The sequence below is a fragment of the Chionomys nivalis genome, chromosome 4, assembly GCF_950005125.1.
Source record: "Chionomys nivalis chromosome 4, mChiNiv1.1, whole genome shotgun sequence".
Classification (NCBI taxonomy): Eukaryota; Metazoa; Chordata; class Mammalia; order Rodentia; family Cricetidae; genus Chionomys; species Chionomys nivalis.
Window position 1 is genome coordinate 115602830 of NC_080089.1, and position 144179 is coordinate 115747008.

General features: G+C 46.5%; 1 protein-coding gene across 2 annotated transcripts; it reads right to left on the minus strand.

The window, feature by feature from the left end:
• Positions 1–6272: 6272 nt before the first annotated feature.
• On the minus strand, positions 6273–104922 carry Scn10a (sodium voltage-gated channel alpha subunit 10). Of its 2 annotated transcripts, none has more exons than XM_057766500.1 (27): positions 104653–104922; positions 101981–102099; positions 97921–98001; positions 73383–73511; positions 72843–72934; positions 71449–71640; positions 71010–71073; positions 66537–66678; positions 65781–65978; positions 64491–64661; positions 60265–60558; positions 57169–57283; positions 49563–49801; positions 47905–48078; positions 35536–35895; positions 33728–34168; positions 32029–32166; positions 30048–30171; positions 28661–28815; positions 25834–26007; positions 20046–20168; positions 18868–19152; positions 15482–15535; positions 14017–14154; positions 13075–13179; positions 10908–11178; positions 6273–7489 (listed from the first exon to the last, which is right to left on the minus strand). In XM_057766500.1, the coding sequence occupies exons 1-27, from the start codon at positions 104920–104922 to the stop codon at positions 6273–6275; spliced, it is 5865 nt and encodes a 1954-aa protein (XP_057622483.1). The 2 variants fall into 2 exon arrangements, with proteins under 2 accessions (XP_057622483.1, XP_057622482.1); XM_057766499.1 differs by having other exon boundaries at positions 13075–13175; positions 14013–14154; positions 32029–32169.
• Positions 104923–144179: the final 39257 nt, after the last annotated feature.

Sequence of the window (144179 nt, forward strand, 5' to 3'; positions counted from 1 at the left end):
TGGGCAGGCCTAGCACACTGTGAGTGGTGTCACTCCTGGGCTGGTGGTCCTGAGTACCATCAGGAAGCTGCCGAACAACCCATGGGGAGCCGTTAATAAACCGCACCCCTCCATGGCCTTTGCATCAGCTCTGCATCTGACTTCCCTCATTGACAGACTGTGGTATGACTCTGTAAGCTGAAACAAACCCTCTTGTCCCCAAGTGGCTTTGGGTCACTGTGTTTATCACAGCAATAGAAGCTCGAGCTAAGGCAAGAGGACATCCATGTCAACCTCTGACCTCCACACACATGTGCAGGTGCATGTGATCACAACATTACACAGCTGCTTCCTTTGTACTGGTTCCTCTTGTTCCATGTTTCTCATGCATTCCTCTCTCCCACCCCCTTCTTAACCATATCGTGTGTGCATACATAGTTATGTATGTGAAGGTGCATGTGTACACATGTGTGGAGGCCAGAGCTCCACCTTGGGCATCTTCCTCAACTGCTTTCCACTTTCTGATTTAAGATGGGGTCTCTCACTTCTACCACTAATTTGGTTTGGATAAGCTGGCTGATCAGCAAGTTCAGGAACCCCCTCTTCCCCAGCTTCCCCTCCTGATGGCTAGGACCACAAGCCTACGCTGCCATGCCCGACAACGTTCTGATATATGTTCAGGGGGCCAAACTCGGGTCCTCATGCGTGCATGGCAAGCATTTTACTCACTGAGCTGTTTTCCCAGCCCTCTTAGCTTATCTTCTAATTGCTTGTTAGTGTACTCCTCTCCGTCCTATTTTGGAAATTATATACTCTCTCTGCTGTGTTAGTGGTGACTCCAGTAATTAAGGCATGCATTCTTAACTTGCCAGAGTCGAAACATAATAAAAACCTCTCTCTTCTTCCAAGCTAACAAGGCAGCTTTCTGAGCTCCGCTCTCCTCACACCCTCCCAACTTGTTGCTTATCTGATACTTGTCTCCTATCACCACCGTTTTCCGCAGCAGAAGTGTTTAAGTATGCTACCCTGTTGTTCCCAGAGTCTAAGAACTGCCCTTTACCTATGTGAAGCCTTCAGCCTGTGTCTACTCCCCACTGAGGATCTGTCGAATTTCGCAACCTCAGAACCAAGGAAAATGTCCTAACCTTTGTCTTAAGGTGAATACCTATGCTTGGCCTTCCATGTTGGCAGTGTTCTTTGTTAACAATGTCTATGGATTAATTGGTATAAAAATTAACAGTATTTTTTAAATTAAAAATTTAAAAGCCTTTTCATACCTTTCTTTGCCCATCCAACCTGCCCGTGTCTCCCCAACTCCCATTCAGGCTAACAGCCTCTTGTTCTTTAATTTTTATCGTCTCCCCTGTCCCCATACACGTGTATAGAAATATACCCTGCTGGGTCCACTCAGTGTTGTTTGCATATATGTTTTTGGATATGTACCAAAGGGCTGGTCCCCCAAATCCCGCCCCTCTCAGCAACCATTAATAGCTCTTCATTCAGGGGTGGAGCCTGGTGAGATTCTACCATTCTTCCTGACGATTCAGCTGGTGTTGTCATTATGTAAGTCTTGCTTAGGCAGCCTATTTTTGAGATACTGGTTGTCTGGCTGTTAGAATGTTTTCGCTTCCTCTTCTGAGATAGCCCCTGAGCCTTAGAGGGGCTGTTTTGTTCTGAGATAGCCCCTGAATTTCAGGCATAGGGCCATGCTGTAGATACATCGGTTGGGGTTGGGTTTCCCACAGTGGGTTGTCTTCTGAATTTTGACCAGGAGGGAACTTGTCTGATGGTCTTCGCCAACTGCAAAAGCCCGCGTCTTTGACGAGAGTGAGAGTTGTCTGTAGGACTTGCACAGTAGAGGAAACACACACTCTGGACATTTGCACATGCAACGCCATTATTCTGTGTCTAATCTCCCTCCAGTGTTGAAGGAGTCTCACACATCCTAACCACAACAGCTCCAGTGCCATCTCTGGCGGTGTGTGTGTGTGTGTGTGTGTGTGTGTGTGGACTTCCATGTGGCTGTGCTTTTCACACCTGCTCCTCCAAAAGACTAACTCCTTTCTTGTAATGTGGCCACTAGGAAAACTTTAGAAGTGGATTGAGTAGCATTTAAAAAAACTACAATGATTTATTTTGAGTGTGTTGGGGTAGGAGTTCATGGGCCACAGTGCCCAGGGGGAGTTCAGAGGACAGCTTGTGGGAGTCGGTTCTCTCCTTTCACCATGGAGGTCCCGGGAGCGTGTGCTCTAACCCACCGAGCCATCTTGCAAGTCCCAAGATTTGATGAAAGCGGCGCTCTTACATTCGCATTAAGCACATATCTGAAAATTAAGAGGAATGAGGTCGGTGTGACATCCCTTCGCTAATGGTTCCCACTGAAACTTGACAAATGCCTCTGTGTGGAAAAATACAGAGCATATTAGTGTTCTAGGTTTGCTATAACAAATTATCACAGGTTAGATGGCTTAAAGAACAGAAATGCATTCCCAGTTTCTTCCATTTAGAAGCTCAGACATCTAAAACCAAGACCCTGGGTGTGCTATGCCGTCTCTGGCATCTAGGGGAGAGCCCTCGTCTCCCTCATCGTCTCCTGACTTCTGAGGAATGTCAGCCGATTTTTACACTCCTCTGCTAGCAGCTGGCTCTGTCTCCACACGGTGTTTCCTTTGCATGTGCACTGCCCCTCCGCAGTCTCCCCTCGGTGGATGTTCAAATCTCCCCCCTGTATAACACCAGCCACAGTGTTAGGGCCTACCGTGATCGAGTGTGGCCTCATCTTGACTTGGTTATCCCTGCAAAGAACCCGCTTCCAAATAAAATATTCACAGTCTTCTGGGTTAGGATCTCAAGAGATTTTTTGGGAGAACACAGTTCAGTCAAATTGGGGCAGCAGATAAGGTGAGAAATACTGTCATAGTTACTGTCAGCTGTCAACTTGACATATCTGGGAAGTAAAATCTCAAATGAGGAACTGTCTTCCTAAGACTGGCCTGAGGCCATGTTTGTGAGGCACTTTCTTGATTTCTAGTTAATGTAAGGGGTCTTGGCTCATTGTGGGTGGTGCCATGCCTGGGCAGGCGCCCTGGGCTGTGTAAGAAAGGAAGTGGGCAAGTCTGTAAGCAGAATTCCTCCCTGGTCTCTGCTTCAGTTCCTGCTTCCAGGTTAGTTTCTGCCTTGACTTCCCCTGATAATGGACTATAAAGTGTAGTATGGAATGAACTCATTCTTCCTCAAATGCCTTTTTGATCAGTATTCTGTAGTGACGGCGAAGCAAACTAGGCCAGATACCTTTGAGAATAACACCATCTAGTCTGTAAAATCCAGTCTGATATTTGGGAACTTCTTATATTTTTGGTTGGGAGCCTAGCCTTTAGTGGCTGAGCCATCTCTCCAGCCTGATATTCGGGAACTTAAAATTCTTTCACAACACACTGTAAAAATAAACCAGTCCCCAGGCTGTCTGTCTGCCCACTGTCTGTCTACCCACTGTCTTATAAACACTTGTGTGGATATGATTTCAGACAGCTTCTGTCTTGACCGCATGGGATCGAGATGTCGAGAGTACTATGCAGCCAGTATCTGTGTTCCTTGGATCGGGGCACCAGGGAGTGAGCACCGATGGACTGAACACACTTTCAGATGTGTCCAGAGAGAGTTTGGCGTGTGCCCTCTGTGTTTCCATCATCACCTTGTTATCATGTGTCTGGGGATGCCGGCAAACCCCAACAAGTACCTTGAAATGTTCTGGCCACTGGTGGGCTGATGGTGACAGAGAAAGGAGGGATTACCATCTGTGAGAACAAAGTTCCTACGCTTTGTGCCTACACCAACAGAAAATCTTACCAATCAACACAGCCAGTGAATTGACCTGAGCTCTTTGATTATGGCTGGGAATGTCTCGAGAGTTAATAGAAGATGGTAACTGCCATTAAGTTTCCTCATGTCCTATGTAGTCAGAGGATGCCTAATCTTCACTGTCAACCTGACAAGAATCGGAATCATCAACAAAACACATCTCTGAGTGTGCCAGTGAGGATGTTTTTAGAGAGCTTTAACTGAGGAAAGAAGACTTGTACTAGGTGCGGGCAACACCATCCCACAGGGGAGACTAAGCTGGGCACTGACCTTCATCTCTCTCTGCTTCATGACTCTGGGCACGATGTGCCCTGTCAACTCATGCTCCTGCCGCTGTACCTTTTCACCACGAAGGACGGTGTACCCTAAAATTGTGAGTCAAAAGGAATCCTTCTGTAAGTGGCTTCTGTGTGGAATTTTGTCATGCCAACAAGAAAAGGATCATGTGGTTCTACTATGCTCTCTGTGGTGACAAACACCATGAATCAACACAACCTGAGGAGGAAAGAGTTTACTTGGCTTACTGCTTACATTCCTTTATCAAGGGAAGCCAAGGCAGGGCCAGGAGGCAGCAACTGAAGCAGAGACCATGGAGGGATGCTTTTTGCCGGATTGCTCTCTCTGACTCATGCCTAGCCAGCTTTCTTATAGCCGAGGGCCCCCTGACCAGTGATGGTCCTGCCCACAGTGGGCCCGGTGGCCCTTAGACTTTAAGCATCAATCAGTGCAACTCCTCACAGCCATAACCACAGGTCAGCATGACGTGGGCAGTCCCTCAGTTGAGGCTCCCTCTTCCCCACTACTCTTGGTTGTGTTAAACTGACAATAAAACCTCACCAGGACGCGCACCTTCTGAGCGCCAACTCGTCTATGGGGCTCACCTCACTTCTCCTGTTCTTGGAGGAATGGTTGCCGTATAACAGGAACTTCAAAAAATATTTGCTGGATGGATAAAATCTATGGCCACAATCCTTCATCTACCAGATTTTTCTCAAAATATCCATTTGCTTTTAATTATACTAACTATGGGGTCCTGGCCCCATGGGACAGTGATGTCCTTCTTAAAGTTCTATTACAAGCCATAAAACTGAATCTGCAATGTAATCAAAGTCTGTCTTTGTCACCTCAAAGAGGGAAGACGCGGACATGCAATGTCGTCTTCCCCATCCAATGGGTCAGAGCACCACCCAGATTTAACCATGATATTTAAGAGCTGTACACAGCATCTAGTCTGTTTCTGTCTCCAAACTTTACGAGCAGAGAAACCGAGGTTCATGGGGGAACAGTCTTAGCCACAGCTAGCCAGGCAATCAGTGAAGAGGGCTGGAGAGATGGCTTGGTGGTTAAGAACAGTTCCTGCTCTTGCAGAGGACTTGAATTTGGTTTCCAGCACCCACACCAGGCAGTTCACAAGCATCAGTAACTCCAGCTCCAGGAGACCCAATGCCCTCTCCGGTCTCTGCACTTATACTCACATGTACGTATATGTATATTTTATAACTTATAAAAATTAGAACTAAGCCATCCAGCCCCTAGGACAGTGCTTCCTCTGGCCATGGCCACCGTCAAGTTCTGATTGCAAATCATCAGGAGCCCTGAGAATGAGGGAGAAGCAGCTCAGGCACATGTTAGTATCATACAATTAAGAGAAAACCCAATCAATGATACTTTAAGATATAATGCTAGGGGCTGGGGAGAGATCTGTTTGTAAACAAGCATGGGGACTTGAATTTGACCCCCATTGACTGATTTAAAAATAGCAGGCACTCGGAGTGCACCTGTAATCTCAGACCAGGGATGCAGAGGTAAGGGGACCCTTAGGGCTGTTGCCCAGCCAGCCAAATGTATGTGGAGAGCATCAGTGAGAAACCTCATCTCAAAGAGCGCCCAAAGAGTGACATCAGAGTTTGACATCCGACCTACAAATGCACATGTACCTATGTACACACTAGCACACACACACATACAAAACATATGTTACTCTTGCCATACCTTTAAAAATATCCATTTTAATGGCTGTCTCACAGGTGTTGCCCAGCAGCTGTGACCATGCAATCATGCAAACCCAAATTAGTAACACCATCCCTACCCAATGTGGCTTCTCTAAGGCTACCTGAGACCATTGGAAATGTCCTTGCCATGTGTCCCTAGAAGTTATAGTTCTGAGAAGTTGGCTATGGTAAATCACATCTCTCATCACAACCAAAATAAATGGGGCAGTGACGTTTTCTGAAAATTTGGAAGGGCTGTCAAAGCAGAGATGTATTTTTGTCTTTTGATTCCTATTGGTATGGGGGCTTTCTCAAGGATGTCCCCATTCAGCTCTGACACAGTGACCAGTGGCATGCATTGGTGAGGCTGAGTGCCACCCCTAGGGGGAAGGAGTTCACAGCAGAGGAAGACATTTGAACCTGCCCCGTGCATGCGGAGTGTCTTCACTGAGGTCCAGGGCTGTTCCCCTCCTTGCTGGTGACTTCATCTTCATTTTGCATTGAGCTGGATGTACTAATGTTGACCCCGTCACTCAGGCCCCTGGTGACACTATCATAGGATGGTGGGAAAGATGTGGCAGAAGCAGTTTCTGATTTGTCTGGCAGCCCTCCACCGTCATTTGCCATGAATGTAACATAGCCTTCACCAGGGAGTGGTCCGTCCTCCTCTTCAGCCCTGGGTACGCTAAGGGGGTTGGATAGTGTCAATGAGCGTTGTAACACATAGCTCCGATAGGCCTTTTGAATGACAGTGGCTGAGATGGCTTCCTGCTTCCATCGGAGGGTGGTTGCTATTGGCTCATAGGATTCTTTGGAAAGATTAGTGGCCATAAATTTCTCTTCCATATTAGTCTTCAGAGAATCCAACTCTCCAGATTCTCCCAAGACATTCTTCGTGAAGGCAAAGAGGATGTCCAAACAGTGGATCTTATCTCCAGGGACCAGCGGCAGGTCCATCTGGATTAATATGTTCTGGTTCGGTTTTGGGATTCTAAGAGGGCCCGAGAGTGTGTCTGCAAAGTCCGAGAGGGCAGAAAAGGCAATGAACTGAGTGGCCTTAGGGTCGAACTTCTCCCAGGTCTCATAGAACATGTCAAAGTCATCCTCACTCAGGGGCTCCGTGCTCTCTTCCGTGGCCACATTGAAGTTCTCCAGGATCACGGCAATGTACATGTTGACCACGATGAGGAAGGAGATGATGATATAGGTGGTGAAGAAGACGATGCCCACCGCTGGGCTCCCACAGTTCCCCCTGGAGCCATTGCTGTTGGGCAGATTGGGGTCACAGTATGGGGGCCCCGTGTTGAGGATGGGGCTGAGGAGGCCGTCCCAGCCGGCTGATGTGGTGATCTGGAAAAGGCACAGCATGCTGTTGCCGAAGGTCTTGAAGTTGAACATGTCGTCGATGCCAGCTTCTTCCACAACATTGGCAAAGCTGGCCATGCCGAAGATGGAGTAGATGAACATGACGAGGAAGAGCAGGAGGCCAATGTTGAAGAGGGCGGGCAGGGACATCATGAGGGCGAAGAGCAGCGTGCGGATCCCCTTGGCTGCTCGGATCAGCCTGAGGATGCGGCCGATTCTGGCCAGACGGATGACCCGGAAGAGTGTTGGGGAGAAGTAATTTTCAAGTGATGTAAGGATTGCAGAAAACACCAGACCTGCAACATGGCGGGAAATTATTAATTAGTGTCTCAAACCATGAGCTCTGGTTAAGTTGGCTATGAGCATGTGTCCTCCTCTTTTCTCAGTATAGACACCCATATTTGAAGAGTCTGGGCCTTAGCCTGACCTGCTGGTCAGTAACTGTCCGTGGTGGTAACCATTCCTCCCTCAGGCTATTTTTTTGACCTTTCTACTATGTTCTTATCATTCTCCCAACCAGAACAACTTATAAGTCAGCCTCTAAAACCCTGTTGTCTTCAACACACCATGCATGCATGTGTGGGAATAACACAGTGAATCCCATTAATTTGTTCAGTTAATACATGTCAATCATCATAATAAACAACCGTCTCTCTTCCACAGCCAAGTTCAGCCAGAAATGACTGTAGTCTCCTCCACATGCCCACAATGCTTTGCTTCCAACATGACATAGCCCACCACGTTCATTTCCCCACCCTAGTTCTGTGCTCCGGGTAAGCTAGGACCCCCTATGATCTGTCCCCTTATTTCCTACTGTGAAGATTGACTCAGTTCCTGGAACACAATCCCACAGATAATTGTATGGAGCTCACATTAATTATAAGGAGGCCCAGGAGTTGGGCGACTTGCTGACAGATAAACAAGAAGGTTCTGAATGGTCAGCTGTCTACACAATGGTTTTAATTTATCTCCTTCATTCCCAGCTGTACTTGAACTCTATGTTAGGGTCTGGAGATAGGATTTTTCAGGGTCAGTTGTGCCCTGTAATCCTAAGCATGAGAAGGGAAGAAAGATGAAGGATGCACAGACCACTACATGGCATCTAATATGAGATCATGTATATGTCAAGTGTGCATCTATGAATTTAATATGAGATTATTTATATGCCATGCACGCATCTATGACATCTAATGTGAGATTATGTATGCATCATGTATGCATCTATGACATCTAATATGAAACAATGTATACCTCATGTATACATATATGACATCTAGCATGAGATAATTTATATGTCACATATGCATTTATGACATCTAATAGAGATCATGTATGTACCATGTATGCGTCTATGGCATCTGAGATCATGTATAGGTCATGGATACATCTATGGCATCTGAGATCATGTATATGTCATGAATACATCTATGACACCTAATATGAGATTGTGTGCACATCATGTGTGCATCTTTAATTTTCTCAGGATTGTTCAGAAGAAACAGAGAATGCATACTTCCAACAACAAACATCTTTCTGGTGTGAAGGGAGAGTGGGGGAAAGAAGAAAGACGGACAGGTGATTCTTCAGGTTGTTTCCCATCTGCATCTATAGGGATTCCTGCCCAGTGCTATGTAGGAACCGGGAACTGTTAGCAAAAAGCCCTCACCATAGGACATGTGGTTTTTCAATATTGTCGATATGGATATCCATAAAGCAACTCCCATCAAAATGTCCTCTTGACTCTCTTATTTTGAAAGACAGATGAAACAAAATGAACAAATGAAAACCAAAACTCACTAGCCAATCGACAGCAGAGCTTCTGTTGCCCTCGGTCACAGGGAAGTCATAGAGGACAGATCTCCGTAGAGTTCTTCTCATTTGCTGCTGTCTACTTGATGTTTTTAAGGGAGTCTCACTCCACATCCCAGACTGATCTCAAAGTCACAATATTCCTCCTGCCTCAGCATCTCAAGGGCTTATAGGCATGCAACACCATTCCCAGCCAATAGGGTGGGTCTCACACTAACGAACCAATGGACTGATTGATTAGGAGAAGACTTTCAGAGGCAGCTGATATGTCTATGGTGTTGACAGTAGAAATGCTTTCGTGGATATACAAACCTCAAACCTGACAGGTTGTATATATTAAATACATATGTATTTTTGTTATGTCAATCTTAATAAAGACATTTTAGAAAATCCACCAGCAATACCAAGATAAAGCAAAGCCAGATTAAAGCCTCAAACAAATAAATGCAACCCAAGCCTCTGTTTTGCCACCAGGGTAGGGCAAGTGATGAATTGCTGTCGGTTGTATAGAGATGCCATTAGCTCTTGATAGTAAATCAATGGGAAATTAAGCCCACAGCTGTGCACTGACATGAGCAGTAGGTGGGTCAGAATATAACTGGCAAAGATATTTTTATGATTCAATACAAAGTTGGTGAGTCAGGATGTGTCCTGTCAAGAGTCAAGCAGCAGTTAAACCACTAGTCCCGGGACAATGTGACAGTCTTCATTGTCAACTCGACTGGATTTAGAATAACCTGGACACAGTTCAGACGTCTCTCAGGACCTTTCTGAGAAGCTTAGCTTTTAGACCAACCCTAAATGTAGGTGATGCCATCCCATGGGCTGGGGTCCTGGACTGAATGAAAAGGAGGAAGTGAGATTTACACCAGCATCCTTTGCTTTCTGCTTCCCGATTGGGGATTCAACCTGATCTCACACCTCATGCTATCGCTGCTGGGACACCCCACCACAGTGACCACATCCCTTCTTAAATCATGAGCCCAAAGCGGTCATTTCCTCTGCAGTGACTAGTCGGGTATTTGGTAGCAGCAGTTGGAAGAGTAACTGATACAGACAGTCTCTCAGTTGTTGTGGGAGGGAGCTAGGTCATTAGAAGAATGCAGGCTGGTCTAAGTTCCGATCTGCCTCCTGCAGACTGTTACTGCATCACATTCCGAATCTCTGAGGCTCCATTCTAAACGTGTAAGATAAGGTCAATGGCACCTCCTTCAAAGAAGCTGCCAATCCGGGGCACCTAACCCAGCTCAAAACTCAGTAAGTAATCAGTTACAGTGACTCCATTTCTCAATCCAGATTCCGACTCTAGACACCACTGCACCCAAAATATAGAGCCCTCAACAAGACCCCAGTGTCTTTACAGCATTGATCTCATTGCATTGAGCCCTTCACTTTTCTGTCACCCATGATCACATGATGAAGCCCACCAACTGTCTTCTTTTCCTGAGAACATCATGGGGCATTACCGTCTGCTGCCTTTGGAAGACCACACAAATTGGGCTCTTCTAACCCATAGAAAGAATTTTGAAAAAAACAAGCTGAGGCTGGGGTGACGGCTCAGTGGGTAAGGTCCTACAGAGCCCGGTGTGGAAGTGTGCACCTGCAATCCCAGGGCTCTTACAGCAAGATGGGAGGCGGAGACAGGAGAATCGCCCACAGTTTGAGGGCCGGCTAGCCTGGTGTACGAAGCAGAGGACAATAAGGGACTCTGGATCAAACAATGTGGAAGGTGAGGGCTGACACAGAGGAGCCCTGACCTCCATCATGGTACACATGCACCTGCACACCTGCACACACATGCACACAGAGTTTTACAAGTGAGTTGGCTGCTTCCTTGGTTTTAAAATAATAGCTAAACAACCCCAAGCAGGAATGAGGCTTCCCCAGGCCATGGCTGCCACTCACTCCCAATGGACAGGATCACCACGATGAAGTCAAACACATTCCAGCCGTTGGTGAAGTAGTACTGCCGCAGGGCTATCATCTTCAGCACGCACTCGCCCGTGAAGACGGCCACGAAGAACTGGTTGATCCTGCCCAGGACCTTGGTCTTCTCTTCACTCTGGTCGTCAGTCTCCACCATCATGGTGACCATGTTGAGGCAAATGAGGACCATAATGGCGATGTCAAAAGCTTGTCTGGTCACGATGTCAAACACAAAGCCCTGGTACTTATTCTGAGAAAGAAAGGGAGGTGTCAGGCCAGCCTGTTCTAGTCTCCTGAATCCAGCACCCCATTATGAGAGCTCTTTAGGCTCCAGTCTTGGGCATCCTTGGCTTCTGACCCCATCCTTTTCCCTTGATCTCTCCAGCCTGCGAGTTGACATGTGTGTAGTGTTTGCTAATTATTTCCTCTATCCCAAACTGCAACCTCTCTGAGGGCGGGAACTGTGTCCATCTTGCTTACAACTCTGATTCTAGCATCTGCATAGTGCCTGCCGTGGAATCTGTGTGAATGGAAGATAGAATGAGCAGCTGCGAGTCAACCTCCCGACTAGCTTAACTAATCCTGTACAGAGTCACTTACAGAGTGGATGCTGTGACCAGGGTCCCTCATGTGTGGCACCAGAGGTGGAGCCAAAGAACCTGCTATAGCCCTACCAGGATGCTTCAGAAGCTTCCAACTGGGCGAAGGGAAGCTGCCACAAGGCTGATGCCCCCTGCTGCTTCACAGCACAGGGGGTTTGCTGCCCTGCTGGGTTAGAGCAGAAAACCTGACCACAGAGGGCCTGGCTCTTGGTTTGACTGTTGGCTGCTGTCCTGGGATGGGAGTGGCTTTGCTGAGCTACTAGGCCCTCATGTGTCATCATGAAAATGGAGAGAAAAGAAGAGGCTCATTCATGGTTACATGATTTCTAGCTAAACCAAGCAAGCCTCAGATGAGGGTTAGATATTCCAACGTTTGGCTGTTCCTGGCTCAGCCTGTGGGCAGGGCTCACATCTTGGCAATCCTCTGTGCACTCAGAGATGATGGAGGGCGAATGATAACATGACAGACAGATGTAGAATCCCAGGAGCAGAGCCAGGCAGTGAGGTCTACTCTCCTCCTCACAGGGAGGACATGGAGGGTCCCGGCTAAGACTTCATTGGAAGCAATGGTATCCACCTACAATTCCTACTCTGATCATGTTGCCTGGAATTCCAACACTAGCCCATGCCTTCATATCTATGGGATACTGTTTGAAATTGAGCCCACCCTATCCCAGGGACAATAAGAGGAAGAAGCTCCAGTGACTTGTGGGCTGGAGAGGCCATAGAAAAAGTATCAGAAGCTTGATTATTCTAAACAGAGTCGTCCAAACACAGGGCTCTCTGGCTCGTCATTTCTGTGAGGTCAGCGAAGACCACGGAACTCAGCACTGTCGTTGGGGCCAGGAAAGGTCACGGAACTCAGATGCTTGCTTCTATAAACCTTGACATGAACCTATTCACTGGGCACAGCCTTTATCCCAAATTGTTTGATTCTGAGCCTGTTCCCACCCATTGGATTTTGTGCACGTGTGTGTGGTGTGTGTGTGTGTGTGTGTGTGTCCTGAGAGGCCCGCAGAAAGCCTTGCACTTTCTTGCTCAGATTTATCCAAACGCAGTTATTTTCATCTTATGGGATCTGGAAGGAATGTTCCACCCTACAGAGCTGGAGCCGCCTGCCATTCCTGATCAGGGCTTTATCACAGATGTTTGAACAGCCTCAGAAACACATTGTTTACAAATAAAGTGTGCCGAAGATGAGCAATCTCCCTTTTCCTCCTGCAAACGTTCTGACACCTGGTATTCACCAAGCCTGGAGTAACTTATCTAAGGACCACTCTTAGAAATTCTAACTACTCTTTTTATTCCATGATTGTTTCCAAATCCACAATGGAACCTTCAGTTGTTGGGAGATGCAGAGCTCGTCAGACAGGCTTATTTCAGGCACCCACCGGAACTGTTTTCACTTCATTTAAACTTCTCATCTTTGGGGGCCTGGGAACCTCATCGCTTCCACCCCTGAACTTGCCCCGATCTCCTCCATACAGCACTGGCCAGGCTGAATCAACAAACCTCCTCTGATACAGAGAAACTCAGGGGCTCACCATGGGCCGCGGGATGGGCTTCTGGGGCTTCTTGGAGCCCAGCTTCTTCATGGCGTTGTAATACTTCTTCTGCTCCTCCGTCATGAAGATGTCCTGGCCCCCTAGGTAGAGGAGAGGGACACACCGATGTTATTAAAAATAACGAGATCCCCCAGAGATGCCAAAGCCAGAGTGCTGAATAGCAAGGACCTTTTCATCTCCTCTGCAGGAAGGACCAGGGATGTCTGGACGGAGAGGGAATGAACCTGTTGCAGACTCCCTGCCTGGTGTCTGCAGTCAGATGCTCTACCTAGCGCCATGTGCACTAAACTCTGAGAGGAGCATCTGGATATGAGCCACGGGCTGGGCTTCTTGAGCAAAGCTGATTTCTGTCCTACAGTATGAGAGTGAAGAGGGCTTGGGAACAGGAGAATATGTAGGCACAATGAGAAAGCCTCTTATCCCTTTAGCGCTCACATTTTATATTAGAAATATAAATAAATGGATTAGGTTTCTATGAAGCCAAGGAAAGTATGGAGGCAAGAACCTTCTTTTCCATTCCAAGAGGGTTGGGACTCTGCCAGTGCCTGAGGCCTTGGCCTTCCTGAGATGTCCTAACTCAGTCCACTGGGGAATTAAAGTTCTAGAGTCCCAGGTGCTGGAGCCTTTCTCTCCTTGGTTGTACTTAATGAGGCGTCATCTGTGTGGGGTCACTTGGCTCCAGCTGAGAAGACCGAGGGGGAACCTTGGGGAGCATTGATGACACTGCAAATAGAGCTCCCCAGCAGCGGCAGCATCAGGCACCAGACAGTGGTGAGGACCAAACCCAGGGGACAAATATCAGCTTGGCGCTACAGACAGGAAGCGCTGTATCACTGGCTTTTAGCCACGAGGCCACAGCTGTCCAAGGGGTCGGAAACGCAGGGTTCATTACCACGGCCGAGACACTCGAGCCCCACTTATCTTTTTTTTCTGTTGATTGAAGTTGTCAATTATGACCCCAACAAAGAGATTCAGCGTAAAGAAGCCACCAAAGATGATGAAGACGACGAAGTATATGTACATGTACAAGTTGTACTCCCACTGAGGCTGGCTGTTGATCTGTGGTCGAGACAAGGAGATGTGAGGAGGCACATGCCTTTTCCCCTGAGAGCCAACCCCGAGACAAGGCCCCGGCGCTTTATCCTGTAAAGCAGAATTGCCCGAGGAGTTGGGAGAAGCAGCAGGTGAGAAAAGGCTGGTGGAAGGGTATTATTTGTTAGCCAGGCTGTAGGCAACTGAAGCTCCATCCTGACGAGAACACACCCCAGTGTGGGCCCACTAAGGAACAGAGAAGCTGTAAGCCTTGTCTATCAGCTTCTGAGACTTATTAATGAAAGTTGTCTGGAAATGTCCCATCCCCTGTCCTGCCGGGAGAAGCCACTGAGTAACATCTGATGGACTGAAGACTCGCTTCAAGCAGAGGATGGGAATCCCAGAGGACTCCAGGGGTTGAGAGGGCCGGTCGGACATCAGTTGTACCCACCATGGCAGGAAGGGACCTTAGCCGTTAGCCACATTACTGCTTAGGACTGGAATGTGAAACAGCTCCCGCAGGTTCACTAGTGTTTGGACACTTGGTCCCCAGTTGGTGCCGCTGTTTGGGAAGGCTGTGTAAGTTTTAAGACTGAAAGTCTTGCTGGAAGAAACATTATTTCCTGTCCACTCTGCTTCCTCACAGACTGCAATGTGACCAGCTGCCTCCCGCTCCTGTCAGCTTTTCCAGGCCATGAGAGGCCAGACCTCCTTTGAACTGTCAGTCAAAACAACCCCTCCTTTCCATTCCTTCTTGTCAGGTGTTTGGCCATAGCAACAAGAAAAGTAACGAATAAAACCACTGCTGTCTAGCTGTCTGTCCATGTTCTCAACAGTGAGCAATAGACATACTTGAGAAGCCTAAGGAGCCCATGTGGAAGGCTAGTTGGGCTCAAATGCCCCAAAACGTAGCAGCTGGATGTTGCTACAGGGATGGTCTGTGGGATGCTGTGTAAGCCTGAGTCTTCTGGCAGGATGGCTATTTAAATCTCCTCCCAGATACAGTCAGCATGCCAGATACAGTCAGCATCCCAGATACAGTCAGCATGCCAGACACAGTCAGCATGCCAGATACAGCCAGCATCCCAGACACAGTCAGCATGCCAGATACAGTCAGCATCCCAGATACAGCCAACATGACAGATACAGTCAGCATCCCAGACACAGTCAGCATCCCAGATACAGTCAGCATCCCAGACACAGTCAGCATCCCAGATACAGCCAGCATGCTAGATACAGTCAGCATCCCAGATACAGTCAGCATCCCAGACACAGTCAGCATGCCAGACACAGTCAACATCCCAGATATAGGACGCAGAGGGGAAGGCTATGGGTGCCGGGAGCTGAGACTCACCTCTCCGGAATCCACAGCAGCATACATAATTTCCATCCAGCCTTTGAAGGTTGCCTGGAAACAAGAAGTGGAGGACAATCAGCATCTGTCCATCTAACTGGACCCTTTCTAGTCCATGGTGGCTCAGGGAAAGAGAGCAAGATGCAAAGAGAGTTGGGGAGGAAAAAGCATAGGCAGAAAGGGAAGGAAGTCTCTGGGTGACTGGACCAAACTCACATGATTTCAAGTAACCCAGAGCAGTGTGGTATTGAAGACCTGGAACTTTCTAGAATATGGCCTCAGCTGGGACTCTAGTCACTATAGGGACACCTGGCACAGGCTGTCCTGTGCTCTCCCAGGGCTGCCATTTTCTCAGTCAGTTTCCCAGACAATGTACATGACATAAGAATAGATAACACATTTTTTAAAAAGTTATCCTGAATTTTTCGTTTTTCCATATGAAGTTGAGTATTGTTTTTTCAAGGTCTGTAAAGAATTGTGTTGGGATTTTAATGTGGATTGTATTAACTCTATAGATTTCTATTGTTAAGGTGTTACTCCTACTGATCCATGAACATGGGAAATATTCTCCAATTTTTTCAAAGACTTAAAGTTCTTGTCATACAAGTCTTTTACTTGCTTGGTTACAGTTATACCAAGGAACTTTATATTATTTGTGGCGATTGTGAAGGGTGTTTTTTTCTCTGATTTCTTTCTAAGCCTGTTTATTGTTTGTATATGTAGAGGGATACTGATTTTTTAAAGTTAATCTTGTATCCAGCTACTTGACTAAAGGTGTTTATCAGCTATAAGAGTTCCCTGGTAGAATTTTTGGGGTCACTTATGCATACTATCATTTCACTGTGAATAATGATACTTCGACTTCTTCCTTTCCAATTTGTATCCCCTTGGTCTCCTTTAGTTGTCTTATTGCTCTAGCCAGAACTTCAAGAACTATGTTGAATAGATATGCAGAGAGTGGACAGCCTTGTCTTGGTCCTGATTTTAGTGTAATTGCTTTGAGTTTCTAACCTGGAAACAACCTAGATGCCCCTCAACTTAAAAATGGCTAAAGAAAATGCTGTACATTTACATACTGAAGTACTACTCAGCTGTTAAAAACAATGACATCATGAAATTTGCAGGCAAATGGCTGAAACTAGAAAAAATCATCCTGAGTGATGTTGTGGGATATTTGTACACTGTGTGAAGATATATTGCTATGATTGCTTTAATAAAGAGCTGAATGGCCAATAGCTAGGCAGGAGGGGTAGGTGGGACGCCCAGGAAGAGAGAGGGAGTAGAAAGAGGAATCGAGGCACATGAGAGAGATGCCAGGAGACGCAGAACAAGCAAGACATACAGGAAGAGCAGTAACAGTCATAAGTCATGTCACATGGCAGCGTGTAGATGAATAGAAATGGGTTAACTTAACTTGTAAGAACTAATTAGGAACGAGCCATAGCTAAGGCCAAGCTTTCATAATTGATAATAAGTCTCCATGTCATGATTTGGGAGCTGATTGGTGGAACAGAGAAAGACTCACTATAGAGTGAGGTAACGCGGACTCAGAAAGACAAACATGGTATGTACTCACTTATAAGTGGACATTAGCCGTAAAGTAAAGGAGAACAACCCACAGATCCAGGGAGGCTAAGTAACGAGGAGGGCTCAAGAGGGGACACTTGGATCTCCCTGGGAAGGGGAAGTAGAAATTTCACGGGTGGACTGGGGGTGTAAACATAAGGGGTCAGGTGGGGGAGGGATGGAGACGGAGAGTACTGAGGGAGGTGACTGGAAAAGGGGGTCATTCCATGATCAGGTAGAAGCCTGCTGCAAGGGAAACTCTCAGGAATCTACAAGGATGACCCCAGCTAAGACTCCAAGCAATAGGGAGTATGTAGCCTAAACTGGCCATCTCCTGTGACCAGGCAAGATTTCTGGAGGAGAGACTGGGACACCAACCCAACTCTATAACTTTCGACCTATAATCTGTCCCGCCTGTTGGATGTGCTGAGGTAAGTGCGGCACAGAGATTATGGGAGTGGCCAAGTAATGACTGTATAGCCTGAGACCCACACCACAAGGCTCACCCCAGGATTGTCTGGAGCACCAGGACACAGAGGCTGGATGGCCCAGAGCCTTAGGGTAGAGCCAAACATGACTGGAGAAGAAAATGTCAATGTAATGATGCCTAAGGATATTCTGCTATACTCATAGATGGGTGCCTAGCCTGTCATCAGAGAGCCTTCATCTAGTAATTGATGGGAACATGCAGAGACCCACAGCCAAATATTAGGCCCAGCTTCAGGAATCCTGCTGAAGAGAGGGAGGAAGGATTGTAAGAGCCAGAGGGGTCAAGGACATTACAAGAAAACGCACAGAATCAACTAACCTGGCTCAGAGGAACTCACAGAGACTGAACTGACAACCAGGACGCCTGCCTGGAAATGACCTAGGCCCTCTGCACATATGTGACAGTTGTATAGCTTGGTCCTCTTGTGGGGCTCCTGACAGTGGGAGCAGGGGTTATCTCTGACTCCTTTGCTGGCTTTGGGACCCCATTCCTCATACTGGGTCGCCTTGCCAAGCCTTAATACCAGGAGGTACTTAGTCTTACTGCAACTTGTTACGCCATGCTTTGCTGATGTCCATGGGAGGCCTGCCATGTGGCTGCTAGGAACCGAATTCATGACCTCTGGAAGAGCAGCCAGCACCCTTAACCTCTGAGTCATCTCTCCAGCTCCCCTTTTCTGAACAGAAACAAAGGAGGAGTGGTTTGTCCATTTATCTCATGAAGCCACAGGTCCTGCATCCAGTTCTGACTGTGATTTCCAGGGGTTAAGCACAGTGCCTAGCAGACCACAGCTACAGAGGCTGTTTGTTCCCTGAATGCATGAGCAGAGGGGGAAATTGAGGAACTCACAGGCAAACAGATGTCACAGATGTGTAAGTAGCTGTAACCACACTTCAACAAACACAGTGCTGGATGAAAATGTGGATGCAGACAGACGAGGTACAAATAAATAGCGTGAATGTGCTTCACTGCTATCACCAATATTATCCACCACTGCAGCAAACTTAATTAGCTATAATTTGTTATTGTACAGGAGATAATGGGAAGTGAAAGATGGAGACATGTGGTCATGTCTGTTCTGGGCATCCTGTCGCTTGGATGGCTCACCTTTTAGCCTTCTATCTCAGGCAGACTTAGCCAGCATTAGCCCTGTGAGCTCACACTCCTCAATGAGGGCCTTTAGTCTATCCATGGAGATAGAGACTGACTCCAGCTTATGCTCAGTGCTGCCTCCTGTGATGTCTCTATGTAGCATCGCCGGGAAGAACCTGGAAGTTCCCTTTACTAAGCAGCCAAAGGAATGAAAATGATGGATTCAGGGTTGACTCACCACCTGAAGAAGAGCCAGGTAACCCATAGCAACATTGTCAAAGTTGACTTTCACGTTGACCCAGAAGTAGTGACCGGTGTAGTTTTGGTTGCAACAGTCAGACTTGTTTGTCACAATGGTTGAATTCACAACAGAAAACGGATGATAGCTGGTGTCGATGCACCTTAAAAATTTCCCTGCAAAGAGGTTCACACCCATGATGCTGAAGATGAGCCAGAAGATGAGGCAGACGAGGAGGACGTTCATGATGGAGGGGATGGCGCCCACCAGCGCATCCACCACTACCTGGTGGGAAACAGAAAGGGTCCTGAAATCCCCCAAATGTCACTTCTCTTTACTTCTCTGTCAAGCACATACCTGCACACAGAGGCTGAAGACAGCCTGCGGCGGCATCATTTCACCCACCTCCTCTGAGGCAGTTTCTCATTGACCTTGAACTCACTCAGTAGGGTAGGCTGGCTGCCAGTGAGCCCCAGGGCCACTTGACTCTGCCTTGCCAGCTGAGAGTATAAGCGTGTGTCTCCATGCCTGCCTTTTAAAATTACACTATTCACATGGGTTCTGGGTTTGAATTCAGATCCTCACACTTGTGAGGCGGGCACTGGAGAAATTGAGCCCTCTCTCCAGCCCACAAGCCGATTTGAAAACTCCATTGTTATTTGTGAAGCTATGGCCATTGCTTCGGGTCAGTGATGGAGGTGGGACAGGGAGGAGAAGCAACGGGGCAGGTGGCAGAGACAAGCCATAGGATATAAAGACTATCCAGAGAGATGCTGGCTGCGGTGCTGAGCCGAGGTTATCTCTGCATTTATTCAGAGTGTTAGGGAAGAGATTCACTTGTCACAGGAAAAGCACAGCGGGTGCTCTGTGTGTGTTCAGGGATAAGACCAGAAGGCAGGGAATAGCCAGGACCATGTCTCCAAGGCAGTGAGATCTGAGGCCTGGGGCTGGTGGCACTTGTGGGTGATGAGAAAGGAGGTTATTACAGTCTGACTTGAGGGAGACAAGAGTCAGCCTGCGCAGTGTCACCGAGATGTGATCGGGAAGGGACAACACAGATCTGATACCTGGACGTGTGGACTGCTCCATGGGTCAGTGGTAAGGAGGGCACGGGGGTGGGGGAAGCAGGGGAAGGTTTGCCAAATGCTGCGGGTAGAAAGTTCTGAAATGGGTCTTACCCTCATGCCTTCGAATCGAGACAGAGCCCGCAGTGGCCGGAGAGCGCGGAGAGTCCGAAGGGCTTTGATGGACGCCACATCTGAATATTCAAGGATCTTGGCTATGAGGCTTGTCAGGGAGATCTGGTGCAGGCAGAGAGCATAGCATTATCCTGGGGATCTAGAATGTCAGCCGCTGGAAAGAGAAAGCACCTCTGTTCCCCGTCTCCCAGGCCCTGCTCTGTCTGTCTAGCCTGGGCAAAGTTCTAGAAAGTCCTTTACTTTTACTGGATTAAAAGGTTTATTAGTATATACTAATTATACACAATGGTTTCATTATGTTTTCATGAGTATATATAATAATATGGTTTATATGGTTCGGTCACATTCACCTCCCATGATTTTCTACTGTCTCCCCCATCCTCCCCTGAACCCCTTCTCCTCCAATTAGGTACCTTTTTACTTTCATGCTGTGTGTGTGTGTGTGTGTGTGTGTGTGTATTTATGTTTCATTGGGTTACCTACAGGAGCAAGAGCATCTAACTGGTGGCTACACCACTAAGAAAACATCTCTCCTTCCTCTAGCAATCATGAGTTATCTATAGATCCTTGGGGATGGGGGAGCTCATGAGCCCCTCCTCAACCATGGCAGAATGTTGATGGGCCCAGTCTTGTGCAGGTGACAGCTGCTCTGAGTTCAAGAGTGCAATGTCCATGACACGCCCCCAAAATGGCATTTCACAGCATTCTACCCTTCCTCTGGATCTTATGTTCTCTCCTCCAGATCTTCCATGATGGACTCAAAACCCATTCATTACTCACATGGACTTCTGGCTAAGTGTCTAAGTTAGGGTTTCTATTGTTGTGAAGAGACACCATGACCACAGCAACTCTTATAAAGGAAAACATTTAACTGGGGCTGGCTTACAGTTCGGAGGTTCAGTCCATTATCATCATGGTGGGAAATATGGCAGCATGCAGACAGACGTGATAAAGAAGGAGTTGAGAGTCCTACGTCTTGATCCACAGGCAATTGGAAGTGAACTGTGTCACTGGGCATAGTGTGAGCATAGGAGACGTCAAAACCCACCCCCACAGTGGCTCACTTCCTCCAACAAGGCCACACCCACTCCAACAAAGCCACACCTCCTACTGGTGCCACTCCCTATGGGGACCATTTTTTCTCAAACCACCACCACAGCAAGAAAACGTATTCTCACTCATTGCTATCCCCAGAAACATGTGGTCAAACTTCATTTTTCCTCCAATGGCGCTGGCTGGGCCCCAAGAACCTTGATATTTTGATTGAATTTCAGAGATTTGGGGGAGCTGATGCCCCTTCATTTGGACCTGTGATTAAAGCTGATTGTAGTGGTTTAAATGAGAAATGTCCCCCACAAGTTCATGTGTTTGAACACTTGGCCCCTAGCTGGTGGTGTTGTTTGAGCAGGTAATGGACCCTTGTTGGAGGAACTGCATTGATGGGGTCACTGGGGGCTGGCTTTGAAGGCTTATAGCCTTGTCCTACTTCTTCTCCCCACCCTGCTTCTCTCTCTCTCTCTCTCTCTCTCTCTCTCTCTCTCTCTCTCTCTCTCTCTCTGTTTCTTGTGTGAGGGTGAGAGTGTGACCATCTGCTCCTGCTGCCGTGCTTTCTCTGCCTGTTGTCATGTTTCCCTGCGGTGACAAATTCTATCCCTCTGGAACCAAAAACCAAAACAAACCTTTTCTTCACAGAACAGAAAGGTAACTAATATGCTCATTTTGAGGGATCTAAGTTAGTCTTGATTGTATCTGCTTAGAAAATTGGGTTGGGAAGAATCCTGCTTGTGTGTATCTGTTCAGGCCCCTCTTGATCCCTGGCTTTGTGGCCCCCTGGATTAAGAAACTTTCACCCTTTTTAAAATACAAGATTCAAGTGGAAAGGAGGGCGTCCGACCCCAAGTCAGCTAGTTCTCGTAGCTGGGCAGTTGTCTGAGCTCTAGCTTCAAGACATCTGAGGTCCAGCTGAGCAGTGAGTCCCTGTTGGTCTGCTGGTTCTCTTTAGATGCTATCCCAAGGATATCAAAGGACACAGGCTGTCATGAAAAACAGCCACTTCTTGCAGGAACTCTCAAGATACTAGGGGGAAACATTCTGGGGACAAGCTTAGCTTTATGGGACTGTGAGCCAGACCCACAACACCCTGGATGGTGCTGAATTAGGGCTTAGATTACTTACCCTGGCGCCTGTACCAGGACTCTAGAAAGCAAGGAGTTGACACGTAGGTCCCTGTGTCTGAAACAATACCCATTATCTGAATGGGTGGCCTATTCTACCAGGCCAACAGTGACCACAACAAACAGGATAGAAAGGACTTCCTTCTTGCATTAACACAAGGCTGCAGACACCATCAGGCACCCAGCTGTCTGCCTGGCTGAGGGCAGCATGCATGGTTCAGGGCCAGTTTTATGTCAGTCTTTTGCACATCCTTCAAGAAAAGCTGTTTCTTGTTCAAACTTTGCAAATGGAGCAGACAACCCCAGCCAAGCCCACCTTTTGTATCGCTCAGAACACCAGCTCCACAGCTTACCATCAGGGCTAATACTGCATATGTCTCCTCCACACTCTACCGTAATTCCGGCTAAGACCCTCCCACTTCCACTCTTCTCTAGGACCTCAGCAGTCTGGGTCATGTGACCACAGCCTGTCTTTCTAGCCACATCCTGCTCAGGTCGAATGGTTTTCCGTGTACACGTGGCCTCCGTCGTGCGTTCAACTCGGATTGACCTTCCTCCAGCACCTCTCTGCTCTCACTTGTGTTCCTACAGGAAGCTTTCCGAGACACTCCGCTCACCGAGGGGAAGAAAGCTCATGCTTCTGTTTCACCTCAGTGGTGACTGTCCTCAGCAGTGTCCACCACACACACCCTTTGGATACGTTTACTTCTCTGAATATGTCCTGTCTAGGAAGATTAAAGCGTAAACTCCTAGAGAAGATCTCTCTCTCCTCCCACCCCTCCCTTACATTCTTTACTCTTCCTTTTCCCTCCCCTCCTCTCTTCCTCCTCTCCCGTCTTTTCCATCTTCCACTTCCCTCCCTATCTCCATACTCTCTCCTTCCCTTCATTTTTTTTATCCCCCAAATCACTCTTTCTTCCTCCCCCTCCCCTCTATTCTATCCCCTTTCCTTTTGGGGGACAGGTCTTACTATGTAGCCAGGCTGGTCTCAGACCCCCAGTATTCCTCTGCCAGCCTCTCCAGTGCTGGGATCCTAGGCATATAACACTGTGCCTGGCCGACTGTCTATTTCTTGCTTCCATGTTTCCCAGAGCATTCCGTGCAGCAACTTTGCATTTAAAAGATTTTGCAAATAAATATTTGATAGATGCAAGAAAAGACTCATGTCGGGATGGATGAAAAGATGGGAGGAAGAAAGGATCAAAGGCCACAAAGATGGGTAGGATAGACAGTTGAGGGCAAGGGTCAGAGAAAGAATCAGAGAAAGGAGAACGTATGGATGAAGGGAAAGGATGGATAGATGAAAGAAGGAATGGCTAAGTAAAATGATGGACAGATGCATGATAGGTGGAGAGCCGGGTCGAAGAGATGAGTGGGAGAAATTAGTGAATGGCTGAAAGTTTGGTTAGGTGGATAGCTGGAAGAGAAGGGGATGAATGGACGGTAGGGGGAACATGGCCGGGGTGGGGGGGGGGAGATTGTGCTCGGCTTTCCTTTCTGTGGCTGAGACGAAGGATCCCAGAAAAAAGCAGCCAAGGCGAAGAAGGGTTTGTTTGGCTCATGCTCCACGCCACAGCCCACCACTGAGGAACTCAAGGCAGAACTCCAGCAGCTATCGCACCCCATCCACAAGCAGAGCAGAGAGCAACCAAGGTCTCGCTGCTTGTCTTCTCGCTGCTTCTACCCATCTGTCTTCCCTGTTGTACAGCTCAGGGATCAGCCCACAAACGGGTGCAGCAGACATTCAGGGTGGGCCTTCCAACCCCAGCTAGCCATCAAGGCCATCTCCATGGACGCCTACAGGCCAGCTAGCTGTAGATAATTCCTCAGTGAAGACTCTTTCCAGGGGGTCCTCGGTGGGTGGGCATTTAAAACTGACAATCAGAGGTTGGCAAAGGAAGTCTGGAAAGATGGTAGACCACATGGATAAAAGGACGCATGCCTGAAGAGATGGTGAATGAGTGGTTGGACAGAAGGGTAAATGCCTGGCTATTTGTTTAGAAAAGAGATACAGGGGTTAAACACCAATTGGTGAGCGGACAGAGGAAGGCAAGGATGAAGGGAAGAGGAAAAGATGAGTGGAAAAGGATAGCTGGAAGGGAAAGGGCAGAGAGAGGACTCTTGGGAGGACAGAAGAAAGGAAGGAAAGAAGGAAGGAAGGACGAAGAAGTAAATAGTGGAATACATGGGAAGACAGACACATAGAAGGAAGGAGAGACAGTCACAATAAAGAAGAGTCTCCTCCTCCTTTTCCCTTTTCTTCTTTTCGGGACAGGGTTTCTCTGCGTAGCCTTGGCTGTCCTGGAACTCACTCTGCAGACCAGGCTGGCCTAGAACCCACATAGCTCCACCTGCCTCTGCCTCCTGAGTGCCGGGATTGAAGGCGTGCACCACCACACCCGGCTAAGAAGAGGCTTCTTAAGGAGATCAGGGCTGGAAAACAATGAAGTCTACACAAGCAAGAGCTCTTGGCAGAGTGCGAGACAGAAGAAAGCATTGTCTTCTTATTTGTGAATAATTTCTTCACATGCCGAGAACTGTCACTTGGGACTCGGATTCCAGGCTTCTCAGGGTCCCTGTGGCACAGTGACCTGCTACCAATGGCACCCTGCTATCAGGAAAGCAGTGGAGATATTGCCAACTTAGGCTAGACAGAATATTCTGCACTGGACCCCAGCTAGCTTCAGGAGGCACATACCAGACACAGACATGTTTCCTGACATCTCTGGTGTGTATGACCCTGGTGTAGGTGGCTGCGGGTGGAGGGAGACAGAGACAAAAGGGCTTGCCCCACTCACAAAAACCCTCATCTAGACATCAGCGAGCAAGTAACACAGGCTGCCATCTTGAAAAGCCAAGGAGATGTTTTCAAAGGGGGCAGAGCAGTGGAGTAGTTAAGACGTGGGAGTGATGGCAGAATGTGTGTGGGGCACACGGCTCATCTGCTGACGCAGTTAGCAGTGAGCTTAGCTCCATGGTATCTACAGCACAGCCGGGACTGGAGACCATGCAGTTAGCAGGCAGCTTCTTTTTGTAGACCACAGGGCCCTGAGGTCCAGAGTCCTGGCAAGGGGAGAGAATTCAGGGCAGCCTGGGTGCCTGTGCCATCTTGCTTTGGATATGAAGGCAGAAGGCTGCAGCAGTTAACCTGACAGAGTCTGCAGGCCTGCAGCTTCACCAGAGGTCACAACAGTGTACAAACTGTGAGCTTCCCAGTCGGGGCACACCATTCACTGACATGCAAAGTTCTCCTGACTTCTAACTCAGTGCTCAAAGCAGCCCCATAGAGACCATTGTCAGAGCCACATCTGTACCAGCTGTAGCACCCGTGCATGGTGAGATTCCCAGCTCCACCCCACAGAGTGCATAGAGCTGCATCTGTCCTAGCCATAGAACCCGTCCATGGTGAGATCCCCAGCTCCACCCCACGGAGTGCATAGAGCCACATCTGTCCTAGCCACAGAACCCCGTCCATGGTGAGATCCCCAGCTCCACCCCACGGAGTGCATAGAGCCACATCTGTCCTAGCCACAGAACCCCGTCCATGGTGAGATCCCCAGCTCCACCCCCACGGAGTGCCTAGAGCCACTCACATTCACAATGAGGAAGTCCAGCCAGCACCAGGCATTGGTGAAATATCTTTTGAAGCCATAAGCTACCCACTTGAGCAGCATCTCAAACACAAAGATGAAGGTGAATACTCTGTCGGTGTACTCCAGCATAGCCTTTACTCGGGGCTTTTGTTCCAGGTAGTTATCCTCAAAGGCCTGCAGGGAAGAGAGAAGAATGGCCCATAGCAGTGGGGTCCTGACCCATGGCCTCTGGGGAATGGCCTTAGTAGTCCTCGTGGTTCCTTTCTTTGCTCTGAGGATTAAGTGGACCGTGGAGGAGGCACTGTGGGATAGGAACTAACATGTCGCAGCACACAGGGACACACAGTTCTGGTGCCCCGCAGGGCTGTCGGGCAGAAGTGAGAAAAGGAACCCCGGGTTAGATTTTTGGAAGCAAACCAAAGGGATATTCGCAGTGACTTATTTTTAAAAATAAAAGCACAGAAGGATGACCACAGGCAGTCCACGAGAAAGGAAAGAATCAGCAAGAAACTTCTGAAAATGAGCGTTCCATCTCACAGGTAATCAAGGAAATTCAAGTTAAAAAGAGGTGCCAACTTTTCCTTCCACCAGAGATAAAGATGGACCCCAGTGTTGGTGTGTCTGCTGGGGATTCACTCTCAGGAATGACTGATAGGAGTGAAAAAACAGCCCGTATTTGGGAGCCAAAAGGCTGTCAAGTAGCGAGTCAACCTAGCTCTAAAGACACGCTAAAGACGCTGGGTGCTGTCAGTATCCACATGATTCTCTGCATGAGGCGTCAACACCCAGCTGCTGGTAGCAGTTCTATGGTGTGGATCAAACTGAGTCCATTTTGGGAAGTGCTTCCTAGGTTAGATCCCCACCTCTGGGACAGGACTAGCCATTGGCGTTGGTCCCCAGTTTGCCTCCGTGTGGGGCAACTCTATGGTACCCTGGGTGGTCAGAGCTCCTGTGCAATCAGCTGAGGCTGGACATCATTTCTCAGCTGCTTTCCCTGACACCCTGCTGTCCTCCTCTGCTTCATCCACAAGTAAGCCCCAACAAACTGCTGGATCAAGAGACATGGCTCTAACCTCTGGATCTCAGACCAAACCTAAGCCAGGTAGGCATTCAAAAATTGCCAACAATCGGTGTCTCCAACCATTACTCAATAGCTCTGTCTAGTGTTCAATATTCTTGGCAATCATTAAATACCTCTGATCATCATTCAACATCTGCAATAGTCATTCAAAATCTTCAACCGCCATTCAATAACTCTGATAGCCATTCAACGTCTCCGGTGATTATTCCACAGCTCTGAAACTACTCAGTATTTTTGACAGTCATTCATTATTTCTGATTTTCATTTAAAATTTCCAACAAGGAAGATGTGTGGTCCATGTGAGGTGTCAATGTAGGCACCGACTGAGTAAATGAGGGGCACATTCCTATAATGAAGTATGTTGTGGCTGTTAAATGAGTTTGTATGAGCATATTTCCCGAGGAAATTTCTTGAGAAACCATAGAACATACATACATTTATTTTTTACAATATTTATATATTCTGTGTATAAGAAAGCTGGGAAGAGCCACACCAAAGTGTTTTCAAAGTGAGTTTCTCTTTGAGTGACAGGAAAATGGTGGATTTTTTTCTTTATCTTTTTCTATAATTTCCAAGTTCCTTTTTCTCACTTCACTTTGTCAGATGAAAATCCATGTTGCTTTTTTTTTTTAAGCACTCAAAGCAAAAGCATAAAGAAGACTAAATTTGGTGTCTGTTTGGTCCCATAGGAAAGGAGATAGGGAGCGAAGGGAAGCTGCTGCGGGGGGGGGGGGGAGGGGCTGGGGCAGAACGGCTGCTTCAGGATTTGAGTGCCCCCCTGGGAATGGGGAGGTTGGCACTAGACTGTAGAGAGAGGAGGAGAGAGAAGGGAGCAGCAGCAGGGCACAGAGAACAAAGAAGGGCACCTTTTGGGGCAGGCTGATGGGGAGACAGGAGCTCTGAATGCTGAGGAAGGCAGATTAGCTTGGACCCCAGCTGAGTCTCTGACACCAGCATTTTTCGTGTGTGAAAGTGTTGGCTAATGGGGACAGTAAGTCCCTTCCAATGCCTAAATGGGGGAGAGAACCTTTCCATGTTCTTCAGGGTCCAGCATTTGGCCAGCAGCCTCTGAAGTATCGCAGAATTCCACAAGTTTCTATTCCCTAAGACTCTGCTGTTCAATGGCTCTCAGCTGCCCGTGTCTGTCTCAGCCTGCAGCTTGTCGGAAATGCAAGCTCTCGGGTTCTGTCATCTCACCTCCAACTGGACCAGTGTTTCCACACACTCTCCAGATGACTAGACTAGAGAAAGCGATGCCTGAGAAGACCGTGAGACCGAAGAATCAGCGGGCACGTGGTTTGCTAAGAAGGGGAAGATGAACTCGGTCTTCCGAAAAAGCCAGTGTTTGGAAGATCAGGGGGTAGAAAGCTAAGGGCTTGGGGATCCTTTACAGGCAAAGTTAGGTTTTGCTGCTTTCTAGCTGGTGACAATGGGAGAGTCCTCCAACCATCTGAGTCTTAGTTTTCCACCTATAAAGTAGGAGGCACGCAATCGTTGCTGAATACCTCCCATGTGGTGTACTGGGTGGAAGCTTTCCTGCCATCTGTAGCCTGGAGATTTTCAGCCCCACCAAGGCAGCTCTGTGGCCTTCAGATGGAAGCCTACCCCAGCTGGAGGCCATTGAGCCCAGGACCCCATTTTCTCTTCCCAGCACCCATCTGGAGGCCATTGAGCCCAGGACCCAGGTTTCACTTCCCAGCGCCCCGCTGGAGGCCATTGAGCCCGGGGAACCCCGGTTTCCCTTACCAGCGCTCCACTGCTGAGCAGGATCATGAAGATGATGAAACTCTCGAACCAGCTGTGCTCCACAATGCGGTAGCAGGTTTTCCGCAACTGCCAGCCCATGGCCCACGGAAACTTACTGGTATTCACTTTGCAGCAGGGGCAGCGGCGAGTGCAGCCTGGAGGGAGAGGTGGTGGACAGGGTCCTAGTTAGCTCGAATTGTCAATTTGACACACCAGTCGCCCTATGGGTATGTCTGTATTGTTGTGACTGCTTATTGATGTTGGAGGGCTCCGCCCACTGTGGGCAGCACCATCCCCTAGGCAGACGGTCCCGGACTCTGTAAGAAAGCTAGCTAAGCGTGAACCTGTGAGCAAGCACACACAGCATGCTTCACGTTCTTGCTTGTTCCCTGCTCTGACTTCTCTCAAGGGTGACAGTGACTTAGAAGCCAAATAAATCCTTTCCTTCCCTCAGTTGCTTTCAGTCATGGTGTGTGATCATAGTTCAGGAGGGGAACTGGACTATATCATGAAGGATAGTCCAGCAGGATGACAGCATTCTGGCCTGCTGGGAAAGCCCCTTATTCTCCATCAGGGAAGACTCCTTTCCTGGAGTGGTCCCTCCCCTTTTAATCTAGCTCATTAGGTGCTCCTCTCATGCTGGCCTTATCATTCAGATGCCTTCCCCAGGCTTCTTCCTTTTTATAAATGAACCTGGAGGTCCCCATCCTCGTGCCCACACATCCCTTCGAAGACTGACAAACAGTGAGTCCTGAATCTGATGGTACCTAGGAGGCTACAGCCTTACCCGTGCTGGGACTGGAGAGCCACATGTCTGGGGCAGAGTCTGGGTCTAGCTTAACCCAGTTCAAATGGAAGCAGGGACTCAATGAAACGTTGTTCCCCATAAATTCCTACTTATTTAAAGTTAAAGAGGCAACAAATATCTTCGTGGTAGGAAATATTTGTGTATTCATCCATCATGCGAGTGCCTATGGAGACTGTAGTGTGCCTCGCTTTTATAAATGCCAAGGGAGGAAGTGCAGCACAGGCCCCACTTTTTAGAATGACACCAAAGATATAACGGAGCAGACACCTCGTGGCCCTCCCTCCTGTGGTTCTTCACATCTCCAACCAGTTCAGAGTGATACCCTTTTAAACTCAAGAGGGCTGGTTATAATCTCACAAGGTGTACCCGAGGGGGAGGAGGGCTGACGGTACACCGAGTCTGTCTTTGCAGCATAGACAGTACTTGTATCTGGCACAGGTGCCTCAGGCCTGGAGCGAGCCTGTTTGTTTGGTTCCCCTGGATGCTGGTCCATGGTTCTGCTCACACAGGCATCGAGGTGAGAGCTGGGGCGGGACTCTAAACCTGATTAACGCGAACAGAGGCCCATGCTCCTTATACCTTCTGTGAAGCAGTCGTCTGGCTGATCCAGCTCGTCTGCCAGCTCAGGGATCTTCCTGAGGATTTCCTCTGGATCTGGGCAGTCCACTGTGCTGCCCTCAGAAGAGCTTGTGTCGTCCTCTCCCTGTGGGGCAGAGGCTCAGGGCAGTGAAGGTGGCTCTTTGAGGAACCTGGGACACCTGTCCCTGGCAAGGTTAGCCCCCTCAGGGCCCAGACTCTGCTGTCAACTGCCTTGGCTTGGGACTCAGCAGCAAGGCCGGGACATGGATGCTCCACGCGGAGCCCTGTGGCTTAGCTGGGCCCTGATGGAGAGCTGGCAATGGCCCGAGACACTGTAATTACACCCATAAAGATGCTCAGCTTTCAATGCACTTGAATATTTAATCGGGGAGCTGTGTTGTGGGGCCCTGCTGTCCTCCCAGCGGCACTGGCCTGTAATGTCTCCAGACAAATTCAATTAGGAGGCAGAGCGGCTCTCATGTTAGTGAACCTGATCACTTGGCTAATGGAGCCAAATGGGAGGGTGGGTCCCCATCTGTCACCGACAGCCCCTCCCTGCCTGGCCAGGGTTATGGACAAGAAAACAAAAACAGAATTCAAACCTACACCCAGAAGTTATGTGCGAAAGCACAGAGTAGGAAAGCTAGCCAGGTGGTCCATAGATCAATTTAGAAGGGGCATGATACCCACAGGCAGAATGTGACAACCCTCAGCCACCAGGGACTAAACGGCTTGTGTCCGGGGCCCTCAAACCCCATCACAGCCCATGCCCTTCTTATCGTAGTCTGCTATGGTCAGCCTTGCCTGGGCTCAAAGCCAGTCGCTGACATTCCCACACCAAAGGGCTCGATAAGTGTGGGTGTGGGGGTGAATTGTGTTTGCCTTATCTTGGCCCGGTCCAGTGGCTGTCACACAGCTGCACTTGGGGGTGAGGTGTGAAGTTAAAGTCTTGAGTTCCTTACAGTGGCAGTGAAAACACTAAAAATCTGGTGCCTGTGTGCGCGCGTGTGACCGTGTGTGGAGGTGCATGAGCACTGACATGCGTGCTTGCGGAAAGCCCGAGGCTCAAGTCAGCCGTCTTCCTCAGCCATTCCCTCCTTCTTTCTAGGCAGGATCTCCCACTGAACGTGGAGTTCGCTGACTTTCTTAGACTGGAGGACCACCAAACACCAGGGATCCTCCTGTCTGCCCCTCCCCCTCCACAACACTGAGATTATAGGAGTGGACTAGCATGCCCAGCTCTTTACCCGGGGCTGCGGATACAGAGTCAGGTTCTCTGCATGCCCACCAAGTGCGGTAGCAGCTAAACCATCTTCCTTGCCCGAGACACCGCCTCTTCACAGGTAGCTCTCTCCACAAGCCTTTCCCCCAGGCTTTGTAGGTGACTCCATGGTTTATTTTTACCTCCTCCCGCATCCCACGGCTGAGTGTCCTCCCTGCTTGGTTTCTGTGAGGCTGTCAGCTCACCACGCACCTGGAGACAGCCTCCCTCCACCCCAGGCTCTTTTAGGCTAGAGAGAATGATGCGGACAAAGGAAAGAGGGAGCGCCCCCCAGGAAAACTCTCTCGCCCAGGGAACACCTCCACTCTGGCTGTTGTCTCCGAAAGATTACTTGACTCTCTTTGTTCGCTGCCTTTGTTCCTTTCTTTCTCTTGGCTGTCATTTTCTGGGCACTTACTCCATTTCAGACAAGAACTGAACTTTTGATGAGCAGTATCTCATTTAAGCTTCCAAATAACCTTACCAAATAGGCACAGCCATGCAGTTCTATAGCAGGAAAATGCAGAGGTTTAGGGGGCAGGAGCTGGCCCTGGGTCTCGCAGCCCTAGTGAGGTTCAGCTGCATAGCATCGCGTGGTTAACCAGAGGTGGGCAGAGGCTTAAGGAGGAGGCCCTGTGGCTGGGATGCACCTTTGGTCCTGCCCCCATCCTCCATGAGTATCCATCCTGTCGAGCCTCTCCAGGGAGCGCACATACCTACCTCAGCAGGGACCTGAGGGGTGGTGTCACCCTTCCATCTGTCACCCAGGTACTGAGCCAGGTCCTCTGAGGACATCCCAGAGCCTGGGCTCTTAAGCACTTGAAGGCCTTCGTGCCTTTGTTCTTCCGGCAGCTGTGCCTGCTGGCGAGAGAGGGTCCATCTGGGTAACTGAGTTAATTTACATTGCTCATTTCCGAAACTGAAGAGCTTTGGCAGCTGACAGGCCTCCAGAGCTGAGGTCCTCATACAAGCACCTCACACGCATGTGTACATGTGTGTGAAGTAAACATGGGGGTGTATGTAACTCCTGGCTCCATCTGCATCTACATGATCTTAGGAAATACATCTAATTTTTCTGATCTTTTTTGTTCCTTCTGTAAAATCAAGAAGGTGAGATTCACTTCATTTCGTTCTTTTGATCACTAAATATATTAATACTTTTTAAAGTATATTGCAGGAGATTTAGTTCCACAATAACAGCCACGGCCCTCAGGACCTTGCCAGAAGTCAAGCTGGTCACAAACTAAGGTCATCTGAGCACGCTCACCCCAAGGACTCCAAACTAACCAAACATGCGCTTGAGTGGCAGACAACCATCAGAGAGTTCATGTCCCTCACTCCCGGGAGGTGACACTGTGGCCTCAGCTGTCACTCAGACAAAGGAATCTAGAAAATGATAGTTGATAGCAGCAGCTGCTGGGTACAGACGACAACTGCGGGGGAGAAAGGCGATGGGAGAGCTGTGGACACCAGGCATAGCTCTAGTGGCGGGGCCAGCAGCGCTGTGTGTCCCTGAGGACACTCGGGGGACCCCGTACCCCTCATGGAACACAATGGATGCCCCAGGTCACTGAGGTACCAACTTAAGGCACTAGGAACCCATGCATTATCAGAAGGCGTCAGGGTGCCTTAAAGGCTTTGGTTCTGATCATTTCCTCCTGACATCTCTTGTCTGGAAGAACTCTGTAAAGGTGTCAGAACAGCCAGGAGGAGGAGCTGAGCTGAGCCTGTGTTCTGATGACACAGCATACCCTTAGCTGCTTGTGGAAGAGCCCAGGTTGCTGGAGCCGGGGCAGCATATGTGAAAGACATGTAATGGCAAGTGCCCTGGAGCCATCTGGGCTCACCTGCCCCTGCCCCCATTTGTCTTCCTAAGGATGCTGAAGCTTTCTCCTCGGCCTCACTGAGGTGCAGTAGTGCCTCCTCTGGAATGCACGACATGGTTTCAGTTTGTTTGGCTGGGTTGCCTAAGCCTGGGTTGACAGGAGCTCAGCGTGCTGCCACCCTGATGTTGGAGAGCCTCTCAGAGGGTTAATCTTCCTTGTTTACTTGGCTGGATTTCAAATCACCATGGAAACACACCTCTAGGTGTGTCTTCCAGGAGGGAAGCCCTACCCTGAATGTGGGCAGTATTCCTGCAGACTGGGGTCCTGGGCTGAATAAAGAAGAGACACCAGCCTTCATCTCTGTTCCCCAGCTGTGACCCAATGTGACTATGTCATCCATCCATGATGGAGCAGACCTTCAGGCCAGGCGACAAAATGAGATCTTCTCCCTTTAAGCTGCTTCTATCAGATATGTTGTCACAGTGATGGGAAAAGTGACTAACAGTCACTAACATTTCTCTTCTGCCTAGGGTCACTCTCTGCTAAGGCTCCGCCCACTTCCTGCAGCTGTCTGCCTACTGAGGAACTCTTACCTCTCCTTTGGGGCTCTCTTCCTTCCAAGAGCTCTGAGAATTCTGTTCAATGTCTTCCTCGAGCTCCTCAAGATCAGATTCTCCCTCGGCAATGGGGACTGAGACCCACACATTAGCATCGGTGATGAAGTCCCTGTGGTCTTCCTTGGGGCCGTTGAGAGCTGGCTTTGCTGGGCTCCCCACTGCATCAGCAGCAATGTGGTTCTCAGCTTTGGAGTTGGGGAGGGAGGGTTTTACCCCAAGCTGGGGCTCCACCTTTGGCCAGCGGAGCCGGCAGTGGCTCCTGAAGTAACTGCAAATGGCCTGACTGGACCGATGGCCAAATGCCTGAATCCTGGCCAATGCTACCTGCAAGTTGTTGACCTCCCCATCATCCTCCGGGGCTGTGAGATTGTCAGCACTGAAGGAGTTTAGCAGCAAGGCGATGAAAAGGTTGAGCACCTAAGAGAAGGCGTGGAAGGGGAGGCACATCCATCACTTTGCGTTGGAAGCTGAGAAAGAGAGAGACGGATTCTGGTCCTTGGTCTTACTCCTAGCTATTCAGTGTTGCTGGCTAGCACGAGAGACAGCGTCACCCACATTCAGGTGGCTCTTCCCTCCTCAGTCAAACCTCTCTGGAAATGCCTGCACAGGCACACCCAGAGGTGTGTCCTAGGTGACTCCTACCAAGTCACAATCAATAAGGGCCACCACAGAGGCTCTCCAGCACCTCACTTGCAGAGTCTTGATCACTCAGGCCTCCTCTGCCCTGGGCTGTTCCTGATCACCTGGAAGACTCATGTCTTGGCAGAATGCATGCCCTGGGCACCATGAGGAGAGTTTGGCGATGTCTTAGGTACCCTGCCTTGTGAGGACAAGGATTCCTCGCCACAGTAGGGGGCCATGCTGCTGATGGCAAAGAAGCAACCAGAGGGTGGTGCGTTAGGTGGTCTGCCACGAAGAACTAGCAGAAGGCATGTGTGTCCCCAGGGAGCAGGGTGGGAAACAGACAAGTGTGAACGTGTGTTTATCCTCTCAGCTGAGCTTTCTCAAGTCTTTAAGACAGAGGCAAACTGACTGACTTCTAGAGTACGAGGTTCCGTTCTTAGACCGCACCTCCCTCCCAGAGCCCGAGGCTGTGCACACTCACTCACAAGTAGAGGGGGTGGAGATGGGGTGGAGAAGGAGGGCTGGGACTATTTGGTTCTCCTGAGGGACGTCCCCCAAACCTGAGAGCAGATTCAAACAGTGTGACTATTCAGACCCAAGCGGAGAGCCCTTTACGCTCCTTGAGCACTGTAGACCAGGGAAAAACTTCCCTTCCATAAGGAAAAGCCACGTCTTTCACCCCCTGTAATTTAATTCTGCCCATCCACCCATGAGTGAGCATTGCACATTGCTTTCTTGGTTTAAAGCAAATTAGGGCCTAAGAAAGCCACTCTTCCGTCCCAAGTCACTCAGCTGGAAAATGCTGGAGGGGGTTTTCCTCCTTGTCTACAGGCTTGTTCCTGGAAAGCCAGGTTGTCCCCTGAAAGCACACGTCCCAGTGTGTGTCCTACATGACTCTGATGAGTCTGAAGGCCTCCGATCATTCCAGAGTGTTTGTATGTCTGGATGTGTGAGGGCATGCCTGTGGACGTCTGAGGACAACTCCTGCGGCCGTTCCTTAGGAGTAGACCTTGTTTTTGTGTCAGTCTTCCACTCGCAAAATAAATAATAACCCACTAACTAAGCGAGGCAGGCTGGTCAACAAGTCCCAGGGATCCGCCCATCTCTGCCTCCCCAACACTGTGGGGGTGTCACTCAGCCTTTGCGGGGTCCCTACTCACCACCAGATTGCCCAGAACCATCACAGTCAAGAACAGGATGAGGCAGATGGATTTCTCGCCGACTTGCATGCAGACCCACATGTTCTCAATCCACTCCCCGCACAGGATCCGGAAGATGACGAGGAAGGAATGGAAGAAGTCACACATGTGCCAGCGAAGCTGCTCGTCCTTCCACAGAGCGACGCCGTCCTTGCGGCACCCGTAGTACTCCCCGAGAAGCTGCTTTCCGACCAGGGCGAAGATGAAGACGATGATGGCCAGGATGAAGGTCAGGTTGCCCAGCGCCCCCACCGAGTTGCCGATGATCTTGATGAGCGTGTTCAGGGTGGGCCAGGACTTGGCCAGCTTGAAGACCCGCAGCTGTGGAAAAGCAGACACTGCCTCAGGTCCTTGTTGCTCTTCTCGGCACCTTCTAACTGAAGTCCCGACTGTTAAACCGAGCTTGTGGGACAAGCATCAGGTCATTGCACAAGTTTGGGGAGCTCTCCAGACGCTGCTTTCAGAGACTTTCCTTTTATAAGTCATTCAGCTATGATCATCCTGCAGTCGTCCCTAAGTTGAATGTACTCCTCCGAAATCTAGGGGTCTCATATTGGAGAGGTCAGTCTGTCATCTCTAGTCTGTCTCGTAGCCATAGACTGAACACGGGCCTGCTGTCTATCTTAGTTTAGCTCTGAGTGGGACTCACAATAAGAACAACCTCACTCTTGACCCAAAGAGGAGCTAGCCTCCCTCACTTAGGGCACAGTCCACTGCCTCAGACACGCATTGGTTAACCATCTATTGTGTCTTGGGATAGCTGACAGCCCTACCGGCTCCGAAACACTTAAGTACGGTTTCATGGATCCAGAATTCACATATCCATCAGATTGACCAACCATCCTCCTTGGCTTACTGAAGTCCAGTCGTGCTTGGCGTGGTCCTGAACTGGTTTGCGGGGTATGTGGAGAAAGGGGGGTGGGCTCCTTCTCCTATGGAATTAGCGGTTAGGGACTGAGATAGGATGAAGACTTAAACTCTTCATGGTAGGGCATAGGGTCACGGCTTTGATGGTAAAGGGCTCTCCATAGAAGAATGAGGAACTCAGTTCAATCCCCAACACCCAAATAAAAACCGGTGCAATGCTGGGCAGTGGCAGTGCACACCTTTAATCCTAGTGCTTAGAAGGCAGAGGCAGGCGGATCTCTATGAGTTCAAGGTCAGCCTGGTCTACAGAGTGAGCTCCAGAACAGTCTCCATAACTGCTGAGAAACCATATCTGGAAAAAAAACCCCACAAAAACCAAACAAACGAAAACAGCTGGGTGCAGAGGTGAGCACCTCTAGTCCCAGCACCAGGGAGACAAAGGCAGGAAGGTCCCTGTGGTTTGCTGGCTAGCCAGCTTAGCTGAACTGGTGAACTCTAGATTCAGCTGGATAAAAGAGTAACGTAGATTCATTACACTCATAGGTGAGTGCCTTGCTCAGCCATCATCAGAGAAGCTTCCTCCGGCAGCAGATGGGAACAAATACAGAGAGGAGCTTCCTCCACAGGTAGACATTATACACAGAGTGAGAGACCTTGGGATACTCAGTCTCTATCAAACCCACCCCCCATCTCATGGAACCCTGTGTAAGAGGAGACAGAAAGAGTGTAAGAGCCAGAGGGGATGGGGGACACCAAGAACACAAGGCTAATTCATTGTGATCAAAGTTCATATGAACTCACAGAGACTGAGGCGGCCTCTACAGGGGCCTGCACGGGTCTGCACCAGGTTCTCTGCGTGTATGTTATTGCCTTCAGGTTAGTGTTCTTATGGGACTCCTGTGTGTGAGAATGAGTGGGTCTCCGATTCCTGTGCCTGCTCTTGGGCTCTTTTCCTTCTGTTTGTTTGTCTTGTCCAACTCCAATGTGATAGTTTTTGTTTTATTTTATATTTTATTTTGTTATGTTTTATCACTATCCCTTAGAAGCCTGTTTGTTTTCTAATGAGAGACAGAAAAGGAGTGGATCTGGATGGGAGGGAAAGTGGGGAGGAACTGGGAAGGGTAGAGAGGCAAAATTGTAATCAGGATATATTACATGAGAAAAAAATTCATTTTCGATAAAAGAAAAAAAAGCAGTAGTGTGGATAGTGATTGAGGCAGACACGTGATGTTGACCTCTGACATTCACACATATATGTATAGTTGCCCCCACAGGAACATATAGACATGAACACACACACATGCGCACATACACACACACATACAGAGAGTCTTATGTATAGATCTGAATAGACTGAGGTCTACAACAGAGCAAAAGTACTGTGCACAAAGATGCACAAACATTTGAAAGTCCATTCATGTGATCCTCCAGTTCTCCAGCAAGAATCATTCAACATGTGTGCACAGCACCTGCTAGGAGACACGCTCAGGCCCAAGCACTAGGATGGGGGCTGAATGGAAAGCATGGCGGCCATCTCATCACCCACACCCAAGACAAACCCTGAGATGGCAGGCACATTGTCCACGCCATGTCCGTCGCTTGTCTGTGGGAGGAGTAGCCCTGCTCTGAAATGGACTGTCCTCCCAGTGGACACAGAGATTAGAGGAGCAGCCCTGGGCAGAAGCAGTGATAGACACAAGAGAAGATGGAGCAGCAGTCATTCAGTGGAGCCCTTTGGGAGGCGACAGGGAAGGCTGACTTCCCAAACAGAAGTCTTCATTCTCCGTAAGTTCTGGACAAATAGAAATGGACAGGGGAGATAAGGTCCCGACATTGGATAGCAGCCACCCACCACACTGCAGAGCCCTGGGGACAGTGAAGGACACGGAGAGGTGTTTATTAGCACCTGAGCAAAGATATCAGGTATCACACTCTAGTCAGAATAACTATGAACGAAATAGAAATGGCAGGCTCTGTAGAAATAAGAGCGGCGGGCTGCGTTCCTGCCCAGCTCCCGCATGGCTAGCTTTACCCGAAATAATTACACGGAAACTGTATTCTTTTAAACACTGCTTGGCCCATTATCTGTAGCCTCTTATTGGCTAACTCTCACATCTTGATTAACCCATTTCTAATGAGTGTAGCACCACGATGTGGTGTCTTACCAGGAATATTCTTAACCTGCATCCATCTCGGAGAGGAGCACTATGGCGACTGCCCTCACTGCCTTCTTCCCAGCATCCTGTTCTGTTTACTCCGCCTACCTAATTTTCTGTCCTATTAAAGGGCCAAAGCAGTTTCTTTATTTAACCAATGAAATCAACACAAAACAGAAGACTCTCCCATATCAAGGCTGGAGAGATGGCGCAGCGGTTGCAGAAGACCAGGGCTTGGCTCCCAGCACCCCTGCTGGATGGCTCACAGCTGCCTGCATCTCCAGTTCCATGGATGATGCCCACTTCTGGACTCCAAGGAGATTGCACTGACATGTACACACACATACCCTTCTATCTTTATATGTATCTATCTATCATCTATCAATCACCTATCTATATATCATCTATCTATCTATCTATGTTAGGCAATGACAGTCACCTTAATTGGACTTGGCTAAGAAAATTCATGGTTTCCTTAGGTAAGGCAAGAGGGTTAGATATTAATATTAGAACCTCCGTAGTGAGATTGTTAATTGCCATCATTAATCTCTTGTGAAACTATAAGCAAACTGTGTATACTCCTCAACCCAGTACATGGCTTGAGTCATCGTCTATTACTTTTTGTCTTTATAAAGACAAAACAAACAATAAAAATAACCTGGACCTGCCCACTGTGTTCCAAAGATATCTGGTCTTGGAGTTCCTGATTCTCAGCTGGTCAGTCAGTACAGAGTAGACAGTGTCCACTTCTGGGGCTCTGGTCAGTCAGCACACAGTAGGGAGTGTCTGCTGTGGGGCTGTGATCAGTCAGCACACAGTAGGGAGTGTCCACTTCTGGGGCTCTGGTCAGTCAGTCAGCACACAGTAGGGAGTGTCCGCTGCTGGGGCTCTGGTCAGTCAGCACACAGTAGGGAGTGTCCACTGCTGGGGCTCTGGTCAGTCAGCACACAGTAGGCAGTGTCCACTGCTGGGGCTGTGGTCAGTCAGTCAGCACACAGTAGGCAGTGTCCACTGCTGGGGCTGTGGTCAGTCAGTCAGCACACAGTAGGGAATGTCCGCTGCTGGGGCTCTGGTCAGTCAGCACACAGTAGGTAGTGTCCACTGCTGAGGCTGTGGTCAGTCAGCACACAGTAGGGAGTGTCTGCTGCTGGGGCTGTGGTCAGTCAGTCAGCACACAGGGCTCTGGCCAGTCAATCAGCACATAGTAGGGAGTATCTGCTGCTGAGGCTCTGGTCAGTCAGTCAGCACACAGTAGGGAGGTCTGCTGATGGAGCTGTGGTCAGTCAGTCAGCACACAGTAGGGAGGTCTGCTGATGGAGCTGTGATCAGTCAGCACACAGTAGGGAGTGTCTGCTGTGGGGCTGTGATCAGTCAGCACACAGTAGGCAGTGTCCGCTGTGGGGCTGTGGCCAGTCAGCACACAGTAGGGAGTGTCCGCTGTGGGGCTGTGGCCAGGCAGCCCACTGGCTCCTGCTCATCCTGAATGAGCAGAGATGCTGAGCACTAACTGCCCCGTGTCCACGCTCCCCACAGCCATCACCTTTGCCCCGCCCAGCTAATTATTCTCCACAGTCTTTGTCCAAAATATATTATGACAAAGAAATTCTTCACAGATCATGCAATAATTTATAAACAATCATTTTTGGCAGGTGCTGAATATTCATCTATAATTAATATACCACTTCTTTAATTAATCTCAGAATTAATATAAAAACTTCACTTTGAGGGAAACAGGCTAGAAAGAAGCCATGGTATTTATGTGGCTAGAAACTGACTTGAAGCCAATTTATCTTAAACTACCCCCCTTCTTCCCTCTTGCTCTCTTTTCATGATTATCCCCCTCTCTCTCCTTTCTCTCCCCTTTCCCACCCCCTCTCTGGATCTCATGTAGCCGGTCTGGTCTCAAACACACTATTTATCCAAGGAAGTCTTTGAATTCTTGATTTTCTTATCTCCACGCCACCAGCCCTGGGATCACAGAGCCACTACACATGGTTTTATGTGGTACTGGGGACAGACCCGGCTCTTCATGTGTGCTAAGCAAGCACTGATCTACAGTTTTCTTTAATGAAGATGCTTTTTTTCTAGAATAGAGTAAAAAGCCCATCTGATCTCCATGGAGAAAGTCACCATTTGATGATGAAACAAGTCTTATGGTTGTAAAAGAAATCAGAAGACAGGGTACCTGATAGTGCATATTGAATTTTCTTTGCATGTCTCCTCCCACCAAATGTTGCAGAAAATGTTGGACAGTAAAAATCTCAATCATACCAATAACCCATAGGTAAAGTATGCATTTTATCTAAATATTAAACTTGAAGGTTCAATTTACTTCCCTTGGGACTCAAAGGAAGGCAGTTTCCCGTGTCCCTGGCAAACACTCAGCGTTGAGATGCTGGGTTGCTGCTCGGAATGGAGATGGAGGCAATTCAATGCACAGTACTTCCGGGCCCAAGCAAAACACCCACAGCCCCCACAGAAGCCACTCACTGAGGTGGGGATATCATGAGATGGGATAATCCCGAGACCTGAGTTACCCGTTGGAGCAAACTCTCTAACCAGAGACAAGTATGCTATGTCACTTCACAGACTGAGAATTGTTATTGAAAATAATTGTATTTATTCTGACTAGCATAAAAATTGGTTCATCAAAAAGAGATGGCGCCATTTAAAAACCACACTGTGTGTGCCACTGGCTTTGTGGTTATACTGTGAACAAACAGAAAACTGACAGAAAAGACTTGGAAGTGTTATTTCTGTCATTCAGTGACAAGCACATTGCTTGTCATAATTCCAGGGTAGACTGTGAGTTTCCGGAGCTATTATGAGAGAAGGGTTTGTAAAACCCGAGAGTTGGGAGGCTGGGACTGAAGGCCGGTGGGTAGAGGGCTTGCTTAGCATGTTCAGGACACTAGGCTTGGTCCCCAGCATTCCATAAACCATGGTGGTGCGTACCCATAATCCTAGCACTTGGGAGGTGGAGGTTGGAGGATCGGAATTCAGAGTTATTTTCAGCTACAGAGCAAGCTGGAGGCTTGTACTACAAGATCCCACCTCAAAAACCAAATCCAAAGGAAACATCTTGTACTTGAGTATCAGTTTGTGGCTGACTTGTTTATCAAGATATTCTAAGACAGACACATGATTCGACAATATCTTACCAATGTATAAGAAATGAAGGAAATAGAATCCAGACGTTTTGCTCCTAGAAGATTTGGGGAAGCACCTTGCTTTTCATAACCAACAATGAGATCGCGTCTTTGGGTATTGGAAATGAGTTAGCAATTCTGAGGAAAAGAAGCATTTTAAGTCGAGATCACACTGATGATGACTCACCGTTTCTATTGAGAAAGAAAGGCCTTGGTGAAAGTAAAGAACTGAGGGGGGGGCACAACACAGCTCTGTAGTCAGCTGGGGGGGGCACAACACAGCTCTGTAGTCAGCTGGGGGGGCACAATACAGCTCTGTAGTCAGCTGGGGGGGGCACAATACAGCTCTGTAGTCAGCTGGGGGGGCACAACACAGCTCTGTAGTCAGCTGGGGGGGGCACAATACAGCTCTGTAGTCAGCTGGGGGGGGCACAATACAGCTCTGTAGTCAGCTGGGGGGGGGGCACAATACAGCTCTGTAGCCAGCTATGGGGGGGGGGCACAATACAGCTCTGTAGCCAGCTATGTGGTTAAGGAAATGGCATCACACAGAAAATCAGGAGCCTTGAATTAAGGAACTTTGAGCTCTCAGGACTTACGAACCCTGCCTCTCGCTCTTCCTAAGTGGGAAGCAAGCCATGTGGACGGCAAGGCTGTCTTCAGGGGCAGCAGATCCCGTCTGCAGAAGCCCAGCTAGGGCCTGAGATTTACACCAGACTGGGATAGGGTGACAAACAGAACTTCGCTGGATTTAGTGGCTGAGATTTTGAGTTCTCTACTTAACTAATTTTTCTTTTGGAGCTGAGGGGTAGAATCCAGGTCCTTGTGGATGCTATAAAAGCACTTTATTGCTGAGCACAGCCCCCAATTAAAAATATATAAAATCAAAATGCTTGCTATGTAATGAGCTGAAACAAACAATTGTTATAAAATGTGGCTGTCCTGGGAGAAAGTAAAGATTTTAGCTAACTTTTAATTTTGACTAAGCCAACAACTGATGTTGTAATTTCAAAACCAACTACTCAAAGAATTAAAACAGGACATTTAGTAAAAGGGGGATGGACATAATCCAAAGAGAGGTGGGGGAGGGAAAGAGAAGACAGCTGAAAGAAAAGAGAGAGAGAGATCAAGTTAAAGATAGGTGTTCATTTACTTTGAGATGGATGCCCTCAGAGCTTTGGCTGAAAGATGAAGACTGGCTTGCCGGAACTGAGCAAGGACCCCCACGTCTGACTGTATGTGATCTGCAAGAGGCACACAAAGGTGGAAGTAGGAGCATGGGTACAAAGACGCTGGGTAAAGTCTAAAGCAGAAGAAAGCAGGCTCCGTAATTACTGTCAAGGAAAAAACAGACTTATAAAAAAAGGTAAAAACAATCTTTATAGCAAAAGAAGGTTATTCTTAATAATAAAAGTTTGATATTACCAGGAAGCTATAAAACTTAAAATATGTGTGCACTCGGTAATCCAGACTCAAGACAGAACCACACGAGCAACAGATACACCATAATCACAGCAGAGATATTTTAAGCACTACTTTCTCAGTAATTGCTATAACAAGCAGTAGACAACAATAAGCCAGGGTATAAAATGCCTCCTGTCATAAAGTTTCTCTACCCGCAGCACAAAGGCAGCGCTGTAGCCCACGAGGGCAGCAGACTCGTCCTAGTTAAGTGTGTAGGAATATTTCCAACATACTGAGCCAAAGAGAAGGGATAGATAAGATATAAAACCTTAAAACCAACAACATTCATTCTTTGACTTTAATACAACAGAGCTAGAACCCGACCACACAACTGGAATCCCCCACGTTCTGAAATGAAGAACAGCTCTTCCTATTAACCCTTGAGTCCAAGGATAAATCAAAGTTGAAATTAGGAAGCATTTAGAATCAAACAAGGAAATATCAACAGATTAAAGCAGTTCTTAGAAGGGAATAGAAGTCTTACATGAATATATAAGAAAAATAGATGGAAAATTGTATGTTAAGGAGTTAGGAAAGAACAAAATATGAAGGCTGGAGAATGTGATTAAGATAAGACGCACGATTAATTGAAATCGGAAAACATCAATGATGCAGAGAGGATCAACGAGCTACAAGTTGGTTCTTTGAAGAAGCTAATTAAATTGATGGCTCTTAACGAGACTAATGAAAAATGAGGAGAGCAAACACGAGTCATCGTTGCTAAGAAAGGTACGGCATGAACGCAGCTGACAAAGACCCTTCACGAATAAGAAAGCACCTTCAACTCCATGACAATAACACTAGACAAGAAGAGTCCATCTCCAGAGCAAAAACAATTTGCCAAACAAGCCTGAGAAATAAAGCCGGAATCAGCTCAAGACGTCAGGAAAATCCAATCACTAAGGAAAGTCCCGATCCTAGAGACAGCTTCCCTAGAGAACTCTACCAAACTCCTAAGGAGCAAATGATTCCAAAACTACACCAAGATTCTGCATTAAAAAAGGAAATATTTCTCAGGTTTTTTTTTTTTTTTTTTTTTTTTTTTTTTTTTTGCAAAGAGTAGCATATGCTTGATATCAAAACCTAGGAAGGATTATGTAAAATTAAAAAAACCAATTTATGAAAATGGATGCAAAAGCCTCACAGATTACTAGCAAATTGAACCTGTTCATTTAAATGTATTAAACCTATTCATTTTATTAAAAAACGCATCACCAACAAATTGGGCTTACTCTATGAATGTAAAGATTCAGCAACAGAAACTCAATTTTTAAAAAATAATGTGTCTGTGTGTGTGTGTCTGTCTGTCTGTGTGTGTGTGTGCGTGTATATGTGTGTGTATCTGTGCATCTGAGTCAGTTGCCAATGGAAGCCAGAAGAGGGCAAAGGATCCCCTGGAGCTACTGAAGGTTGTAAGCCACTTAGCATGGGTGCTGAGAACCAAACGGGTCCTCCGCAGGAGCAGCACGTAATTTTAACCACTGGCCATCTCTCTAGACCCCGATATGGTTATCTCAATGTTATTTTCTCTTTCTTTTAGGGGTAGAATAAATCTGATCTCTCTCTCTTTTCTGTTCTTCTTTTTTTGGTTGACATGAAATATGGGACAGGAGGTGATATGTCTGCTTGTGTATAGATGTGTAAAGATCAAATTAGGTAATTAGCATATATGCCATCTTCACCATTATAGTTTCTTCTTGGTAAGAACATGCAGAATCCTCTCCTGGGCCACTTTGAAATATGCAATGCATCATTATTAACTGGTAATGGAATTGTCTTATACGCAGAACAATGGTCTGATAAAATTAAAGATTTATTCATGATAACTACTTAACAAAAGAAAACTGGTAAAGGTTTTTCATTAAAGAAAGAGCTGCAGAAGCGTCAGGCTTGTTGAGATATTGGGAGTATTGTCTTTGCAGTCAAGAAAACAAGGTCGTTTGCTATTAAGACTTCTTTTCAGTGGGGACTAGATGTCCTAGCTGGCGCGGCCATGTAGTAAGAAGAATCAAACGACACAGGGGTTAGAAAAGAAAAACAAAATGTATTGTTTGCACATGATATGATCGTGTTGAAAAATCCAGAAGAATCCATGAATGAACCATCAGAATTAACAAAAGGGACTTCCGGGTGCAAAAATATTAACTATCAGAATACTGGCTCAAATTAGCAAAGACCACTTCAAAATATGTAAGATCTGTATGGAGAAATGGTGGGAAAATCATCACCTTGGAAGGCTGAACTGGATGGAGAGGGTGCTGTCTTTATAGATCAGCAGATTACATAACACAGAGTCTCGGTCTCTTTCCACACTGACTGCTAGACTTTATTGCAGTCCGGATGAAGAGAAGACTCAGGAGTTCTGTGTCTGTGTAGCTGTGGACATAGCTGCTTCTCAAAGCAAACCGGAAGCCAGAGGCCAGCACATTCTTAGAGTGTATTAGCTACTCTTCTCATCGCTGTAATCAAGCAGGAAGAATTAAGAGCGTTTAGGGAACACAGTTCATTATGCAGGAAGGGATGGTGGCAGCGATGTCAGAGGTCCCAGCCAGAGAGAGAGGATGGCTGGTTCTCAGCTTACTTCCTTCATTTTATTCTGCCTGCCCCACCTCCCATGCCTCTCACGTCCAGGGCAACCTTCCCCTCTCAGTCAACCCTGTGGGAAGCACCCTCACAAACACCCTCAGAAGTTGTCTGCTCTGTGATTCGAAGCTCAGTCAAGTTGGCAATGAAGGTAGACAGACCAGCACAGCGGGTGACTGGGTTTATAGACACAGCCATGCTCTAAGTGCAGTAATTATGATGGCACAATTCTAGAGCAAAGACAGATTCATAGACGCCTTAAATCACGACCAGCGGGGGTATTCGGGGAAGGGCAAGAATTTTCTTCTTTTTTCTCTTCTCCTTCCTTTTCCAAACCAATCAATTTTTTTTTTAACCGAGTACCAACTTGTACCTAGCATCTGGGGTAGAATGGCAGGAAAGAAACCCCTGATTTTAGCTATCTGGACGACCACGATATAATAGTTAGAATCTGAGAAGAGCAGATTTGTTTGAAGAGCAAATTCCGTTTCAGATACCCGAGTGTAGAGGCCCTCCGTGAAGCAGGGATGCGCTGAACACAGAAGGCTGAGGACCTGTTGAACTAAGTGAAGACCGGGGTGGGGGATGTCTCCCGGACAGAGAGCAAGTGTGTATGTGGGGGGGAGGGCAGCTGTGGCTGGAGAAGAGTCGGTGGGAGAGAAAGGAGAGGGTATTGGAGTCTTGTCTGCCCTGAGGACCTCAAGTTTTATTCTCAGAGCAAGAGGAATCCAGTGGAGAGGTGTCTGTGACAACGCCCCTCACCAGTTTAAGGCAGTCACAAGGAAGGAAATTGTTGGTTTAATGAGGAGGCACTATGCCATTTGCTTGACTTTTCTGAAATTTAAAGCAGCTTCGAAAACTAAGAGCTGGTCACTAAAGCTAGAGAACTACAAACCAGACCATCTTGGCTGTGTATTTTCTCCCAGGAATGCCCAGCGATAGGGGCCAGCATGGAGAGAGATGCTGGGCTTTGCAGGACAAAGCGGAGGGGGCTGGATTTGTCGTTGATGGGATGATAATGTGGACAGACTATGGACTCTCCGCCAGGCTGTGGGGACTCAGAAGAGATCACACACATGCAGCTGGGCGATGTGGTTAGAGACATGTAAATTGATTGGCGTGTTAAAATCAAGAAGATGGGCGGATAGCAGACACGACCCTGCCTCTATCTCACAAGAAGAAGAGAGGAGTGGAGTGCTACTCAGTAGAGTCTCCAAAGAACACAGGGTCCATGGGGTCTAGCTGTGAACAGGCATGTCAAGTTTGGGTCACTCCTGTTCCATTATGACACTTCCTGGGGACGGTTACACCAGTTCTTCAAGCTTGCCCCTTGCTTGTGTCCAGGAGTCAGTGAGACTCCAAGTATCCTCTGGATGGCCTGGGGACTTGAGGATGTCGGTGACCTCAGACTCTCCTGGGACTCTCAGGTCTGCTTGGCTGGCAAAAGCAGTTGTGTTATGAGTGGCTGGCAGGCAATGGAGACTGGTGATTGAGCAAAGGAAGGCCTCCGGTAGAGGGCGCCCTAGAGCTGAGTTTGGCGAGGAGCCTGCGCAGAAGAGCATGGAGGCTTTTGTGGGTGTGCAGCACTGGGCTGTGATTTGGGGAGCCAAGAAATAAGAGGACGCCTTTTTGAGGTGGGTTGGGGCTGGGACCCAGCAGTCGGGTGGGCGATGGGGATTTGAGTTCCAGATCGGACACTAGTGCGGAGTCCTGGAGGCTGGGAGACATTGGGTTCACCATTAAAGCAGCAGTGTCTCAGGGTTGGGAGCATAAAATGAGGCCCATTCTATCAAGAGTGTAATGCTATGGCTTAGCCACATCTTCAGAGAATGTTAGCTGTTGGGACTTCATTGCTGGGGCCGCTATTTGATTAGAGAATAGGGTGCCATTCAGATGTCTCCTCCACAGATGAGGGACTGAGGCACCAAGAGAGGGAACACCCCTACTTTACATCAGTGAAAAGCAGAATTTCTGACTCTTGAAACCATGCTCTGCCTTGCTCCCATAAGAAGAGAATGGGAGTGAGGGTTGGCTGGCAGAGTGCCTTTCCCTAGGGGTCATCCTCCCTGGGCCTGCGTGGGAGCTCCCCAATGGCCAAGCGATGACATTACCAAACGGAAGGTGCGGAGCACAGACAGGCTGCCCTTCCTGGCTATGCTCAGCTCCAGCAGGCTCACGGTGACGATGACGCAGTCGAAGATGTTCCACTTCTTCTGGAAGTAGTAGTAGGGGTCGAAGGCAATGATCTTGAAGGCCATCTCCATCGTAAAAAACACCGTGAAGACCTGAGGAGGGGAACAGTGTTCAGCGCTGTGAGGTCTTTGGCCTTGGGGACAGTGAAGACAAGGACAGCAAGAAAAGAATCTTGTTTACAAGATAGCAAAACATGCTGGGTGTGGTGGCACATGCCTGCAAATTAAAAAAAAGAAAAGAAAAAGAAAAAAGAAGAAAAAATAGCCGGGCGGTGGTGGCGCACGCCTTTAATCCCAGCACTTGGGAGGCAGAGGCTGGCGGATCTCTGGGAGTTCAAGGCCAGCCTCGTCTACAAGAGCTAGTTCCAGGATGGGCACCAAAGCTACAGAGAAACCCTGTCTCAAAAAACAAACAAAAGAAGAAGGAGGAGGAGGAGGAGGAGGAGGAGGAGGAGGAGGAGGAGGAGGAGGAGGAGGAGGAGAAGGAGAAGGAGAAGGAGAAGGAGAAGAAGAAGAAGAAGAAGAAGAAGAAGAAGAAGAAGAAGAAGAAGAAGAAGAAGAAGAAGAAGAAGAAGAAGAAAAAATAAGTAGCCTTTAGGAGGCTGCGGCAGGAGGACCTCAGGGTTGAGCCCAGGCTGAGCTATCCAAGATCCTGTCTTAAAATAGTGGCATTAAAAATAAAAATAGAAGAAAAGAGCACATCCTTTTGTTTTGTTCTTGAGGACTGCAGACGAGAGTTTCTGAGCCACTGATGTCCAGAGAATACACATTAGAACTCAGGTTTCTGTTTTCTCTCCAATGAGCACACTGAAAGTCATATCCAGGGCTGGGAAGATGACTCAGTTGCCCAAACATTGCCACAAAAGCAGGAAGGACCCGGGTTTAATCCTCACAATTCCTGTAAGAAGCCAGGTGTGGTGGTGCACACTTGCAGTACCAGTGCAGGGGAGGTAGAGGCAGGATATCCCTGGGGCTCCCTCCCAGCCAGACTAGCAGAGCTGATGAGACCCCTGCTCAGTTAGAGGCTCTGTCTCCAAAACGACAGGGCTGGAAGAGGGGGGAGATAGGAAAGGAACATGATAAAAAAAAATATACTGCATAAAATTCTTAAAGAATATAGAAAAACAGCAATGACAACAAGTGGATAGTTCCTAAGGGATGACATCTGAGGTTGTCTTTGGCCTTCGCACCCATGCAGACATGAACACACACACACACTCCATAGCTTGTCCTTGAGGGGGGCGTGACATGTGACCTTATATCTGAGTAGAGACCAGCAAGACCGACGTGATCCAAGTGGCTAATTCTGTATTCTGGGGAGGGATCTGAGCCATCCTATCTCAGAGTTCTCCTTATCCACTTTCCTTGCTCATCTCAAAGCAACTCCCTCCAGCTCAGCTTAGCTCCTCCATCTCCTCCAGCCTGAGTTCAGGGTCCACATCTTCTCATCGCCACCCCACCACCAGTCCGCTCTCAGAGCGATACCAGCACACCACCCAGTGAAAGCATGCCGCCACCCACCCAACGCCCCCACCGTGATGGATGGAGCAGGCCACCAAGGCTGCCAGGTCACTCACAATGTTGCCGGCTTGGAGCATGGCCTCGAAGGCCTCGGTCATGGGGTAGTACTCCATGGCCATGAAGACTGTGTTCACCACAATGCAGAGGGTGATGGTGAGCTCAGCAAAGGGATCGGTCACCAGCTCGAAGAGAACCATCTTGAACTTTATCCACTTGGGGCTGCACTCCCAGATAAGACACTTCTGAGCCAAGCTGAGCAAGCAGGGTGGGCACCTCAGCTTAGAATCTTCAAGTTCTGCATGATGCCAAAGACAGATGTCACCCACATGTCTCCTTGGACCCCCATCCTGTGGTCATGTTCTAGTCCCTTCCATACCAATACTGGTCACCTTCAAGGTCAACCTCACTCTAGCCCTCATCTCCACGCCTCCCAGTTTCTACTTGTGGCGCACTAGGCTTTTGGTCCTGTCACCCCAATCCACCCATCCACCCAGTCCCTCAGACTGTTGGTATGTCTCCACCTCCCTCTCCCCATATATGCGCATGTTGATGTGCATACATTTCATGTGTTTAAATGTAGAAACAAGAGGACAACCTCACTTGTCATTCCTAAGGCATCGACCCCTCTGCCTCCTCTTCCTCTCAATGTAGCCCCGGCTAACCAGGAATTCACTCTGTAGACCAGGCTGGCTTCAAACTCACAGAGATGGCCCTGCCTCTGCTTCCTGAGTTCTGAGATTAAAGGCATGCGCCACCATGCCTGGTGAAATGGTCTTTTCTTAGCTTGGAACTCACTATGTAGGTGAGACTGGCCTGCCTGAAAGCCCAAGGGTCCCTGCCTTGCCAGCACAGGGACTGTGTGTGTACGTTGCATGTCTGACTTTTCACTGCATGGTTCTAAGGATCAAACTCAGGTTTTCAAGCTTGCAAGACAAATTCGGACTGAGCTCTCTCTGCAGGCTGACCTTGCTTACTAACTGCCCACTGCCCCTACCATAGCCTTACTTCTCAACTTACCCCACCTGGATTTCACACCCGTCCTCTGCCGACTTCTTTATGGATGCGCTCAGTCCCTTCACCCACTTCCTCCTCTGCTTGCCTGGCAAAACCCCCTATGTATAAACCACAGTTGAACCCAGCCAGCTGAACAGGGTTGTACGAAATACACACTCAACCTTACCTGAGCCACCCTTGAGCCTCTGCCAGTCCCTGCCCAGGAGCTCTGCAAGGGTGACTGGTCCCCTTGAGTCAGAGACCCCATCCAGCATGCAGTGAAACCCAGTATGAGTTTATCTTATTAAAAAGAAATTATGAAAAAAATAAAAAATTAAAAATACCACATCTAAACCATATCTAAATCTGATCCTCCAGCCTTCCAGAATATTCACTATTCTGTACTCATGAGCTTCCTTTATCTCCCTCAGAATTGAGAACTATTCACGGAACAGTTCCTCCTACCTCCATGTCTACAGGATCACGGGAACCTGCATTCTCTACATCTCCTACCTCCATGTCTACAGGAGCATGGGGAGCTGTATCCCTCTCCATGACTACAGGAGCAAGAGCTGCACCTTCTCCATCTCCTGTCTCCATGACTACAGGAGTAAGAGCTGCACCCTCTCCATCTCATGTCTCCATGATACAGGGACAAGAGCTGTACCCTCTCCATCTCCTGCCTCCGTGCCTACAGGAGCATGGGGAGCTGCAGCCTCTGACTCACATAGAGGCCTTTTCCATCCCTTCTCCATCCCCGGGTAGCCTCCATGTGTCAGCAGGCCAGCACACTCTAACTGTATCTCAGTTTTAGAGAAGGTCCCTCTGGACCATGTTCTCTCTCTCTCTCTCTCTCTCTCTCTCTCTCTCTCTCTCTCTCTCTCTCACACACACACACACACACACACACACACACACCCCACATACACACCCACACACCCACATCTTCTGCCTCTTCAACAGCAAACTTCCTGGCAAGTTTTCTAAATGTAATCTCCAATTTTCCTCTTTTCCCTGGAGACCCTAGTGTCTGCCTCTTACCCCTCCCAACTTCAAACAGAATGCAGCCCTGTCTCTTGCAGCACTGACAGTCTAGGCTAACCCCTGTGTTTCCTCTCCTCCCCATGGCTACTGTTTCTCAGCTTTGTCTCTGCTTCTTCTTCTGGCTTAAGGTGTTGGCAAGCACAAAACTCTGGACTCCATCACCACTCTGTCTCACTGGGTACCTTATTGAACCCCAAGGCCCTACAAAACCACTTCCAGGCAGATCACTCCTAAATTATATGTCCAGCTTCTGATCTCTCCCTTGAGTCTCAGGCTTATCCCTCCTGCAGCCTCCATTGCATATCTGCCTGGCTGTGTAATTGGGGCCGTCTCTATGGAGAACAATTCCAAAGCTTTGGGCTTGTCTATAAATCATACTGTATGCTGTACATCCTGGAGATAGATGTACCAGCTGACGTGGTCATTTCCCTTCATGTTTTCTTACACACACGCTTTGCATATGAAGCCTCTTCCACTGTGAGGCTTTTAAACACCTACCCACCTTAGGCACTTTCCTTAAATCTCACTATTTTTCATGTCAACCTTTGGTGCACTTGCGGTTTATTTGGGGTAGAAAGCTATGTATTGGTTGTTTATATTAACAGTATTTATTGGATAATCTGGTTTCCTAAGAAGCTGAAACGGTGTTCTCACTGTGCTACTTCCGTATGTTCCCACGTACACATGTCCATCCCTCTTGCACAGACCGGGCTATTTATTTCCACCGCCACGCTGTGCTAATTACCTACTGTGAGTTTTTCAAACTACAGATGTCAAAACTGGCAAGGCATAGTTTTGTACAGACGCTGATGTGTTCTGGGAGCAAAATCAATCATCCCTGTTTGGAACAAAAGTGGACCTTCCTGGACCCGTTTTGGCACGGAAAGGTAGACTGAGAACTGGTGTTGAATGAGGACATTTACAGATAACATTCTGCAGAAGCAACCTGTCAGTTAGGCATAGTGCGCAGGGGCTCAGCACTGTCGTGTGTGTGTGTGTGTGTGTGTGTGTGTGTGTGTGTGTGTGTGTGCACGCCGTGAGCCATGTGAGCATGAGAGTATGCTTGCAGATGCCAAGGTCAATGCCAGTGTCTTCCTCACTCACTTTTTTAAAGACAGGGTTTCCCATGTGGTTAGATGGGCTGGCCAGAGAGCTCTGGAATCTGCCTGTCTGCACCCCCAGTGCTGAAGTCAAAGGCATGCTGAGATTAGTTTTTACAGGGGTCTGGGTATCGGACTGGCCCAGTGGCACCTTATCAATGCAACCACCTCTGCTCTGTAACCACCATGACCAATCTTGATTGACTAAGACCATGGAGACAGGAGCAATCATACCTTGACCAGCCTTAAGCGTGGTCATGGCTGCTTCCCAGCAGTCTTGGGAAAGAACTTTCCTCCTCTGAAGAGGAGCATCCTCCATTGAGATAACAGCCAAGGTCTCCACGTGAGCACCCTCTCCCACCACGTCCAGAATCTACTTGAATGTCCCTCTGTACCCTTTCCATCTCCCCTGCTCCCCAAGATCTTTCTGGGTGTCAATATTCTCAAAAATAACCCCAATCCCAAGAACCATAACGGCTTCCTTCAGCCCCTACTGTCCTGTATTGTTTTTGTTTCCTTGTTCACGTCAGTTCTTGACAAAGCAGCCAGGTCTCTAACTTCTCACTGCCCACTTATTCTTTATGAGTGGCCTCTGCTCACGGTCCAGCCATGATGATCTTGATGTGTGTGTGTGTTCATGTGTGTGCACTCATGCCTGTGCGGGTGCCCCAGCAGTGTGTGTGCACTTTTGTGGCCAAAGGGCCACTTTCACTTTCCAGCCTGGTTTTTGTGTTCATGTGTTATGTTGTGTACGATGCATGCATGAGAACGTGCAAGCAAGTGTGCCCATGCACTCAAACGCAGAAGGCAAGGCAAGATGCCGGGTATTCTCCTTTGTACTCCGCACCCTACTGCCGTGAGACAGGGTCTCATGTTGAACTATAAGCTCACTGATTTGGCTAAACCAACTGTCCAGTGAACTCTTGGGATCCCCCTGTCTCTGACACATGCAGCCAGCACAATATTTTTTAGCATGGGTGCTGGAGATTTGAACTCAGGTCCTCGTGCTTGTAAGGCAGGTAATTTACCCACTGAGCTCTCTCTCTGTCTCTTATCATCCCGTGCAGATTGCCAAAACCCCCCACGTGAGTAAAGTCACAGTGTGTGTCACCTGACATCATCACATCTTTGCCTCTGCTTACCTTTCTATTCTCCCAGAAGGAATCTGGACCCTTGTCTCTTCTTTTCCACTTTGGGGTCCTCTCTTATTTTATCTTCCTTCTGTCTCTTCCAATGGCCCCTTCTCTTCTGCTCAGCCATCACAGCTGTAGCTGCCTAAAACCCAGCCCCAGTTCTTCTCCTTGTTCTTACCTCATCCTCCTGCATCTTTTGAAAGTCACCGCCTGGCTTCAACTTGCTGTGGAATATACATCCCTAGGTTCCTGGCCTCAGCTTAATTCTAGAACCATTGAGCATCAAGCCAGCTTCCTACCAGATACGGCCACCTGGATGTTCCCAGGGTACTTCACGCTCCACATGTCCCAGACTCTTACAATCCCCTCATGGCTTTCCTCGGAGGCCCTCTGGTCCTCCCTACAATGCTCACGTGGGTCATCGCGCCAGTGCCCTTTGGTGGCTTGTCCCGGAACCATGTGCACTGTGAACTTCTGAATCTCACGCCCCTCAGAGACCTGTGCAGTCCTTCCGATTCCCATCATCCACTCCCCCAGGTCTAAGCTCTTCCAACTCTTGTCTGATTTCTTCCTGCTTTCACTGCCAACCCCCTCCCACTTAAATCCCATCCTCTGCAAGTTTCAGAATCACACCCTCCTGCCTCCAGCCCTTTGATGGCGCCCCACTGCTCTTGGATGAAATCCAATGTCCTTTAGAGCCCAGGGGCTTTTGTGGATCTGCCCCAGCCTGCTTCCCTAGATGCATTTTGAGGCTCAGGCTTTTAAATGGCTGTTTCAGGATCTGCCTGCCTAGGGTGCTTCCCTGACCCCCGGCAAAGCTCCCCCCACATCTCTTAGCTGTATTTCTCCACCAAGACACTCAGCACCCCACTGGTGACTTGTCTCATATCCTTCTTTTCTGATGTATGCAGTAACAACTGCACCCTTAGCTGTGAGCCTGTGCCCAGCTTCCTGGTTTGGATGACTGTCAAGTCTCAGCTTGCATGCCAAGTACGGCAGGCTCACAGGCCTTGAGTGAAGTTAGCGATCACGCGCTTCAGCCAAACCTCCTGCACAATCACCCTGAAGGAAGTGGTCCTGCAGATCCCATCATGATGCTGACGGCATGGGGCCCCCTCCTGAACTCCATCATAGATGTAACACCCAGCTGAAGAAGATGATGTACTTTATCCTTAGACGTTCCTGCCTAACCTGGAGTCATCTTTACTCAGCTTTAATATGGTGTCTCCTGACTTTCCCACTGCTCTCGTGGTCCTCTCTCCCCGCCCCGAGATCTCTGATTACTCCTCATTTTACGTTTTCATCATTCAGTGCATTGCCAGTCAGCGCTGTTCTCCTCACATCTCCTGTGTGCAGAGTGCTCATCCACCAGACTTAGCAACTGTGTGTTAGCACCTACCGCGTGCCACACACTGCTTACCCAGGCACCCGAGATGCAGCTCCGAGCAGAGGGGTCACACCTCTTGGCCTTGTGGGGTTTAAATCTGGTGAACAACAGTAGGTGGTATCTGATGTGCTTTCTACATATTTGACCCAAGCCACTAGACCTTTGCAAAAACAGTACAGGGTAAATATACCACTGAGAAAAACCGAGGCACAGAAAGTCAAGAGAACCCTGGAGTCGTAGAATATGCTATAAATGGTAGAGCCCAGATGCAAACCCAGGCGTGTGGGCTCTAGACCTCTCTGGTCTAAAGCAGGGTACATCTAGGGTCATATTTTCCTCACGCCCATTTTCCTTTGTTTTCTCTCTCTTTTTTTGTATTTGTTTCCAAGACAGGTTTTTACTGTGTAACAGCCTTGACTGCCCTCTAGCTCACTCTGTAGACCAGGCTGGCCTCGAACTTATGGAGAGATCCACCTGCCTCTGCCTCCTGAGTGCTGGGAGTTAAGGCGTGCACCACCTCCACCTGGCCCATCTTTCTTTTTCGGTCAGGTCATATGGTACAGCCCTGGTCGGTCTAGAACCCACTCCTCTTACTTCATTCTCCCTAGTTTTGGAATTTAGGGGCCAGACGACCACAGCCCGCCTCTGCTTTATCCCTGAAAAAATTGATTAGGTGTTTAAGTCTGAGGAACGTCTCTCACAGTTTTCATATGCCAATTCCCTGTGCTCGGTTCAGATTGCTGGTCTTCCCAGGGATGCTTCCTTTTGCTACCACCCTATCTAAAATCACCCTGTTAGAATCTCTGCTCTCCATTGCCTTCCTTTATTTTCCCTCCCATCCCTCATCACCACTTGCTATCTATTCGTGTTGATCATCTGTCTCCAGGGTGCACGGTCCATGGGAGCAGGTGTGTACCTTGCTCTCACTGAATCACAGGCTCCTGGGACAATGCCAGATGTCTAACAGATGTTTGAACAAATAAATCTTTTTGAGGAGTTCCGGGGAATAATTGAAAACTCAAGCTACTGGAATTGTACAGAGCACCCTTTGAAGCCAACTGGGGTTTCTTTACTGGGTATCTAAACAGATGGATTTGTCAAAAACAAGATTCTTCCCACCCCATGTGAAGTAAAAACTAGGCCAGAATAGCTCTATACCCAGAGAAGAGGTCACAACCTTGTTCTCTGGGGACTTTGTGTACAGATTGCCATCACTCAGCTCCACCTCCTTTCTTCTCCTGCCCCTCAGCTGGATCACAGGCCCATCCCCCAGGAGACTGACCCAGGCACACTTGAGTGGCAGCACCCAGAACTGGAAAGGATTTGGTGAAATGGATTGGCTAATCTACCTAAGTTGCCTTCCCATGTTTGGCACAATGAGCACTTGAGACAGAGATGAAGTCACAATGATCAAAGTTATCGCTGTGGAGAACATGAAAATAACTTTGCCATGCCAGGCAATGAAAGGCTGTTGAGTTCCTTGCACACCCAGGAGGTGGAACTAAGACCTTGAAGAAGTCACAGTGAGAACAGTGACCGCTTCCTATGACTTATAGAGTTGTTTTTCTGAGGAGGTTTTGTCCATCCATTTCATGACTTTAGTCTCAAGCCTACCCAGGCACACTTGGAGCGCCTGGCATTCTTGAGTACTGCCAACAGTGCACAATAAGGACTAAGGCTGTGGACTGACGGTGTGAGGATTTCCTTCAGATGATACACAGAATAGATCAAAAGGGGCTTTGGTACAAGAAACTTTGGTACAATAACTTCGTGTAACAATCAACAGATAAGTCTTTGCACAGTTGTTAGAGGTTCAGTTCAAAGAAACTGTTCCTCCCGCCAGAGAGCCTAGAATTACACTCTGGAGTGACTCTGCTTTGAACATCTGTGCAGCACAAAACGCCGACAGAGAGTATCTAGGATCTCAGGCCACAGCGAGAGTTCCTTGGCCCAGCTTAGACTCTCCGCAGCACGGAGGATGGGCATGTCAATAAAAACCACTTACCCTCAATGACAGAAGTCATGATGCTGACAACGCTCATCGCCCTCTGTGCGCGGAAAGGCTCATTCAAGTATTCTGCAGACAGATAATTCTTCTTCTGTCCTGCAGCCTCAAGTGCCTGCTGGGACACAAACAGGGTCAGGACACTTCAGCAGCAGAGCTAGGTCATCTAGCTTCTTATCGGCTCATCTCATACAGTTGTGAGCTGCTCTGTGAAGCCACGAGCCTCTCAGGTAGAGCTCAGCAAAATAGGGATGGTGTTTGAGCTCAGTTGTGACAGGGACAAGAGTCAGAGCCCAGGTCGGAGGGTATGAGCCCAGCCAAAAAGATCCTAGAAGTTTGTTAGGAGAAGAAGCTTGCTGAGCCCCAGGGGAGGCAAGTAGACTTGGGAAATTAGGGAACTTGCTAAAGACAACAGAATGTAGGGCCTCAGAAGGGCTTCGAATCCCCTTACACTAGCTGGGTATTTTCACCAAAATGAATTAAGGTTGAACACTCAAGAATGTGATGTCCCAGGAACAGACACAGGAGGGTAGGGGCTGCGTCCAAAGGAGTGACAAAATGCTGAGCGGGCGTTTCCTGGGGCTCAGACTAACAGGATTCAAATGGCAGTGTCAGGAACACTGGGGAAGAGAACTAAGAGGCTTCAAAGCTGGGCCATGAGGCAGCCATTCTTATTAGATACAAGGAAGGGCAGGGCTGGGACCCTGGTTGTCTCTCCTTGGTCCCCTCCCTGAGAAGCACACCAAGGCTCACCCTTTTCCCTAACAAATCTCCAGCTTTATGGGTAGTCACATTCTGATACACATCCTTATATTCAATGCATCTAACTATAGCAGAGTAAATCACTTCTAAGAAAACCTCTGCTTACTCCAGGAAGGAAACCACCCCACACTACCGCAGAGCGGACACGGGAGAAGGACCAGGACTTCCTAAGCCCTGTTGCTACTGGCTGTAGCCACTTGGCTGGGACAGCTCCTAACCTGCAGGCTACACTTTCTGCTTCCTGTTCCCCTGGTGAAAACAGGCTTTTCTTTCTCTGGCTGTGTTTGGTACGGATTCTTCTTCCATTGGATCACAAGAGCTAGGATTGTGGCTGTGATCAGGATTAAAGAGAATTTTGTAGGCAAGATCTGGTACAGCACTGAGACATCCCCAGAGAGCCCTGCAGCCTGGCTGTGGGTTGAGGACTCTGGGCTGGTGATTTGTTTGGCCTAGAGATATGCTGTTCACCTGTCTTCCTGCTCTGTTGTCCAGAGAGGGCAACCTTGGCAAAATATTGACCCTAGGGCTCTGGTCAGGCTTGGCCAACAGGAAACAAGAAACTGGGCAGTAGGAAAGGAGAGGGGAAGGAGAGAGGGAGGGAGAGATAGAGAGAGAGATAGAGATAGAGAGAGATAGATGATTGATAGATAGATGATAGATAGATAGAAGATAGACAGACATAGAGATGGATGATAGATAGATAGATGATAGATAGATAGAAGATAGACAGACATACAGATAGATGATAGATAGATGATAGATAGATAGATAGATAGATAGATAGATGATAGACAGATGATAGAAGATAGATAGATAGATGATAGATAGATAGATAGATAGATAGATGAGAGAGAGAGAGAGAGAGAGAGAGAGAGAGAGAGAGAGAGAGAGAGAGAGTTGGCTGTCTGCACCCTGTCCCCTTCAGTTGGCAGCAGCATGACTCTCTTCCTGAGACCACGGGCCCCTCAGCTACAGATCTCGACAAGTTGTGATCTGGGGCCTTTCCCTTAGCTGTCAGCTTAGGCATGTTCAGCTTTCACTGTTGCTGCTCTCCAGGTCCTTCACTGCTCCTTAGTTCCCTGAGCCCAGTCCACATCTCTGTGAATACTTTCCTAAATTCCTACACTTGCCTGCTGAAGCAGGTCATCCACTTCTTCCTGGAATCCTCAGTCACGTGGTATCCAGAGTCACAGGCTATCCCAAGTCACAAGGTATCCTGAGCCACGTGGTATTGGACTAAGTTAGCACAGTTCTGCCGAACTCACCAGACTCATTGGAAGCAACCACACAACTGTGTCTTAGATGTACAAGCCTCTTTGTATGTGTAAGTCTGGTAACCAGCGAGGGTATGTGGGGACTACAGAAGCACCGTTCATGATGCTGAAGGAGATCTCAAATTAAACTGCATCTCCCAGCTCAACACAGAGTCCTAGGCTTGCTGTTATATCCCCAGTGGATATTCTCTCAAGGACTGGGGATGTCAGTTCCTGTCCCTAGTCTGCGGCATTGCAATGAGTTATTCATCTTGTGGGTTGGACCAAAGCCACTGCCCTTTTACCAGAATCTGTCGTGAGAACCTCTCAGGATTTTGTCAAACCTCAGGGACAGTTTTCTCAGGGCAATAAGCTTATATACAAAGACACCTTGTGTAGACAGAAGTTTCTGTCCCACCCAGTCCCACAGCCATTGAGTACCAAAGAAACACACAGAGGTTTATACTAATTATGAACTGTTTGGCCTATTGTTCAGACTTATTATTAACTAACTCTTACAACCTAAATTAACCCATAATTCTTATCTATGTTAGCCACGTGGCTTGGTACCTTTTCTCAGTGAGGCATTCTCATCTTTCCTCCTCTGCATCTGGATTACGACTGCATCTCTTACCTTTCCTCTTCCCAGAATTCTCCTAGTTTTGTCACTCTGACTATGCTTCCTGCCTGGCTACTGACCAATCAATGTTTTATTGAACCAACACAAGTGACAAATATTTATAGGGTACAAGAGCACTGTCCCATGCCAACCTTGTTTCCTTCATCAATCATCAAAGGAGCATGTGGGGCCATCTCCAAAGCAATGATGGCAACTAGGGATGAAAACACACATGATGTCAAATGGAAAACCAACCACCTGCATGCCTGCAGAGATGATGGACAACATCTTCACCACAAATAATCCCAGTAGCTTTTCTGGGACTGGCCTGCCATGCCTGTAATAGGAGAGTTGTGTGGAGGCATGGGACACATACTGTTAAAGACCCTTCCATTGGTGACACTTATTGGCGAATGACTTCTCTTGGAAGACAGTCAGAGTATGGTGCACACACGAACTCACCAGGCCTTCGGGACCTCCAGCGACAGGCTCACCAGTGGGCAGTGTGAGCGGTCCCTCCTCCCCATGTCCAGGACCAGGCTTGGGAGACCGAAGCAATGGGCTCTTGGGGAGAGGACCTGCCTGCCCAGCACCCCTGCTCAGCAACAGGGAACCTCGATGGCCTTCGTGGTCCCCGTGAAAGACTCCGTCATCTGTGATCCCATCAGGAAATGAGACATCTTGGCCAGGTGCTCGGAAGTGGAACACACTGCCATGGCTAGCCCTGCGTCTTCCAGAAGAAAGGCCTAGGAAAGACTGGGCGTTGCCCCCAGGGGAGCAGGAGAAAAGATAGGGTTGGAGTGATCCTCTTTGAATCCAGTACACGCTCCACCCATGTCTGTGTCTCGTGACCTTCCCATGGCTACATAAAGACCTGATGATCTGGGTAGACATGAGGAGGAGCTAGGAAAAGGATAACCTAGACAGACTTGGAGAAGGAGAAGAGTGGGATGGGGGGGTGATTGACAGGATGCCTAAGACCAGCATACAGGTTATAATTACCAGTTATCACTGGCCCAGCCAGATGTTTGTCAGCCTTTGGCAACAGGCCCAGAGATGGCTGTTTTAGGTTCCCATCTGTGAGTGGAATGTCAGGACTCAAGGATATGCCTGGACTGGAGCTTGGAATATGGGTTTTAAATGACTATGCTTTGCTGTCTGAAAATTAAGATGTACAAGTCGCTGGATTCCAACTTTGTGAGTGTGAGGGTTTGTGGTGGGATAGAGGAGACAAGAGCTTTATACTGTAATGAGTTGGCTGGATCCCCTGAGGCCGACTTTGAATAGGGAGATTGAAGGGAGAGCCACGGCCCAATTTCTTGGAAGAATTATGCCATTTTTCCAAATCGATAAACATTTCCCATCAAAAGCTTCCACTGAAAGAGAGCTGTGAGGCTTACAGATCCAGAAGAAGAGCTCAGGTTCCCAAATTCTCAGGCACAACACCCCCACAGAGCTCTTGGGTGGGGTTTGCTAGTTCTCATGACCATGGGAATCTGGCCATAGCAAGTGGTCAGTCCTATGTTCAGATCATACATGGTGCCTCTAAAATCTAAACAATGGCTCCCCACTGAACTCTGGTCATGGTGCCCTTAATCTCTTCTTAATTCCTTTTGTTTACTAAACAACTAAAGCGGGGCATGTTACTGCTGGAATTCTCCTCACTCATGTCATAAAACTGAGTGAGTGAGCTCTCCTTCCCTACTCCCTCTCACACATGTATCTCTGTGTGTGCTCTTGCCCTGCGTTCATGGGTCAGAGAACAGCCTTAAGGTTGTTTCTCAGGTCTCTCACTGCTCTGGAACTCACCAAAGAGGCTACCTGGCCAACAAGCCTCAGGCATCCTCCTGGGGAACAGTGCTGGGATTGCAAGAGCATAGCCCCACCATGCCTGGCGTGTTCTTTGTTTCAGTGTGGGTTCTGGGAATTGAACTCAGGTCCTCGTGATTGCAAGGCATACACAGGACCAGCTCGGTCATCTCCCAAGCCCCTTGAGGTTTCTTTTCTTGGTGACTTGGAGTCTAATCCCGTTCAGCTACCACTGTTTCCAGCCCAGGGTCATACACAGAGGATTCTGCCTAGGATATATGTCCCAGGACTGCGGCGCTCACACAAACCCATGAGTTCTTCCCATATTGTAGGTAAAGAAGAGAATAAGGAAACCCATATTAAAGATAAGAAGATAGAGTTGTTTCCATTTGGGCACCAAGCAAATTAAGGAGGAAACCAAGTGATGCTGTGGGACAATGGTCTTATATCTGGGAAAGATTTGTAATTTGTACTGATTTAATAAAATGCTGATTGGCCAGTAGTCAGGCAGGAAGTATAGGTGGAACTACTAGGCAGGAAGTAGAGGTAGGGCAATAAGAACAGGAGAATTCTGGGAAGAGGAAAGAGTCAGTCTGCAGCCGTCATCTAGAAGCAGAGGAAGCAAGATGTGACTGCCTCACCAAAAAAGGTACCAATCCACTTGGCTAACACAGACAAGAATTATGGGTTAATATAAGTTATAAGAGTTAATACAAAGCCTGAGCTAATAGGCCAACCAGTTTATAATTAATGTAGACCTCTGTGTGTTTCTTTGAGACTGAATGATGCAGCACCAGGTGGGACAGAAACCTCTGTCAACTAAGAGAAGCATCTAGGTCCAGTGTTTGGCTGGCAGCATCTCCTTGTCACCATTTATTTTAAAAGCAATCTGTCTGTCGAATGATGGGTGATGGTCTCTTTTCCGTTGTCTCAGTTCTAACATCTACAACATTGCTTTTGGTCTAAAAAAAAAAAACAAAAAAACGAAAACTTTCAGAGATCTATTTACCAGCAAAACAAACATGGAGGAAGAGGATGGAGGCACTCTTGGACCCTTGGGTGCTAATCTGTATGGGGCTGACTGAATGGGAGAAATTAAAGCCAAATTCTGTGTCATTGGCATTTCCACGGAAGCTGTGAGTCACCCTTTTCTGTGACTGTCAGAGTAATAGCCAAATTCTCTTTAAAACACTGATAGTGCCCTGTGCGTTCCAGGTGCTGCTCCAAAGAGGCAGAGCAAGGTAAGAAGGGCGCAAGTGTAACAGTTGCTCCATCATGGGCACATCTCCAAGGCCAAGTGTATGCAAGTGCGTCTGTGAGTGTAGGTGCCTGTGTAACTCTGGTGGCTGTCAACTGAGGAGAGCATCCTTCTGGTGAGCACAGGAAGGAAGGTTAGAGGGATATGAACGGCGGAAAGCAGCCCTCAAAATCTGCCTTTATTCCCTCCTCATGTGATTAACGTGAGAACTTCTCTTTCGCGTGAGCTATTGGGATAGCTAATCCAGGTTTGACCCACCTGGGAAGAGGGAACCTCAGGCAAAGAACTGCCTCCATCAGACTGCCTGGAGGCATGCCTATGGGGCATCTTCCTCATTGCTAATTGATGAAGGATGTTCAAGCCTGCAGAGGGGCTGAAGACATGAGTCAGAGAGGAAACCAACTGTTCCTTTATGGGCTCTACTTCAGTTCCTGCCTCGGAATGGCTGCTTTGAGTTTCTGCCCAAACTTCTCTCAATAATGGATTGTGACCTTGAAATTGTAGGGTGAAATGAACCTGTAATCAGAATTTCCTATCCCGACCATCCCGTCCCAAATAATCAACTTGGAGGCTTATATTAACTATAAATGCTCAGCCAATAGCTCAAGCTTACTAATAGCTAACTCTTACTCTTAAATTGACCCATATTTCTATGTATGCTTTGCCACATGGCTTATAGCTTGTTACCTCATTTTCTACACACCCTGCTCGTGCGGCAGCTGACTGGTATCTCTTCTGACTCTGCCCTCCTTTTTCCCATCATTCTCAGTTTGGCTTTCCCATCTAACTTCCTGCTCAGCTACCAGCCTGTCAGCTTTGCTTTTTATTAACCAATGAGAGTAATACATATTCAGAGTGTAGAAAAGGATTGTCCCGCAGCATGAACCGTCCTCTCCCTAGCTGCTTGTGGTCATGGTTGTTTATGACAGTGACAGAGAACAAAGCGGAGGCCCATGGGAAGGAACTGCACAGGACTTCCAGGTGATAGGGAGGTGGAAGAAAAGACTTGGTGAGGGAAGTCGGAGTGGTAGGGGCAGAACTGCTGCAGGGTCTAATGTAAGGTCTGAAAGTCATTGCTAGGCTGGGCTGTGTCTCAGAGACAGGTGCTGGGGTCTTCTGTGTCAACAGCAAGTGACAGCCTGAGCTGCAGGGACAGAGGCAAGAGGTCAGAAAGAGGAGAGTGGGCTTTTTAGCACCAGGCACAGAGCATCAGATTTCAGAAAGAAGAGGAGCTGACCCTTGTTAGCCACAGATACCTCAAGGACAGCATGCCCCATTTGGGCTCCCCACACACACCCTAGCCTCTTCCCCCACTGCCCTATCTGAAAAATCACAGCCCACCTAAGTGTCCCAGCCTGAAGCTAGAATCACCCTGCCTTGCTTTTCCTTTTCCTTATCCCACAGCTTTATCTTGATCCCCTCTACCTAGAAAGGTCCTTATTATTACTCCCATCCTCACTGATAATGCCCCTGTCCTAGCATAGGCCACCAGTGAGGAGGGGTGTGTGTCTGAGTTACTAAAATCCTCCTCTCTCCTTGCTCCCAACCTCTTTCCATTCCACCCAAGGCCAGAATAGTCACTAAGCTGAGTGACCCTTCGAGCCAGCCCAGAACGTCTTACCATCCTGCGTTGATTGTAAGGCTCAGATTGGGGTGACCGGTTGTCATCTGTAGAGCCCTCTGACACTCTCGATTTCATTCTGTGTTTTCTCTCATGGGAGTTTCTGGTGGCTAACGGTGATCCATTGTGGGAAGGAAGTGAGGTCCTGTCAATCCCCAGGGCTGCCAGTACCTGAGGAAAGAGCAGTAACTTTAGGTCACAGAATGAGACTGAGATTGGCATTTGTATGTCCCCCAAACAGCTGTGGGGGTGAGGGATCTGAGAGCACAGAGGCTGAGGGTTAGGATACGCACAGTGGTGGGGTTGTGCTATGGCATAAACTGGGGCCACCTCCCTCCTCCAGCCCTGCCATAGGTGCTGATGCCTTGCCCAGGCCCTGTGACCAGGTCAGGACATCTGCCCTCAGCTGCAGTGCAAGCTGAGCAGCTGATGCTCACATGTAGCACTGTGCAGAGAATTCCGTTGGCTTCCCGCCCCGGAGCCAGATATGGGAGCATACGCAGCTGGCCCTCCTGCTTCCAGGTTGGGCTAACTCTGGTGTAGGTTACTGCTGGAGCTCCCCGGGGATCACAATAGCTGACATCTAGCTGAGTCCCACCTACCACCTGATGATGCTTTAGTTTACTCTCCTTATGTCCAAAACACTCCTCAATAGCTCACTTGGAAAAAGCTCCCTCACTCAGTTTCTTTTGTGTGTAGATGCATGTTCATGTAGGAGTGTGCATGTGCGTGTGCGTGTGTGTGTGTGTGTGTCGGGTGTCTCTCCTCAGGATCCGTTCACTTCGTTTTTGTAACAAGGACTCTCACTGACATGAAGCTCACCAACTAGACAAAGCTCCAACGATCCACCCAACTGTGTCTCCCCAACACTGAGATTGAAAGTGGGTTCTGGGACTTGAATTTGGGTCTTCCTGCTTGCATGGTAAGCACTTTGCTGACAGTTACTTTCCCTCGATGGTATTCTTTTAAAGGGGACCCAAGGGCTGGAGAGATGGCTCAGTGGTTAAGAGCATTGCCTGCTCTTCCAAAGGTCCTGAGTTCAATTCCCGGCAACCACATGGTGGCTCACAACCATCTGTAATGAGGTCTGGTGCCCTCTTCTGGCCTGCAGACATACACACAGACAGAATATTGTATGCATAATAAATAAATATTTAAAAAAAAAAAAAATAAAGGGGACCCAAGACAACCCTTAAAGTAAGACTCATGTTCATAATAGCCTCTAAAGGAGTCTGTCCACCATCCCAGAAGCTCCTGGGTGGTTGGCTGCACAGGACTACCTCCACCTACCTCCTGTTCCTTCTGTAGCACTTCAAGGGCTTCCTGGAACTTCTTTTCCTTGGCTTCAATCTCTGCAATTGTTGCCTGGTTCTGCTCCTCATACGCCATGGTAACCACAGCCAAGATCAAATTGACCAGGTAGAATGATCCGAGGAAGATAACCAGCACAAAAAAAACCATGTACATTTTCCCAGAGGCCCGGAGTGTCTGGAGATCAAAGCAAAGAAGGTCAATCAGACACTGTGCATGGAACACATGGGTCTTTGAAGGTGTGGTGGTGTATGCCTGTAATGTAAATGGAGATTACCTTTTGTTTCCTGGCTTCCCAGACCTGAATAATCACACAGAAACTATGTTAATTACAACACTACTTGGCTAATGACTTAAGCATATTCCTAGCTAGCTCTTACATCTTAAATTAACCCATTTCTATTAATCTGTGTATCACCATGAGAGTGTGGCCTACTGGTAAGGTTCCAGCATCCTTCTCCTTCAGTAGCTACATGGCTTCTCCCTGGCTCCACCTTCCTTCTCCCAGCATTCAGTTTAGTTCTCCCTGCCTACCTCTATTCTGCCCTGCCATAGGTCAAAGCAGCTTCTTTATTAACCAATGGTAAGAAAACATATTCACAGCATATAGAGGGTCATCCCACATCACTGTAATCCTAGCATGTGGGATGCGGAGGCAGGGGGATCATCACAAGTTCCATGTGAGCAAAGGCTGCTTTAGTGGAATTCTGTCTCAAATCAATGAAATGAAGATACCTGCTGATACAGACGCTCCCAGGAGTCCTGTGTCATGAGGCGGAACAGTGCAAGGAAGGCCCACGCGAAGGAGTCAAAGCTGGTGTAGTTAAAATCCGGATTTTCAGATGTTTTCCGGCAGATGTAACCAGTGGGGCAGTGACTGCAGCAAGAGGGGAGAGGAGACATCACACGGCCTTGCTGATTGGATGCAAGGAAGTTTGGGGCAGTAAGAAAGTGACAGGCTTGAGGTCAGAACTGAGTTCAGAGCTCAGATTTAGTGTGGGACTCAGCTTCCCTCATCTACAGCATGGGAATGCTAATGCTTTTGCTCAGTTTGCTTATCCAGAGGAGTAGCCTGGAGGAGAGAAGATGTCAGCCCTGACTTGATTCTACACGGCGTCAATAGGATTCTATATTTTTGCCGGCATGCACCAGGAAAAGGAAAGGCAGGAACCACAAAGCAGACTAAGTCACAAGCCTGCAGGCGCCATTTTCCAGAGTTACCCATCAGCCAAGTTCAGCGACAGATTACACATGACAATGAAAACATCACCTGCCACTCGCTAAGTGCTCAGCGCACGCCTCTCTCCTCCTGGAGTGCTGCACGGACAATATAAAGCAATCATCTCAACAGTCCTTACTTAAAGTGAGGAAGTCGGGCTCAGAGAGGAATCAGCTGCCTGGCCCCACAGAGTGTCGGGGTGGTCATTAAAGATGGCAGTAACCACACTGCAGGCGCGTCACGCCAGGAGTAGTTAACCAACACAAGGGGACTCATTTTTTGTTTTGTTATGTTATCTTTGTCTTATTGAGGTTCTTTTTGCTTGTCTGTGCTTTTGTTTATTGTTTTGAGAGAATATATATGTATGTGTGTGTATATGTATACATATATACATACATGCACACATACAATGCACAGTTAGGAGGAATATGGTCAAAATATATTATATGAAAAAATTATTTTTTAAAAATAAAAATTTTAAAGTGGAAGAGTGTAAGCAGTGAGAAACTCAACACTGAGCCTGCTTCTCCTCCTGGTGGGGGAAGGAAGGCCAGGGTAGCGACATCTAATGGATGAGTGGGGGGGCACCAAGTTCCCCTCCCTCTATTTCTGGTCAAGGGACCAGGAATCCTGGCATCATCCTCCAACGACCGCCTCTGGGCTTCTCCTTATTCCAGACCTCCACATAAACACATAACCTCAGGACCCATAGAACTGCTTAGAGCTCTGATAATTATAATTAATTCCAATTTTATCTCCACCGTGACTGAAGAGTTGAAACTGCCCCGGTTCCCATGAATAAAGGAAGCCCTTTGGTTTTCCGTTCTGCGAGCTCCATTATTATCTCTGAGGACGAGTTTCTCTCTGTCTAGCACTCCACATACCGACTGCTAGTCACTCATTCCAGCAGCTCAGCGCATCAACAGTTAACTGTCTGCGACAGCCCTTACACAGCTTCTTCAGTATAGACAAACACTATACACAAAACAAATAGAAATTCCTGCTCTGGGGGGCTTGCGACAGGGCAGTAAAGAAGGGTGGGTGCCTTCAGATCTCTGGCTGACTGTGACAGAAGAGTCCAGTGGTCGGGAAGTCTGTTGAGACAGGAGGACCCTGGAGCTTGCTGAGTCAGCTAGCTAAATCTCTCTCTCTCTCTCTCTCTCTCTCTCTCTCTCTCTCTCTCTCTCTCTCTCTCTCTCTGTCTCTCCCGCACATGCACACACACATGAAAACACAAACATAGACACACATAAAATTCCTGCTTATTTTCACCACCTTGGAAACCTTACCAAAAGGAAAAGCTGAAAAAATCTTTATGGGAAAAATGGTAAGAATCACCAGCTGTTTTTTGGTACTCACTCTCCACCTTGAGACCCTGAACCTAGGGCTCCAGGTTAGCTTGAGCTAGCCCAAGGCCCAGCTCTGTGACCCCAGGGGACCCCCTCAGACTTCACTCCCTTACTGTCAGTCCCTCCCTTCTACTCAAGCTGCCTGGCTGTATCTGCCTGATGGGAAGTCTGCTTCTCTGATACTTGAGATGGGGGGCATACATGAACCCCATAACTTTGTCATGGAGAGTTGTGGGTCACTCTGGAACCACCGGCTTCAGAAATACAATCATCTAACTGAGAAGAAGACACGGCTTCAACTTAAATAGGAAAGTGAAAAGCGATGTTCAACAATACTTCTGAAAGCAAAGACGCAAAGACTCAAGTACCTTTGGGAATAAAGAGGTTAGGAAGGCTGACGGTGACCAAGACGCTGACTGAATTCTGTTTGCCTCTTCTGCTCAGCTCTATCTGAGATTACTCTTCTCAAGAGATGGTTAAGGCCTAGACGCCTTGTGATGGCTAATACTGACTGTCACCTCAACAGAATCTAGAATTATATAGGAGACAAACCTCTGAACTTGCCTGAAGGAGATTCTAGATTTGATTAGCTGAGGTGGGAAGGTGCACCCTAAAATGTGGGTAGCACCATTCCAGGGTCTGGGGTCCCAGGCTGGATAAAAAGAAGGAAGCTATCTGAATGCTCATCTACTTGCTGACTGTGAGTGCAATGTGACCTCATCTATTTCCTGACTGTGAGTGCAATGTGACCTCCTGCCTCGCACTCCTGCCTTCCTCACAATGAACTGTACCCTGAAACTGAGAGGCCAAATAAGCCCTCCCTTCCTGTGTGTGTTTCTTCTCAGGTATTTGGATACAGCAATGAAAAAGTAACTTCTGTATTGGGTCCCGTTTGCCTCCACATGGGCCGCGAAGACTACTGGTCACTTAGGGAGCAGCTACCTGTGAATTAGGATTTTTCAGGTGATCAGCAATGGAGGTAGGGAAAGATGGGCCTTTCTGATCTATCACCTGGACCTCTCCAGCTCTCTCCACCCCAGATGTCAGAGCAGGAGGCAGAGGTGAAGGTCTGAACCCCTTTGCTTGATTTCCTACTTTCTGGAGTCAACCAATCAAACATCACTTTTTCATCCAACCGTAAAGTACCACACCTTTCCTCAACATCAGCCTCAACTGCTGCCTCCAGGAAGCCCCGCCCCCTTACAACACTGTCCACTGTGTTTCCCCAGTCTGTGGGACTCCTAACACCACATACGCTTTCTATAACATCTTTATGCACATACAAAAGAGACCGAAACACAGCTGGCTTATATCCTGAATTCAGCCTGCTGAAACATGTTGTCTGGCCAAGACGACAGGTAGATATTTTGGGGAACATGTAACTACATTTCTGACTAAGTGTTAGCACATAATAAATGCAATTTCCTGTCTCCTTCTGTTGAGTTAGCAGAGCTAGAAGCGGACACCTATTTCCACATGGCAACCAAAAGCTGGGCTGAGCAGCATCTGCCCCTTCCAAGGGCCACGAACTCCCAGTTGCTATGGTTCCCTCCTAGCCCTCGCCATTCACTTGTTGTTATGTGCCTGACCTCTGTAAGAATTTGAAATTGCAAAAATATCGTGCATGTATTTCTTCCACTGTTACAAAAAAATAACGATACCCAAAGATGGAACACGCTATAATGCTCAAATGTAGAGCTTCAATACAAACACACCTGTTTTTTCTGGGAGTTGATCATTTGTTCCTCCCTTTTGGGTACCTACACCCTTTTGGGATATGACCCTGCCACTTTTAATTGAGAGGCGAGGTCTGTTTCAGCCCTTGGATATCTGTTGATGACTTGTAACTTGCTTTGGTGAAGGGGACAGAAAGAACGCCACTGTGTTTGAAATCAAGACTTTCAGACTTCTACTATCTTCCTTGGAATACAGTGTCTGTACAAGGACAGCTCAAGCCAGACTGTTGGGGATAAAACATCAACGGAACGCACAGACACCTTGCAGGAAATCCATCTGCTGCTTGCAGATGCTGAAGAAGCCAAATACCAGCTGGTCCATGCTCTGAGCGTTGAGCCACAAGCTAAACGGTTCTCGTGCTAAGTCATAAAATCCGGCAGTCATTTATTACACACCAAACACTCACTAATACACTTACTCTCTGTGGGGCTGTGTGTGTGTGTGTGTGGTGCTCATATGTTGTGTGGGTACATGTATGTGGAGGGCAGTGTTCACATCAGGCGTCTTTCTTGGTTGTTCTCCACTTTATTTTTGAGACAATGTCTCTCACTGAACTTGAAGCTCACTGGTTGAGTTAAAATGGTCGTCTAGCAAGCTTAGGGATCTGCTTGTCTCCAGCTCTCTGCAAAGACACACCCAGGCGCCGCGGTGCTTTAGGTATAGGGCTGCACTGATGTGCCCGACTTTTCATGAGGACTCAGGTCCTCAGCTTTGCATGGCAAGCACCCAACCAGCTGCTCTGCGACGGCAGCTCCTCTTGCCGTGAGTTTTAAGATGGCAGTGTCTGTGGTATTCATTAATACAATTTCTTCAGGACTCCACTCTCTCTGCACAGAGAATGTGATGGACACAAGGGAAGAAGGATGTGTGGGACATCGGTGCGGTCAGGGGATGGATACTCACCCGGCATCGGATCCATTGCCGCATAACAAAGGGTCAGTAGTTCCATTCTTGATGTAGTAATTGTCTAAAGAAAGGAAGAAATGAAACCTCATGGTGTGTTCTGAAGTCGCCAACCTAGGCCTTGGGTGTCTCCTGTCTAAGTGAGGTCGGTTCCTCTGTCTGCAAGCCTTCCAGGGTCACTCGGGGAGCCACACACCCTTCCAAGCCCCTTGGAGGCTTTACAGACCCAGGAAACCTTGCTTTTAGGCTGAGAACTTGTCCAGCGTTTTCCTTGCCAAGGGGGACACTGGTCAGCAGGAAAGTGGGGGAGGGGGTTCAGCCCCACTCAGGAGCAAATCATTGGAAATGGAATGCCAGTATATCCACACAGGTGTGCAGGGCTTTCGGCCTCACAGTCCCAGGTACCCATGCTGGTCCCTACGGCGGAGTGTTGGCTCACCTGCCATTTCCGCTGAGAAATTATGAGCGTTGTGGGGATCTGTGCCGTTCCTGATGCATTTGTTCTTCAGGTTCCCCTTGAAGAGCTGCAGGCCCACCAAGGCAAAGACGCTGAGGCAGAAGGCAGTGAGGATGGTCACGTCAGCCAACTTTCTCACTGAGTGGATCAGGGCTCCCACGATGACCTTCAGTCCTGTGGGAAGGGGACAGAGACGGTCCCACATGGGTGAAGTACCACACAGGGGTACACCTTGGCTATCCTCTCTACGCACAGGGGTACACCTTGGCTATCCTCTCTACACACAGGTGTGACACACTTACGTACCGCAGGCAGTTCCAGGCCCAGCTTCTCATCTGCACCTTGTGATCGCCCAGAGAGGCAAGTAGGTGGGGCCTGTCTGTCATCCTCATCATAAGAGCAAGCAGCCGAGGCCTGGCCAGTGCAGCTCTTACAGACTCAAGACTAATAAATGATTGACACTAGTGACTCATCTTAAACCCTGTTTGGCTGCCTGGGGATGTATGTGGCTCAATGGCAGACCTCTTGCTAGCACACACAAGACCCTTTATGTTGTGTCTCAGCTGTGTCCCCTGCCCCGTTGTTGTGAGGTATTATGCTTTTTGCTCTGGTTATTTGGTATTTGTCTTTCCACATCCATCTCAGTCCCAGAAAGCAATTCCAAGCTTGAGATAAATGAATTTCACTCAGAGAGAAAGGAAGATGAGAGAGAGAGAGAGAGAGAGAGAGAGAGAGAGAGAGAGAGAGAGAGAGAGAGAGAGAGAGAACTGGGCTGTCCTGAGGAAGAACAGGCCAGAGCCCAGCACAGCTGGCTGCAATGATGGGGTCCTGCTCCTTTGAGGAAGGATGCTCGTCAATGGAAATGCCTCCTTCGGAGGAGCAGTGTCACAGGCAACAGGAAACCTGACACAATCTAGGGCCGATCTGTGTCATTTTGTTGGAAAGTTAACTTTGTTGGCACCACACACGTGAGACCCTATACTGGGAGCAGAGAGATGGATATAGTGTCCTGTTTGGCAGGTGGTTTGACAGCTGAAGGTTAAAGGTCACGGTGTTGAGGGAGTATCCTTCCTCTGTGTCTTACTAGGGGTCAACCCTTAGCTTATGTTTCTCCTAGGCTTAAAGTCCCAGTTTCTTCATTAGCTAGGCCAATAGTCAATAATCCCTGTCCTGGAGTGTGTGTGTGTGTGTGTGTGTGTGTTTGTGTGTGTGTGTGTTTGTGTGTGTGTGTATGTGTGTGTGTGTTTGTGTGTGTATGTGTGTGTGTATGTGTGTGTATGTGTGTGTATATGTGTGTGTGTGTTTGTGTGTGAAAGAAGAGCAGGAGGAATGAGCGTTTGTTCCGTTGAACAAATCTGCTGATTAAAACCACTCACCTGGAATCACAGAAACAGTTTTCAGGGCTCTGAGAACTCGGAATGTCCGTAGGCCTGAGATTCCTCGGAGGTCTATTGCTGCCCCGACATACCTGCAGAACCGAAAGGCACTCAGCATTTTCTCAGGGAATAGGTTCCAGGGTTCACGAATCACACACAACAGGAGCCTTGGGAGATCAAGGACAGACAGGCATACCCAGTGGCATTACCGTCTACGGTTGGCATGGATGCCCACTAAAGTGTTGGATTCAAACACACAGGCTTGATGAACCTGCCTCCTCAGATACGGCTCCATGTTGGGTAGGAATAACATTGAGCCTCGTCTTGACCTGTGTTGACCAGTTATTAGCACAGGACTTTGACTTGTTCCCAAGGGCATGGAATGAGCCATTATATATTCCAATACCCAGGTCACAAGGCTCCACCAGAGGAAGCTGGATCGAGATGAGGAGGTAATCCAGATTAAGAGCATGGACACCCCCAAAAGTCCTACACCCCAAAGCCTACAGGGACACCCAAGCCAGAGAGGGAAACACTCACGCCAGGGTAATGACGCTGAAATCCAGCCAGTTCCAGGGATCTCGCAGATAAGTGAACTCATTTAGACAAAATCCTCTTGCCAGTATCTTTATCAGAGCTTCGAAGGTGTAAATGACAGTGAAGGCGTACCTGGGGAGGAGGTGGAGAGGGACAGTAACTGTGCCACAGAGGGACCTCTGTGCTTCCTCTGCCGGGAAGTGAATTCCAAGGGAACGCATACAAAGACCATAGCCAAGGCGAAGGAGAAGGGCAGTAAGGAGCTAGGAAACACACTGAAGTGTCACACATGTGGATTAGGTTTTAGGAGAGAGGGAGGGAGAAAGGGAAGGAGGAAGGGAGGGAGAGAGAGAGAGAGAGAGAGAGAGAGAGAGAGAGAGAGAGAGAGAGCAGCAGCAGCAGCTTGTAAGCAGAGGACAATGTCAGGCAAAGACCGAGGCTCCCGTTCTGTAAGAGGCCCCCATCCTATGGATGCTGAAGGTTCCTTTCCCAATCTGCGGGTATTGGAAGATGCGGAAGAGGCACAGGTCTCTGTTATGGTGTTCTTCCTGTACCTCCCCACTTCCAGCCCTCTTTTCTTTTCTCACCATGCCTGGTGTAGCTGTGTTCCTGGCCTCCTTGGCGTGGGAGGTGTTTTATCACCAGGGTGGAGCCCGATGGAATTGACTGTCTCAAACCAGCCCCCTGTTCTGTGGCAACTTGTTGGGTGTAAATTTGAAGAGCTGAGGTTGGAAATGAGGTGATGTTTCTGGAATGTTCAGAATCCTTTGCCCAGCAGTGGCGGTGGCTGTCACACTCTGGCTACCATCAGATCTACCTGAAGGCCTTGCTCCAAAAGGTTTCTGGGCTGTCCTCACAGTACCTGGCTCAGTAGGTCAAGGTGGAACTCAAGGACTGGACTTTCTAGCATGTTCCCAGCTGATGCTAATATGCTGGCTGGGGAACCGTGGCTCTGGGGATTCAGATGCACACATAAATCTCCCATGACTTGGTGCTGGGGAGATAGCTGGTTTTCCATGTAAACATGAGATCTGTTAGATTACATGTTAAAAGCCAGGTATGGCAGCATATGTCTGTGTTTATAGTCCCAGCACGAGGTAAGTGAGACAGGAGGCTCCCTGGAACTCACTGACCAGCCAGCTCAGCTGAATCCATGAGCTCTGGGCTCAATTAGAGACCCTGTCTCAAAAACTAAGGTGGAAAGTAACTGAGAAGAAACTTACACAAGCCTCCACCTCCATTTGCACACATACACACACACATGCACACACACATACATACACACACATGCACATACAGAGACACATACACACAGAGAGACACATACACACACATGCACACACAGAGACACATACACACACAGAGACACATACACACACATGCACACACAGACACATACACATACAGAGAGACACAAGCACATACAGACACATACACACACAGAAACCATTAAAACTTTAAATTATAAATGTGCTTTTGTGTGAAGCATGGGGGACTCTTGACTAAACATGCATTTACCCCATCCTACCCAAAAGTCCCTTCTCGATGAGAGAGGATTTTTTAAAGACATAAACCCAGTAGGATAAATACAAGCTACTCTGCAGAACACTGAACAGTTCGGGACGTAGAGATACTCAGGACCCCAGAGGGTGGGCTGTGGAAGAAGGTGCAGACAGGGCTCAAGAAAGTCTGTCCCAGTCTCCCCGGGAAGCAGCTGGGCCTTCTAGAATCGACGTCACCGCACATTCTCTGCCTGCTGCAGAGGTGGACCAGGTGCTTACACTTAGGAGGGGAACAAGAGGGAGGGCAACACAGCCTGAGGTTGGAAGGCAGAGTTTTCATGGAAAGGCAGGCAGCTCCCACTTCTGCCTTTGCTGAATTCCTAGGCATCGGTCAGATTCACAGCACATGGAGATCTTCCCTGTTCAGTTACGTAACCCAGGCTGGTCTTGAACTTGTGATCCTCCTACCTAGCTTTCTGAGCACTGGGATCACAGGAATCCAATACCACCAGCCACTCTGGATGCAATTCCTTTAATAAGAAAGCTGGGCAAGGAGCGTTGTGAATTTGAGGGATGCTTGGAATCAAAACCAAAACAGGAGCCAGGCAAGGTGGTGCATTCCTGTAATCCCAGCACTTAAAAGAATAAAGCAGGAGGATTATGATGATCTACAGGCCAAACTGGACCGTATGCATGAGTATCAGTGCTGTATACAAGGTCCTGTCTCCATCACCATCACCAAAATAAAACAAAAGTCCAAGGCAACCAAAGAGGGCGTAAAAAGACAAAAAGAAGAAACAATAAAGAGAGAACTAGAGAAATCTAGAGAAATAAAAAAACTCTACTATTGATATTTTTAGAATGTTAAAAGGTGAGATAAACATTTCTTAATGCAAGAATAGGAATCTATAAAAAAAATTAAGGAACAAAACAGAACTTCAGAAAGCAAGACTGCAAACAAAGTTTTAGAAATCTCAGAAAATAGAACCCAAAGCAGAAATGACTAAAAGGGAGATGGAAAATCAGAGGCTCTGTTTGCTCCCACACTACGAGGAAATCGGGAAAGAACAGGTTAAAGTATCACAGGAATTGTTCAAGGAAAAAAAAAAAACCCTCCCCAAATTGAAATACCTAAGTCTTTAAAATGCAGGCAAGCATTCAGGAAAACAGATGAAACAGTTAAAAAGCCTCATCATGGCAGAACTCCACCGAGGTTCAGATCATTCTCCACAAAGACAAGCCCAACTGCTCTGCTTGAGAGACAAAGAGAAAAACAAACACACAGGCTCTCTACAAAAGATTGATGTCTCAGTCCTGCCCTGTCGCTGTGAAGAGGCACCACAACCAAGGCAAATTAGAAGAGGAAGCATTTAACTGGGGGCTTGCTTACAGTTTCAGAGGCGAGTCCATGACCACCATGGCAGGGAGCAGGGAGGCAGGCAGGTAGGCATGGGGTTGGAGCAGTAGCCAACAGCTTACGTTCTGATTCATGGGCAGGAAGTACGAAGAGAGACTGGGTTTGGCATGGGCTTTTGAAACCTCAAAGTCTGCTCTCAGTGACACAACTCCTGCAAGGAAGCCACACTTCCTAATCTTTCCTGAACACTCCACCAACCAGGAACCAAACATTCAAATATGTGAGCCTCTGGGGGCCATTCTCATCCATGCCACCACACTGAGAATACAAACACCATCAGATAGCTCGGGGGCTACCTTGGCTCGGAAGGAAGGTCAAAGCCTCCAAGTTTGGAGCCATAAACTTTCCCATACAGAATTTGTCAGGCAAATGATCAGAAATGAAGTTAAACTAACATGTAGGAATATGAAAATCCACAAACATTTACTTCCTGGCCCCCTGCCTGTGAAAACCTAGACTGACTGCACTACAACAACAAGAAAGCTACCAATAAACATAAGGACATGGGATCCCAGGAACAGAGAAGAAAAGAACTCCAGGGAAGAGCTTCTCTGGGGAGCTGTGGGTCCGGCTGAGGTGAGAAACAAAGGGCCCAGTACTGTGGAACGATATTTGTACACGTTAAATGTGCATTGTTCTCATGGATAATAAAAAGCTGACTGACTGATAGCTGGGCAGGAAAAGATCGGGCGGGACAGCCTGACACAGAGAGGATTCTGTGAGGAGGAAGAAGGGTGAAGTCAGAGAGCAGCCTGCAGACACAGAGAGAGCAAGATGGGCATGCTGTACTCAGAAAGGTACCAAGCCATGTGGCAAAGCATAAATAAAAACATGGCTTAATTACATGTAAGAGTTAGCTAGTGACAAGCCTTAGCTGTCTGCCAAGCATTCATAAGTAATGTTAAGCCTCTGAGTCAATTATTTGGGAAGCAGCTGCCAGTGGTGGGCTCGTGGACTGGAGAAAAACATTCCTTCCCATAGTTACTCTGAGAGTTAATGTTCTCAATTTGCCATTAAAACACACAGACCATGGGCTGGAGAGATGACTCAGTGGTTAAGAGAACTGTTTGCTCTTCCAAAGGACCAGGGTTCAGTTCCCAGCACCCACATGGAGACTGAAAACCATCTGTAACTCCAGTTCTAGAGGCTGGGAAGTTCTCTTCTGGCCTCCATAGGTACTGCACACGTGTGGTGCACAGACATACAAACAGGCAAAACGCACGTACACATAAAAATAAAAGGTAAGCCTTTTAAAAAACCACACATATCAGTAGGCTGGATTTTTTAAAAATGACTCAACTATTTGCTGGCAACCAGAAACTCATATCACCAGCACAGATGAACACAGGGCCTGGGGGAATTGAAAAAGATGCTACAAATGGAATCTAAAATCCAACAGTAGTTACTGTACTCATATTCCAGAAAACAGACTTCAGGCCCAAACTAGAGGACACCAAGAAACTCACTTCATGAATAATAAATCTAAAGGATATAATAGTTATAAGCATACATGGTCTGAACACCCATACAAGTTTAAACAAATTAAAAAACCCAAAATTTTCTTGTATGTTATCATATCATATCAAAATAAAAGTGACAATCAACAGCAAGAGAAAGCACAAAAAACAATAAATATGTTGGAATTGGACAATATACTTTCGAACAATTAGTGGGCAACCAAAAAAATCCAATGAAGGGGTAGAAAAATTCCTAGAACCAAGTTAAAATTAAGATATGACATTCCAGAGCCTGTTGGGTGCAGTGAAAGCAGTTCTAAAATATGTTTACAGCTATAAGTGCCTATGTGACAACGAGGCTAGCAGATAACTTCACGGCACATCTCAAGGTCTTAGGAAAAAAGGAACAAGCCAATCTCAAGAGTTGTAAGAGAAAAAATAAAGATCAGTGCTGAAATTTATTAAGTGCAAACTGAAAAAAATTCCAGAAAAACAAATGAAACCTATTTTGTTATTTGAAGTGATGAAGTTGATAAATGCTCACCAAAGTAATCCAAAGAAAGGACATAAACTAATAAAGCCAGAGACAAAAGGATATTACAGCATGGACCACAGAGACCCAGGTGATCACTAGGGATTTTAAAATATTTATTTGTGTGTGCATATGTGTATGTATGTATGTGTGTGTGTATATATATGTGTGTATGGGTGTGTGTGTGTGTGTGTGCTGGACAGACATGTGGAGTTCAGAAGACAACTTGCAGAAGTCAGATCTCTCCTGTGTCACGTGAGTCTCATCGGACTTGGTGACAAGCGTCCTTACCTTCTGAGTCGGCTCAGCCCCACGAGGGAATATTTTGAAAGCTTATATTCTAATACATTGAAAACTCTTGAAGAAATTGACACATTTCTAGAAACACAAAATCTAAAAATATAGAACTAGAAAGTTGTAAAACCTAGACAGATCAGTAACAAGTAACGGAACTGAAGAAGGATTCTCCCAACAAAGCAGCCAGGACCAGATGGAGTCATCCCGTGTTTATAGCTGAATTTTTCCAGGTGTTTAAAGAAAGAGAAGGAACGCTTCCAAGCTCGTTCCACAAAGTCTGATTTACCCCGGTACTAACACTAGATAAAGACACAACAAACAAGGGAAAACTATACGCTGGCATCCTTCTTAAACAGAGAGCAGAAATCCTCCGTGGAAAATGCGCAGAATTCAGCAGCACATTAACAAGATCACACACAGTCATGTAGCCGGTGTGTAAGGATGGCTCAACACCTGCAAGTCAGTAAGTGTAACACAGCCACCTCACAGATGCAGGAAGAAAACAACTCTGACAAAAATTAACCTCACTTTGTGACAAAACTCTGTGAAGAACCCAGGAATGGGAGGCGCACACTGCACCATGGTAAAGGAACTTTACATCTCTATAACTAAAGTTATAACAAACAGGGCGGGGGACGGGGGGGGGGACATTCCTTCTAAAGTCAGGAATGAGACAAAGTCGGCCACTATCCCCACTCCTAGTCAATGCATTTTCTATTTAAATTTTATTTATTATTATCGTGTATGTATGTGTGTGTGTGTATGATACATGTGTGTATCACAGTGCATGTGTTTGGAGGCCAAAGGACAACTTTGAGGATTGATTCTCTCCTCCCATTTTGTGGGTCCTAGGGATGAAAACTCCAATTGCCAGGCTTGCACTGCAAGTGCTTCTACTTGCTGGGCCATTTCGCTGGCTCCTTAAGATATTTCTTGAAAGCTTTGCCAGAGTGATATGGCAAGAAAAAATAGAGATAGAAACAGGGAATGAAAAAGTCACATTATTTGCATATGTTATGGTCCTGTATCTAAAAGTCCAAAAGACTCCGCTAGAAGCCTTTAGCTCTGACAAACACTTTCAGAAAAGGAGCTATAAGCCAACATACAGACATCACTTCCCATTTTACACAGAACTGAGCAAGAAACTGAAGTGAAAATCCATTTGCAATACCCTTCTCAATAAAGTACACGGTAATAACCTAAACAAACATGGGAAAGACTTTTATAATCAAAATTAGAAAACGTGGAAAAAAGAAATTGAAGAGGTACTAGAAAGTGGAAAGACCACCCATGGTCATGATTTAGCAGAATTTATACCGCTAAATTTCTTCCACATTGCTGGAAGAAACCCATATATTCAATATCTCTCATTTGATGTTCCTTCAGATCAAAATTTCACTGATGTTCCTTCAGAGCTAGAAAAGGAAATTTGTTATGGATGCACACAAGGTTCCACACAGGTAAGACAATCTGATAGGCTGGGCCAAGGGAGGATGCTCTGCCAACAAAAACAAAAGCAATCTGTGAGGTACCGGAACTTTAGTAACAAAAATTAGAACATAGCACAGACGGAAAAACAGACAGACCAGTGGACTCAATTAGAAGACCCAGGAACAAACCCACACAGCTCACACCCACTGACAAAGACACCAGAATTGTACACTGGAGAAGGATGGTATTTTGAACAAGCAGTACTTGAAAATGGCAACACACATGTACAAGATATAAATGAGCTCCCTACATCTCACCCTGTGAGTAGATCAACTCAGAATGTACCAAAAGGTCGCAAGGTTAGACTAGACACTTGAAATCACTACAGGGAAACAGGGTAAAATGCTCCAAGATACAGAAGTAGGCAAGAACAAAAAAGAGCCCCACCGGCTCAGAAAATGATGACAAGCCATAACAAATGGGGTCAAATAAAATCAAAAGACCCCTGAATGTAGAAGAGAATGCCAGCAGACAAAGAGACAGCTGAAGGATGGGGTGAATCTTTGCCAACTATAAATCTGAGAGCGTATTAATTTCTAGAACCGATAAAGAACTCAAACAAGTAAACATCATAAAGTCAAGCCATTCAAGCAATAAATAGGCACAACAGTTGGACGGACAGTTCTCCAAAGAGGAAGTGCAAAAGACCAGAGATAAGTGTGGAAAAAAATGTTCGCTTTCCTTAACCATCAGGGAAACACAAATCAAGACTCCGCTGAAATCCCGACTCATCTAAGCAGAACAAGAGTGGCGGCAAGGATCTGGGGAAAAGGATCTCTACACCCTGGTGGTGGCGGTGCAGACTGGTGTGGACTTCGGAAGTCAGTATGGCGGATCCTGAAAGAACTCAAAGTAAGACCGCCATGTGATCAACTCTAGCACATCTGGGTCTGTGCCCCAAACAGTCCAACTTGGAACGGTACCTGCACATCCACGCTTACTGAAGTCCTGTTTGCAATAATCAATGCCATAGAATTATGTCTTCATTAACAGATAAATGAATAAAGACTGTGTGTGTGCCTGTGTGTGAATCACAATCAAAATACCCTGTGTACATGTGTGAGGACGGCATAATTTAACCCATTGTTTTGTATAGTTAACACGCAACAATAAGAACATTGAGAATGCTGATGGAAATACAAAATGCATATGATACGAGTGTGTATAAAATGTCTACAATTAGTGTGATCAAATAACTATAACAAAAGTTATCTTTGAAATGAAAACCAGGTTGAGAAGGCTAGTATTTTCATGTGGTGAGAGAAACCGTGTTGGAGACTTCCTGAAGAAGTCCACTCTGGCCGCATGGCTGCCTGAGCAGTCAATGTCATTCTTAATCCACCTGTGCCCCCACCCTTTCGAGTTTTCCAAATCAGAACATTTTCACTCTGAACTATTGGTTGTTGAAAAGTGTTGACGGATATTTCCTGCTTCTCAGATAAAAAAGATCCAGACATGAAGGAGAAAGTTCTCTAAATACTATTTTCAGAGCTTCGCTGAAGGATGAGGACCCACCAGCTCTGCATGGCTGGCAGCTCAGTGCCTCATGGGGTGACAGCAGGAGCAGGGGCGTGTCCTCCCTTGGTGGATCTAGCAAGGTGTTGCTTTGTAATGTCCAGTGGCAGCCACTGGATGTGATGTTCAAAATACGTCCAAAGTCGGTTTTCTTATGTCTTCTCAGGTGATGAAGGAAATATTAGATAAAGTAAAGAGTCAGAGTCACACAGTCCTTCCCTGCCTGTGTGTGTGTGTGTGTGTGTGTGTGCCACGAAAGCATGCATATGGAGGTCAGAGGGCAGCCTCATGTGCAGCTCTCACCGTCCGCATTGTTTTGACAATGTTGTCTTACTTGCTTTCGCATACACCAGGTTGTGGGCATCCAGACATCTCGTCTCCATCTCCCATCTTCCAGTAGGAACTGATATTACAGGTGGGTATGCTACGGGGTCCAACTTTGACATGAGTTCTGGGGATCCAAATTCAGGCCTTCGGGTTTGCCCGGCAAGCACTTCCCCCATTGCCACAACTTCTGTATGCTTTTGTTAACAAGAACGCCAAGTTTTAAAACTGGACACCAGAATTGGATAGTCATCAGGAATTCAGTGAGCTTGATCTCTGTCGTGGCTTTTATTTCCTTAAGTGTTTATCTGCTTCTGTGGGATTACCCACGTGTCTTCCACCCGCCTCCTGAAAGGGAGAGTCATGCTATGCCTTCATGGTGGAGTCTATTCATCACTAATGTTTGAGACCCAGTGTTCTGGCTGCAGCATTTAGGTAACTATTTCTGTCATTATTATACTTCAGCAAGCCATCTTTGAAATGATGACTCATTTTTGTAAACTGGGATATGAGAGGCAACAGTAACGATGACAGACGGAAGTTGGACAGATGTGGACCACTATCAGAAAGAGGAGAAACTCATTGTTCAAGATAATCCACTCTCAACTCCTCTCTGGCCAGTGGGAGCTACATCAGCTCTCAGAGCATGTCAGTAGTTTTTGAGGACACAAATAGTATATGATATTAGTCACCTGAGACTTTATACGGGAAACAGTGCACGTATAATTTGATAGCACTGCTTTCTTTTGAGTCTGCTGACTGAGTGAGAGAACAGAGAGGGACTTCCAGAGACCGAAGAGAAACATTCACGAGGGTGGAATGAACTGAACTCATCTGTAAAACGGAATGAGAATTTGGAGTTCCCAGGTGACAATGAGGCAGAGCACTGGACTAACCCAAAGGGGACAGTTTATGGGTGACTGCCAGGCAGCCTCAATTAGAGACAAGATCATATGGGCCAGTGAGATGAATCCACAGGGGGTGGCATTCATCAGCAAGGCTGAGCTGGATCCTTGCAGTCTACACAGTGGAAGGAGAGAACTCCTGAGGATTGACTTCTGACCTACACAGACACACACATATATGCATGCACACACACACATACACACACATATGCACACACACACACACACACGGAATGGGGCATGTGTACAAATAAAGCTTTCACAGATAAAATAAGATACAAATTACTAGATAATTTAATCCAGACCAGGATCAGTTAGAACCATTAAAAATATTAAAAAAATCCATTTATGTAGCCTATTCTGTTAATAAGCTACATGACAGTCTTGATAAATAGAAAAATATTGATAAATATAACAATATCCAGTACAAGGGAGCAACTGCTGAGGGAGCAGGCCCGAATGACCTCTGGGATGGCAAAGCAACCCCCAGAAGCACTGAGCAACCTCCAGGAACACCAAGTGACACTGGGGTGACTGGAACCATGACCCTGACTGCACCATGAGGAGCAATCATCTGAGGCTTGGGTCAACTGACGCCTGGAAGACTGATCACCAGAGACACAGCCCCAGCTACACCAATCAGAGGAAACGATGGGTAGACAAGGTAAGAACACTCTCAAAACCACAAAGAGCAATACGACACCAATAAAACAACTAGTGGCCTTACAGCAACAAGACTTGAACAAACAAATATAGATGAAGCAGAAGAAAATAACCGAAAAATAACTTTAGGAGAATGTTTGAGGCCCTTAAAAAAGAGGAAATGAAAAACTTCCTCAAAGAAATGGAGAAAAAGACAAAAAATAGGAAGAAATAAAAAATCCCTTGAAAACCAAGAAAATTCAAGCAAACAAATGAAAGAAATGATTCAAGACATGAAAACTGAAACAGAGACAATAAAGAAAACACAAACCAAGGGAATTATAGAAACAGAAATTATGAGAAAATGACCAGGAGCCATACCTACAAGCAAAAACAGCAGAATACAAGAGATGGAAGAGAGAATCTCAAGCACTGAAGACACAATAGAAGAAATAGACTCATTGGTCAAAGAAAACATTAAATTTAGCAAAAGCTTAACATAAAATATCCAGGACACCGTGAAAAGACCAAACATAAGAATAGTAGGGACAGAAGGAGAAATCCAACTCAAAAGCACAGAAAATATACTTAACAAAATCCTAGAAGAAAACTTTTCCAACCTAAAGAAAGATACGCATATGAAGATACAAAAAGCTTACAGAACACCAAATAAACTGGATCAAAAAAAAAAAGTCTCCTCGCCACATAATAATCAAAACACTAAACATACTGAATAAAGAAAGAGTATTAAGAGCTGCAAAGGAAAAAGGCCAAGTAACATATAAAGGTATACCTATCAGAATTATACCTGACTTCTTAATGAAAACAATGAAAGTCAGAAGGTCCTAGTCAAGCACTATGAAGACACTAAGAGACCGCAGGTGCCAGCCCAGACTACTATATCCAGCAAAACTTTCAGTCACCATTGACGGACAAAACAAGATATTCCATGACAGAACAAGATTTAACCAATACCTAAGCACAAAAGCAACCCTACACAAAGTACTAGAAGGAAAACGCCAACCCAAGGAAGGTGGCTACATCCACAAACACAGACAATAGATGCTCTCAAAGGAGCAAATCCCAAAGAAGGGGAAAACACACACAATAACATCACCAATAATGAAAACTAAAATAACAGGAACTAGCAATTAGTGGTAATTAATATTCCTTAATATAAATGGGCTCAACTTACCTATAAAAAGTCACAGGCTAACAGATTGTATATGAAAACAGAATCCATCCTTCTGTTGCATATAAGAAACACACCTCAACCTCAAAGGCAGACATTGCCTCAGAGTAAAGGGTAGGGAAAATTTTATCAATCAAATGAACCTAAGAAACAAGCTGGTATAGCTGTTCTAATATCTAACAAAATAGACTTCAAACCAAAATCAATCAAAAAATACAAAGAAGGCCATTTCAATTAGTCACAGGAAAAATCCATCAAGAAGAAATCTCAGTACTGAACATTTATGTCTAAAATACAAGGGCACCATCACATGTAAAAGAAAAACTTCTAAAGCTTAAATCACACATTAAACTCCACACACTAATAATGGGAGACTTCAACACCCCACTCTCACCACTGGACAGGTCTGTCAGACAGAAAATTAACAGAGAAAAAAGGGAACTAACAGATGTTATAACTCAAGTGGACTTAACAGACATCTATAGAACATTTCATCCAAACATAAAAGAATATACCTTCTTCTCAGCACCTCATGGAACCTTCTCAAAAACTGACCACGTACTAGGTAACAAAGCAAATCTCAACAGATAAAAAAAACTGGAATAATACCATGTATCTTATTGGATCACCATGGCTTAAAATTAGAATTCAACAGCAATACTAATTCTAGAAAGTCTACAAACACATGGAAATTAAACAATGCTCACCAGAATCATCAATGGGTCAAGGAAGAAATAGAGGAAGAAATTAAAGACTTCCTAAAATTCAATGAAAATGACCACACAACATACCTAAATTTATGGGACACAATGAAAACAGTGTTAAAAGGAAAGTTCATAGCACTAATTGCCTACATAATGAAGTTAGAAAAATACCACACTAGTGAGTTAACAGAATACCAGAAAGCTCTAGAACAAAAAGAAGCAAACTCACTCAGGAAAACTAGATGGCAAGAAATAATCAAATTGAGAGCTGAAATCAACAGAACAGAAACAGAAAACAATACAAAGAACCAATGATACAAAGAGTTGGTTCTTTAAAAAAAAAATCAACAAAATAGACAAATATTTATCTAAATTAACCAAAAGGCAGAGAGAAAATATCCAAATTAACAAAGTCAGAAATAAAAAGGGGACATAACAACAGACACGGAGGAAATCCAGAGAATTCTTAGATCATATTTAAAAAACCTGTTTGATGTGGGACAATTGTCTGTATTCTGTCAATTATATTTTAAATAAACACTGATTGGTCAGTAGCCAGGCTGGAAGTATAGGCGGGACAACCAGACAGGAAGCAAAGATGAGTTGACAAAAGCAGGAGAATTCTGGGAAGAGGAAAGCTTGATCTGCAGTCTTGGCCCAGCCACAGAACAAGCAAGATGTGACTGCCTCGCTGAAAAAGGTACTGAGCCATGTGGCTAACATAGACAAGAATAATGGGCTAATAAAAGTTATAAAAGTTAATAAGAAGCCTGAGCTAATGTAGACCTCTGTGTGATTTCTTTGAGACTTAACAAATGTAGGAACCCTGACAACACCTGTACTCCACAAAATTGGAGAACTTGAAGGAAATGGACAATTTTATGGATAAATAACACTTAACAACATTAAATCAAGACCAGATAAGCAAGTTAAATAGACCTATAACTGCTAAAGAAATAGAAACAGTCAGCAAAAGTCTCCCAAGCAAAAAAAAAAAAAAAAGCCCAGGACCAGATGGTTTCAGCACAGAACGCTACAAGATTTTCAAAGAAGAAAATACCAATACTCCTCAAATTATTCCACACAATAGAAGCAGAAAGAACATTGTCAAACTCTTTTTATGAGGCTACAATTACCCTAATATCCAACCACACAAAGACATTACTAAGAAAGAGAACTACAGACCAGTCTCACTCATGAATATCGATGCAAAAATACTCAATAAAATCCTGGCAAACTGAATCCAAGAACACATCAGAAAAATCATCCACCATGATCAAATCAGTTTCATCCCAGAGATGCAGGGATGGTTCAGCATACGAAAATCTGTTAATATAATCTACCATATAAACAAAATGTAAAGTAAAAGCCACATGATCATCTCATTAGACGCTGAAAAAGCCTTAAACAAAATACAACATCCCTTCTTGAAGAGAGCAGGGATACAAGGAACATACCTAAACATAATAAAGGCAACAACCAACACCAAACTAAATGGAGAGAAATTCAGTGATCCCACTGAAATCAGGAACAAGACAAGGTTGTCCACTCTCTCCATATCTATTCAATATAGTTCTTGAGGTTCTAGCTAGAGCAATAAGACAACAAAAGAAGATCAAGGGGATATAAATTGGAAAAGAAGAAGTCAAACTCTCACTATTTGCTGATGATATGATAGGTTACATAAGCGACACAAAATTTCTACCAAGGAATTTCTACAACTCATAAACACCTTCAGTAATGTAGCAGGATACAAGATTAACTCAAAAAAAAGATCAGTAGCCCTCTTGTACACAGATAAAAAATGGGTTGAGAAAGAAATGAGAGAAACATTACCCTTCACAATAGCCACAAATAGCATAAAATATCTTAAAGTAACTCTAACCAAACAAGTGGAAGACCTGTATGACAAGAACTTTAAATCTTTGAAGAAAGAAATTGAAGAAGACACCAGAAAATGAAAAGCTCTCCCAGGCTCTTGTAGGTAGAATTAACATAATAAAAATGGCAATTTTACCAAAAGCAATCTACAGATTGAATGCAATGTCCATCAAAATCCCAGCAAAATTCTTCACAGACCTCAAAAGAAAATACTCAACTTCATATGGAAAAGCAAAAACAAAACAAAACAAAAAAACAGGATAGCCAAAACAATCTTGTACAATAAAGGAACTTCTGAAGGCATCACAATCCCTGACTTCAAACTCTAATACAGAGCTACAGTAATGGAAACAGCCTGGTATTGGCATAAAAAGATAAAAGGACCAATGGAACCAAATAGAAGACCCAGATATCAATCCACACACCTATGAACACCTGATTTTTGACAAAGAAACAAAAAATATCAAATGGGGAAAAAAAGGCATATTCAACAAATAGTGCTGGCATAACTGGATATAAACATGTAGAAGAATGAAAATAGATCCATATCTATCATCATGTACAAAACTCAAATCTAAATGAATACAAGACCTCAACATAAAGCCAACCACATGTCTGTGAGTTCGAGGCCAGCCTGGTCTACAAGAGCTAGTTCCAGGACAGGCACCAAAGCTACAGAGAAACCCTGTCTCGAAAAACCAAAAAGAAAGAAAGAAAGAAAGAAAGAAAGAAAGAAAGAAAGAAAGAAAGAAAGAAAGAAAGCCAACCACATGGAATCTCACAGAAGAGAAAGTGGGAAATACACTTGAACACATTGGCACAGGAGACCACTTCCTAAATATAACCCCAGCATCACAGACACTGAGAGAAACAATTAATAAATGGGAACTCCTGAAGCTGAAAAGTTTCGGTAAAGGACATGGTCAACAAGATAAAATGGAAGCCTACAAAATGAGAAAAGATCTTCACTAACCCCACATCGGACCGAAACTGATTTCTAAAATATACAAAGAACTCAAGAAATTGGTCATCAAAAGAACAAATAATCCAATAAAAAATGGAGTACAGGCCTAAATAGAGAACGCTCAACAGATGAATCTAAAATGGCTGAAAGACACTTAAGGAAATGTTCAACATCCTTAGTCACAGAGAAATGCAAATCAGAACAACTCTGAGATTCCATCTTATACCTGTAAGAATGGACAAGATCAAAAACACTGATGACAACTTATGCTGGAGAGGTTGTGGAGAAAAGGAAACACTCCTGCATTGCTGGTGGGAATGCAAACTGGTATAGCCTGTTTGGATAATCAGTATGGCAATTTCTCAGAAAATTAGGAAACAACCTACCTCAAGACCCAGCAATACCACTTTTGGGTATATACCCAAAGGATGCTCAATTGTACCAAAAGGACATGTGCTCAACTATGTTTATAGCAACATTGTTTGTCATAGCCAGAACCTGGAAACAACCTAAATGCCCCTCAACTGAAGAATGGATAAGGAAAATGTGGTACATTTACACAATGGAGTACTACACAGCAGAAAAAAATAATGACATCTTGAAATTTGCAGGCAAATGAATGGATCTAGAAAACATCATGTTGAGTGAGGTAACCCAGATCCAGAAAGACAATTATCATATATATTCACTCATAAGTGGCTTTTAGACATAAAGCAAAGAAAAACCAGCCTACAGACCACAATCCCAGAGAACCTAGACAGCAATGAGGACCCTAAGAGAGACATAAATGGATCTAATCTACATGAGAAATAGAAAAAGACAAGATCTCCTGAGTAAATTGGGAGCATGGGGACCATGGGAGATGGTAGAACGGGGAGGGGAGAAGAAGGAAGGGGAGCAGAGAAAAATATATGGCTCAATAAAAACAATTTTAAAAATTTAAAAATTAAAAAACAATAATCATTTGTAACAAAAATCTTAGTGCAAGTCTGTCGTCTCAGTCAGACTTGCACTAAGAACCCCGAGTGTGCCTGGCAAATCATGCTTTCTTGCAAATGAGGATATACTTCTTCCAAAGTCTTCCCTGCAACCAACTGTTTTCCAGAACATGGGTATAACAAGTGAAGGTCCTGGCTATGAAAGGACTCCTTCGGTGACTGTGTGAGTCTGGGGCTTGAGAGGAGGGCGAAGACGGATATAATACTTTTCCTTGGCATGATTTCATCTCCTCCTGATTCCTCTTCTAGCACATTCTTCCTCTTTAGTTTATTGTGAACATAAGAAGAGATTTAAAATGGGCTCTGTGTGTCTGTCTTGCCCCAAGCAGGCAGGCAGGCAGGCAAGCAGGGAGAGAGGGAGGGAGCTCCCATTAGCCTGCAGAGACTAGCACATAGCTGATGTTACAAAGAGGCACAATGGGAAGCTAAGAAAAGAGAAGGGCTTGTGTCTACTGGGCAGATCGTGTCAAGGACAAGGCTATTCCCTTGGTTTCTGAGTCTTGACTGGCTACAATTTCTTTTCTTCCTAAACAAATACACAGCGTGATCTGGAGGGACTGGGTCTATCCCAAGGCTATGCATTCTTTTCCCTGGGTCCCAGCAGCGAACAGCTAATGGTTTCCAGCTCACACCCCAAAGATCAGGACTACTCTGTTGTTTCCACAAGGTTGAGGGTACTCAGCCTTGCCTTGGACTAGAACAGGGAGAGCTTTGTATCTTTTCAAAGTGTGTTTATAAAAGAAGTTGTTTCAACAGTTCAGAGTATATGGAGTCAATGGAGAATGTTCTCAGTAATTACTGGGAATGAAAACTGACATAGCTTTGGAAAGTGATTTGGCAATTTTTTTTTTTTTTCGGTTTTTCTAGACAGGGTTTCTCTGTGGTTTTGGAGCCTGTCCTGGAACTAGCTCTTGTAGACCAGGCTGGTCTCGAACTCACAGAGATACGCCAAAAACTGAGTAACTGAGTAGCTCAGTTGGTGGAGTGATTGTTTGGCATGCAGGGCCCCAGCTGAGCTCAATCCCCTGCACTGCATAAACAGGGTGGTGTAGAAAGAACATGCATTCAATCCCCAGCACTGCATAAACAGGGTGGGGTAGAAAGAACATGCATTCAATCCCCAGCACTCAGGAGTTGAGTCAGGCCAATCAGAAATTCCAGGGCATCCTTGTCTATACAGAGGGTTCAAGGCTATCTTGCAATACATGAGATCCAGCCTTCTAATAAAATAAAATAAAAAGGTGTATGTTCCTTGGCCCAGTAACTTCTGCTTCTAAAAACTCATCTCTCAAATTTTGTTGCATTAGTTGTACAAAGATATGTGCACAAGGCTATTCATCAAAGAATAAGTCATGACACAAAAATATAAGGATTCTTATTATGATTATGGTTATCATAGAAAATAGTTCAATTTCACCTCTTTCATGCTGGTAAAATCTATCCATTCAATTTCTACTAACCAATTGCTGCTGAGATTTTTAGTGAGATTTCACTGAATCTATAGATAAATTTGGGCAGCACTAACAGTTTAATAATAGTAATCTTCTCATCCATTATCACAAGATATATTTAAATTTATGTAAGTACTTTAAAATTTCTCAATAATGTTTTTTCATTCTTTAGTACAGAGGTCTCGGGTATAGATTTCATAGCACCATTTGAATCTATTAGCCCCATTTTGCAATTTATCTCTTCTCCAGTTATTAATTTTTTCTTTCTGCTTGCCTTTCATTTATTTTATTCTTTCTCTAGTTCTGGCCAGATGTTCCTACCTTTGCTGATATTAAGATCCCACACTGCTCAACTGTAAATCACCTCCTGAGAACTGTTTTTCCCCCTATAGGCTCTGGTTAAATTCATTTGTCCCCAGAGATTCTGCAGTTTTACTCTGCAGCTGTCTTTCGTTCAAGAGCTCTTGAAGAACAGCTTTAGCACAACCTACTGAAAAGGCTTCCTCCTTTCCTTCCGGTTTCCTGCCATTTTCTAACTTTATGGCAGGATGACAAGAGAGTTCGCTATTTGTTATTGTTATCCGTGGAACCATTGGGATAGGGTTTTGTGGTTGTTGTTTGCTTTGTTTTGGAGTGGGGCTAGCATGAGGCTAACGCTTATGGTCTTCTGGCTTAATCTCCTAGCGACACGGTGTGGAATGCATTTCCCCATTCCTATCCCCTCTCCATATTCACAGATTTTTTTTTTATACTTCATCAGTTACAGGCAGAGAATGCGACTTTCAGATCCTCTAATAGCTCTGCGTACGCATGCCCACATTCTTCAGTTTGTAAATACTGTTTTTGCGACATTCATTGCGAAGCTCAGACTTGCTTTTGTATTTAGCGTTCAGAGTGTCACACTTATCTGGCCTCCTGCTCTTTGGTGTAAGTTCTACTTTCTCTGATTCCAGCTAGCTTTCTGTCTGTCCTTCCTTACATCTTTGCCCATTCTTTGTACTGTTTTAGAAGGGTCTTATGTAGCCCAGGCTGGTCTAGAACTTGCTATGTTGCTCAGGCTGACCCTCAACTCTGTGCTCCCTGACTCTGCTTCCTGAGTGCTGGGGTTTTAGGCATATGTTACCAAGCCTGGCATTTCCCCATTCTTTTATTTAAACTCTTTATATGTTTGTGTGTGGGGGGGTATATGCCCATGTGTGCAGTTGCAACATGTGTACACACATGTCCACGAAGGCCAGAGGTGCACCTCAACTGTCATCCTTTGGGAGACACCCAATTTGTTTGTTTAGAACAAGTGCAAAAATTGCTAAACAAACAAAGCAAACAGACAAGCCAAGCAGTCGGGCAGAGATGGTGCACGCCTTCAGTCTCAGCACTCAAGAGGCTAAGGCAGGAGGATCTCTGAGTCTAAGGCCAGCCTGGTCTACAAAGTGAGTTCCACGACATCCAGGGCTACACAGAAACCCTATCTTGAAAAACAAACAAAGCAAATGTTTATTTTAGCCATACTTACTCCCCGCACCTCTTCCCAACTTGCAGAAGTGTCTTTTCTTTTTCAACCAAGCGGGTTCTGGGATGAAGCTCAGTTCACGGGACTTGGCGCCAAGCATCCTCTGCACTGAGCCATCTTGCAGGCCCCTAGAACTCTTTGGAGCTTCTCCCTTTAGAGAAGCAGGCTTACACGATCTCTCCCCCATGTCCCGTCTTCTTGCTCCTCGCGGGGTTTTACTGTTTATACCTTGTCAACTCTAGAGCTTTCCGGGGGTAAAATGCCAGGATCTCATCTTTCTCCACCTGTGTCATGGCCTAAGGAGAGCCAGTCCGTTCAGGGCTTTGCCATTTTTCCGCCCACTCTGGTCTCCCAAGCTTGTTGTGACATCGCTGTCTCTGTATTTCCTTCCCTTCTCCCTTTGTTCTCATGTTTATGCTGCACTTATACCAGTGCTGTCACCGCACTGGCATTTTGAGGGTAAAGCACATGCAGCCTGTCTTCCATATTTAACCACAGTCCCCAGGTTACTCCCGAATGACTCACATTGAGAAGGAAAATGCTTGCCTTACAAGTTCTGGAGGACAGAAAATCTAAATGCAATGTCATCTCAACCATATAAAATACGAGTTTCATAAGTTACTTAGGCATTATATTCTGGTTTATATTTTTCAGTGTTTACCATTTTATGTAGTACTCATTTATTTTTGAATTATTATTATTACTATGATTGCTACTATTTTGTTTTGAGACAGGATCCCACTCTAACCCAAGCTGGCCTGAAACTCCCTATGCAGACCAAACTATCCTTGGACTTATCACGATCCTCCTGCTTCAACCTCTTGAGTGCTGAGATTACAGGTTTGTTTATGCTCAGACTTCAGGGTTACAAATTGTGTTGTTTTTAAAAGGTCTCACCAGGACACATGCACGTCATAAACAAGTGTTACCACATGGGCAGTGACATAGTCGCTGGAAAGCGAAGGCTTCGCTAGTCCAGCTAGCTGCAAGGCAATGTTGTCAGCTGGATGACTTCAATGACAGAAACTAATCCCCTCATGGCTGGGAGGCTGAACAAGGGAGGCCCTGGCAGGGGAAAGACTGGAAAAGGTCCCCTTCTTGCACTGCAGGTGGCTGCCTTCTCCTGTACCCCCCAGGGCATGGAGAGCAATTGGGTTTTTCTTCTTTGTAGAGTATAGAAGTTCGATTGCTATGCTAACCCTAACCCTGGTGACCTCACTGAGCCATCTCTTTGAAGGCTCCCATTTCCAACATGGTAACACAAGAGGTCAGGGCTCTGACCTACGAATCTGGGGACAGAGCACAGATTCTGTGTGACTCTTCATGCCCCCAATGGAATGTCTTGACTCTGTGCAGTCCCTACCCGACAGCATTCTCCTGTCTCGGGGCTCCTCTCCACATATTTTGCATTTTCACAGTTATTATTTCTATTTTGAACTCCTATTATGCTACGGTTTGAATGTGTCTCCTCAAAAATGCATGTTTTGACTAGGTGTGGTGACAGAAACCTGCAATTCCAGCACTGACCCAAGGGTTTGAGGGATGCTGCCAGGAGGATGAGGGCTTCAAGGCTAACTTGAGGTACACAGCAAACTCAAAGCCAGCCTGGGCTTCATGAGACCCCGTCTCAAGACAAAACAAGACCTATTTTGCAGACTTAACTGCCCAGCTCATATATTTTAAACCCTTTCTTACTTATTTAGTCATTATCTTTTGTGTGTGTGCACCCATATGTGCACATGGGTGCATACGTGTCGTAACTGAGTGAAGGTCACAGGACAGCATACAGTGGACAGCTCTTGCCTTCCACGGTGTGGATCCCAGGGACTAACTCTTGTCGGGCTGGGCAGCGAGTATCTTTTAAACCCCAAGACACGTCACCGGCTACTAGTTCATATATTTTCAAGGTGGGTCTTTGGGAGGAAACTAGGATTAGATGAGGCCATGGGAGGAGGCCTTCGCAGCGGCTTTACAAGGAGACAGAACTAGGCTGCTATGGTTACCGTTTCTCACTGTACTGTAATGCTGCCGATGGCTCTTACCAGAGGCCATGGAGGTGCTGGCGCCATGCTCTTGGATTCCCTGTTCCGCATAACTACGAGTCGGTAAATATGATTTGCAAATTACTAAAGCCTCCGGCACTTTGTTATAGCAAGAGGAAGTCAACTAAGTCAGTTCCTAAGTAAAATTGCCTTACTGACCTTCACATTTTGTGTAAATGGAATCATAGTAATAGAATCCTTTAGTTTGGGTCAACAATCTGTGCGTAAGACTGCTATAGGATAATGCTCTTGTATACTATAAAGATTTGTCACTCGTGTTGGTTTAATGAAACACTGATTGGCCAGTAGCCAGGCAGGAAGTATAGGTGGGGCAACCAAACTAGGAAAATTCTGGGAAGAGGAAAGGCAGAGACACAGTCATCATCCAGATGCAGAAGAAGCAAGATGAGTAAAGGTACCAAGTCACGTGGTTAAACACAGATAAGAATTACGGGTTAATTTAAGTTATAAGAGCTAATTAGTAATAAGCCTGAGCAACAGGCCAAACAGCTTATAATTAATATAAATCTGCGTGTTATTTGGGACTGAAGGGCTGCAGGATCAGATGGGACTGAAACTCCATCAACACAGGACTCATTCCTGTTCTCATATGGATTCATGGTTCATCTACATGCATTGCTATAAATTATCCAATTAAGAATATAACAAACATTTAATACACTGAACAGTTGTGGGCATTTGAGTTATTTCCGCATTGCTGCAGGTAGTGTCCGGAGGCTTCCTCACAGTTGGGTTTTGGTGCCCACAGATAGTAATTCGGATGAGTGTGGGCACCTGAGTGCAATAGAAGAGCACAGTGTGTGTACAGCCTACCCTTATTAGCAGCCACTGGTATCAAAGTTTTCCAAATTTGATCACTCTCCACCACCAGCATAATCGCTTCCAGTTCTCCATATCTTTAGAGACACTTGGAATGGTTGCTATCCAAGCATTTTCCTTACGTGGTGAATGCCTAGTCATCTCCCTCCTCGATAATTTTAATTTTGCCCTCCTCAATAAAAAAAAAAAATAGGGGAACTCTCATGAGTTAGTAGACCACTTGGAATTCTGCCTGTTCAAATTTTATCTTGCTCAAAATGCATGGGACTGCCATATTTTTAAGTCTTGAGTTTTGGAGAAGGTTCAGAACTCTGGTATGAGCTCCTTAGAACTGCGCTGGTACTGGTGTCTTTGTTCTCTTAAGAACTGACTTCCAGGGACTGGGGAGATGGCTCAGCCTTGACTCTCTTACAGCGACCCTGGGTTCAGTTCCCAGCACTCACATCAGGCAGCTCACAACCATCTGTTACTGCAACTCCAGGGGATCCTATGTCCTCTTCTGGTCCCTGTGGGCACCACACTAGGGTGTACATATGCATGCATCTATGGATGAAATAAATCTCAAGTAGTTACCTGGTGAAAAAAGTTCTTAGTTTACCAAAGGGCATCTGTTCTTTTCCCTACTTGGTGTTTCCTGTATCATCTATAATAAAACTTTGCCTCCCCTGAGGTCATACAAGTTTTCCTCTGGCTTTTGTTTCCCTTATAAAGGTTTTATACCTTTGTATTTCACAAGGAAAGTTGGGGGCTAATCTACCGGGAACTGACTCTGGGGTTCAGTGTGCAGTTAGCTATGTAGTTTATCGTGTTAGGGTCAACTGACTCTTCACACTCTTACCACAGACTGACCTTCCCTGCTGTTCTGTGGAGCCACCTTCATCACAAATTCAGTGTTGGCACACACACACACACACAATGTGCACACACACACGTACACACACGTGCACACACATGTGCATACATGCATGCACACGCTGCTCTGCTTAGAGTCTAGCTAGCCTCGCAGCAATGGCTTTGAAGCCAATTTGACCCCAGTGGGGCAATTGCTCCTCCCCTGTTTTCCTTCCTCCAAAGTGTCTTGGCTATAATTTACTCTTTGTATTTCCACATACACTTTAGAGTCTAAATGCTTGTTGAGACTGATTGGGAATAACACTACATTGATTACTCATCTGTGCACGTTCTTCAATATTGAGACCTGCAGTCTAACAACATAGCATTATCTCCCCATTTGCTGGGGTTGTTTCTGTAATTTACTCAATGCCTTGGTATTTTTATTTCTAGAAGCCTGATATTTTGAAATGCCAGTGTAAATGATAATTTGAAAATTATTTTATTTCCAGCTTGTAGAATGCTGCTGCATACATACATAATTGGTTGATGTATATTAATCCACACCATGATCTCGATGTACAGTCTTATTAATTCTAGTAGACTTTAAAGATCTAATTCACTAATTATTTATGTGTATGGATGTGTGTCTTCTGTGTGTGTTCAAATGCACATGAATGCAGGTTCTCCTGGAGGCCAGAAGAGGGGGTTGGGTTCCCTAGAGCTGCCCTCCATGGGCACGTGTACCCGTGCATGTGAGCACAGACTGGGCAGTTGTGAGCTGCCCCGTGTGAGGACTGGGAATCCAGCTCTGATCGTCTGCAATATTGGCAAGGTTCTTAGCCGCTGGGCCAGGCTCTGTCTTTAATAGGTTCTTTCTAGGTGACACTGGATATTTTGTGTACTCTGGATCATTTTCTGTAAAGTATGACATGTTTGGCAGTCTTCTTTCTTACTCATGTACTTTTCTTATTCTTGGCTTACTACACTGGCCAGAGCCCCTCGACGAAGCTGAACCGATGAGACTAGAAGTCTCTGATATTTGTTTTCCTTCTTTCATCTCAAAGAGAGAGATTTCCGTGCTCGCAATTACGTATGATAAATGAAAACCCTTTTTGGAGGATACTGCTTTTTGAAGAATTAATGCTTTTTTTTTTATCAGAGTGTGATAATTTCTTTCTGTTTTGACTTCTCTCAGAGTTTTGACATCATGAGCAGAAATTGAACTTTATCAAATGGCATTTCCAGAGTCAGTTAAAATGGCTACACAATTTCTCTCCCTTTCCTAACAGAGATGGGGCATCGTTTTTATTGTGGCATGTGTTACTTTTAAAGATAGCAAGAATGTAATGGGGGGAGAGAGAGAGCTTTTCAGAGACCCTGTTGTTATGTCTGAAGGCTTGAGCAAGGTCAGGGACACCTTCCCAGCTGTGGTGCCATATCTGTTTTCAGAGAACTCTTCTGTTCTCAAGCAATAGAGGTTTCATGTACCAACCAAGGACACAGGCAACCTAGAAATGCTGCAGTCCTTTTGAAGCATCTGAGCTGGGATACCTACACACTTCAGCCATGGGTCATTCTGTAAATAGATCCCAGAGCCGCCATTCATAGTCCTTTCTTCTTTTTCCCCGCCTCTTCAAGTGTAGGCCTTCCCTGCACCTCATTCTCGCATGCTTAGCTCATGTGTGTCATGTGTGTGTGCATGCGTGCATACATGCGTGTGTGTGTGCGTGTGTGTGTAGCCAGGAGGACTCATCTGCCCAGGGCATTGAAGTCTAATGACAACAGACCTTCTTGGCAACAGAATTTTGAATGGCATCCATAAAGTTCCACTGTGGAGTCAAGGTTTAGAGCCACTAATCTACACTGTTTTGAAGTTCAAAACTATACATGTGCTTAGGAAAAAGGCACGCAGAAGAAACCTGACCATTGCAAAGTCAAGTAGGCAAGAGAATTCAGACTTATCAAGGTAAAGACTGGCGAGACAAACAAACAGAGGCCGTGAGGACAGCAAGAAAGCACAAGAGAGGCGGCGATTTTACTCACTCAATTTTCTCTGGAAGATCGCTTTGGGTCATGCATACACAGTTGAACAAAATCGTGATGGTAATGAATATGGAGAACCAGCTGTGAGGCCACGTTAAGGACAAGTGGGAGTCTCCATCTGCCCTCAGGCCCCTTGGGACGCCTTGCTGCCGGACGTGAAGCTCGTGACGCAGCTAACACAGCTTTCGTGAGTGCTGAGTGCCTGCCCATCTGAGAAATCTGTCTTTGTTATCGACAGTAGAAGCAGCTCTGATAGCAATAATGAGGGTGTGGGATATTGAACCCAGGGCCTTGTACTAGGGCAACCACTTTACCACTGAGCCAAATTTCCAAGTTCTGTCCACGTTATGCCAAATACTAACCCATGGGCGGCTTTCATCATTTACAGCTAGGATCTGAGCAAACGGCTTGATGAGTCTTCAGTAGCCTTTCGGAATCATGCTGTGTCATGCCGCCCGGTAACCATAGTTACCAGGTAGAGGTTATTACTGTTTATGAAAATCACTTTAGTTAGATTGCTTTCCTAAGCTGAGCTCAACCACACTGAAGCAATGGATTCTGGGTTGGGATGGCCAAAGCAGGCCCAGGAAGTGAAATGCTGGCTCTGGAGGGATATTCCAAGGAGAATGAGATGTTACAAGTCAGAGAGAGGCTCTGAGGAGTGGAGCCTTGACTAAGGGATTCTCTAAAGGGGAGGGCGGCTTTGAAAGGAAGAAGAGTGCGCAGGAGTAAATAAATGGAGTTAGAGAGAATCTAAAGCAGTCGTCTCGGGGCAGACAATCCCTCAGGACTGGATGAGCTCCTACAGTCCCTTCCAAAGGAGAAACAGCCATCCCGGAGAGAAGTGTTACCTACAGAGTAAGGATGGAATTTGTTCCTCATCATTTCAGCTCAAGCAGAAATATTTAAACCCATCTTAGTTTTCTGTAAACAGCTTTCACGATTTTATTCTAGATTTACTTAGGAAGACATCTGTCTGAATAGGGACGTTCTACCAATGAAACCACATTTTCCTGCTGATTGACAGCTAAGAATTATGTTCACATGGGGGAGACTTAACTCAGGACGGAAATTTAAATTATATCTTCAGTTCTGCAGATCCTTACAAGTTGCGTGATATCGCATGTCTGTGAAGGTATTCACAAAAATGGGATTGGACTTACAATTTTGATCGAATCTTACTTGGGGCTGTAGTCACCAAACTGATTAAAATTAAGTATATCTGCGAACACTTTGTGAGGGGGAGACCCCTCACCAGACCTCTGTCCAGTGTGACTCCATCGGGGAATAAGTCATTCGTCAGATCTCAAGACGAAAGACCATGTGTTGTCACTTGGTTATTAAGAGAAATTTTATTGCACTTGGGAGGCAGAGGCAGGCGGATCTCTGTGAGTTCGAGACCAGCCTGGTCTACAAGAGCTAGTTCCAGGACAGGCTCCAAAGCCACAGAGAAACCCTGTCTCGAAAAACCAAAAAAAAAAAAAAAAAAAAGAGAGAAATTTTATTTCTAATTATCTGTTATTTACTTATCTCAACATAATTTAACTGCAATCCATGGAGGATGGTTTGTGCATTGACTATTTCTCTTTATTTGAGATTTCCGTGACACTGTTTTGATCTTCCTTTAGAAAGTAAGAAGCAGTTTTGATGAACAGTGCAGCTCTGACAGAGCTAGCTGAAGGAAGAATGTTTAAAATCTTGAATCTCAGATACTACTATTTTAAAAGGAAAAGCCCTCTCTTTGTTTCACACAGAACAATATAATTTATATAGTGAATAAGCGATCATGATATGACTTGATATAGTTTTAAACAGAAGAAAATCTGGAGAAAATTCAGGTTACCAAACCCCAACCTGCAAACAATTAAAAAAAAAATCACTCTCTAAAATGGGTGAAAGCAAGAGATGTTTCCAGTGACCAGTCACCTGATCACTAGTGCACGGAAGCCAAGGGAACTGAACAGAAAGCTCACACCCATTCATTGTCTCGAAGAAGGAACACGCTGAGGTCCTTCAGATGCAAAACTGGGTCTTGCTGCTCCAATGCCCAGAAGTTAAATTCAGATGTTTTCCAAAAAGAAACATTTTCCCCAAGTAGAAAAGGCCCACTGAGAGAATTATTACCTTACTCTGTATCAATTCACTTTCTGTCTGCCTCTACGCTGAAGACCCTGCCCCAGAGATGCTGCAGGCTGGACCTGTGACCTCGGGACATTTATGAGATGCCTCTGCATGTCGATTTCATTATCTGTAAAACGGGGTTCTAATCCTTCATCCAAGGCTTCTGTGCCCGTGACAGTGTTGACACTTGGGAAGTAGTTAGCCACTGGGGGCCTGCTATTATCATGAAGTATTCTGAAGAATCTAAAAAAACCTAAGATTCAATTCAGAAAGCAGAACTCCTTTTGGGTAGCCACTAAGATAACCACAGCAAGAGAAAACGGGCTGTGCATCCTCAGGCGGGGTAGTTACAGAGTGAGCACGTGGACCGCTCTGTACCAAGCTTCCCAGCTCAGGTACCGTCAGCAACTTCCCAAACTGCTCCACAGTGGCTGGGGTGGGGTAGAGGAAGAGAGAATCCCACTGTCTGCCACACAACAGGCCAAGGCTCTTCTGAACATGAGCTTCTTGGAAGCCAACACTGGATTTGTCATTGAGAAAAACCAGTTTGAGAGACGCCTGGACACCAAGCCCAAGTCCTCCTTTGTCTTACTGCTTTGGCTTGGATTGAATAAAAACACAGAACATAAACAAAACTGGAGGTGGCATCTGGTGCACCCCAAAGCAGCCAAGGTAATGCAGACCTGGGGACTAAGAGTTTCGATTACGTTTCTCTGTGGCAGGATCCTCAGACAAACTGTATCTTTACCCTGCTGGCATTGAGAGTAACTCACGATACCGGCAGCGCCTCATGATTGGTGAGGTCCCATGGATGATATCGGGGCTCAGCCTGTCATGGGATGTTCTCTTTGTTGTCCGGGAGGCATTTCTTTTTTTGTGTAATGAGCAATCACCCCCAGCATGGCCGAGGACAGTGTAGCGACTCATGCTTGTGCCTCTGGTCCCAAAGAGCCTGACATCTTATTACCTTACATCATAGGAAAAGCAGGCCATGTTTGATGGTAAGGCTGTGCCTGGGGCATTGGTAAAACTCACCTCATAAAGAAGACATTTGGTGGGGCTGGAGACATTTGTTCAGCGGTTAAAAGCACTGGCTGCTCTTCCAGAGGACCCAGGTTCAATCCCCAGCACCCGCACGGCAGCTCAACTGTCTGTAACTCTAGTTCCAGGGAATCTGGCATCCTCACACAGACATGTAGACAAAACACCAATGCAGCACATAAAATAAAAATATTTCTTTTAAAAAAGAGGACATTTGGGGTTGGATGTGGTTTTATATATTTCAGTCTGGCATCAAAGTCATTCTGTTGCTGAGAATGATATGAAATTAGGATCCTCCAGTATCCTGGTTGATACTGAATGTTGGGATTAAAGCCACGCACCATTATGCATGGTTTATATGGTCCTGGGGATTGAATTTAGGACTTCATGCATGTTAGGAAAACTATCAGCTGAGCCTCGCAAGAAAAAACATTTCAAGTTGTGCTTCCACAGCTGTATCCAGGTGAGTTGGCAGTGACCCTGGTCTGTGTGAGCACTTCTTCTGTCTGGGGGGAGTTATTGAGAACACAAAGATCACACACAGGGGCCGGCAAGATGTTTCAGTGGTTAAGAACACTTGCTGCTCTATCAGAGGGCCGGAGTCGGGATTTTAAGGCCCTCATCAGTTGGTTCACAAACATCTGTAACTCTAGCTTTGCGGGATCGGAAGCCTTTTCCTGGCTTCTACAGGCACCTGTACACACACAAGTGTGCACACAAACACCCAACACAGACAAGATAGATTTAAAAACCCACAAACAATGCTCTCAGTGTGATGATGTCGCGGTCTCGGGATTCAGTTGGCGGAAAGCTCCGCTGCTAATCTCTAAGAAAGACGTCAGACGCCACGGGCGGAGCCCGCGTCTAAAGCACAGCGGCGCGCATGTGCAAAGGATACGAGTGGACGGACACCTTGATGGCGGTTCTTCTGATCAGGTTGAAGGGACTGAAGAGAAACAGCGCCCAAGTGGCACTGAACCTGGAAATGGTCCTGCCTTTATTCAACACCATGAATGTCTAGAACAAAAGCAAAAGCAGACTGTGGTGAGAAGCCAGATCCTGGGTGGCCTCCTCTCAGGCTCAGGAGCAAGACCTGTTTGAAGAACCGCGATTCATTGGCCATCTAGTGGAGGTGCAGACAGTTAGAGAGGGCAAGAGAGCGGAGCCACATCCTCACCCTCTCCGCAAGAATCTGGACTCCACAGCTGACTGAGTACCAGGGAGAGCCCATTGAGAGGCTTCATGGACAGGCTGCTGATTCAAGGGCTGGACATACACGGCGAGAATTCTGACCTCAGGAGAGAATTCTGACGCCCAGGAGAGAATTCTGACCTCAGATGGCTGAGCTCAGTTGCATTTAATTCATCGTGTGTGTGTGTGTGTGTGTGTGTGTGTGTGTGTGTGTGTGTGTGTGCGCGCACATGAGTTGAGGGGGCAGGAGTCAACCTCAAATTCACTCCTCAGGACCCTTCCACTTTTTTTATTTTTGAGACAGAATCTCTCAAGAGCCTTGTGAGGTGAGGTTTGTCAGCCAGTAAGCCCCAGAGATCCACCTGCCTCTGCCTCCTCCTCAGGGGTGAGATTACTTCAGCCCCCCAACATGTGTCCTAGGAATCAAATCAGATCCCTACGGTTGTTCAGCAAGCACTTCATTGACTGAGTCCATCTCCCCAACCCCAACATTTAACTCACTTCTGACTAGAGGACCCTGGTCCTGTAAAGCTTCTGCTTTCCACTGCCTGAACCTCACTCTAAAGCATCTCTCAGTCCCTCCTCTGTGCATTTAGGAGGGGCGGGTTCTTGAGAAGAGAGAGGAAGGAGGAAGACATTGCTATGTGCCTTATCTCGTTTACAAACTGCATTTGCAATGGCTTGCTCCAGCTCCTTGCCATTCCCAAGCATGGACTTACCATGTGTTTGCTACACAGAACACCTAAGACGCAGCACAGGAGAGGAAACAGTCATGGGCATCGCTGTAGACTATTAGCTCTCAGCTTTTTTGATTTAAGACTCTAGTTTAGTGTGTGTGTGTGTGTGTGGTCAGTGTTCCCTCGCTATAACAAAATATCACCGGAAATAAACCTAAAGAGAGGAATGGTTCCATGCACAGTTTCGGAGGTGTCTTTTCATCCATGCTTGCAAGTCCACACAGAGGAAAAGCGCCCACCTCGCAGTGCCAGGAAGCCAAAAGAGGAAGGGTCTGGGAACACTGACCCCACCCCACAGACACACATGTACATGTATATATATCATGTTTGCATGTGTGTATACACCCTGTAATGACCAGTATTGTCAAGATGACACAATCTAGAATTCCTCGGTAGAGTCTCAGTGAGTGATGGTCTAGATTAGATGGCATGTATGTGGTGGGGTTATCATGCTAGTTAAGGCAGGAAGACCCAATTGGTGTGGGTGGTACCATTCACAGACAGGATCCTGGGCTGTATGAGAGCAGAGAGAGCAAGCTGAGCACTAGCATGCATGCATGCATTGCTCTTCTCTTCAGACTACAGGCATAAAGTAGCTCCCTCGAGCTTCCGCTGACATGGCTTTGCGACCATGACAGAGGGCAGTTTGGGGTGAGGAGCTAATAAATCTTTCCCCTAGGTTGCTCATGTCAGAGTATTCTATTACAGCAACGGGGCAAGAAAGTAGGAATACGCCATATTCTTTTTATTTTTGTTTTCTGAGAGAAAGCCTCTCTGTGTAACCCTGGCTATCATGGAACTCACTCCGTAGGCCAAGTTGGCCTCAAACTCACAGAGAGCCGCCTGTCTCTGCCTCCCGAGTGTTGGGGTTAAAGGTGTGTGCCACCCCCACCAGGCTCACATAACATGTTCTTTTTTGTGTGGTTTTTGTTTGTTTGTTTTTGTTTTTTAAGACAGGGTTTCTCTGAGTAACTGCCATAGTTGTCCTGGAACTAGTTCTTATAGACCAGCCTGGCCTTGAACTCACAGAGATCTGCTTGCCTTTGCCTCGCAAGTGTTGGGATTAAAGGCGTGGTCCAAGTGTTGGGATTAAAGGAGTGGTCCACCACTGTCTGGCAATATGCCATGTTCTTAAGAAACTTTAAAACTCAGGAACACATAGGCACACCTTCCAGTGGCTGTTGTTGATGTTACTCCCTTGGTTACCACTCACGAGACCAAGTAAGAAAGACATGATAGCTGACTATTATTTCAAGACAGTTTGGCTTCAGTAACCCATGAGAGAGACTGGAAGACTCCAGGGGCTCCAAGACCACACTTTAGAGACTCCTGGCTTAGGGCATTCCTCTCTCGACTTCAAAATCACTGTTCTCCTCTGCAAAGAGAGCTACCACCTCTAGAGGCTCTAGGCTAGGACTCGCCTGTGGGAAGAAGCAACTTTCCAAGCCCTTTCTGCAGCAGCTGTCTGCTTTGGGGGTTGGGTTTAGTTTGTCCCCATCACAAGTTCTTAAAGGTGCAGAGAGAAGGGTCTTGGACTTGGTTTCGTGTGCCCATTCTTTAGTAAACAGCCACTTCCCTGGGGGTGAGGGCTTCCTGGGCTCGCCAAAAGCTGAACACAGATGTTCCCAATGGCAGCTCTTACCCGGTGTGTGCTGTAGAACGGGTCTAGGTCCTCCAGGGGCTCCCCAACCAGTTCCGCAGGGAGCTCACCATAGAACCTGGGCAGCTGGTTGCAGGCTTTCAAATCCAGCTGAGGCCTGGGCTTCTCATCCTGGCCCTTCCGCTCTCCACGCTTAGCTTTGGCCTTCTTGGCAGCACGGTGGGCCGCAATTTGCTTCTCGATCTCTGCCAGCGACTCCGGAGTGAACCTCCGGAAGTTAGTAGTTTCCACGGACCCAAAGGGGAACTCCATCTTCTCATTCTTCTTGGGGAAGAATTCACACTCTTATGGGAGGAAAATAACCAGAGAGGTGACAAGTTGCCCATTGGAACTCTCCCTTCAGTCACACTCCTTGATTGCTGAAACAGCCCCCATCCTCGGCTCCAGCTCCTCACGTACAAGCCTGCCCACCATGGCCAACAGAATGTAGCCTCTCTAGACCCCCGCTACAGGATCCAGTCTCTGCTCCGTTTGCCCGAAGTCATTGTTCCCCGTCACTTTGTAACAAGCCTCGGTCCACTCCCTTGAAAGCAGCTTTATACCTTTGGTCATCTTCCCGCATCTCTAGGGTCGCCCGGCTACAGCCTGCCCCTGGCTTCACCCAAGAGTCCAGTTCTTGATCCCCACCTTAAGTTTCACCCTTCTTTCTGACCACATATTTTATCTGCTGGTATTTTTTTTTTTCTGTTTCTCACTTTCTTTGAACTTCTGTGAGCCTCACTGCCCACAGCAGGAGAGTTTTCCCCGTCACCACGTTAGCTTAGACTTCCCCACTTGAACCCCAGCCCAGGTCAATCTATGACAGTTGGATTCAGCTTTCTTTGAAATCTGGCTGCTTTAGCTCGAACCTGACAATAAAGATGTTCAGAAGTGTGGGGATCAGCTGGATTCCCTGGCCAGCAGTTCCTCTAGTCTGAGATTTTAAAGACTCTTAACTCTCTGCTGACTATCTCTGTCTCTTCATGGAGAAAGCCAATGGCCGTGTCTTCTTGTTGCTGGAGAAAGACAGATCACCAAATCTCTGGTCTACCTGTTCACAGGCTCATCTCCTCCTGTCTTATGAGAGCGTCACCCTCATCCCAGCCAGGGTCAGCCCTGCCTTCCCCTTCGGTTCTTATCTCCTTCCCTTCCCTATCTCTCCTTTCCCTGAACCTCTCTTTTCCCCAACCCCTTCATATCAGCAGTTAGAGACTCTTGACTCTTTTTTCACTTTAACAATATTTGTTTGGGGCTGGTGAGCCAGTTTAATGGATAAAGGTGCTTGCTGAACAAGCCTGGCAACCCGAGTTCCATCCCTGAAACCTATGTAAGAAAGAGAAACAACCCCAAAAACTTATCCTCTGACCTCCAGACATAGGTCATGGTACATATGCCCACACACATGCATTGTGCACACATGTATCCACACATAAATTAAATTACAAATTTGAAAATATTCGCTTGGGGTTGGTGAGATACTCAATGGGTGAAGCCACTTGGTGTGCAAGTCTGGAGACCTGAGTTTCACTCCTGAAATCCACATAGAGGAGAAACGAGAGAACGGGTTCCACACTTGTTCTGCAACCTCTGCACACATGCACTGGCATGCACACATAGACACACTCACACATACACACACACAATAATAAACAAAAATGTAAACATTTGTTTGATGCACAGGCCATGCAGCCCTTGTCTCCTCTCCAGCCTCTCTTTGCTGTGTTTCCCAGAGGACTTGCTCCCAGTGAAGGTCTCCTGTCACTCTGATGTCCCTGCACCTTAGCTTTTGCCCTCACTCCACTGAAATGCATGCTGCCAAGGACACCAGAGACCCTGGAGGCTAACTCAGGGAACTGTTCTCCATCCCCTCTTGATGGTCTTCTTGGCTATCTTAACCACCTCCCTCTTGACATACTCTCTTGTCCTGGTTGCTGTGACACACCTCTCGGTTCTCTCCCTGATGTCTGCTCCTTCTGAATCCCTCCTCCTCCAGCTTTTCCTGCACATTGCTATCAGGCGTTGGGGTCTCCGCTATGTCTTGATATTTTAAAGAATTGCTGTCCTGTACTGCTGATAAAGGCCAACATTTATGAAGATCCCATTATGTTCCAGAGTGTGGGTTCAGCAATTTGCACACCTTATTACCTAACACCATGGGACCCTCTCAGGTATTAGCTTCAATGTATGAACAGAGAGGTGACATCAGACGTTCCAAGATGACATTGCTAATAAGTGGTGGAACTTGGTTCTGATGTCCAAAGAGAAGCTCATCCCTTTACCAGGCTAATTCTCACTTCTGTACAACAGATTCTGAGGTCTTTGTCTCCAGTGCTAACATCTGCAGGGCCCAGGACCTCATTTGGCACATCCTCTTGAGGGTCTCACGGGCATCTTAAACTTAGCCTGCCTCAAACTGAGCCCATTATCATCTTTGACCCTCTCTGACCCTTTACCATCTTCTAGGACTCTCTGGCCCCAAATAGCCTGGTCCTCTGCCTGTCCACAGCCTGGTCCTTTCTGTCTCACTCCCATCTATGGCTGTGTGCTCCTCCTTTTAGTATCTTCTCGCCAGTGCTGGAGCCCCAGTCATTCTCATCGGTAGCTTCTCCTTGAAGTTCACCCCCTTCCTCTCCAAGTTTATCTGTGCTGTTTCCCTCAGCTGCGGTTGTCTGCCTTGTCTTTTCCCAGGTAATCCTCTCAGCCTCGAATTCTTCACTGTGAAGCACCTTCCTCCTCCTTGCATGGAGTCTGTGCTCAGATTCCCATTCCATGCTTCCGTTGCCTTCTATGTTTCTCCATACACTTAGGGTCTAGAATTGTTTCTTGATTCTCTGGTTCCCCTACTAAAGTGTAAGTATGGGGAGGCCTGGAAATGCAGCTGTTCTGCCCGGCAGTTGCTCCCCTAGAAGGCTTGACATTTAGAATCTGTCACTAATAAGAATTTGTTGAATGTATGGTATGGCAGGAGTGATAAAATCGAACAAGTTTTGCTTAGAAAAGTAGAGCCAATTATCAGAGTCCACAGAACCTGAGAAATGACCAAATTTATTTATTATTTATTAATTCATCAATTAAATTAATATCCTCCAGCCCCATCACCGTATCCCTTCATCCTCTCCTCCCAGTCCCTTCCCGCAGCTCTTCCATCCACTCTCTTTCCCTCCCCTTCAGTAAGGGGCAGTCCTTCCATGTGTAGCAGCCCGCCATGGCATAGCAAACTGCAGCAAGACACCCCCTCTCCTAAGAAGGCTGGATGAGGCAACCCAGGATGAGGAAAGAGTCCCCCAAAGCAGGTAACAGAGTTAGAGACACCGCTGCCTGCTCCCAACTGTTAGGAGTCCCACAAGAAGACCAGGATACACAGCTGTAACATATGTGCAGAGTGCCCAGGTCAGTACCATGTAAGTTCTCTGGTGGGTTCAGTCTCCATGAGCTCCCATGAAGCCAGTTCACTTTGTGTGTTTTCTTGTGATGTCCTTGGTCCCTTTGGCTCCCATGATCCTTCCCCTCCCTCTTCCACAGGATTCCCCGAGCTCCACCTAATGTTTGGCTATGGGTATTTGCATCTGTTCCCATCAGTTGCAGGGTGAAGCCTCTCTGATGACAATTGAGCTAGGCAACAATTTGTGAGTCTAGCAGAATAACATTGGGAATCATTTCATTGATTATTTTTTTTCTTTTTGTTAGTTATGTTTGGTTCTATCTTAGGCCTCTGGACTGTTCAGCCTCTGAGTCCCAGCCATCCAGGCATTGCCAGGGTGGGCTGCCTCTCGTAGTATGGGTCTCAAGCTAGACTACTCATTGGTTGGCCACTCCCATAATTTCTGTGACAGCTTTGTCCCACCATATTTTGTAGGCAGGGCAAATTATAGGTCAAAGGTTACTTGGCTGGACTGGGGTTCCAGTCCCTCCACTGGAAGTATTCCTGGTAGCAGGAGATGGCCACTTCAGGCTCTGTTTCTCCCGCTGGTAGGGGTCTTAGCTGGGGTTGCCCTCATAGAGTCCCGGGATTTTTCATTGCACTGGGTTTCTAGCTCATCCCAGAGACGCCCCTGATTCCAGCTGTTTCCCAGCACTTGCTCCTTCCATTCTCCCATCATCTGATCTCTCTTGTCCCCATCCCCACTCACCTGCATCTAGACCTCTTCCTGCATCCACCTGTGTTATCTTTTCTCTTATTCTCTTTCCCCTTCACAGTGAGATCCAAGTGCCACCTCTCCCACCCACCCCTGGAACCTTCCTTGTTACTTAGCTTTTCTCGATCTGTGGATCCTTTAATTTACAGCTAATATCCACCTATAAGTGAGTACATACTACGTTTGTCCTTCTGGGTCTGGATTACCTCACTCAGGATGATCTTTCCTAGTTCCATCTATTTGCCTGCAAATTTCATGATGTCATCATTTTTATGTCAGTGGAAACGAGTAATACTCCATTGTGTAAGTGTACCACATTTTCTTTATCCATTCTTCAGTTGAGCGGCATCTTGATTGTTTCCAGGTTCTGGCTATTATGAATAAAGCCACTATGAACATAATTGAACACAGGTCCTTGGGAAATGGTAGAATGTCCATGGGTATATTCCCAGGAGTGCTATAGCTGAGTATTAAAGGAGATTGATCCCCACTGTTCTGAGGCACAGACATATTGATATCCAAAGTGCCTGTCTGTACCAGTTTGCCCTCCCACCAGCAGTGAAGGAGTGTTCCTCTTGCTCAACATTCTCTGCAGCGTGAGCTGTCACTTGAGTTTTTGATCTTAGCCATCCTGACAGGTATAAGATGGACTCTCAGAGTTGTTTTGATTTGCATTTCCCTGAAGGCTAAGGATGTTGAACATTTCTTGGTCATTTGAGATTCCTCTGCGGAGAATTCACTGTTTAGTTCTGTACCCCATTTTTAAATTGGGTTATTTGTTTTGATGATGTCTAGTTTCTTGAACTCTTTACATATTTTGGAAATTAGTTCTCTGTCGAATGTGGGGTTGGTGAGGATCTTTTCCCATTCTGTAGGCTGATGTTTTGTCCTTTTGTTGGTGTCCTTTGCCTTACAGAAGATTTTCAGTTTCAGAAGGTCCTATTTATTCATTGTTGATCTTAGTGCCTGTGCAACTGGTATTCTGTTCAGAAAGTTGTCTCCTTTGCCAATGCATTTAAGGCGATTCCCCACTTTCTCTTCTGTCAGGTTCAGTGTATCTGATTTTATGTTGAGGTCTTTGATCAACTTGGACTTGAGTTTTGTGCAGGACAATAGATATGGATCTATTTGCATCTTCTACATAACTAATGCCAGCACCATTTTGCTGAAGATGCTTTCCTTTTTTCATTGTATACTTCTGGCTTCTTTGTCAAAAATTGAGTGTCCATGGGTGTGTGGATTTACACCTGTGTCTTCAGTTCAGCTCTGTTGATCAACCTGTCTATTTTTATGCCAATACCGTGCAGCCATGAATTTCTTTTATTACTACAGCTCTGTAGTAGAGCTTGAAATCAGAGATGGTGAGACCTCCAGAAGGACTCTTATTGTATAGGATTGTTTTAACTATCCTGCCTTTTATTTTTCCATATAAAGTTGAGTATTGTTTTTTCAAGTTCAGTAAAGAATTTTGTTGGAATTTTGATGAGAATTGCATTGAATCTATAGATTACTTTTGGTAAGATGGACACTTTTACTATGTTAATCCCACCAATCCATGAGCGTGGGAGCTCTTTCCATCTTCTGAGAACTTCTTCAATTTCTTTCTTCAAAGACTTGGAGTTCTTACCATACAGGTTTTTCACTTGCTTGGTTATAGTTATCCTAAGATATTTTATATTATTTGTGGTTATTGTGAAGGGTGATGTCTCCCCAATTTCTTCCTCAGCCCATTTATCATCTGTATATAGAAGGGTTACTGATTTTTCTTTTGAAATTATCTTGTATCCAACCATTTTGCTAAAGGTGTTTATCAGTTGTAAGAGTTCCCTGGCAGAATTTTGGGGATTACTTATGTATATTATCCTATCATCTATGAATAATGATACTTTGATTTCTTCCTTTCTAATTTGTATCGCCTTGATCTCCTTTAGTTGTCTTATTGCTCTAACTAGAACTTCAGGTACTATAATGAATAGATACGGAGAGAGTGGGCAGCCTTGTCTTGTCCCTGATTTCAGTGGAATTGCCTTGAGTTCCTCTCTATTTAATTTGATGTATGCTATTGACTTGCTCTAAATTGCCTTTATTATGTTTAGGTATGTTCCTTATATCTTAATATCTTCACAACTTTTATTATGAAGAGGTGCTGGATTTTGTCAAAGACGTTTTTGGCATCTAATGAGAAGATCACAGTTTTCTTTCAGTTTGTTTATAAGGTGGATTATGCTAACTGATTTTCATATGTTGAACGATCCCTGAATCTCTGACATAAAGCCCACTTGATTATGGGGGATGAACTTTTTGATGTGTTCTTGCATTCAGTTTGCAAGTATTTTATTGAGTATTTTTGATTCTTTGATCATAAGGGAAATTGGTCTATAATTCTCTTTCTTTGCTGAATCTTTATGTGGTTTGGGTATCAGGGTGACTGTGGACTCATAAGAAATGAATTTGGCTGGATCAAAGACCTCAACATAAAGCCAGTCACACTGAACCTCATAGAAGAGAAAGTGGGAAGTACACTTGAACGCATTGGCACAGGAAACCACTTCCTAAATATAACCCCAGTAGCACAGACACTGAGAGAAACAATTAATAAATGGGACCTCCTGAAACTTAAAATTAGCTTCTGTAAAGCAAAGGACATGGTCAAAAAAATCAAAATGACAGCCTACAAAATGTGGAAAGACTTCACTGACCCCACATCAGACAGAGGTCTGATCTCCAAAATACACAAAGAACTCAAGAAATTGGTCATGAAAAGAACAAATAATCCAATAATAAAAAAAAAAAGACTACAGGCCTAAACAGAGCTCTCAACAGAGGAATCTAAAATGGCTGAAAGACACTTAAGGAAATGTTCAACATCCTTAGTTATCAGAGAAATTTAAATCAAAACAACTCTGAGATTCCATCTTAAATTTGTAAGAATGGCCAAAATCAAAAACACTGATGACAACTTATGCTGGAGAGGTTGTGGGGTAAAGGGAACACTTCTGCATTGCTGATGGGAGTGCAAGCTGGTCCAGCCTGTTTGGATATCAGTGTGGCAATTTCTCAGAAAATTAGAAAACAACCTACCTCAAGACCCAGTAATACCACTTTGGGGTATATAACCAAAGGATTCTCAATTGTACCACAAGGACATGTGCTCAACTATGTTAATAGCGGGTTTGTTTGTCATAGCCAGAACCTGGAAACAACCTAAATGCCCCTCAATCAAAGAATAGATAAAGAAAATGTGGTACACAGCAGAAAAAAATAATATCTTGAAATCTGCACACAAATGGATGGAGCTAAAAAAAGTCATATTGAGTGAGGTAACCCAGACCCAGAAAGACAATGATCACATGTACTCACTCATAAGTTGTTTTTAAACATAAAGCAAGGAAAACCAGCCTACAGATCACAATCCCAGAGAACCTAGACAGCAATGAGGACCCTAAGAGAGACTTACATGGATCTAATCTACATGGGAAGAAGAAAAAGACAAGATCTCCTGAGTAAATTGGGAGCATGGGGACCATGGGAGAGGGTTGAAGGGGAGGGAGAGGAAGGAAGGGGAGCAAAGAAAAATGTAGAGCTCAATAAAATGAATTTTAAAAAAGAAAATTAATTTGACAGTGTTCCTTCGGTTTCTATTTTGTGAAATAATTTGAGGAATATTGGTGTTAGCTCTTCTTTTAAAGTCTGGTAGAGTTCTATGCTAAAACTTTCTGTTCCTAGGCACGTTTTTGCAGAGACTTTTAATGACTGCTTCTATTTCATTAGGGGTTTTAAGTCTACTTAAATTGTTTGTCTGATCTTGATTTAGCTTTGGGGAGTGGCATCTATTGAGAAAACTAGTTATTTCTCTTAGATTTCCCTATTTTGTGGAGTATAGGTTTTTAACCTGATAGAAGAGAAAGTGGGGGACAGCCTTGAATGTACTGGCGGAGAATACAACTTCCTGAACAGAGTATCAGTTACACAGGCACCAAGATCAACAATGAATACATAGGACCTCATGAAACTGAAAAGCTTCTGTAAGGCAAAGAACACCAACAAAAGGACAAAACGGTAGCCTACAGAATGGGAAAAGGCATTTACCAACTTCACATCTGGTAGAAGACTAATATCCAAAATATATACAGAACTCAAGAAACTAGACATCGGCAAACCAAACAATCCAATTAAAATGGGGTACAGATCTAAACAGATAATTTTCAATAGAGGAATCTCAAATGACTGAGAAACACTTAAACTAATATAAAACATCCTTGACCATCAGGGAAATACAAATTAGCTCTGAGATTCCATCTTATACCTGTCAAAATGGCTAAGATCAAAAATGCAAGTGACAGCTCATGCTGGAAAGAATGTTGAGCAAGAGGAATATTTCTCCACTGCTGGTGGGCATGTAAACTTGTACAGGGACTTTGGAAATCAATATGCCTATGCCTCAGAGCATTGGGAACCAATCTCCTTTAATACCCAGCTATAGCACTCCTGGGAATATACCCATGAACGTTCTACCATTTCGCAAGAACACATGTTCAACTATGTTCATAGTGGCTTTATTCATAATAGCCAGAACCTGGAAACAATCAAGATGCTGCTCAACTGAAGAATGGATAAAGAAAATGTGGTACATTTACACACTTCCATTGACATAAAAAATGATGACATCATGAAATTTGCAGGCAAATAGATGGAACTAGAAAAGATCATCCTGAGTGACATAACCCAGTCCCAGAAAGACAAACATGGTGTATACTCACTCATAAATGGATATTAGCTGTTAAGAAATCAATAGTCGGGGCTGGAGAGATGATTTAGAGGTTAAGAGCATTGCCTGCTCTTCCAAAGGTCCTGAGTTCAATTCCCAGCAACCACATGGTGGCTCACAACTATTTGTAATGGAGTCTGGTGCCCTCTTCTGGCCTACAGGCATATACACAGACAGAATATTGTATACATAATAAATAAATATTTTTTAAAAAAGAAATCAATAGTCATAATACAATCCACAGACCCAAAGAGGCTAAGTAACAAGGAGGGTTTGAGAGAGGATTCAAGGATCTCGCTGGGAAGGGGAAATACAATAGATTGTGCAGGTGAACTGGAGGCAGCTGGGGATGGGAACAGGAGGGATCTGGTGGGGGAGCTAGTCACCAAACTCAACCAGTCTACCTGACTCCACCTCCCAGAGCTGAGGTTGTAACTGCACCACCATGTCTGGCTGGGTTCTGTTTGTCTGTCTACATGGTTTCTGGGGGCGTCAAACTCAGGTCCTTGGGTTTGCAAAGCAAACATTTTACCAAGCAAGCTACCTCTCCAGCTCTCTGCCTTGCTATTTCTTAAACACACAGTGCATAACTTTGAGTCAGGCTCTCATTAGGTAGCCTGGTCTGGAAGTCACTAAGATGCCCAGGCTGACCTCGAACCTGCAATCCTCTTGCCTCACCCTCCTAAGTGCTGGGACTGTAGTTGTTTGGCCACCACACTGGGCTTATAAAGGACATTCTGCATCAGCCTTTCCCAGCCTTCTGCTCCCTCTGCCTGGTGTTCTGCTCCCAGTTCCAACCACACACGCCTTCCACTAGAGCCTGACTAGTCAAGGTTCCCTTGACACCCTTTCCACAACGGTCCTTGTCCATGCTTTGTCCCTCTTCCTTCCCTGATTCTTAGAGCATTTTCACCACCTAAAGTTAAAGTTCTGCTTGCTCTTTATTTATCGTCCTCAGTAGGAATATTTTCTCCAGAATATAGATTTTTTTTTTCTGTTTGGTTAGCTGTGGAACCCCTAACACTGAAAAGAAGACCTGGTGCATTGTAGATCAACAAATATTTGTTGAATAAAATGGATGAATAGTCAAGGGACCTGAAGGGACATGAATGAAATATTTATGGGCTAGAATTTGTCATCTGGCTCAGGATTTAACTTTGGGAACTCAGGAAAAAAAAACACAAGTGTTTTTGAAATGTCAATCTAGAGTGATTAGGAACTGCCTCATGTTTCTGTAAAAAAAAAGTATTATATTTGATAAAAATATTAAAATCTACCCTACTTGCATAAATATGAATAAATAAAAATTAATAGACAAAATTAATATTAATAAATAAAATTAATAAAGAGAATAAATGTCCTTTAAACAGAAGGAAGAATGAGCGAGGCCTGGGGATGGAGAGATACTGGACAGCAGGATGCCAGGCACATGGAAACAGCAGATGGCCAAACTTTAAGAATGAGTAAGGCTATGCTGGTGAGGTGGTGATTTTAGTGCTGATGGTCATGGGTGAGTCAGCTCCCCAGACCAGGGATCCAAATTAGCATCAAGAAATGGAAAGGACACAGCTGGATAGCTGAGTCGTAGAGAGGGTAGGATTAATACATCATGCAAGCATAAATATGACCGAGCTGACTATAAGAGAAACCCCACAAATGAAGCCATATGTAGCCACAAGTCCTGCTGGCCAATGGGGAGGTGTGTGTGCATGCTATGAAGGTGATGAGACTGGGGACCAAGGCTGCTGGGACCTTCTGTGTCTCTGTGAGAGCTCTCTGAGCTGGTGTCAGGAAACAGTAGCTGGGTGTAGGTGTGCCTGAGAGAGAGTGACGTGCCTGACGCTGGGGAGAGCAACGTTGTGTTCTCTAGTTCATAGAGCAAATAGCAAAAGTAGCCTGAGCATTGGCTCACACTGGGCTTTTCATTGCAATGGGGTTAAAAGCCCTGGGTTTGGAACAGGTGGGCAATGGGGACAGGCTGATCAAAACTTAGAGATTGTTTCTGAGATGTGCGTGTGCGTGTACACATGTGCACATGTATCAAATATATGATGTTTGTCATGAAAAGTTTTATCTTCAGTGAGTCATTGCAATAGCAGGGTTTCTGGATAGATGAACTGTTTGGGTAAGAGATGAGCAGGAGCAGCTCTACTCTGTGAGTAAGGCAGGCTAGGTATAATCATGGCAATGAACAGGCGACAGCACTAGCCATGACCCCATGCAGTTATCACAGATGGAGCCTCCAATATCCATGGCACCAGAAAGAACTCACAGGTCGGAGAGAGCCCAGTGTTCTAGCTTGCTACCTGTCCCCTTTCTAGAGCAAAAGGAAGCCCTGCAGCCAGGCCCTGCTCTGTCCGTGGTGCTGAACCACAAACAAGCACCGAGTCTAGGGGCTTTCTGTGAGCACAGCAACAAGCTGGCAGGATGAGGTTAACTGCATCTCTGTATGAATACAAAGATGGAAGTTAATTTAAAGAATTAAACAAAGCTGGGTTTTGATGCAAGGTAATTTTGCTCTCCAGAATAGAAACCCAAATGAAGTTGAAGAAAAGGAATATTGATTCTCAAGAGTCTTTGTTCCCCTAAACTATTGAAAATTAAAAAAAATTGCTCACCAAGAATAAAAAAGACTTTCCCTATCATATGATCTGGAAACACCATTGGCCCAGAAACTCAGAATGAGTCAGGTCAGATCCACATAGTTTGAATTTATAACACAGAAAGCCAAGAGATGACTTTGTTGGTAGAGCGCTCACCTTGCATGCAGAAGGAGCCAGTGCAATCCCCAGAGTCCATGTTTAAAACAAACAAACAAACAAAGCTAGATGTGGTGGGGTGAGCTTGCAATCTCAGCACTAGGGAGATAAAGACAGAAGGGTCCCTGGAGCTCACTGGCTAGGCAGCTGAGCCTGCTTGGTGAGTTTTAGACTGGGAGAGACCCTCTCTCAAAAGCATCAGGGTGGGTGGTGTCTGAGGAACAAATCCTGAGGTTGTCTCTACACACATGCATACACACAAACACACACACACATCTAAACACACATGCATGCACACGAAACACAGAGAGGTCTCAAGGTTTTGTCGAGATAGCTACAAAGCTTGGAGACATAAAGTATGAATGTGAACCCTGACTAGGTCTTTTGAAAGCCCACAGCCCTCACTTCTGTGTTTCCAATTGGAATTGATTACCCTCTGCCCTGCTCTTCTGACACTGCTGTTAAGGGGCACAGCTAATGTATGTGAAAGCATTCGTAAGCTAAGTGCCATGCAAATGCAGAAGGCCAGCATCAGTGTTCCCATTACACATGTGATTTAATAGCCAATGGCCACTTAGCCTATTTCCATACCACACTACTGGCTCTCAGGCACACAAATTAAATAAACATGTGGGCTCGTTCGCAATTAAATTCAATATGAAGAACTTACAGTTTTCTACTTTATTTCTCAACACCCCATCTTTAGTGTGTGAATGCCTTTGAATATGATTCAGCTGCCCAAAATAAAAGTACTCATTCAATGAGGTAATTTAAATGACAATAACCCCAAAGAAACTGAAGGAGATTCGTGCTGTGGGTGAGGTTTTTTTTTTGTTGTTGTTGTTTAAAACATACAGAATCTACTTTCTTTAAAACATACAGAATCTACTTTCTTTAAAACATACAGAATCTACTTTCTTTAAAACATACAGAATCTACTTTCTTTTTCTTCTGTCCCCAATCTGCTCCCCTCTGCCCAACTCTTATACTATGCCACAGGACCAATTTGAACCCATCACTTACAGAGTTCTGGAGGGTGGCTGGCAAGAGCTGAATTCATATCATTTTAAGACCACAGCTTTCCATTGTCAAGTATATTTAAATAATCCAAAGATTCTGAAAGGATGAAGCATGGGCTTGGTTCAGTGGAATATTGAAATGGCCAAGGCAAACTGTTCTTTGCTGTTTATAAAGTTCTGGTGATCAGTAAACTTCCTGGTAAAGAACTGATTAATAATCAATTACTGTATGTGTGTGTGCAAATAATGCGTGTACATATGTGTGCATATGCATATGGAAGCCACAGAGCAAGCCCTGGGTGGTGTGCGTCTTGTTAGCTGTTTTGTTTTATTTTGGTCAGGGTCTCACTATGTCGCCCTGGACGACCTGGAACTTACTGTATAGACCAAATTGGCCTTGAACTCACAGAGATTGCCTGCCTCTGCCTCTCAAGTGCTGGGATTTAAGGTGTGTGCCACCACTCCCAGCTCACCTTGTTGTTGAGACTGGCTTGGCCAGAGCACCCCAGAGATCTACCTGTCTGCCTTCCTAGTTCTGGGAGTGCAAAAGTTCACCACCATGCTTACCACTTTGACACACGTCCCGAGGCTCACATTTAGGCTCCTGTGCTGGTTCAGCAAGCACTTTACCGACCAGGCCATGTCCCCAGCTTTGATTAAGCTTGTCTAGGGAGGTGGCATCACTGGTTCAATTAGGGGACCTTTATTGCAGAGGACAAATGTCGAATGCATCCATCCATGCTGTGCCTCTCAGTCCACTCCCCTGTGTCTCCATGGCCCCTTTCAACGCGACTTTTACTAAGCTGCAGCAACCACCAGGGTGCCAATTCCAGGCACACTCTCGGGCCTCTGTTTTTGCCTGTCTTGGCAGGATATGACATAATTGAACACTCCATTTTCCTTAAAATCTGCTCTGCGTGTTCTGTATGGAACTTCATTAAAGGTTTCTTTTTTGCCAAGCCATTAAATATTGGAGCCTCTTGGGATTCTGTCCCAATGTTCGTATATATGTCCTTTCTCAAAGTAACCTAATCTTTCCTGCTTTGGCTTCAACAGCCGCCCACACCTTTCTCCTATGCCAGCCGGACATTTCACCTACTTGCTCTTGCTCTATACCTATCGCCGCTGGATTGGCTTCTTCTCTATCTTCTACTACATTAAATGGTGCCAGCAAGCACCCAGTGGCTTTATCATAAACCTATAGACGTTCGCTCCTTGCTCCAATCACTCTTTGCCTTGCTTCAGTCACCAGGTCCTGGTCATGCTGTGTAGCTTCTGTGTTTGCTCACTCACAGGCCTGTCTCCACACTCTTCCCCCTATATTTGCAGCAACCAATATCATTTTTTTAAAAGGTACATTTATTGATTGATTTACTTACGTGTGTGCGTGCATGTGTGCTTGGGTTCACACATGAATGTGCACACACGCTATGACATGTGTGTTGAAGAATCAGTTCTCTTCCTTCACCATGTGGATCCCAGGGATCAACCTCAGGTGGTGGTGGTCAGTGCCTCTACTGCTGAACCTGCTCATCAGCCCCTGAATGTTTTTATTCCTCTAATTATACCTTTCAAAGGCTTCTTCTCATCAGCTTCAGACCACATTCACTCACCTGGCAGAGTCCAGTGTGTGCCGGCCCCTCCCCATTTTCACCACCATTTTATTGGTCTCCTTCCCGGAAGTTCTCAGGGTTTCTCAGTTGCGAGAATTTTCCATGTTCCTTTCTGTTCGGGTCCCCTCACGCTTGGGCCATTCCCCGTCACCATTTCTCAGCACTGCCCTTGTTCTGTTCTCCGGGCTGACTGCTTTGTTCTTCTAAGCATCCCTTCCTCGGAACAGTCTTCCCTGGCCCTTTAGGCCAGGCGAGCCATCTTCATTGTCCTTTCATGGCGGCCTCCGCCACGGTGGCGCCTTTCAGCAATCCCCTGTTGCTGAAAGGCGCCACTTGTCTTAAAAGGCAAACCTTCAACGCCCGTGATGATGCCCGTCTCTCTCCTGCTGCATCCTCAGCACCCTGACAATGCGACATGGGTGAGTGAGTGCAGAGACCAGTGGAGAGACGTAGGGAGCTCTCTCAGAGATGCTTAGGTAAAGTAACATACGTGAACCACACTTTCTCTGTCTTGTTTCTGCTGTTGGTCCCTTGTTTGACCTGAGCTGTTGTCCCACACCTGGAGGGTGAGTGTGACTGGGATTCTCTTCTGAAGGAGGAGAAGTCTGCAGCTGAAACATGAGGTAAGGAACTGAAATGGAGGGAGGGATGAAGATAAAGTAAGAGCAGCCGGGACGCAGTTAGAAGAGCTCTGATGTGAGAGGAAGGAGGCATGGAGTCAGCCAGCCCAGGACTTACTGCTGACCTGACTTCTGAGGTTGAGTGCCATTTTCATCCCTGAGAAGCAGCTACCATACAGAAAACAGCAGGGATCTATCACTCTGTGTCCTGCTGCCTTAAGAGGCTGGAGGTCTGTGAGGAATCTAAGGGGTTTGCCTGATTATGGGGAGAGTGAGATCCATAAGACAGTGCCATCTGGGAAAGTCTGTATCAGGGCTGTGTGGCCATGCATCTGGCAGGAGTATGACTCACCAACATTTTTAAGGTGTCACTTTCTGGATGCAGCTCCTGGAGGAATAGAGACCACCGTGTACATCCGTTTGAGTAAACCCAGACCTCTGTGCTCCTATCTACAGCCTGATGTGGACACAGCCTCGTTTCTTGACAGCCCAGAGCATCTCTCCTGAAATCATCACAGCCCAGAGGCAGGAGCTCAACTGATATAAGATGTTGGACGATTCTGAACGCAACTCTTTCTCAATCTGTTACTTCGTTGTCATTAATTGCTGCAATCCAGCTATGCACCGGATGTTGTTAGGCACCAAGGAAGGGAATATTGAGAGGAAAGAGCACTAAGCAGGAAGGTGGGAGGAGACACAGGCTCTAACAAGCCCGGCTCAGCTTTTGGACACCTTCTGGGTCTGGATCTTTTCTTTCTTGCACATGCAATGAAGGGACTGGTCTAGGTTGTACGCTAAAGTCTTTCATCTCAACAAGGACCATGTTCTATGTTTTGCAGATTTATTTTGTGGCCTATTCAGAGAAAAACATATCCCTGGTAATCAGAAGAGAACCATGAAGAAAAGCCAGCACGTGGCTCTGACCATGCAGTTTGAAGAAATAAAGTAGTGCGTGTGAAAGAAGTAACAGGTGTCTGTGAGTGCCCTGGGTGAGCTGTCGGTAGAGAGCCCAAAAAACAAAGAAAACCAACGCTGTGAATGTCTGTGTGACTGTATGTGTATGTGTTCCTGTGTGTGAATGCATGCATGCATATGTCACTGCATGTGTGATGTCAAAGGTCAGCCTCTGGTGTGGCTTTTCCCTTGTTTGAGGCAGGGTCTCTTTGTCGTTCATTGTTGAATATGCCAAGCTAGCTGGGCTGCAAGCTTCCAGGATTCTTCGTCTTATGCCCCTCATCTCACTATAGGAGCATGGGAATTAAAGGTGCTGGGTGGTGCGCAGCTTTGTACAGGTTCTGATGGTTTAAAATCAGGTGCTCCCCACCTGCATGGCAAGCACCTACCCAGGAGTCATTTCCATAACCTGGGTAGAGTTTAAATGACAGCTATGTTGTAATATTTATGATTTATGATGCTATCATGCTGGCTGGGGCATGGTACACCCTTAGCTCTGGGACCCTGTGGGAGAAGCATGGTGCACCCTGTGGGAGGGGCATGGTGCTCCCTGAGCCCTGGGACCCTGTGGGAGGGGCATAGTGACGCTGTGGGAGAGGCATGTGGCACCCTAAGCCCTGGGACCTTGTGGGAGAGGCATGGTGCACCCTGAGCCCTGGGACCCTGTGGGAGGGGCATGGTGCTCCCTGAGCCCTGGGACCCTGTGGGAGGCGCATGGTGCTCCCTGAGCCCTGGGACCCTGTGGGAGGGGCACGGTGCTCCCTGAGCCCTGGGACCCTGTGGGAGGGGCATGGTGCTCCCTGAGCCCTAGAACCCTGTGGGAGAGGCATGGTGCACCCTGAGCTCTGGGACCCTGGAGATTATTCAAATTTTCACCTGTCTGGAGAGCCCCACTTGGCCCTTCCCCTCTAAATCTGGTTTTTGTTGGTTACATTCTGAAAGCAGGGGCACCTATGTGGGACCCCTGTCCATGAAGCAATTCTATGGTTGCTAATCTTCTTAAGCATTAATTATTTCAGAGCCAAATACATTTCTTGTGAAGAGTAATTCCCCTTTTCTTTGCTAAATTTCTAAAGAAAAATATGCAAAGTCTAATAAAAATTGACAGGTAGAAATGGATTTTGGACACGAAGTTCCAAGGCAAGAGCACTGTGAACATTATGTAAATGCCAAGCAATATAATGCAGCCCTTTGGTTTATTCTGGGGAGGGAAAGGGCACTGGGAAAATCCCGAGCTGCTTTGCAGCTCCTGGCATTGAAGGAATTTGCCTTTTGTTCCGAAGTCACATTTTGATTTGGTCCTTGAAGCTTATGTCCAAGTGAGGAGTTGTGACTGAATTGTGTGTCTCCTATTTGACACAGCTTCCACGCGACTTCCTCAGTGAGGAATTGGCGGTCTGAATTAGGAGCACCCAGGATGCCTCCTGAAGAACCCTGTTCTGTTACTCCTCTTCACCCCCGACAGCTGTGCTTCTCTGTGAGTTTGCTCAACATCTGTCTGTCCTGCTGCCTTTGAGTTCTATGCAGGCAGAAGTGGCATTTCTTCCTTTCTTATGTCTGTGTTCTCGGTGCCAGGCACAGCGAGCAGCACAAAGCAGATGGTCCAAGGAGGTTTTAATGACTGTTTGCATCAAACATTGGCATTGGATTAAAGCCATGATCCAAGAAAAGAGTCACCTTTAAAACTTTGTCATGTATGTTTAGTTTCAGACTTTCCAACATGCAATAGATTGAGTTCAGCCTCGGCACTTCCTGAGAAATATTCTCTACATGTTTTTATACATGTCACATGATCTCTTCCCCAGCACAACAAACCGCATATCATTGATTAAGAAATCATTATTTAGAGAGGCAGCAAGTACCTTGGTGATGCTTTTAGATTTGAGAGCCAGGATCTTTGGCTTTAAACCCCCCACTTTATTGAATAAAGGGGAGGAAGAGAAGAAAGGGAGGAGAGAATGTAAGAGCTGAAGGGTGGGGGAGACAGCCATGGACTCCTTCTTCTAGGTAAGCCATAGCCATGGCACAGATGAACTCACAACAGCTCTGGTCACCAGAACAAGACCTGCAGCACAGGAGCCCGACAGTCAGCAGCCCAGCATGAATAGGGGAGGAGCTTGCAAAGCCCCACCCCTCGCTGAGCCTGTCAGCAGCCAGGCATGGATTGGGGAGGAGCTTGCAAAATCCCACCCCTCGCTGAAGAGCTACTGATAGTTATGACTACCGAAGGAGAGTCACTTTTTGTGGGGACACACTGGCTGGTAGGTTGTCCCTGCACCGGAGCACGTGGTAGCCCTGGAAATAAGAATGTGACTTTGGAAGGGAAATGTGGGGACAAGGACCTGGTGGAGCTGGGAAGAGACTGGGGGCAAACATTATCAAAATTCATTGTATACTCGTAGGGAATTTTTGGAATTTTCAGAAAACGAATAAAAATATTAGTTAAAAATAGATGGAAAAAAAACCAATTTACAAATCACTAGCTGTGGATTACAGGAGGTCACGCCACTTATCCGTGCCTCAGTTTCCTGATGGCAGCCATGATAGCAGTTACCATTACATAGTCAGGTGAATTAAATACGTGAGTATAAATATATTGCCTAAAAAGCACTGAGTTAATTTTATTATCAGTGTTATAGTTGTTAAATAGTTGACTTAACAACAGCCAACACACCTGATTCACATCAAAACTATACAGACTCTCAGAAACATGACTGTCCCCTCCACCAGGCAGAGAACTTAAGAGTCCGGTGAGTCAGGGACCCGTCCAGCATCCAGCAAGAAGCAGCGTTAGGATTGACAAGCCAAGATTTCCAGCCTTAGTTACACCCTGAACCAACACAATTCTGAAATCCCTTTCCCTTGCTCTCTTGTCCATAAGCTGGAATCCCACAGAATCATCATAGCTGGAATGGACCGGTTCCGCAGTGTCAGGATAGCTACCCACACTACCCCTCCAGTCAGACTCTGAGTCAGTGGCCCAACTTCCTCTCTCTCGGCTTCCGATGGGAGGTAAACCCAGCCACTACGGAGTGCTGCTGACCCCATGGTTGGCCTGTGACCATCCAAGGCTCCAGCTAACACTATAAGAAAGTACATCACAGTTTTGTCTGCTTAAAAAGACAAACACAAATAAGATGGCTTTCCTAACCACAGCGTGCACTGTCATTCCGTTTGCCTTCTGTGTGTTGAGCACAAGGTTGAACACTGAACACACACAGTGTATTTTAATCCTTGCACGCACCAGCCTACGAGGCTGACCCTTTAACCCTTTTCTGAAGATAAGGAGCAGTTAGCCTGGAGGCTGTCATAACCAAAGCCAAAGCCGGCTGGAGATCTCAGTCTTGATTCTTATCTCTCCTGCCCAGTAATGAGGAAAATACACCAATACTGATGGCTCTCAGGGCATGCTATTAAACACACACAAGGTTTGCTTATCTTAAGCTGATAGATAGTTGATGTTTTCTTCCTAACAGTGCAGGCACCCCTGTGATTGCCACCACAACTGACACAGAGAAAAATCTCCCAACAGAAGCCTCTGAGCTGGGCCCAGAGTCATACCTCTCTTATCCAGAGGTGACAGAGGTTCTGATCTTTATCACCACAGCCAGCCCCTTCTAAGTGTCTCTGGATATTCTTCCTGCGGTGGTACCATGAGCACAGTGACCTCCTCTTTGCTTTCCACCATTCCAGTTCTCTCCCCGAATCCCTTTTCCCCAGCTCTCTTTCTTGGAAAAAAAAAATCCTCTGATTTATGCTGATAACCATCTCTGTGAGCCACACAATAACAACAAACAGCAACAGAGAATGCAGAGCTCACTCTGTCCCTCTCCTTGGAACAGGCCTAGGACAAAGTCAAGCTACACCCCTGTGACATTTCTGTGCTTTTGAATGCCTTGGCTTCTCCCTACAGAGTGTCAGCAAAGCCTTGGAGCCAGTCAGTGCCAAAGAATGTCTCGGGCTGTGGACAGTGGAGTGGGGTTCTTGTTGTCTGTGCCAGAAATCAGTTATAAGACCTTGAATAGTCACCAGAACAGAAAGTCCAGGTCTCAATTTCAACGAAATAATCCTGGGCATTGGAGCTGGTGGAAAAGGCCAATCCCTTTCTGTGCATCCGCCCGCAAGCTTAATCCTTACGCTCACCTTGTGACTTGGGTTTTATTGTGGGCATTTCAGAACTGTGGAGACAAAAGGCAGGGGGGGAGGGTAACCTGTGGAGCTAATAACAGCCAAGCCTGACCCCTGTGGTCTGGCTCGGGCCATGGGCCTGTGGTCTTAGTCACTGGACCCTGGGCTAGGCCATAGTCTCCGGCACTAGTTCATAAACCATGGCTGTCATCATCTTTGGAGACGCAGAGAGAAGCACAGATGAATAGCAAGGTAAGATGAACAAGTGTGAGATGTAAGGAGAGGAGGGACCAGCATCCCTCTGAGGATGCTGACAGGGAAGGGAGGATGCATTTACCTAGCAGGGATGACAAGAGTACACCTGTACATCCAAATCTCATTCTCATGGACATCGGGACACCCAGCCATGGTTTGTATTCAGTCAGTACTCATGGAACTGTTAACATGAACAACGCCTTGATGAAGCCATAAAAACAGAGGAAGCTGAGACCCTGCCCTACCTAAACCCACAATTGGCAGGAGGTGGGCAAACAAAAGCAGTGTTTCAGCAGGAGATGTGAAAATAAGCCCACATAGAAAGGAGGCAGAAGCAGGGGAAGGGGAGGAGGGGCTGTGCCTTGTGGGAGAGCGAGGTGTGGCCAAGACCTGGGGGCAGGTAAGATGGCGGATGGGAGAGGGGCTAGGCAGGGAAGGCCTGCAGTGGATGGAGAATGACGGAGAAGCAAGGGGCAGCAATGGGGGTCTGGGGGCATGGCAGAGTTAGTGACTCCAGCGTCACAGTGCCCCTTCACATCTCTGCTGAGACCAGGGCGGCTTCGGAGAAGTTTAGGGCCGAAGCCCAAGTTCTGAGGAGCCTCCTGGCTTGATTAAGCTCCACATTTCCAGACTAAAGACTGGCTTCCTCCTCTTGGAACAGCGTTTCCTTGGTGATACTTATTGGTGGGATTATAAAAACAACCTCCCTGCCACATTTTACCATCCCAGAACATTCTCAGATTTCTCTTCCATTTCCTTCTGTGGTTATTAGGAGCAGCCTTGCTGATACATGCTCTTTCATATGCCAGGGGAAATATGCTGGTTTTCCATCTCTATGATTGTGTGCCATCATCATCATCATCAGCTTGCTGAGCAAATGGACAGGGAACTAGGAAATCATATTTTAAGACCACTCTTAAATCTTTTACCATTTCAAACCAACTTTATGCTATTTCAAAACAAATTTGCCCATCAGTCTAAAAGCAATTCATTTCTCTATGTCATTTCAACCTTCCTCCCACACTGTGTGGTTAGAGAGCCCAACCTTTGGCTTCTGTTACTGAAAATATGTATCTGTGATTCCTTCCGCCTGCTTCTTTTTGCAGTGAAACTGATTCAAACTGTGTTTTAAAACCACAAGCAGCTGGTGTTCCATGGCACCTATCCAATCAGGTAATCTCAAAGAACAAGACCATGAGTAAGAGAGGAATGTTACACTAAGTGCACTGGGAGGAAGAAAGAGGAGAGGAAGAGGAGAGGAAGAAAAAGGAGGGGGAGGAAGAGGAAGACGAGAAGGGGAGGAAAAACAAAAGAAGAAAGGGGAAGAAAAGAAAGGAGAGGGAAGAGAGACAGGAAAAGGTGGAAGAGAAAAAGGAGGACAGAGAGGGAGAAGAGGAGGAAGAAGGAGAAAGTCACAGTAGTAGTCGGTGTGGTCGTGGTTGTTAGCAGCAGCTGCTGCCCAAACAAAGCCAGAGCCCCAAGGAGATCTGAGGGAGCCCCTTTTCCAGGTCGGAGTAGCGTCTGTGCACCCATCTCTGAAAACATACAGACGCCCCGCAGCAGGTTGAACATTTCCTGGCACCTCGACTTGTCTTCTCTCATCGCCAGACCGCAAAGACCCTACTGCTGCCTTTCAGAACTTTGAAAACTACAGATCTCGTCTGTTAGCCCTGAGATGGCTCACAGCATGACTGCTCCTGAAACATCTGTTGATTCTAGAAAATGACCAAGAACAGAAGCCGCTGGTTCCCCTTACCTGGATCTCCCTACCAAGACTGTTTGCTGCCTTGAGGCTGCGGCAAAACTTATCTCCCAAAGCCGGGAGAAGCTCTTGTGACACCTAGGATTGGTGTCAGCTATTACCATCGTTTTGGTAAAACTTTCTGAAATCACACCATCTAAAAACATTTTTATATCGATGCAACTCTTTGGAAAGCATAGACTTGGTAGAGAATGTGGGAAAGACCAATGTTTGAATTAGCCACAACCTTCCTTCCCTTATCATTCAGAAGAAGGGAACACCAGACCTCTACACACACCAGAGAATGTTTTGTGCAACCTTCAAGACTCACTTTGTTCCTGGATAAAACACGAAATTCACCTCCTAACACCCCTAAGTGTGCGCCTCTAAATCAGCCGTCATAGACTGGACCCTGAGCCCCACAGCCAAACCTTTGCTGCTCTGTGTGTCGGAGATCTCTTCTCTTCCCAGATTGCCTCTACTGAAAACCGCGGGCTCCTGGAAGAGGCCAGCTTAGCGTTCGCGCATGGCTAGAAGAAACCCCACCTGCCGCCTGTTCTGTTCTCCAATCCTTTCAAAGGCCTAGGGTAGCATTAGCAAAAGCAAGTTAAGGATCCCAGCTCTGCAAAACTTACACTTGTCCGGGCTCCTCTGTGAAGGCGACTGGTCGTGTCTGATGGGAACCTTACCCATCACTCAAGGAGCTATGAGGAATCGCGCCTTCGTGGGTGCCGTTCCCATTTCCCGTCACGAGTTCCACCCCGCTTGCTGGATGGAGCTCCAGAAAATACACTCTGAATGAAAGGGGGTGGAGGGTATGGGGAGAGGCTTATGTGTGATTAGACGGTAAAGTAGTAAATGTGATTTTAAATGCTCTCCTGGGACACGCTGAAACCTAAGGAAGAGAAAAGGCTGCAATTAGATAATGATGTCTCCGATGCCTCTGGCAGCCATGACAGACTCCCAAGCCTGGACCAGGCTGCGTCCTCGGGATGGGCCGAGCCCACCACTGCCCTGGCATGGCGGAATGGCACCCATTGGAAGCGGCCTTCCAGACTCTGGGTTTGTGTTCCAGAAGAAGCACCCACTCACCCCTGTCAAATGTGTTCTGTTTCTCCGCCAAAAAGAAATACTTTTCTTGCTTGTTTGCTTTCTTTCTATTTTTTCTTTTCTTTTATTTTCTTTTTGACTTAGAAACACTTCACTGAAAATGTTTTGGGGTCATTTGTCTACCTACTCCATGAAGGGCTAAGTCTTGGGAAACGGTGGCTTCAAATGAAATGCTGAAACAAAAATATTCTCAAGCCCCAGATGAGAGTTGAAAAGAACTCAGGTAGGGGAGTGCCCTGTCTCCAGGGCTGTGGGACCCAAAGAGGGAGGCGACCCAGGAGGCCCCAGTCTGAGCTCACTCCTTTGCACTGGAAGGGAAGGGAAGGGAAGGGAGGGGAGGGGAGGGAAGGGAAGGCTAGCCCTCTTGCTCTGAAATTCTGAGCGTTTGTATGTATACGGTAGAATTATGGATAATCTTAGTTACTTTTAAGTTAAATTTCTTTGACAATTTCGTGCGTGCGTTCTGTTTTCCCCATTCCTACCTTCTCTCAGCTTCCTCCATTCCCATCCCAGCCTTTCCTGCTAATCTCCTCCCTGTATAATCTTTTGTTTGCTTTATGCTACTCTGAGTTTGACCAGCATCCCTATGTGTTAAAATGTTATAGAATTTGATGGTTGTGGTAGCTTGCTCCTGTAATCCCAGCACTTGGGGATGCTGAGGCAGGAGAATTGCCCCAAGTTCAAGGTCAACCTGGGACAAATAACGATAGTCCCAGGCTGACCTGAGTGACAGTATAAAAATGATAGAAAAAAATACCATGTAGAAGTTAGTGCACTCCAAATAGGGTTTCCCCAAAATTAACAGTATTGTACGAATGTCAGGTCCTCGTTTGGCAATGTATTATGGTTAAGGAAGATGTTATAACTGAAGGAACTGAGTTTTGAGCATATGGAAGCTGTTATGTTTTTTAAACCATTTGTGAATTTTAAATTATGTCAAAGTTAAGAGTCAAGAATTTTTTTTTTAATATCAGGGCTAGAGAGATGACTCAGTGGCTAAGAGCATTTGCCGCTCTTGCAAAGAACCCGTGTTCCATTCCCAGAACCCACACCATGGCTCACAACTGCCCATAACTCCAGCTCCAGGGCATTCAACAATCTCCTTTGGCCTCCACAGGTACCACACACACGACACACACAAAGACATACAAGTAAAACACTCATTTTTGGCATGGAGTCTCAAAACTGTAATCCTAGTACTTAGGAGACTGACGCAGGAGGATTGCTACAAATTCAAGATTAGTTTGAGCTGTAGTGGAAGACCCTGTCTCAAAAAAACAAAAACATAAAGAATTTACTAAAAATGTCACATTTTCTTAAATACTAGGGCAAAGTGAAAGCAGATGGGAAGTTCCAGGAGGGACATGTGGGGGTGGGGAGGTTCATGAATCTCTGTCGTAGTACCAATTGCTGTTGGCACAGATGTCATTTTTAGTGTGTTTGCAAGTGTATGTGTGTACATATATGTGTGTATGCAAGCATGTTCAGGTTCGTGTGCATGTGTGTTTCACGGTGATATTTGGAATTCTGTCCTAGGTTTCATGGTTCGGTTATCTGGAAAATTCTGTGGTCACACTAATAGACCTTGTTCCCCAGAGAAGCCTGCTGGCTGGGATCAAATCTTGAGCCATGCATCTCAGTCAGATGCCACATAGGAATCAGACCAAAGGGACGAAGGAGAAGAGGCAGCTATTCAGTGTTCTGGTGATGGACCTAGGGACACTTGTGGGTGCTGGTGAGCCTGTCTGAGGTAGAGAGAAGCCTCTCTGGAGAGCCCAGGCTCCTGCTGTTGAGATGGCGTATCAGCCACTAAGTAGTGATGCTGGCTGGGTGTGTGATGCTAAAGATTATCCTAAAGGCTAATGTGCCACTAGCGCCATTCCTCTCACCATCCTTCCCGAAGAACAATCTGATGAGACAGGAGACCGGGCATTCCTGCGTGTGCTGATTCAAATGGTATATCCCCCATCGTCCCCGGCATTTGGTTCCCAGTCCGTGGCACTGTTTGGGTAGGTTTAGGAGGTGCTGTGGCACTGAAGGCAGACTTACAGGTTCCAAAAGCCACACACCATTCCCAGTTTCCTTTCTCTGCTTCCTGCTTACAGATGAAGGTGTAAGCTCTTGACTTCCGGTTCCAGCCACCATGGTTGCCAGCTACAGTGCTTCTTCACCATGGTGGTGACAGACTCCTACACCCAGGAACTAGTGACCCCAAATAAACCCTTTCTTCTATGAATCACCTTGGTCAAGATGGTTTATCAGAACAACAGAAACATGATCAATACTCCAAATCAGAAAGACGCTTGGATTCAGAGGCAACCCTGGGACACCCAGAATCTTAAGGGTTTCCTCCCTGTGGTCATGGGACTCCTCTCAGTTGCTCTCTCATCTGAGGGGCTTGGCATGATTGGCCACATGGTCCTTGCAGACAGAGCCTGTCCTCTTGGCTTCTATTTCCAGGGAAGCGTCTCTGGCCATGGCTGCCTCCTCATCTTCCACCTGGCTGGTAGCTATGGAATCATTCTGAGATTCTGTCCGAATCCTCTTCCCCAGGTTTTCAGTCCCCTCACCCTTGAGATGGTGCCCAAGTCTGTTGGGGAATATTATTTTCAGGTGTGTGGCCTTTGTTTACGCTGTATCCATTTACATCTGTGAAGCTATGTAACCACGCCTGTCTAAAACACCTGATGGTCTACTAAAGAGATGAACGGCCAAAGTGAGGCAGGAGCAAGGAGAGGCGGGGCTGGCAGACAGGTTAAATAGAAGAAGAACCAAGGAAAGCAAGGAACAAGAGAACAAGGAGAGGAGGATGTCAGGGGCCACCCAGCTACACAGCAAGACACGGAGAAGTAAAGAAAGATATACAGAAATAGAGAAAGACAAAAGCCCAGAGGCAAAAGGCAGTTGGGATAATATAAGTTAAGAGAAGCTGGCAAGAAACAGGCCATCCAAGGTCAGACACTCATAACTAAGAATAAGCCTCTGGGTATGATTTATCCAGGAGCTGGGTTGTGGCCCCTCAAAAAGCCAGAAGAGTAAAAAAATAAAGAACATCATACAACACACATCAGTCATCTCCTTCATAAACCTCTCCCCTGAATTCCAGACTTAAGCATACACTAACGTATTGTAGTCATGAATTTCCACTCCTGCCCCACCCTCCAGCATCCAGATACGTTTACAAGTGAACCAATCATTTCTGGCCCTGTCCCCACTCAGAATGATCGTCACCCAGAGGAGCCCCTCCAAGAATGCTAGCACTTCCCTGGACACTCCAGCCAGAAGGCTAGAGGTTGTCCAAGAGTGTCTCCTGTATCTCACCCACAACCCTCCCTCTCCAGGACCTCGAATGACATACCATCTCTCCATCTCTGAGGCTGCCATCAGAGATGCCAAGTCACTAGATGATGTCAGGGACCTGCCAGGAGACCTCCCACCATCACTCCATGGCTCCACAGGGCTTCCTCCATTCAGCAACTAGAGTTCTCTATGGAAGCAGCTGACTGACCAGAAAGTGCCTGTCCAAGAACCCTTGTTGGCCTTTGCTGCTACAGTAAAGTTCCAGGTCCCAGCGGTGGCTTAGGAGAGCTGTCTCCCCGACTCTTGTACATCACTCTCACTTCCGCACCCCAGTACTCGGACACCCCACACTCTTGCAACAGGGAGCCTTCTCAGACATTGCTCTTTCTTGCTCCCTCAGCTATCACCCATCTCCTTCCACCCACCTCTCTTTTTGGCCCATCCTTCTGCAGACTAGATATCCCTCCCTTGAGAATACCGTTACTGGCCCTCTATGTCAAGGTGGATATGAATGCTGGATTTGTTTGCTTTCTGTTTCTGTGATGAACATCATGGCCGAGAGCAGTTTGGGGAAGAAAGGGCTTGTTTCACGTACAGCTTAGGGTCCATCATGGAGAAAGTCAGGGAAGAGACTCAAGGCAGGAACTAAAGCAGACGCCATGAAGGGATACTGCCTACGGGCTTGTTCCCCACCGGCTTGCTTAGCCCACGCTCTTCTACAACTCAGGACTGACTACCTGCCCAGTGCACACCATCCCAAGTGGGCTAAGCCCTCCCACATCAATCATTAATCAAGAAAACACCCATAGTATATATCCAAAGGATGCTCAATCGTGCCACAAGGACATGTGCTCAACTATGTTCATAGCAGCATTGTTTGTCATAGCCAGAACCTGGAAACAACCTAAATGTCCCTTGACTGAAGAATGGATAAGGAAAATGTGGTACATTTACACAATGGAGTACTACACAGCAGAAAAAAATAACATCTTGAAATTTGCAGGCAAATGGATGGAGGTAGAAAACATCATTTTGAGTGAGGAAACCCAGACCCAGAAAGACAATTATCACATGTACTCACTCATAAGTGGCTTTTAAACATAAAGCAAAGAAAACCGGCCCACAAATCACAATCACAGAGAACCTAGACAACAATGAAGACACTAAGAGAGACTTACATGGATCTAATCTATACGGGAAGTAGAAAAAGACAAAATCTTCCAAGTAAATTGGGAGCATGGAGACCTTGGGAGAGGGTTGAAGGGGGGGGGGGAAGGCAGGGACGGGAGCAGAGAAATATGTAGAGCTCAATAAATATCAATTATATATACACACACACATACACACACACACACACACACACACACGGAAACACCCATAGGCATGGCCACAGGGCTGGTGGAGGCATTTCCACAACTCTTCCGTCTTCCCAGCTGACTCTAACTCGTGTCAAGTTGACAAAACCTAACCCGGACAGTTAGATCTTCAGCAATTCACTTGTTCAATATGTTTTTGTTGAGTGTCACCCGTGTCCAGGGAGCTCATAATGGGGAGGCAGACACAAGCACCAGCCATAGCAATGCCCCCGGCATCTCCTTTAATATAGCGAGCTACCGCACGGAGGTCAGCTCCTCAGACCTGGCTGCTTGGAGCTGTAGTCACCCAGCACATTCTTCAAGACTGGACATCTGTGGCTCTGTCTACTCAGACTTGCTGGCAGGACTCTACTGTGCTACCAAATGAAGTGGGAATTTTGAGAAGACAGAAAATGAGCACTTAACTCGGGCTGGATGTAGAGCACCTCTTCCAGCCACATGTTCCTTCCTCGCTAGTTTCCCTGCCGTTGGCTACTGTAGCTGTCACGTGATACAAAGTTGCTGTTTCTGTCTTGGTTAATATTGTCAGCTTGACTGGATCTAGAGTCATGGAAAAGGTGAGCCTCTGGGCATGTCTGGGAGGGAGTTTCTAGACTGTGGGTAGTGCAGTGGGAAGACACGCCTTGAATATATACTGGCAACATCCCACGGGGAGGGGGCTTGGATTGAATAGAAAGGGAGACTTCCGGATTTCTGAGACAAGGTCTTGCTAGGCAGACCAGGTTGGCCTTGATGTCCCAGCCTCCCCAGGGCTTGGATTACAGGCCTGTGCTACTGTGCACAGATTGTCTAACTCTTGTGTGTTGAGAGAGAGTTTATTTATTCATGTGTAGATGTACATGAGTATTCATGCACATGTATGTTCATGCATGGAGACCAAGGATCATTTCAACTGTCATTCATCAGGAGTCATACACCTCCTTTCTTTCTCTTCTAACAATTTGTTGTTGTTGCTGTTGTTGTTGTTGTTGTTGTTGTTGTTGAAACAGGGTCTCTCCATATAGTCCTGGCTGACTTGGAGTTCTCTATGGAGGCCATGCTGGCCTCAAATTCAAGAGCGCTGCCTGCTTCTGCATTTCAAGAGCAGTAGTGAAATGAACACCTCACCACAGCCAGTCCACTTTCTTTCCAAGAGTCTCTTAGTGTCCTGGAACCCAGCAAATAGATAGCCCCAGAAAAAGCTTATCTCTGCTGCCTCAGCACTGGGATCAGACTTGGACTTCCTGGTGGGTTTTAGGGGTCCAACTCAAATCCCCACAGTTACAAAGACAAGCACTTTACTTGCTCTGGTGAATTTACCTAATTTACCACCTGAGCTAGTGTCCAGAAGAACTTAGATAATTACTCCAAGTGCAGATCATCTCCCTAGGCTGCTATAGCAACAATAGATGGGGTCTTTAGAACTCACCCGTGAGAAAGAAGGGGATGTGATGTGCTGGATTAAACGATCTTCATCTCATAGGTGGGGAAAGTGGATTTGGGGAGGCTGAGAAGCTCCACCCATGACACCCATCTGTCAAGTACTAGCTGGGACGAGAACTCAAAATGTCTTGTCCCAAAGCTCTGGACACCAAGCATTTCCTGGCTGTGACACTTGTCTCTTTCCCGGCAGTACCTGGTCTGAGAAGCTGTGGCAGAGGTCAGAATCAGAAAAGAGGCACTCGTGACCAGCTTCTGTCCCTTTGCTCTCCTGCTCCTTGGCTCCGACCCATCTCCGCTGGCAGGGTCCTTTGGACACAGGCTGAGAAGGCGGAGAGAAGCCTGGGGGAGTCTGTGCTGGCCAAGCCTGGCCTCTGTCAGAACTCGAAACACCAGAGAAAGGCCAGCAGTTTGGTTTCCATGACAACCTGCCCACCCTGTCCCCGCAGCTGCAGTCCCCCACAGGCCCTGTGGTGAGGGCTATGGGTGCCCTGAGCTGGCCTTGTGCCCACATCAGCCCCCGCTGGGTTCTAGGGCCATGACAGGAGGGAGGGAATTTAGACCCAGGACATTCTGCTGGCTCAGAGTTGGAGATTTGCTGGATACCGTTCCCATGGGGACAGCTGTGGGCACACGCTACCTGTGATCAGATGCCCAAATTCAATCTCCCCTGTGGCTTCACCAGCTCATCTCAGTCTTCCTACCACACTCCAGTCAAAGGTGGGCTTCAGCACATGGAGCCACACGGCTCCTGATCACAGCACGCTCCTGCTGACGTTAGGACGACCGAAGCACAGTCTCCATCTTTGTCAGTCTCTCTTCTTGCTGCTGTACAAGAGCAGCTTAAGGAAGGAAAGGTTCTCTTTAAAGTTTGAGGATACAGTCCGTGGTGACAGGGATGTCGTGGCCACAGGAGTGTGAGGCAGCTGGTCACGTGTCTCCAGCTGGGAAGCAGGGAAAGATGGGAGTGTGTGCTTGCTCATTTCCATTCTCCCCAGAACCCCAGCCTATGGAATGATGTTATCCATGTCTAGGGTGGGTCTTCCTACCTCAACCTAGAAGCTCCTTCACGAGCATGCCCAGAGGTTTTCCTCCTGGGTAAGTTTCGATCCCGTCACGATGACATTAACTGTTCCATCACCCTTCCGAACCAGTGAGGAGGAAGCTGTGCTGTTGATGATTACAGTGCAGATGGGCCAGCACCAGAGCAGCCCGGAGATGGAGATTTGAGAACTCCCTCACTCTGGACAAGTTTTCAGAGATGAAGGGGACGTTCCGGATGAGGGAGAGGAAGGTCCTGCAGAATTGCAGATGGAAGAGCATGCTGTAGGGATCCCAAAGTCTGGAGTGGAGTGCAAAACAGGGAAGTGGGGAGGCTTCCTGGGGGTGGGCAGGACAAGCTCAGGGGAGTGTGGTGGTACACACACGGAATCTCAGTGCTCAAGAGGCTGAGGCAGGAGGATTGTGGGTGTGAGACTCTGTCTCCAAACAAGAGCACAGCAAACACTGATGGGTAGGACACTCTGTGTGGAAGGAGGCGTCTCTGAGATGGTACATTTAAGCAGAAGGGTAAGACCAGGACAATAATGCAGCTCCAGACACCCAGACAAGGATGCAGACATGAAGGACCAACCACAAAGTCAGAGATATCTGTCCCTGTGAGGTGTGGCCGAGGCACTGATTCCGTGCTTGTCGGGAGTGGGAGCCAGTGGGACACCCGCAGACACAGGCTCATTTCCCACTCCAGGAGGCTGGTCCTGGAGAAAGGCTCAGAGATGGAAAGCTGGGAGGTTAACTAGAGATTGTCCTTGGTTCTGCTCCTATGGAAGGGGGGCGTCCAGACAGGACTGACGGAGAGAGGCAGGCGTCATGAGGTACAGCAGGCAGCCCTAAAGCAGAAGGGTCTGCTAGCATTGGCCTCCGTTGGGTGAAATGGCCAGGAGTGGTCACCAGGTATGGAGCTACAGCCTAGGGCCAGCAGCCCAGCTGATCCCTAGGAAGCTTACAGCTGGTGTGCCCTCAGGACCCCCAAAGCTGCTCTGTGAGTCTGTCACTGGATAGCCCCTGGTGGTTTAGACCATGAGTGCTGCAACTACCCATACAATAGCCCTGCTCGCTCTGGGCCTCTCAGCAGATCTCATGAATGGAAAGCGAGCAGGTGTGGATGAAGTGGTCTAGACTCATCTTCTAAGTCGTAGACCGTGGCCTCTTTCGGGGTCACATAACTAGATGTGGGGAGGAGGTCCACAGGAAGGTTGGCAACAGTGAAAGTTTGGGGGAAGCTCAGTCACCCAAATTAATCAAAAACCGAAGGCCTCAAGTCCAAGACCTTCCTGGCACGTTCAACCATGTGACTTCGCTGCAGCCTCACTTCCGAGCACACTTCGCATTGCACACTCATGCTTCACGTCACAGACATTGCCCAAAGCACCTCAGATCCAAAACTATTCTCTGTGATGGACTGCAATGTTTTTGTACAGCAAATATGAAATCTTCTGCTCTTAACACAGAAAACAGAGACTTTTCATATTGCCCTACCATTGTCCCTCCATATGCAAGTGTCAAATAGTACAGCTTTACATTGTAGTAGATGAGAACGCTCGGTCTTTTTGTTGTTGCTTTTTTGATTGTTTGTTTGTTTTCCAAGACAGGGTTTCTCTGTGGAGCTCTGGCTGTTCTGGAACTCTCTCTGTAGACCAGGCTGGCCTCAAACTCACAAAGAAACACCTGCCTCTGCCTCCTGAGTTCCAGAATTAAAGGTACATGCCACCGCCACACAGCAGAATGCTTGGTTTTAAAAACTATTTGAGTTGTTGACTTGTTTCTTTTTTAAAAAAAATATTTATTTATTTATTTATTTATTTATTATACAATATTCTGTCTGTGTGTATGTCTGCAGGCCAGAAGAGGGAGCCAGACATCATTACAGATCATTGTGAGCCACCATGTGGTTGCCGGGAATTGAACTCAGGACCTTTGGAAGAGCAGGCAATGCTCTTAACCACTGAGCCATCTCTCCAGCCCCAACTTGTTTCATTATAAAAACAATTATTCTGTAAATTTGGAAAGACCCTAAACATATGTCTACTATCTATATTATGAGTTTATGTAAAAACATTATTTCCAGAATTAATGTTTATAAAAAGAAAATATCAATCAATCAATCAATTCTGAAAAGTGTTGAAGAGGCTCTGTGTCCTTAGTATCATTCAGCCAAGATTTAATTCTCATGTAAAATAAACAAACATATCCACCTTATGAGTATGTAAATTTTCTTTTGTTTTTAATAAATGGTAAAATTATATGTATACCAAAGAATTGTTTAAAATAAATGTATGATGTTATCAACAAATCTTTGATTTGTAAGCCTATTTTATACACCTGTGTATCACAGACTGCATCAAAATGTGTTGACTGTAAAGAAATTGTGAGTGGAGAAAGTTTAAGGGGCTTCTGTAAACTGATGTTTCCTGGTCCCAAATACCCAGCAGGCTTCCCAAACTACTGCTCAAGGCTTATTTAATTAGAAATGCTCAGCCAATAGCTCAGGTTTATTACTAACTAGCTCTTACATTTTAAGCTAACCCATAATCCTTATTTACTCTCTCCCACGTGGCAGTATCTTTATTAACATGGCTTGCCCATTTCCTGCTCCCTCTGCATCTGGATGGCAACTCCTAGTCTGGTCACCCTGCCTATATACTTCCTGCCTGACTACTGGCCCATCCGCATTTTATTAAAACAATTCGAGTAATAAATCTTTACAGTGTACGAAAGAATTATTCCACAGCACCTTACTCTAGAAAGTTCTCTCAGGCTTGGGTCTAAGCTTGTATCATAGCCTCTAATGTCAGGAGGCTGTAGTATCAGCAAAAAATTATAAGGTACTGGCTCACAACAAGGGCATAGATTCCAGCTCTTTGTAGCAGTTCGTGAGACTTGGTCCTTCTGTTAGCTTGTTCCCTAGGAGAGAAAGCGGGGTCAGAGAGCGAAGGGCACTGCTTGAGTCCATGGTGCATAGTGACAGAAGAGAGATCTGGCATCCATGTCTGGCCCCTGTGGGTTTCTTTTCACTGAGCATCTTCAGCTGTGGTAGTGATTGGCTTCTGATCTGGCCCCAGATTTGAGGGAAGACATGGAGGATGAATGGAGCTAAGGTGATGGCTCAGTTGTTAAACTGCTTGCCATGCAAGCATGAATACCCAAGTTCAATCCCCTAGAACCTATGGAAAAAGCAAGGCATGGTGGCACATGCTTGTAATCCCAGCACTGACAGGCAGGTCCCTGGGGCTTACTGGTCAGCCAGTCTAGCCCAATCAGTGACCCCCAGGCCAATGAGAGACTCTGTCTCAAAAACCAAGGTGGAAAGCAATGGAAGACTGACACCCTAAGTTACCTCTGGCTTCCACATGCTCACACACCTGTATGCACAAATATGCACATGCAAAGACATGAGAGATGAATATGTTGACTTGCCATGGGAGCACAGGTCCCTCAAAAAGTCTTCCAGGGATGAAGCATGCAGGACCTTTCCCCCATTCCACGACTGTGTGTCTAGGGTCCAAGACAGCTAGGCTCTTGTCCCAAGGGCCTTGGCAGTGAGGCACGAGAGAAAAGATGGTATTTGAGGAGTTGAGGATGGAGTTCAAGGGGTAGAGTACTTGCCTAGCATGCCTTGAGCCCCGGATGGAATCCATAGCACCATATAAAGTGGGCTTGGTGTCATATCCATGTAATCTTAGCACTATGGGGTGGAGACAGAAGGATAGAATTGATTACAGAGAGAGTTCAAAGCCAGTCTGGGGCCGGGCGGTGGTGGTGCACGCCTTTAATCCCAGCACTCGGGAGGCAGAGGCAGGCGGATCTCTGGGAGTTCAAGGCCAGCCTGGTCTACAAGAGCTAGTTCGGGCACGGGCACCAAAGCTACAGAGAAACTCAAAAAAAACCAATAAATAAATAAATGAATGAATGAATGAATGAATGAATGAATAAAAATAATAAACAAAGCCAGTCTGGGCTACATGACTTTGTCTCAAAAAAAACAAACAAACAAAAAAAAAAAAACAAAAAACAAAGGCAAGCTTGAGTCTTGATAAACGCATCTGCATGCGTTTGAAGCAGAATCCACTCAGCAACTGTTTGATGGGTTGGAGAACCACGTGAGAACCGTGCAGCTCACTTGCGATGCTCTGCCTCTAGGGTCTACATCTCTCTCCCTTGTAAACACCATCGTGAGGTGAACGCTCTTGCTCATCTCCCGACAGCTGCTTCTCAGCGTTGCCAGGCACTGGGACTTCCTCTTGCTTCACAATAAAAGCAGGCGCCACCATTCCAACTCTACAGAAGAGAAAGTCATCCAGATCACACAGCTGTCGCGAAGCAGATCTGTGTGCAGGGAAGTCAGTCCATTCACACGGTCCTGGTTGTAGACAGATTGACAAAGAATCTGGAACACAGCGGTGAGACCACAGAGGACACAGATTTACAAGTTCCAGCAAAAACCGAAGGGCTACTGTGGTTGGCTGCTGGAGCTGTGGCAAAGGTTCTTCAGGAACCAGACTCCCCAGGCAGCATTTGAAGACAGGAGCATGGACACTGGGAGTGGCTAACTAGGGGGTTGTCACAGGGAGTCTTGGAGAACATTTCAAGTCTTAATGACAGTAAACTATAGTTTAGGAGACCTTCCTCTCTCCAGTCTGGGTCTTGGGGTTCTCTAAGGTAGACAGCAGGGTGTTCTCTAAGTACCACATAGTACCTGGAGCTGAAACTACAAAGAGTTCCTTAGAACAGCCCGGGTGTTTGCTAAAGTGGATTAAGCCCTGACCCCACTCCAAAGATCTGATTCAAGAAGCCGGTTTTGGGGGGAGCTCTCTTTTCCTAAGAGGCCTGCAGTCAACCTGCTACCCATGCTGGGCTCTTGAGCCACTCCCTGTGGGGTGCACTGGTCACTTCTGCCCTGGTCGCCCAGCTTTTCCAGCCTCTGAGATCAGTTTTCCAAGCAGGATACCTCTCTAAGACTCTCATTCACTCAGGAAGGTCCACAGTGGCCTTTTTGTTCTGGGAACCATGATAGAGAGTGACCACTACTGAGTGTGTGTTTGTGTGTGTGTGTGTGTGTGTGTGCGTGTGTGATGTGCTTCTATATGTGTGTATATGTGTATATATTGCATATGTGTGTACATGTGTATGTGTGTTTGTGTGTGTATGTGTATGTGCGTGTGTGTGTGTAGGTCAGAGGTCACCACTGGATTTTAAACCTCAGGCATTATCCACCTCATTTTTTCTAGTTGGGCTCTTTCATTGGCCTGGATTAGGCCAGGTTGCTGGTCAGCAAATCCTAGAGATCCACCCACCTCTCCTTCTCAGCCCTGGAATTACAGAGACACAACCAGACCCAACTTTTTCTAGCACCCGGGATCTACGTCTGCATGCTTATCAGGTAAACAGTAGCTCTCTCCCTGGCCCTGGGTGTATAGTTTTCTGTTGCTGACTTGTTTTTGTCCTGAGTTTACAGATATAGACACAGAGCTCAGAAGGACTACAAAACTCACAAATGCTAGCTAGAGTCAGTGTCAAGCCCTGGAGTTACCTGAGACCTTAGAGTCGACACAGTAGCACAAGAAGGCTCCTGTGAGACCCTCCAGGACCAAGAATGGCCACTGTTCTCTGGGAGAGGTACAGAGGATGTTTGTTTGGGAGGCCTGGGGCTCCAAGGATAGCAGAGTCACTGATGTAGCCCCAGATTCAAGCTCCTGGGACAAGAAGGCTGATGGGATAAAAGAGGTGTGGTCTGCAGAGGGCCATTGGAACAGCATGGGTCAACCTGTCCTGCTGTAGTTCAGGGTTAGCAGGACAGAGATGGAACAAGTTCATGGCCATATGAGCAGGCAGAGCTCAGGAGGAAACAGCTGGCAACCTGGCGCCACGTTCATTTGAATACTAAAAGACATATGTTTTGTTTTGTTGCCCAAGCTCCTCCTTACAATAGCCTGTGGTGGGGGTGGTATTGGGAAGAGCGCTGCACACATTATAATCTTTTAAAATAGATTCATATTTGTTTAAATGACAATTGTTTCAGAGACATAATTGATCCCTGTTTTTATCATTTCAAAATACGAGGGAGAAAATAGGTAAAAGAAACAACACCTAAGCCAGAGATGCCTTGAAATCTAAAACTGCCTTCCAAACAATGGCACTTTTTGTGTAGAGCAAGGTTCAAAGGAAGCTGCCTCTCCCCATGTGGATGCTGTGCAAGCTGGAGGAAGCGGCTTTCATAAAAGAAGCCATTTGAGATGTCTACTCTCTCAGTTCTGGGTAGGAGGAAACTTGGAGCAGGCTGAAGTCAGCAAGCAAGGGTGTGCCCTAAGAGCTACGGCATGCCCAGGAGAGCTGGGAATCGGAATGCAACTGAATCTAAATGGACAAAGGAAATACACAGTGGATGTTAATGGAGATTTCAATCTAAGATGAAATTTGAGTGCAAGAGCATTTCAATACAATATATATTTAATTGAAACGAGCCACATATCTTAAATCAGAAATGATGTAGCAATTCCATGCAGGATGAGAACTGCCCCCACAATCTTCCCTTTCTCCCTCTGTCATGTTCATTTCAGGGAAAACTGTGAGCCCAAATATTTGTCGGATTAATTATTTGATTAAATGAATGAATGATAGAAACTGAGAAGGGTTTAAAGAAACAGACTTTGAGGGGACTGAGGTCATGGCATGTGGGTAAGAACATCTGTCGGAACAAGCACGAGGAGCTCAGTTAGGTCTCAGCACCCATTTAAAGCCAAGCATGGCTGAACGCATCTGTGACTCCAGCTGGGGAGGGCAATGGCCAGAGTGGAAAACAGTGAGTTCTGGGCTCAGTGGGAGACCCTGCCTCAAGGGAATAAGGTGGAGGGAGAGAGATAGAGGAGAATACCCAACATCCTCCTCTGGCCTCTGCACCTGTGCACATGCTTAAGACACACCACACACACATGCACACATGTGCACATGCACACACACAAAGTGTACCTTGAGCAATGCAATTAATTTCCCGTGCTTTCTAGGTTTTCCCACAGTGAAGAGACATTATTTTGATGATTGGAAAAGATTGAAAACTGGGTGTGGAGTTCCTGAAGGGAACTGCTGAGATCTCCTGGGTCAGAGACAGTTCTCCTGAGCCAAGGATAAGCCACGAAGGGTCAGTTGGAGGAGGAGGCAGGTCACAAAATTGGGCCCCCAGCAGCTGGGACTGGACTCCTCTAAATAGAAACTGTGGCAGACAAGCAAGAGATATTAATATTTATTGCACATCACTCTCTCTGAGATTGTGATGTACATGGCAAATGCAGGATTGGTGTGAGGCAAGACATCAGACAGGCAAGGGGTGGGATGTGACCCTCTCCTGGCACGTTAGTGGCTGCGCTTCAGACACCTGTCCAAGAGAGAGCAGAGTTTTCTAATTTCCTTCCAGCCCTAGCCCCAGCAGCCACTCACCTACACAACTGTGCATTCATTAACTATATGCTAGAGATTCTATTTTTTAATCCATACTTGGACCTCATCGTTCAGTATTTTCCATGCTCACATCTTTTCTTTTAGTAGATTATAAACGAGGGCACTGGTTTGAGCTGCTGCCTCGCTCCTGGCACCTTGTAAATAATTAATCTCCGGTTTGCTAGCCATTGATTTGATTTTCATGGGTGTGGAGGAAATAATTCACAATCGAACTGATCTGAAATATAAATCATAGAATCATGTTGACGTATTTAATGTATGTGGAGTTCGGGGAACTTTTTGAAGCTTATATTACATTTTTATGGTATGCAAGTGTTCCAGAGTTCCCTGGAACAAATGTGGAGGTCAGGGGACAACTAGCAAGAGGTGCCATGGATTGAGCTCTGGTTGTTAGGCTTGGTGACAAGCACTTCTGCTACCATCTGCCAGTCCTCTGGGGACTTTTACATTAGAGATTCGGGGACACTGATGCAGAAATCAGAATGCTGATTTCGAGAAGATTGTTAAGAATTTCTGTTTAAACTTTCATTACTTATAAAAATAAAAAGATACCAGAAAGGGCACACTGATGACGCCTCTCCCTCTGAAAGTTTAAGACTCCTGTGAGTCCCGAGCTAACTGTCCTCGCCTGTGACCATAAAGACTCAGGCTAGGATGGGAGTGGAGACTGGGGCAGCTGGGGGAAGTGCATCTAATAAGAAACTGTGATGACCTCAAAGAGGCATAGGCCTCAGTCAGAGATGATGGGGACATGGGAAGCCACACACCATTGTTTTCCTGTGTTTCCTGGACTCAGCAGAGGGGCCATGTAAGGATTTCCCTTAGAGCTGGGATGAATGGGGCTGGCCAGGGTCCCTGATGAGTCCTCATGGAACAACTGAGAGAGAGGGCAAGTGTTAGAAAAGGAAGTGTCCCCCGATGTCTCGCGTGCCCAGGGCTTTGTCCCCAGCCCATGCTACTATTGACGGATCCTGGGACCTTTAAAATGTGGAACCCGGTGTGAGGAGGTCAGCTCATTGGGGATGTGTCCTCTGGCCTCGCTTGTTGCTTCCTGGTTGTCGAGAGTGAAGATCTCCCTACAGCATACTGTTCTGATGTCTAGGCCGAGAGTCCAAGACAAGCAACCATAGACTGAAACCATGAACCAGGGTAAACCTCTCCGCACTGAACTTGCTTCTGGCGGTTGCAGTTGGGGCAGGGGAATAGGTCTGGCAAGAGAGGCATTGAAAGTAACCTGAAAGGAGCCAATAAGCAGAAAGACGGGAAACCTCTGCCCCCCAGGGCAGCCTGCAATGGACAAAGCCTGTGCATGACATGTGTGTCGTGTACAATGTATGTAAATGCCCCACAAGGGGTCATGGCTCCCCTGCCCGAGGACCTTTGGGTTTTTAACCACTTCTTTGGCCTAGTTCTATTTTCTCTTTCTTAATAAGCCATCCCATTTCTACCACCATCCGCATGTACCAGGTTGAATTCTTTGTTCTGAGATACCAGGACCTAGAAATTCCAGCAGGTGCCCTCTGCACTCTTGGCACCTATAACATTATGTCATGGGGACAGGAAACTGAACAACACAAGCAAAGATGCCTCCCAGATTCTTTGGAGGAGCCCTGTGTGGATTCTTCACACAGGAGCCACCCCACTTGGTAAAAGCAAGTGTGTTCTGTCCTGCTGGCCACAGCTCCCAAAATGAGACCAGAGGGAGCCGCAGCAGGGAAATTGTCCAATGATAGGGCCCAAACTGCATCTGAATCCTCAGGTCCTGACCCAGGCTGATGACAGGAGAGGTGGTTATGGGCATCAGACAGCAGGGATGCCTCT

Bases quoted from the DNA above. Each gene is read 5' to 3' on its own strand.
- Scn10a (XM_057766499.1), bottom strand. From the start codon at position 104,922: ATGGAGTTCCCCTTTGGGTCCGTGGAAACTACTAACTTCCGGAGGTTC. The intron at 13,176-14,012 runs GTGGGGCTCGAG...TCCTCTACCTAG, and splicing joins TCAACAGAAAAAAAAGATAA to GGGGCCAGGACATCTTCATG. The intron at 7,490-10,907 runs GTGAGTGGCAGC...GCCATGTTGCAG, and splicing joins GGTGATCCTGTCCATTGGGA to GTCTGGTGTTTTCTGCAATC.